General features: G+C 47.2%; 2 protein-coding genes across 2 annotated transcripts; both read left to right on the forward strand.

Moving 5' to 3' along the window:
- Positions 1–45531: 45531 nt before the first annotated feature.
- LOC149337295 (uncharacterized) lies at positions 45532–77773 on the forward strand. The gene is made up of 5 exons (XM_089554381.1): positions 45532–45706; positions 47903–48040; positions 49825–50004; positions 59030–59201; positions 77736–77773. Exons 1-5 carry the CDS (start codon positions 45620–45622, stop codon positions 77771–77773), a joined length of 615 nt encoding a protein of 204 aa, XP_089410507.1. The 5' UTR covers positions 45532–45619.
- A 716-nt stretch (positions 77774–78489) lies between these two features.
- LOC149337296 (sodium- and chloride-dependent GABA transporter 1-like) lies at positions 78490–114638 on the forward strand. Its single transcript, XM_089554382.1, has 14 exons — positions 78490–78625; positions 81611–81742; positions 83717–83886; positions 85170–85351; positions 87098–87230; positions 90044–90178; positions 91734–91837; positions 92422–92546; positions 94458–94570; positions 98231–98359; positions 101134–101233; positions 106305–106405; positions 111040–111195; positions 114282–114638. The coding sequence occupies exons 1-14, from the start codon at positions 78490–78492 to the stop codon at positions 114636–114638; spliced, it is 2073 nt and encodes a 690-aa protein (XP_089410508.1).
- Positions 114639–144179: the final 29541 nt, after the last annotated feature.

The raw sequence follows: 144179 nt of genomic DNA on the forward strand, positions 1-144179 counted from the left end.
CTTCACTTAGTTCTCAATCTAAGTGCAGATCAGGTACAAAAGGAAGAACTACGCTGTGCAGGTGCCTAGTTCAGGAGTGTACTCATGAAAGCTTTAAACATAGCGACCGTAGTGCATCATCCACGTTATGTTGAGGTATGCTGTTTTGCACAGCGTGTTAAGGCCGCTCTGATATTGCAACCAAAGCAGGCAGCGTCATCCATGACATTGTGCTGGGTGAAACCAAATTGTGTGGTAGTGTTTGACGTTCACATCTTTTGAAGCCGTAGCTTTACCACTAGTCGTCTTGGGCTGAGATCGCCATGCGTTGCCGATGACCTTCAATGCTCAGCCAAGGTCAAACCTCCTGTTTAAGATTGGAGAACCGGTAGATCGTCAATGATCAGGCCAATAGTCAAGGTCAAGGGACAAGATCAATGTCACTTCAAGGTCAAGTCAAGTAAAGGTCAGCAAATAAACAAGTGTGTTGGGCTAGTTGGTGTTGGGACACTGTCCCATCTGCTTCTCTGTCTCTGTACGATGTTTTATTCTCGTTAGTTAACATGTCGCAGCCAAGTCAAGGTAAAGCCGGGGACGTAATGGTCGCGTCAAGGTCAACCAAAATTTTGTCAGGTAATGAAGTTTGGGCTTGCTGAACAGCCTAAACGCGGCGTTTACGTAATATGGCGTCACGTCACTCTTTCTTTAACCTAGTACATGACGGAAGCAGCGCCGACGCGCCCAGACAAAAATTAATGGTGCTTTAGGTTTGGTTAAATCGACTGAGAAGCGCTAGCTTCACGATGGTTTAGGCTAGCAAGTCTTTTTATGCCGTTCATTGAACGTTTTTTTGGTATTTCCCAGGCTAAACCATCATGAAGGTTTCTTCGATAGTTTAAAGTGTTTAGCGCCCAAATCGACTCAGGCTATGAGGGACGCCTTAGTGAAGAGCTCCAGAAATTTCGACCACTTGGGGATCTTTAACATGCGCTGACATCGCACAGTACAGGGCCTCTAGAATTTCGCCTGCATCGAAATTCGACCACCGCGGCCGGTAGCGAACCCGCGTCTTTCGGGTCAGCAGCCGAGTGCCGTAACCAGTGAGCCACCGCGGTGGCTTCGAGCACCATCGTGAAGCTACCGCTTCTCACTCGTTTAACCAAAGCTAAAGCACCGTCATATTTTATTCGTCTCGCTCTAGCCTTATAATTGAAGCGATCAGCGTCCGTTGAAGCTGCCGTTACTCGCTCTAGTCCACTCTTTTATTGATAAAGGCGCCCAGGTTTAACCTGCCTGTGTCAGTACGAATAAGGGCTCCGGCTTCTTCATCACAGTGGGCGGGGACTGGTGGTGCTTGCAAACGGGATGGATGTTCCTTGAACCTTACGATTTGCGGTGTTTGCCATTGAAACTCGTGGTGCTGGTGAAAAACTTTTATTTGAAGGCTTAAAAAATTATGCAACAGCATTGCGGGCGGCCTTCAGGCTGCTGGTTGTGGCGCCCAGGCCGCACCTAGTCACGATGTTCTATGTCCAGGTCACTAAGCGAAGCTGGAGATTCGGCACGGTGCTGAACAAGGCAGCCTTTCACTGCTACGAACTGTTTAGGTGCCAAGAGGCAGGGGCAAAGTGTGCTCGGCACGAGAATAGGGTATGTGCGTAGTCGGCTCCTGGGCTGGCACAAAGCGGCAGGCCGGCGAGTACGGTCCGGGGTTGAGGAGGGCAAGACGTGCGGGGGTGAGAATGGTGTGGGCCTGAAGCTAGCGTCAAAAGCGTTACGTCTATTTTTCCCACCTGCGTCAGAAACGATGGCAACGCGACAATGGCCCTTTGCGAACCGGTGTGCATGGGTAGGGGTGGACCCCAAAAATACCTCTAAACGCTTTCCTTGTCAGTTGAATTCGGGAAATATGAAACAGCGACTGTCCTTCCTTGGCCTGATCCCACTTTCTCCTTGCTGAAAACGAGAGATAAGTTCAGGTAGGCGATGCGGAGCCTTTCTGGCTTTATCTTAACTCCATAGAACATGATATGATTGAAACAGCGCAAGGCCGAAGGCCAAAGAAGACAGCGGAAGGAAGGAGGAAAGGGACAACACAGCGCTGAACTAGCAACTGACATTTATTTGGCACGTATAAATACATTCAGCCACCAAAATAGAAAACAACGCATATAGCTCATTCATGCACCAGGATCCCTGTAAGCAAACACAAAATAAGATGCGCACTTCAGGAAGCGAAGTTCTTTTTGCGATAAAGACACTGATGCAGCACTTACACATGTATCATCATAATTCTTGATTTTCGAAGCCTCGATTATTTCCCGGCACAGCTGGTCTTTGTTCCTAGCAACAACTCGGCAAAAATTAAACAGTGGGGTGCAATCACACTTACGGCAATGCATGCTAAGGTTACGAGACTTTGTTATCTACATTGTTGCGGTGCTGCCTCAGCCTATCATTTAAGCACTGTCCTGTCTGGCTAAAATAAAACCTATTACAAGTGAGAGGAATGGAATACACGACATTTTTTTGACGCTTCACAAATTTGCACTCATGGTTTTTGGGGCAATCGGGGGTAGTTTTCCCTGGGTTGTTGACACGCGTGCACAAACTTGATAACTTAACGGGGGCCGAAAAAACAGCATCCACTCCGACTCTTTTACCAACACTTTTCAAATTATGTGATATCTTGTGGATATAGGGAATGGCTGCTACTCGCTTCCTTCTTTGACATTCAGCACTGGCGGAGCATTTCAGTTTCTGCAACGAAACTTCGACCACAGAAGAAAGCACGTGAAGCGGATAGCCACAAGCAGTAAGCCTCTCTACCTGGTTACTAAAGCTGCGTTCGGTTAGATGTAGACAGGATTTTGTAAGTGCACTCCTGTAGCTTGACATGACAATTCCTCTTTTAACAAGCTTCGAGTGCGTGGAACTGTAGGGTATCAACGGTTTATTAGCCCTAGGCTCGAAGGACCAGCACACACTGCAAGGTGAAAACTTCAGGCTCAAGTCTAGAAATCTAATATTGTCCTCTACAGGAGCTTCATGAGTTACGTCCAAAGGGGCAAGAACAACGGAAAATACACCACAAACTTTGGACACTTGCCTACTAAAAGTTTCGCGGTCACAGGTCAGCAAAACAAGATGGTCATCCACAAAGCGACAAACTGCCGCAACAGCTGTGCCATTTAAGCGGTTACTTAGTTCTCTGGCATGCATTGCTAGAAAGAAATGACTCAAAATTGGAGCAATGCAGGAACCTATGCAAATGCCCTTCTGGATAAAAATTCGACCTTCCCACTCTGTATACGTGGATTCAAGGTAGGCTAATAACAATTCTAAAAAGCTTTCGACCGACATGCCAGCTGCGTTTTGAAAACGAATTTCACTATAATTTTCAATGACGTCCCTAATGCACAGGAGGAGACTGTCATGCGGAATGGAGTAGTACAAGTCCTTTACGTCAATAGAAAACCCTTCCATAACCCTTCCAGGTTAAGAATTCCCTTGACGTGATTAGCACTCTAGATTACTACCATGACAAGCAAATGTGTGCTTTTTCTATTGACGTATAGGACTTGTACTACTCCATTCCGCATGACAGTCTCCTTCTGTACATTAGGGACGTCATTGAAAATTATGGTGCCATGCGTTTTCAAAACGCAGCCGGCTTGTCGGTCGAAAGCTTTTTAGAATTGTTATTAGCCTACCTTGAATCCACGTATACAGAGTGAAAAGGTCGAATTTTTATCCAGAAGAAGGGCATTTGCATAGGTTCCTGCATTGCTCCAATTTTGAGTGATATCTTTATAGCAATGCATGACAGACAACAAAGGAACCGCTTAAATGGCAAAGCTGTTGCAGCAGTTTGTCGCTTTGTGGATGACTATCTTGTTTTGCTGACCTGTGACCGCGAACCTTTTAGTAGGGAAGTGTCCAACGTTTGTGGTGTATTTTCCGTTGTTCTTGCCCCTTTGGACGTAATTCATGAAGCTCCTGTAGAGGACACAATTAGATTTCTAGACTTGAGCCTGAAGTTTTCACCTTGCAGTGTGTGCTGGTCCTTCGAGCCTAGGGCTAATAAACCGTTGCTACCTTACAGTTCCACGCACTCGAAGCTTATTAAAAGAGGAATTGTCATGTCAAGCTACAGGAGTGCACTTACAAAATCCTGTCTACATCTAACCGAACGCAGCTTTAGTAACCAGGTAGAGAGGCTTACTGCTTGTGGCTATCCGCTTCACGTGCTTTCTTCTGTGGCCGAAGTTTTGTTGAAGAAACTGAAATGCTCCGGCAGTCCTGCATGTCAAACAAGTAAGCGAGTAGCAGCCATTCCCTATATCCACAAGATATCACATAATTTGAAAAGTGTTGGTAAAAGAGTCGGACTGGATGTTGTTTTTTCTGCCCCCGTTAAGTTATCAAGTTTGTGTACGCGTGTCAAAAACCCAGGGAAAACTACTTCCGATTGCCCCAAAAACCATTGTGAAGTGTCAAAAAAATGTCGTGTATTCCATTCCTCTCACTCGTAATAGGTTTTATTTTGCCCAAACAGGACAGTGCTTAAATGATAGGCTCAGGCAGCACCGCAACAATGTAGATAACAAAGAGTCTCGTAACCTTAGCATGCATTGCCATGAGTGTGATTGCACCCCACAGTTTAATTTTTGCCCAGTTGTTGCTAGGAACAAAGACCAGCTGTGCCGGGAAATAATCGAGGCTTCGAATATCAAGAAGTATGGTGATACATGTGTAAGTGCTGCATCAGTGTCTTTATCGCAAAAAGAACTTCGCTTCCTGAATTGCGCATCTTAGTTAGTGTTTGCTTGCAGGGATCCGGGTGCATGTATGAGCTCTATGCGTTGTCTTCTATTTTGGTGCCTGAATGTATTTATACGCGCAGCGTGCCATATAAATGTCAGTTGCTAGTTCAGCGCTGTGTTGTCTATTTCCTCCTTTCTTCCGCTCTCTTCTTTGACCTTCGGCCTTGCGCTGTTTCAATCATATCATGTACAACCAACTCGCCCATCAGTTCGTACTTCCATAGAACATGATTGATTCTTTCTCTTGCTTCAGCCTCCTTGGCGTTCGTCGAAACTACTCGCTAAGAATGCAACGTCTTTTAAAAGGAAAGTCCGTCGAAAGGCAGATGTGCTTGTACCTAAGCTTATTGATTTTTTTTATGTTCGGTCAGGATGCCAATGCCCCGATAAGGTCCTGGGAACACAGCCGCAGGACAACAAAGGTAGAAGGGCAAGCAACTATGTCCGTTCACCACTACTCGAGCAAAACATGGTCCTTAAACGGCAACTTCATAGGTTTTAAAAATCGACTAAATTTAAGAAGTGAAGGTGTGAAACTTGCAGGTAAAGCTTGCGAAATCCTTTTCAGCTCGCATTTCAAATGCTGACGTCTCTTGTCTACCAGGTCGGTAACTGTGCGGCCAGGAAATGCCTCTTCAGTGTCGATGGTTGCATTCTAAATGCATGTTGGCCTCTGAACAGGGTCAGTGCTCCGTTATGTATCGAAATATGGCTCGGGCATGTTATGGTAGTTTTTGTCGTTCGCGTCATTTTAGACTTTCATCGCATCAATTTCGGGCTCAACTTCGTGTGCGGAGTCTTCGCAGTGGAAAGTGGCGTCGTCGTGCGTTTTCCTCTGGGAAGAATCTTAGAGACTCTGCCCTCGGGAGCAGCAAGTAACGCAAACTTGTGTCTCGGTCCACCGAGATTGCTGTAACATCCACTCTCGTGACGCATTTGACGGAGCGAATTCGAACCCGATGACTGCCGCAAGACTTCGCACACGCAGTTCGGAGCTAAAGTGACTATTTGGAGAGAAAGTAGGTCCACTCTAGACAAATGTGATCGCAACATTACAGTCATGAAATGTATGAGCGCGAACTCAGCAGCGCGTGCCTGATAGCCTCGAACCCTGGTCGTGGTGATACGCGGCGGCCGCTTTCATAAACAAACCGGAAAAGGGGGCGCGTCCTTCGGCTTGCCGGGAGCAGGCGAGGCGGCCTAAGCCTTTCCACCACGTTGCTAAAAGCAGTCGTCGCTTATTGCCACAAATAGGGCTTGAAGCTATCTGCCACACGCTCCCGCGTTGAAGCTCATAAACTTCATGGCTTTACTTGACACTCTCGCGGAAGCGATAGCAACCAGCACATTTTACGGTCGTCGAAGAACACAACTGACCGCTGCTCTCAGGTGCGCTAAATTTAAAAGCTGGGAAACAAATTTTCGTAGCAAGGTCCTAATGCTAGGGCTATCATCTGGCAATGTGTTGAACCAGTAGCACGCAACTGCGATAAATCGAGATAAAAGCCGCCACGGTCTCCTCAAGGTTATGGTTCTCGGCTGCTGGCCCGAAAGACGCAGTTTCGATCCCGGCCGGAGTCGCCGAATTTTGATGGAGGTAGAATTCTGGACGCCGGTGTAGTGTGCAATGTCAGAGCTCCTTAAAAAACCCCAGGTTGCTTACATTTCCGGAGCTCTTCACTACGGCGTCCCTGTAAACTGAGTCTTCTTGAGACGTCAATCGCATAAACCAAATCGCGATAAATATGGTCACGCTTCGCATCGCAAAATCATAAAGCACCGTACCAAGGTTATAAGTCAATAAACATTACAAAACTTTACGATAATATAATCGACACCCTAATAATGACGCAGCTTCTTTCTTCTGTTCACTTCACGCTCTAGAATTCACCAGCTGAAGTTAAAAATGTGCGCCGACTTTTCAACTCTTGAAATGAACCCTTGAGTGACAACTGATGTACCAATTATTTAGGTGAAAGAGTGCATATATCAATAACATTCCACTTCCATTCCCGCTCCGGACTTCTATAATATATTCTGTACAGAAAGTCTGATATTTGATGAAGGCTGCCTGGATGTACACAGAACGCGGGCTGCTAATGGGGCAGGTAGGAAAGCGCCGGGTTTTCAGCGACACCCGCATGAAAAACACCAACCGAGCGATGTGCAAGAGGACAGATGTACTCACGCAGTGTCTCCCCTGAGTTGCGTCGTCGGCGTCCCAGTCCTACTTGGTCGTTCAAGTGGCCGCTGCAGAGCGAAGTACAATAGCTTGAGTTGGCTGCTTGTGAAGCGTCTAGACAAGTCGTGAGAGAGAAAAAGTTTACTTTTTGACTGCTGCCTGATACCATGGGCAAGGAACAAGAAGCAACACTGCGGGGCGCATGTTAGGCCACACCTCATTTGGCGGACGTAAACTGGGTAGGAACAGCTGGTACTCTTTGATAAACAGAGCGAACACGACGGGCTTATGAACAGGTAGACGGAAGAAACACAGAGTTCGATCAAACCATTTGCTTCGTGCCGTCTGGAAATTGGCGCCGAAAACACAGCTAACACGCGACCCGGGCGCAAAAGTTAGGACGCGTGCAATGAGTAAAAGACTCACACTGGTTCTCCGTAGAGTCAAGTCTTCGGCGTTCAAGTCCAGGTTGGTCATTCAGTGTACAACTGCGTCACTAAGCAGCCAGTGTAGCTGCTATACACACCGTCGCATCCGTTTAAAAGCTCGCTGGTTCTCTGTTGCACCCTGTACCGTTTATCTGAGCACCACGCCCCACATCTCTAAAGTTTATATCGTGGCGCCATCTAGTGGCAACCACGAGGAACGAGGCTGCACACTGTGTTTGCTTTGCACCCTCTTTTTTTTTTTGAATACTGCCCACCCCATTTTGGTAGCCAAGGCAGGAGCGGGTGTATGACTTGTACAAATTCATGGTCTACAACAGATAGCAATAAGGAAATAAAGCAAATGTGCATACACTCAAATTTCTGCTGAAGAAACCAGCCCACAAACAAAAATAAAAAAGTGTCGCATTTACATGCAGCGCAGAAAGCATGAAGAACACACTCTGCAGGAATGAAACCAAGTACTTAAAACTTGCTGGTTTGATCTGACTGCAGATAAAAATGCTTCGGGTGATGACAGGGTAGCCACACCGCGAGTAACAATTCTAACAGGCTATGATACTTGGAAAGAGCGATATCTTGTATGCATTGGTTGTGGACTGAGGGATTGCAGTTGTCTGTCATGTTTATGTTCGCGCTCTAATATTCTCCATACAAGCCTGAAATTTTTTTTTCTGTGAGATAACTGATGATGCCGAAGAGCAATATCAAACCATGCATTTTTCGACGAGATTCTTTCGGGCCCATAACCGTTGCGCCAACGCGAGCACCATAACCTTTGCGCCACCGCGAAACACACGCACGCACACACACACACACACACGCGCACACACGCACACACACGCACAGTCACACACACGCACAGTCACACACACGCACGCAAGCACGTACACACACACGCACACACGCCCGCGCACACGTGCACACACACACACAAACACACCCAGACGCACACACACCGCCAGCTTCTCTTGTAATGGTACTAGTAATGCTTTCGCATTGAAAGTGCGTTGCACTCCTACCCAATCAACCCTAAAAATGATGCCATGGCGGCATCGGGCGGCAGTCCTATCATAGAAATTTGGTGGGAGTGTTAGTCTCTTTTTTAAAATTCAGTTTTTGACCAGGAACATTTCTCCTGAAATGTTCTCGTTCTTGTGCTTACAAGTACCGTTAAGTGCGTAATAAAAGTGCAAAACATTTTGTTACGAGAGCTACACTACGCGACCCAGTCGGGCATTTCGCCGTGAGCCTGGGAGGCCGATATTGCGCATGCGCAAAAGCAGAGAGGAGCAGCAGGTGCGCGGCGTATGACGTCAGAGTTCGCCACCGCCCCCGCAGCCGCGCCAGGAGCCGTGCCGGTCCGCCGCGCGTGAATTCGCGGCGGATAAGCCTGAGCAAAGACAAGAACGTCTTTCCAAGCGGAGACGCCAAGGTAGCTCTCGCTACGTGTATCCTGGCGTAGCTGAGCTAAGCCACTACCATTTTTAAGCGAAGCTAGAGCTACACTACAGCCCGTCGAGCGCGGCGGTGGAGCTACCATTGACCTTTAGCGTGACGACGTGACACCACGTGACAACATGACGTCACAGCAGAGGAGAGATGGGCTGCCGGCTCGCGCGGTCGGCCGCGGCTATGGAGGGTCTACATCAGAGGCGCGGTGGCTGACCACGTGACAACATGACGTCACAGCAGAGGAGAGATGGGCTGCCGGCTCGCGCGGTCGGCCGCGGCGGTGGAGGCTCCACATCAGAGGCGCTGCAGCTGACCTCGTGACGCTACAGCAGCGGTATAAAGCTGAGCTTGCCTCGCTCTCCGGGCACTTACGAGGCGGCCAGGTGTTGGGATGCCGCCTAGAAGCAGGGCTGATTTGAACGAGAAGCGAAAGCTTCAGCGTGCCACAGAGACCGATGAAGAGCGGGATGAACGTCTGGCTAAGCGGCGTGCTCAATATGCGGCTCGGCGACAACGTTCTACAACAACTGAAGAACAAAGCGAGGAACTTTACCAAGCCTAGCCATCAATATGCTTCGCATCTGACTAGGCTTAACCTTAGATAAGCCTCAGCCATTTTTTTTTTCTCTGTTTGACTTGCGCAGAGAATGCAGTTAGTGGAAAAAACAAAGAAATAAACAGGTGCCGTAACGGAGGGCTTACGAATATTTTGGATCATGTGGATATTTTTAACGTACACTAATATCGTACCGCCGAAAAGAGATTTTCCGCTTCGCCTCCAAGCAACCGCACCCGCTAAGGCCGGGATTAAACACGCATCCTCGGGCTCACCACCCAAGCATCCTATTCACTGGGCCCTTTTGGGGGGCGTAGGGATTCTAGTACCACCACAGGTGTGGCACGACAGGCATTGTGACACTATGAAAAATCCGGCAGCGCAATGACCAACGTCTGTTCAAAGTAATTCTCCATTACAATTCTGAGCAATAAGGCCCATCTCGTTGCTGGCGAAATGATGCATGCCTGCTTCGTAGTGCTTTACTAAACGTGTGATCCCAAGCAATGTCACGCACGCATAACGAATTACGCTCAGCTTTCTTTTTTTAAACTGCAGCTTTCAACCCCCCCCCCCCCCCCCAAAAAAAAAAAAAAAGGCGCTCGGCTACTGAGCCGGAGTACCCGGGTTCTAACCGAATTGCGGCAGCCACGTTCCGATGGAGGCGATACCCGTGTACTGTGCGATGTCAGTGCACGTTAAGAGGGAGTTTTAGAATAAGGGGCCCCAAGGAAATAGCGGGCACCAGCGCTAGGTATAAGTTTGCTGATGAGTTTTAGAATATTGGTCTCCCCTACGCAGCGGAGCCAGGCTTGTGTTTATCGATTGCAGCGCCACTACGGCAAAACAAAAAGATACTCTTGAAAAGATTTTAAAATATGCGTTCATTTCTTCGTCAGAGACTTATTATTGCAGACACACGATTTAAGAGTAAAAATTACGTGTGTATTTTTACTGAGGCTGGTAACCCCATTCGAGCGTCCCTTCAAGTCATCTCTACAATGGCCAAAGATTGTGTACTCTCCAAACCTACCAGCTTTGTAAACACAGAAGCAATCTGAAAATATGGCGCATTTCATCGCTAAAATTTTGTGATGCGGGCTTCTTCAGACAAAGCGAAAGCTTCGTGCGCGTTTCGTTTGCGTGAAATTAGTACACAGACTAGCGGCGACAACGAATCGGTGGTGAAGCGAGATTCCTCCCTTCGACGGGCCCCGCCATGTTTCCTGAACTTAGAGCGGCGCTGGGGCACACGCCTGTCTGAACCTCGCGCGCTTTCTGACGTCAAACGACGCATACTCGCTGAGCCTAGCAGCACTGTAAACACAGAAGCAATCTGAAAATGTGGGGTGTTTTATCGCTAACATTTTGTGGTTGAGGCAGGATCAGACAAAGCGAAAGCTTCGTGCTCATTTAGTTCGCCGCGAACGTGGGGCACAGCGTAGCGACGACGACGAATCGGTGGTGTAGCGAGAGGCCCCGCTTCGACGGGCTCCGGTATGCTGCCTGAACGTAGAGTAGCGTTGGGGCCCACGCTATTTCGCCAAAATAGCATTCGCCGCTAACTTTAACCGAAGACGCATGGCGGGCATTGCGTTCTGCGCAGGCGCACTTCGACGCCCCAAACTTCTTGGGGCCCCCAAAGCTTGGGGTCCTCTATTCTAAAACTCCATAATGATACCCAGGTGGTTGAAATGAACAAGAAAGCTTCATTGCGTGTCCTCGTGCTTCGATCACCAATGCCTAGTCTCCACCTTCAAATGACCTTGCGCTTCAAAAGCAAAGGAAGGCGCATAAATTTCCCGCTGGGACAGTGGACACAGCCCGCTTTCAAGCTACGAAAGCAACGGAGCGGGAGTTTGGAAAGGAAAGCAAAGGCGCATAGCAGCCTTCTTAGAACAGTGGACATCTCAGTAGTGCGCTCCATGGGTTGGCATTGACAACGCAGTGGCAGAAACGCGGCACTGACGCCATATTGCGTCGGCGTTCACTGTGGTCATTGGCGTTGGCGTTGACAACGTTTTACACTCCGATGATTTTGAGGAAAGGAACAGCTCAAGTTTGCTATACATGCTTCAAGGCCGGACGTAGAGCGGACCTAAGCCCGACACCTGACGTCGTTACCTGTTCTAAATGCACCGAGCCAGTGATCGAGGACGAACACTCCTGCGAGCCCAGGTGTGCGCTATGAACGGAAGCGCATCCTACAGGGGCAAAGGAGCTCAAAGAACGCCTCAGGAAACCGAGACCACGGACGAGCAAAAAAGAGGAACCAGACTTGCCGATCAGAAGCTAAGGATGGAAATGCTTGCTAAGGACTAGCAACAAACTGCTAAAAGGAGCCTGGAAGAAATTGAACACAGCACATGGCTTGTTGACAGGCGCAATGCGGGCTTGAGGCCTTTTCTTGCTCGTTTTTTTTTTTTTTTGGCCGATGAAGCAGGCGCGGCATCTGTTCGGCCACTGCAGTTTCTTGACATACAGTCTGCGCAAGCGCGCACAAGTTGTCACGGCTTATTTTCTACCGCCCGCGATAGCTTCGCTGCTCGCACCGCGGAAACCACTTCGGAGCAGCTTCCCAATGTGACTGTGTTTTGCATCGATGCAAGCGCTCCTACACAGGCGCAAAGAAGTAAGAACAAACTAACTGATCTAAGTCGGCCATCATCTACTCTCTCGGCGGCGTCGTTTCGCGAACGAAATACACAACAAGACGGCCATCTGTCGCATGGCTCTATCGTTTTATACGTTGACGCAGGCATCCAGGCTTGCGAAACCACTACTGCAATTTACTGCCCTTGCAAGCCTGCCCTCAAAAAAAACGACCAGGTTTCGTTTCCCAGAACCTCCTTCCTCCTTCTGTGCGGAGTTGCTTGCCGTTCAAGAGGCACTTTGCTCAGTGGCCGCCGTTCCCCTAGTACCTACGGCTCGCATTATCATCCGCACTGACGCTCTTCAAGTCATACGCATACTACGACGCCTCAGTCGCACCCCAGGCATTTGCCAGGACATCCATCGTCTCGCGGAATGCATCCCGCAGCCAATCCGAATTCAGTGGGTCCCACGAGACTTCCTGAGTTCGCAAAGCCGTGCAGAATCTGCGACCCACCTTGTGACCCCAACTTCGTCTTCGCCTCGAGTACTAACACGGGATGACACCACCCTCCTTTTAACAAAAAAGGAACACCTCCGGCTCCGCACACGTGCTCTAATCCCTCCGTGTGCGGTAACCCTCCCCCGTGGTCTTACCCGTGCAGAGGAGGTTGCGCTTCGGAGGATCCGGGTCGGGTTGCCCTAACTCCGGCCGTTACACGAAAGTGGCCGCAATTCGAAGGTGTATTCCCCGCCCCCTCCCCCCCCCTCCCAGGATGTCCAGTCTGCAAGAACCGAAATATTGAGGCCGACATTCTCCACCTGCTCTAGGTTTGCCCGGCGTTGAAACCGTCAAGAAGTCGGCACCTGGCGGCAGCGGGTCTTTCGCCCGATAATAGTGCTTTATACACCGCTTGGACACAAGGACCTCATCATCGTTTACTGCTCGATTTCATTAGATCAGCGAACTTTTACTCATTTATTTAGGCATCCTCATTTATCATTACATACCGTTTTATGCCCTGAGGCAATCAACATCGCAATAAAAAAAAAAGTAAGAACACGAACGCCGCACTTACTATATCACAGCCAGCGCGACTCTGTCTCCCTCGCCCGCCTGAGAGCAAGAGGGAACAGTACATGGCCTCTAGAATTTCGGCTCCATCGAAATTCGACCGCTGCGGCCGGGGTCGAACCCGCGTCATTCGGGTCGGCAGCCGAGAGCTATAACCACTGAGCCACCGCAGCGGCTGCATAGGCAAATTAAATGTTTATGCACGTGAGACCGGCATCGAAATGTAGAAAACTTTGCATGGAATTTGCTTCTTGAACATTCATTGTGCCTTATATTTCACCTCGAACCATCACTGCAGAAGGCTCGAAGCAGCAGTACAGTAAGCAGAGCCTGCCGTAGTGAAGGGCCAAAAAGTTGCAGATGCAGGACTAAATTCTGAACAATTTTAATGCAGTGATATGTTACAAATGCTTCTTCGAGGGACAGGTATAGGCTCAGACTAGTATCCATAAAAGGACACTAAGTGAAAGATATAGACAAACAAGATTTTCGTTGCCTGTTCTTTATTTGATAATGTGTGTGAGTTAGAAAAAAAACTGATATGTTCAAAGTAAACAAATGTCCACGAGATGAAAAATGTTTTTTACCAATGCCATTCTGATTTCGCTGTCGATACAGGCAAACGTTGGTTGTGATGGCACTGGTAGATCTTGGAACATGTTGGAAATTTTTATTTATTTATCAATACTGAAAGGCTTTCACAGCCGCAAGCAGCAAGGGCACAAAAAATAGAAGGAGAATTTCAGAGGCAAGTTTTGGTGACAAGCAGTTATACAGCAGTATCGACAGCAGCAAGACAGTAAAAAAAAACGTCAGGACGCTTAGCGTCAGGATGCTAAGCGTGCAAACACAGGCCACAATGAAATGAAAAATAATATTCAGGAACATGGTACTTATCATTAGAATCAGCCGCAACTCTGACAGTTCGTTAAGCTAAGACTGCAAATAAACTGCAAATAACACCTAACCTGACGCCACAGGTGTGCACAGAAAAATGAATGTAGCCGACAGCGCGGGCTCACATGAGGCGTCGAGCTGACAAGGGTTCGCACGGCGCTGCGCCTGAGAAGTCAGCTTCTCCACGGAGTGTTGAACACATGACGTCACGAAAATCATGTGATCGCCTCTCGGCGAATGGCGTTCGGAGCGGCGAGGGAAAACAGACGCGCAACTCTGCTACCTTTGGTAGCATATACAGTAACTCTACATGGGGCGGTGAGCTACCGACTATAGAACTACAACTTTTGGCTAAAGAATAATAGAAAAATAAACGCTATCCGATAATCAAGAAAGTCCTAACATTCAATATTCCGACTGTCAATTGCAACAAACAAGCAGAAAAGCATTTAAGTGCTAAGTTTGCCCAAAATAAGACATGGGTTGCCCTGGTCAAGTAATGAACACTACAAAAACTATGAAAGAAGCCAACAGCCACAGAAACCAAGGGGCACAGGGGATTTTTCTTTTAAATTCATTTATTTATTTTGTGGTGTTGATCAATTTAGAATATTACTGAACGTGTCATCGCTTAAAGCTAATTGATTAGAAAAGCAGAAGAAAAAACAACCACTGCCGCCGGTGGGATCCGAACCCACGACCTCCGAATTACGCGTCCGGTGCTCTACCTCTGAGCTACGGCGACGGCTGTCAAATCTTCTGCTTTCGGGGGTATTTATGTTTACAAGTAACCTAACCTTGAGAGTGTTCATCAGCGCCACCCACGTTCATAAGCGGCGGACGTAGAACGTCCTGAGTAACCGCAGGTAGTGACGTAGAACGTCATCGAACAGAGAGGGTGGAAGCTGCGTGAGAACCCTCTTATGCTTCCTATGGAGTCAAGGCTGCCAGAACCGAGGCCCTCGCTAAGCAATTAAGCAAACAAGGAAAGGGGAATGAGGGGCTCGTTATAAATATGAAAGAAGCCAACAGCCACAGAAACCAAGGGGCACAGGGGATTTTTCTTTTAAATTCATTTATTTATTTTGTGGTGTTGATCAATTTAGAATATTACTGAACGTGTCATCGCTTAAAGCTAATTGATTAGAAAAGCAGAAGAAAAAACAACCACTGCCGCCGGTGGGATCCGAACCCACGACCTCCGAATTACGCGTCCGGTGCTCTACCTCTGAGCTACGGCGACGGCTGTCAAATCTTCTGCTTTCGGGGGTATTTATGTTTACAAGTAACCTAACCTTGAGAGTGTTCATCAGCGCCACCCACGTTCATAAGCGGCGGACGTAGAACGTCCTGAGTAACCGCAGGTAGTGACGTAGAACGTCATCGAACAGAGAGGGTGGAAGCTGCGTGAGAACCCTCTTATGCTTCCTATGGAGTCAAGGCTGCCAGAACCGAGGCCCTCGCTAAGCAATTAAGCAAACAAGGAAAGGGGAATGAGGGGCTCGTTATAAATATGAAAGAAGCCAACAGCCACAGAAACCAAGGGGCACAGGGGATTTTTCTTTTAAATTCATTTATTTATTTTGTGGTGTTGATCAATTTAGAATATTACTGAACGTGTCATCGCTTAAAGCTAATTGATTAGAAAAGCAGAAGAAAAAACAACCACTGCCGCCGGTGGGATCCGAACCCACGACCTCCGAATTACGCGTCCGGTGCTCTACCTCTGAGCTACGGCGACGGCTGTCAAATCTTCTGCTTTCGGGGGTATTTATGTTTACAAGTAACCTAACCTTGAGAGTGTTCATCAGCGCCACCCACGTTCATAAGCGGCGGACGTAGAACGTCCTGAGTAACCGCAGGTAGTGACGTAGAACGTCATCGAACAGAGAGGGTGGAAGCTGCGTGAGAACCCTCTTATGCTTCCTATGGAGTCAAGGCTGCCAGAACCGAGGCCCTCGCTAAGCAATTAAGCAAACAAGGAAAGGGGAATGAGGGGCTCGTTATAAATATGAAAGAAGCCAACAGCCACAGAAACCAAGGGGCACAGGGGATTTTTCTTTTAAATTCATTTATTTATTTTGTGGTGTTGATCAATTTAGAATATTACTGAACGTGTCATCGCTTAAAGCTAATTGATTAGAAAAGCAGAAGAAAAAACAACCACTGCCGCCGGTGGGATCCGAACCCACGACCTCCGAATTACGCGTCCGGTGCTCTACCTCTGAGCTACGGCGACGGCTGTCAAATCTTCTGCTTTCGGGGGTATTTATGTTTACAAGTAACCTAACCTTGAGAGTGTTCATCAGCGCCACCCACGTTCATAAGCGGCGGACGTAGAACGTCCTGAGTAACCGCAGGTAGTGACGTAGAACGTCATCGAACAGAGAGGGTGGAAGCTGCGTGAGAACCCTCTTATGCTTCCTATGGAGTCAAGGCTGCCAGAACCGAGGCCCTCGCTAAGCAATTAAGCAAACAAGGAAAGGGGAATGAGGGGCTCGTTATAAATATGAAAGAAGCCAACAGCCACAGAAACCAAGGGGCACAGGGGATTTTTCTTTTAAATTCATTTATTTATTTTGTGGTGTTGATCAATTTAGAATATTACTGAACGTGTCATCGCTTAAAGCTAATTGATTAGAAAAGCAGAAGAAAAAACAACCACTGCCGCCGGTGGGATCCGAACCCACGACCTCCGAATTACGCGTCCGGTGCTCTACCTCTGAGCTACGGCGACGGCTGTCAAATCTTCTGCTTTCGGGGGTATTTATGTTTACAAGTAACCTAACCTTGAGAGTGTTCATCAGCGCCACCCACGTTCATAAGCGGCGGACGTAGAACGTCCTGAGTAACCGCAGGTAGTGACGTAGAACGTCATCGAACAGAGAGGGTGGAAGCTGCGTGAGAACCCTCTTATGCTTCCTATGGAGTCAAGGCTGCCAGAACCGAGGCCCTCGCTAAGCAATTAAGCAAACAAGGAAAGGGGAATGAGGGGCTCGTTATAAATATGAAAGAAGCCAACAGCCACAGAAACCAAGGGGCACAGGGGATTTTTCTTTTAAATTCATTTATTTATTTTGTGGTGTTGATCAATTTAGAATATTACTGAACGTGTCATCGCTTAAAGCTAATTGATTAGAAAAGCAGAAGAAAAAACAACCACTGCCGCCGGTGGGATCCGAACCCACGACCTCCGAATTACGCGTCCGGTGCTCTACCTCTGAGCTACGGCGACGGCTGTCAAATCTTCTGCTTTCGGGGGTATTTATGTTTACAAGTAACCTAACCTTGAGAGTGTTCATCAGCGCCACCCACGTTCATAAGCGGCGGACGTAGAACGTCCTGAGTAACCGCAGGTAGTGACGTAGAACGTCATCGAACAGAGAGGGTGGAAGCTGCGTGAGAACCCTCTTATGCTTCCTATGGAGTCAAGGCTGCCAGAACCGAGGCCCTCGCTAAGCAATTAAGCAAACAAGGAAAGGGGAATGAGGGGCTCGTTATAAATATGAAAGAAGCCAACAGCCACAGAAACCAAGGGGCACAGGGGATTTTTCTTTTAAATTCATTTATTTATTTTGTGGTGTTGATCAATTTAGAATATTACTGAACGTGTCATCGCTTAAAGCTAATTGATTAGAAAAGCAGAAGAAAAAACAACCACTGCCGCCGGTGGGATCCGAACCCACGACCTCCGAATTACGCGTCCGGTGCTCTACCTCTGAGCTACGGCGACGGCTGTCAAATCTTCTGCTTTCGGGGGTATTTATGTTTACAAGTAACCTAACCTTGAGAGTGTTCATCAGCGCCACCCACGTTCATAAGCGGCGGACGTAGAACGTCCTGAGTAACCGCAGGTAGTGACGTAGAACGTCATCGAACAGAGAGGGTGGAAGCTGCGTGAGAACCCTCTTATGCTTCCTATGGAGTCAAGGCTGCCAGAACCGAGGCCCTCGCTAAGCAATTAAGCAAACAAGGAAAGGGGAATGAGGGGCTCGTTATAAATATGAAAGAAGCCAACAGCCACAGAAACCAAGGGGCACAGGGGATTTTTCTTTTAAATTCATTTATTTATTTTGTGGTGTTGATCAATTTAGAATATTACTGAACGTGTCATCGCTTAAAGCTAATTGATTAGAAAAGCAGAAGAAAAAACAACCACTGCCGCCGGTGGGATCCGAACCCACGACCTCCGAATTACGCGTCCGGTGCTCTACCTCTGAGCTACGGCGACGGCTGTCAAATCTTCTGCTTTCGGGGGTATTTATGTTTACAAGTAACCTAACCTTGAGAGTGTTCATCAGCGCCACCCACGTTCATAAGCGGCGGACGTAGAACGTCCTGAGTAACCGCAGGTAGTGACGTAGAACGTCATCGAACAGAGAGGGTGGAAGCTGCGTGAGAACCCTCTTATGCTTCCTATGGAGTCAAGGCTGCCAGAACCGAGGCCCTCGCTAAGCAATTAAGCAAACAAGGAAAGGGGAATGAGGGGCTCGTTATAAATATGAAAGAAGCCAACAGCCACAGAAACCAAACTAATATTTCGTAATTAACAGGCGCACTTTCAAAAGTAAATATCTTTCAAAAAAATATTGCTGCTTGAACACTTTAATAGGTTTTTAATGGCATTTCAGAAAAGTGAAACCTTTTATTGGCGTTGTGTGCTGTTGCGTTTTAATTACTATGACTTTTGCACACTGCGTTCGCGCGAAAGTTGTCTGCGCACACACGAACAGCGTTTTCGGAATGAAACATCTCAGTAGTGTCACTCCGTGTTCCCGAAAAACTACGACTGTCTCGCAACAAGTAGCTCACCGCCCCATGATGCTTTGAGCGTCCATGATGGCTGAAGTTCAGCGCCGCCAGCTTTCCCTCTAGGTAATAGTAAGAAACTCTTTTGCACCAAGTGACGCTCCATTAGAAAATGGCCGTGCACTGAGCAGCCAAGGTCGTTGTAGTCTGCAGTTTATCAAAGCGAAAGAATTACATGGCCCATAGAGAACAAAACGCGGCGCGAGCGTTCACCAGCAGCAGTAGTCAGAAAACTGCCAGATGACGTCACCGTGTCGTACACAGAAAAATAACACTTCTTCCCAAGGCGCAGGGGATTGAACCCAGGACTTTCAGATTGGCCCGCGAGCGTATACAACGCATAGTCCGAAAAAACACGTTGCTTCTTGGAGAACAAAGGCACACGTACAATATGCGTTGCCTGAAAACTGTATGCTAACGAATAGTTGTCTAATTAAAAAGCAAGGGAAAATAACTAAAATGTTTTTAAAAATGAGAAATGAAAAACAAAAAAACGGTGCTTTCAAATTCTAACCACGTAAGTAGTCTCAAGTGCCCTCCGAAATATTTGCTTTATATCTCCTGCAGTATACAAATTTCTACACTTCGGATCAAAATCGAAGCACTGATGCTGTGTCCAGATCTAAAATATCGCAGCAATACAATGCAGCAATACGCATCGAGGGATAAAAAATAAAAGGTGCGAAATCGTGTACTAATCTCCCTGCATTAGAAACCAAGCCGTAGAGTATGGATGTACGTCTGATTTTACGAACAATGCGTCTCACGTCACGACTCGTCAAGGATGCTTATTTATCTTGTAAGGCGCATTGTACTGGACTCTAGCGACAAGTATATTCTTGATATTGGCGCGGCCATCTGAAGATTTCACTGGCCATGACCTGACACGTGCTCTCTGAGGTCATCTCTATTTGAACTTGTGAATGAGCACAGGGTACAGCGATAGACCTCTTCGCTAGCGTGAGTCTGCATATGGCACTTTAAAGCATCTCGTCTAGTCGCTGCAAAAGCGCATAGGTCACACTTGAAGTGTCATTCCCCAGTGTGAATTCGCTTGTGCCGATTTACGCTTGAAGAGGCTGCACTTGTGAAAGGGCACATATTGCACTTGAAGGGTTTCTCGCCAGTGTGCGTACGCTTATGTACAGTGAGGTAGCTGGAGCTTGCAGCTGCAAAAGAGCATATGTCGTAACTGAAGGATTTCAGCCAGTATGCTTTCGCTTGTGCTTGGCGAGATGCGAAGAGTGCGTAGCTGTAAAAGCGCACATGTCGCATTTGTACGGTTTTTCGCCGGTGTGCGTACGCTTATGTATAGTGAGGTTGCTGGAGCTGGCAGTCGCAAAAGAGCACATGTCGCATTTGAAGGGTTTGTCGCCAGTATGCTTCCGCTTGTGCACAGCTAGAGTGGAAGAATGCGCAGTTGAAAAAGCACACATGTCGCATTTGTACGGTTTTTCGCCGGTGTGCGTACGCTTATGTATAGTGAGGCTGCGGGAGCTGGCAGTCGCAAAAGAGCACATGTCGCATTTGAAGGGTTTCTCGCCAGTATGCGTTTGCTTGTGCGCAGCTAGACTGTCAGAGCGAGCAGCTTTAAAAGTGCACATGTCGCACGTGAACGGTTTTTCCCCTGTGTGTGTGCGCTTGTGTCGAGTTAAGATACTAGAGACTGGAGTTGTAAAACGGCACAGGTCGCACACTAAGAGTTTCTTACTAGAGTGGACACTATCATATGAGACATTTCTTGAGTCTGCAGCTGTTGAAGCACACGTGTCCATACTTTCCTGAGGAGTGACATTTGTCCAGTCTGCAGCTGTAGAAGGACCAGTGTCTGGATTGAAGGGGCTTTCGCCAGTGTCCATACTATCGTGTAGAGTGACACATCTAGGCTCTGCAGGTGCAAAGTGACCCGTGTCGCAATTTAAGGGGCTTCCGCCAGTGCGCATTTTATATTGTGGAGTGACGTTTCTCGAGTCTGCAGCTGTAGAAGGACTCGTGTTGAGATTTAAGGGGCTTTCGCCAGTGTGCGTACGTTCATGCCGAGTTAGCATTGCAGAGTCTTCAGCTGTAACAGGCCGCATAGCGCTCTCATGTGGTCGTCCTTCTCGCACATCCCTCTTACGTTCACATATCGCAAACACCGCTGCGTCCTCGGAACATTTAAATGACTCTCCTCCTGTCTCAGGGTGCATGTGTCTCGTGACATCGGCAAAGTTCGCTGAAGCGTAGCCGCAGGAGGGGCAGCTGAACACATCTTCTTTCAATGCAGGTGTCTGCTGCTCGAAGGAATTCTGTTCCATGAGTGGATATGGCGCTAGGGGTCTGTTCTGGTAGTGCTCACCACCCTCCCACGATGGTTGTTGTCCGCAAACGAGCCCAGAACACAGCTTCTGTCGTAGTAGTCAGGAAAGCACACCGCTACTGCAAATAAAGTTAATAGAATGTGTGGCATTAGGGAAATTCATTTTTTTCGTCGACTTAATTACTCCGTATTATTTTCTTGAAATGGTTCAATCATGCCAGATTGTTGGCATGCTTGGCAATAATTCTTGCAAAGATTGATGCTAAAATAACATACAGGAGTTGAAGATTTTGCGCAAACGCACGAAGTCAACATCTCAAGCAATTGAATTGAATTATTTCCCCAGTGTCACATGGGTACTCGACTAGCTGCAAGAGCAGCTAGTCAAGTGCTTCAACCTCTATAGAGTGTGGCAGCAGACAGCAGTGTTAAAATATAAGCACGCTGATACAAAACATAGAGATCAAAACAAGTCAGTCATCCCTGCATTTTGAGGCAGCAAACAAAAACGCAGAAAAAGAATGAAGACACATGTACGCGAAAACAAAGGGAAGAAAAAAATCAGTTTGAATGTAGTTACAGGAGTGCAATCAATTTCAGAGTGATTTGCCGAAATTTCAGCAATGCTCATATAACAGCGTTTAGTGTTTTCGAAGTACGTGGCAATGTGTTTTTAATACTTTATGTCCATATGTAGCAAACGTTTTAACATATCAGTGTTCAAGGTGTCTGCTGTGGGATTGACGACTGTTAGTACGAAGGTCTTCTAAGTGGCGGGGGTGGTTGGCATTAATCCGAAAGGATTTCTTGCGTCAAGAGTGATTAATCAAAGGATAATAATTGAACGAAGTAACTAAATGGTTGAATTAGTAAATTACTGATAAAAATTGAAGTATCTTAATTGAATCGATGAATCAGTTGTTGCAGATATATATAAACTGTAAAGAGGAAGATGATCAGCAGTCTTCTTTTTTTATTCGAGAAGTCTGCCATGAGGCATAAGTTGAGAAAAGGGAAAGTGGAATGTAGGGCACAGAAGTCGGAGCAGCAAAACCGGCGCGAGACGCGAGACGAGACGACGACGATCGGCCGCTGAAGCAGCAGAGCCGACGCGCGGCGCGAGACGAGAGCGTGAACTGTTCTGGGACCGGACCTGTCCTTGCCCGCTCTAACCGGCCTTCACAACTGTCAGTAAAGGCCGTTACATCTTGGTAGAGATGCGGGGTAACCTCCACCAATTAACAATTAATTCAATTCCATTCAAATCACTCATATCAAGTAAACGAATTTAATCAATTATTGGGCGAATAAATAACCGACCTAAATAGTGACTTACATCACACGCGGATGACTTAATTACTGAATAATGAATTAGTACTTCGGTGTGCTTACTACACGCTCTAGCAACAAGACATGTGAACATGTGATAGAACCGAATCAGGGGCATTAAGAGAAATGCTTTCCCATTATTGCACCTAAGAAAACATAAATTCACCTCTGGTATTTTTTCGAACTAGGTATGTTCTGTAAGTGTCAAGCAGTCTGAAGTGTTAAGCCGAGATATTTAGACTATACTGATCAAAAAGCTCGGCTGTGTGGGCGAAGAAACTCTGGATACATATTGCACGTAAAACTTTCTCCTGAAGCAGATAAATCTTGTTCTCAAAATCTAGTGGTTGTTGCCAACACAAGCTAGCAGTAAGTCAGGCGGGATAAAGATATAGATTTACACAACAGAAGTTCCACATTAGATATATATAGACGTCTATTCCGATTTGTAATGCGTGTGATACGAGAAAGCTTTGTTATTGCGGTTACATAATCATCCCAACTCAAATGACTCGTAAAGTGGACGCCTAACACACGAATGCTTCCCACAGCATCAATTAGTTCTCAATCTAAGTGTAGATCAGATACAAAGGTAAGAACTAGACTCTGCAGGAGTCTAGTTCAGAAGTGCACTCAAGAAAGCTTCCAAAATTGTGCCCATAGAGCATCATCCACCGTATGCTTATGTACGCTGTTTGTACAGCGTGTTAAAGCAGCTCTGATACTGCACCCAATGTAGGCAGCGTGATCCATGACGTTGTGCTGGGAGAAACCACAATGTGTGGTGAAGTTTATCGTTCACATCTTTTGAAGCGGTCGCTTCACTACAAGAAGTCTCGGGTTGAGATCGCCGTGCATTGCCGATTACCTTCAATAATCAGCCAAGGTCAAACCTTCTGTTTAAGTTTCGAGAACAGGCGGATGGTCAATGGTCAGACGAATGGTCAAACAATTGGTCATGTCAAGGGTCAAGGTCAAGAGCCAAGATGAATGAGATTTCAAGGTGAATTCAAGTCAAGATCAGCAAGTAAACAAGAAACTTGGGCTAGTTGGTGCTGGGACACTGCCCCGTCTGCTTCTCTGTATCTGGTCGAGGTTAAGCTGGGGACGCCAAGGTCAAGTCAAGGTCAGCCAAAGTTTGGTCAGATGATCGACTTTGGGCTTGCCGAACAGCCTAAACGTGGCGTTTACCTGATAGGGCTTGCCTTCACGCCAACTTTAACATAGTACATGACAGGAGCGCCGGCGCGCCTGCGAAAAAAATTACCGGTGCCTTAGATTTGGTTAAATCTACTGAGAGGCGAGAACTTCACGAAGGTTTAGCCTCGAAAAGTGTTTTTATGCTGTTTGTTGAGCATTTCTTTGGTATTTTACAAGCTAAGACATCGTGAACGTTTGTTTTGTGGTTTAGGGGGTTTAAGGTCCCAAAGCGACTCAGGCTATGAGGGACGTCGTAGTAAAGGGCTCCGGAAATTTCGACCACCTGGGAATCTAACGTGCACTGACATCGCACAGTACATGAGCCTCTAGAATTCGCCTCCATCAAAATTCGACTGCCGCGGCCGGGAGCGAACCCGCCTCTTTCGGTTCAGCAGCCAAGTGCCATAACCACTGAGCCACCGCGGCGGCTTCAGAAACCATCGTGTAGCTACCGCTTCTCACTCGGGTTAACCAAAGCTAAAGCACCGTTAATTTTTTGTAATGTTCTAGGCTTATAATTTAAGTGATCAGCGTCGTTTGAAGCTGCCGTTTGACCGCGTGGAACCTGCGAATTTCCATCGTGCGATATCAGGGAAGGCAATCAGCTAAGCTGTCTTGTTATGCACAAATAATTTTAGAGTAGGAGATTTTGCAAGCAGGAATGAATTCTATGCTTGAACAAAGCACAGGGTGAAGAAGCCGTGCTTTTATGTACTCAACGAGACATTGTTTGCAGGGGGCATAGAGTCGCTCCTGTGTGGAATGGCTATGAGATAGCTTCGAAGATGGCATAGTGATCACCATATTTAGAGCCTGCGTCGACAGGAACTCGGCAAAGGAAATTCTTTTCGGGTGATTGCGCCCAGACTTTTAAACTATAATGACGAAGGATATTCGGAGTCGTATACCTTCAGCGAGCGAGGTAGCCTCAGTGGTCTTTCAAATTAGAAATACAACGTAACTCCTGATGGTCGCCGACATCCTCAAATTGCCTTCTTTACAGGCAAGGGTGGAATTTCTACGTATAGAAGATGATCGTGGGACACTATTTTCCAGTAGTTGAACAGTCGCCATCTGCCTCTCATTCCAAACTGCTCACATAGGGGATTACTCGCTCTAGTCCTTCCTTAGATTGAATGAGCAAGGTGTCAAGTTTCAAGGTACCTGTGTCAGTAATAATGAGGGCTTCGGCTTCTTCATTAAAGTGGTGGTGGTGGTGGTGGAGAAAAATTATCTGAAAGCCTAAAAAAAACTGCCGACGATTAAGTTACTTCCTAATGCGAAGTTTGAGCGCAGTTCATCACTTGTTTCCACTTTCCGACACATTGAGGCAGAGAATTCGGGCAAGACATGTATGTACAATTCCAGACTTTTTTTTTTTGTCAGGCATATTCCTTCTTCAGGAAACACTCCACTCACAGTTCTTGAATGTCATGAAGGAAGCTTTGTGGTCGGAGAAATGAATATATGCTCGACTTACTGCAGCAATGCCTGGTTCTCAAAGACGAGGTCTATGCAAGTATTTCGCGACGTTGTCACAGCCGTGGGAGGTGTTACGAGCGAGCGGAACCGGCTATTCTCTCGCATAAGTGGTAAGAAATTCCTGTTTGTCTTTATATGTGCTCCAAAGTCCCAACTAACCCTGGCAGGCGGCAGTTATTGGTTGATCGCGAGAATTCGGTCACCGTTGTCAGCGCTAACGCATGCAGCCCACATCTCTCTCTCATCACCCCACGTACCCATAAGCGCGATTCAGGCTTCTGCTCACCCAGGGAGCCAGTTATGCGCACTTCCTTTCCTTAAAATCGCACAACGTTGCCAATGCCAACGCATGCAGCGCACATCTGTCACTACCGCCGCGTAGCTTAAAGCACGATTAAGGTCTCCACTGTTCAAGGAGGGCAGTTATGTGCCCTTCGTTTGCTTTGCAAGCTCCCACTCCGTTGGTTTTGCAGCGTTAAGCGCTACTAAGGCGTCTACTGGTGGTGTCAACGGACAACGGCGACGCCGCGACAATGACCCTTTACGAACCGGTGTGCATCGAAAATTCCAAACGCCTTCCTTGGCGGCCGGATTCGGGAAATATGAAATAGCGACTGTCGTTCCTTGGCCGGATCCCACTTTGTCCTTGCTGACAACGGAGGACAAGTTCAGATAGGCGAAGCGGAACCTTTCTGGCGTTATCTTAACTCCATAAAACATGATTGCCTCTATCACTTCCTTTAGCCTCCTTGGGCGTTCGTCAAAACTACTCGGTGAGAATATAGCGTCGTCTAAAAGGAAAGGCCGTCGAAAGGGAGATGTGCTTGTGCCTAAGCTCACTGATTTTTTACGTTCAGTCAGGAAGCCTATGCCCTCGATAAGGTCCTGGGAACACAGCCGCAAGAGAACAAAGGTCGCAGGGCAAGTAACTACGTCCGTTCACCACCACTAAAGCAAAACTTGGTCCTTAAAAGGCAACGTCGTCAGTTTTAGAAATCTCAGAACTTTCATAGGTCGAACGTGGGAAACTTGCTAATGCATCCGAAATCCTTCTGGGCTAGCAGTTGAAATGCTGACGTAATCGCCAATTAAAATGCCGATGGAATTCAAGCTTCTCCGTAGCACACAGCGCCAAGTGGGAGGGCGCATGATGACGTCATCGATGGTACCTGTGCTATCAGCAAGAAATGAAACTGAAGAAGACAACTAAAGCACGGACTGCAAACTATGCTGCTCTTAGCCTGGGAAGCTGAATACTAGCTCCTGCTATTTGAATTTCTAATACACGAAGACTCTTCTTTAGAAGTGTTATTCAACCGCACTTGTATTTCCAATCCAGGAGCTAATACGTTGTTGTTTTTGTGTTGCCAACTGAGTTTTCTTGTTCGCGTTTCATTCGTCGCTTACAGTACATTTCCAACGCGTCAGCGTTTTCTTTGAATGAGAAAGCCAACGGCACTGAAGGCAAATGGCAGCATTAAGAGTATTGCTGCAGGATTTGGTTGACGGCAGCGGTAATTTGAAATATTACGGCGGAAGCCTTTAATGCCTCATCGTTGTAAGGAGGAGTTGTCGACAGAAATGTCACGCTTTTCAATTGGACGAAATGGTCGCGACGTCACAGTGCGCTAATTTCAAACGGGGCCAATTGTATTTTGGCTAGTCACCATGCAACCAATTGAAGGGATCGTATAGTGATGCTCCAACTAAGTGGAACTGAGTTTAGTTGCTTAATTAACCAATTAGCCTAATTAAGCTTTCTAGTTAGACCAGATAAATAAATAAAACCGAAAAGGAATTTGGTCGAGTTCGGGAACCGAACCAGGGTCTCTGGAGTGCGAGACGAGCACGCTAACCATTCCGCCATGCCAGCTCCATGGTATAGGACGAACAAAGGCGCGTCTAGTGAATACGGTGTCTTCGTTCATTCCCATCTTCCTCCCTTCCCTTACGGCGAGGTTCAGGTGTCCACTAAGATATGCGAGAAAGATACATTTCCTTTCCTCAAAAACCAATTTACCGACGAGCAAGGCTCAGAGCCGAACGGGGTATGGCGTTCTATGGACTCCCTGGAAGCGTTGCAAGGCACTGTCGCGTTCCGTTGTTAGAGGCGTAGCTTAACATCTTAACCACACGTCAGTGACACAAGCAGCAACACTGCGCTGAAAGCTTCCGCCTCACCGCACATTAGGTCAGCAAAGTGCCCCCTGAATTTTTTTCCCTTCCGTGACGTCGCACGGACTTTGCCCGCACATCGCTGGCGCAGTGAGGAGAAGCCCAAAAATCAATCGCCGATCACGTCGCTAATTTAATACAAGCGCAAAAAACACTTGGCACGTTTTACCTACAGTCTATACGGAGTTTAATCCTTGAATACCGCGTAATTCTCAAAAAGTGATGCAGTTGCCATCTAATGCGTAATAAGGGGCCTTCAAGCTTTGTGGATTCGGAGTCCGCCGTGAATATATAATGACTTTAATCATGACGGCTGCAGACAGTCCGCTGATGGCAGTGTCGCTTCTCTTGTCTACCAGGTAGGTAAGTTTACTGCCATGGAAAACCTCTTAACGTTTCAGTTGTTTTAGCACTGAATCAATTCTGCCGATAAGTTTTTACTTGCAATGAAATATGCTCGGCATGCTTTGTTTTTCACTTACTGTGGTGCTAAAGGCCAGCTACGGATTGTCGATGGTTGCCTTAGAAATGCACGCTGGCCTCCGAGTAAGGTCAGTGCTCCTTCGCGTATCGAGATATGGCTCGGGCAAGTCGTCGTACTTTTTATCGTTCGCGTCATTTGAGACTCATCTCGTCAATTTCGGGCTCAACATCGTATGTGGAGTCGTCTCAGCGGAATCCGATGTCGTCATGCGTTTTCCTCTGTGAAGAATCTTGGAAACATTGCCTGCCTCGGGACCCGCAAATGACGCAAGCCTGTATCTCGGTCCGCCGAGAATGCTGTAGCATCCGCTCTCGTGACGCATTTCACCAAGCGAATTCGAACCGAATCACTGCTGCAAGACGTCGCACGAGCAGTTTGGAGCTAAAGTGACTATTTGGAGAGCCCGGAGGTCCGCTTTAAACAAATGTGTTCGCAACAGAAGCGCGTGCCGATAGCCTCGAACTCTACTCGTGGCGACACGCGGCGGCCGCTTTCGTAAACAAACCGGAAATGGGGGTGTATCCTTCGGCTTGCCGTGAGCAGGCAAGGCGGCATAATCCTTTCCACCACGTTGCTAAAAGTAGCCGTCGCGTATTGCCACAAGTAGGGCTCGAGGCTATCTGCCACACGCTCCCGTTTTGACGCTCATAAACTTCATTTCTGTACTTAACATTCTGGCGGAAGCGATAGTATCTAGCACATTTTACGATCGTTGAAGAACACAACCGACCGCTGCTCTCAGCCGCGCTAAATTTAAAGCTTTCAAATGAGCTTTCAACGTAAGGTCCAAATGCTAGGGCTACTATCTCGCAAGATGCTGAAGCAGCAGCGCGTAACTGCGATAATTCGAGATAAAAGCCGCCACGGTGGCTCAGTAGTCATGGCGCTCGGGTGCTGACCCGAAAGACATGGGTTCGATTCCGGCCGTAGTGGTCTAATTTCGATGGAGAGGGAATTCTGGAGGCCGGTGTATTGTGCGATGTCAGTGCATGCTAAAGAACCCCAAGTGGTGGAAATTTCCGGAGCCCTTCACTACGGCATCACCATAGCCAGAGTCGCCTTGGGACGTTAAACCCCAATAAACAATTTAAAGATAAATATGGTGGTGCTGCGCGTCACGAAGTTATGAATCCCCGCACCTAGGTTATGAACTAATAAACGTTACAAAATTTCACGGTAAAATAAACGATGCACTAACAACGGTGCATCCTCTTTCATCTGTTCACTTCGCGCTCTGGAATTCGACCAGCCGCAGCTAAACATATACGCCGAATTTCCATCACCTCAAGCAGTTCGCTGACTGACTGCTGAAGCACCAATTTTAGGTGAGATAATGCATGTTTCAGGAACCTTCCACATCTATTACCTCATCGGACTCCTCGGGAATATTCTGTGCAGAGAATGCGATGTTTTATGGAGGCTCTCTGGCTGTATACAAACGCGTGCTGCTAGTATGGGGCAGGTAGGAAGGCGTGCTGCTTTCCGCCACATACGCACAAAAAACCCCAACCGAGCGAAGTGCAAGAAAACACACGTACTCAAGTAGGGTCTCCCTGTTGTTGCGTCGTCGGCGTCCCTGTCCTAAGTCGTCATTCAAGGCAGAGTGGGCGCTGCACAGCAAGGTAAAGGGGCTTGAGTTGGCTGTCTGTGGAGCGTATGAACACGTCGCGAGAGTGGAATTAAGCAACACTAAGCTGAACCAAAGCAATTATTTCATATGACCTGAAATACATATTTGCGCTGAAAATATAGCTACAACGCTACCCGGGCACAAAAGACAGGAGGCGCACAATGCTTTAAAGACTCACACTGGGTCTCCCTAGAGCTGGGTCTTCGGCGTTCACGTCCTTCTAGGTCATTCAGTGTAAAGTGGACACTGTGCAGCGTGCTACAACTGCGTCACTAAGCAGCCAGTGTAGCAGCTCGACGCCGTCGCAAGTCTTAAAAAGTTATCTGGTTCTCTGCTGCACCCCGTACTGTTTGTGTGAAAACCACGCCCCCACTCTCTCAAGTTTTTATTGCGGCGCCATCATGTGGCAGGCGCGAGGAACAAAGCTGCGCAGTTTATTATTTTCTTATTTTTTATATTCAATTCTGCCCACCCCCTTTTAGTAGCCAAGGTAGGAACGGGTATGCAAGGTGTACAAATGAATCGTCTATGACAGATAACAACAAGAAAAGAAAGGAAACGGGCATACAGTCAAATTTCTGCGCAAGAAACCAGCCTACAAACAAAAATAAAAAAACGCCGCTTTTACATGCAGGGCAGGAAGAATCAAAATCATCCTTTCCGAGAATGAAACTAAGCACATAAAACTTACTGGCGTGACCCGACTGCAGATAAAAATGCTTTGGTCGATGATAGGGTGGTCACATCCTGAGTAACCAGTTCTAATAGGCTATCGGACTTGGAAAGAACGACATGTTGCATTGTTTCTGCACTGAGGAACTGCAATTTCTTTGTCATGGTCGTACCCATGGCCATTCGTGTTCTGCTATACCGCATACAAGACTGAAATTCTTTTTTCTTATTTTGTATGGTAATTGAAGATGGCGAAGAACATTATCAAGTGATGTATTTTTCGACGAGATTGAAAGGTGTGCAATACGTACACCTGTCTTCAGTAGGCACGGCATATAAATCCTCAGTGCTCTTTGTTTTAACCCCAGCACCACTCCTTAGACTTCTAACGTCCCTTTTCGTATGTGGATCCCACGCCAAATCTACATGACGTTGTGGACAAGTAAATACTCTTCTGAAAGCTAATATAATCTCATTCAACACTGCGAAGCGGAGAGTGAAGGCGATAAAAAAAAAATTATGGGGCCGCTTAACGCAACATAAGCGGGCTATGCGATAGCGCTGTGTTCTGGGTCGGGTCCAATACGCACGAATAGAAGTTGATGAAGACGGCGACATCCGAAGCACAGAGATTGGCAAGCATGTGCAGTGCAGATCGGCACATGAGACTGCCAGTTGAACACGCGGGATGTATAGATGCGGCGATGGCGTACTGGTCTAATGCAGGGGCTACTGAAGCAGTACTGTAAGTGCCGCCGTCGGTTCGAAATGGAATTTTTTTTGTCTGTTTATCACATCCACATCCCCCCCTGACACACTGACGCCCTCGCCCAGCTTGTCCTCTCGTAGAGTGATGTCGACACTGCCGCAGCATCCCATCTCCTTCGGAGTGATGGATTTTGAAATTTCACTCTATCCTGTGATTGGTTCTTTGATGTCACATGACCTTGATGATGTCAAAACTCTGTCGACCAATCACTGGATTTCGTGACAGAGGACGCCAGGTTTTTGCCTCGAAGACAGCTTAACCGCTATCGCATAACAGACACAAGTAGCACTAAGTTTAATGAAAGCATTTAGCGCATGCAACATGGGATATAGGAAAGTTGTCGAGCGCCGTTAAAATAGTCCGACCGAGGTTCTTCCGACGAGGGGACACGTGTGCGAAAAGTGAATGCGATTCACTGCGACGCACCGTTGCGAACGGCACCGCAACGACCGATCGCAGCTCGCCGCCTGCGTTCAACCGGGCACATGGCAACGACGGACCGAGCGCGCCGTGTCGCATCGACAAGCTACAACAGCCAATGCAAGCGCGGCGAGCGTCACTGCCATGATGACGTAGGGCGCGCTTCTCGGGGCCGAAAAGTTTATAAAGAGCAGACATTAAGCTAAATCTAGCCCCAGGAACTGTGTAATCGGTTGTTTTTATGCCATCCGTTTAGTGGCGCTACCAAAGACGGCGCGCGCGTGGGTACCCCATGCGCGCTGGCGACGGGGCAGACAAGGGGCAGACGAAGGAGGACCAGACCAGGGTTGCCGCTGGTGGCCACATTGCACCAGTTGGGTACTTTACAACCCCATCTAGCGATGAAAATTTCAGGTTGATTCCCCGGCCACTATTAAGTATTATTTTGGCGCGCCATTTCTTTTAGTAACTGCATGTATATACGCTAGCAAGCAAGCGTAAAAATGACCAATTATTTTTAGCTTTGCTCTCGTAATAGCCAATGCGCCCACGCGTCCTCCCTGTCCGGGAGGGGGGCGGGGGGGGGGGGGGTGATGTCGACGGCAGATGTGAATAGCAAACTTGAAGAGCACCTTCAGAAACCCCCAATCTCTTTATTTGCGATAAAGAAAGCCTCACGTGTACCTTTTTTCGAAGCTCGAAAGAAAGTCCGCTAAATAAAAAAAAATCACGCGACTTGCGCATTCGTGCGCCACTATTGTACTGCTCTCAATCCTGGCTTGACTGAACGAAATCAGCTGCTGGTATGGCGCGACGGCCCCATTGCTCCGGCAGGTCGGTATGTCGACGGTGGTTGGGACGCCCGCGCGAGCCAGACTGCAGGCGTGACGGCGCAAGTGGCGCCGCAAAGCCTGCTGAATCTGCTGAATCGGCCGGCATGTTAACCGGCAACTACTGGTGTAGTTGCTTTTCGCTATGACTTACCTTGCTTCGACGATAAAGTTTAAGCTGCCATTCAGCCTAGTTATTGATATACGCTCTCGATTCTGGAGCACTCGAGCCTAATGGGACTTCAAGCTGCACTGCTACCGTCTGCAACTGCCCGAAACGTAACACAAACGCTTGAAACGAAAGAAAAATAGATTTGGAGCTTTGTCGCGATGTTTTATGATCTTAAATGATGTAACACAAGAGTTTATATTAAATTTACAAGTTTTTTTTAACATTAGACGTCATGTGATGAAAAATATTCTTGCTCGAACGGTTTGTAGTCAACATTGCCTTGACTAGACGGCGCCACTGTTTTGCGTTTCTTGTTTCACTTTATTTCAATTTCTGGACTATTTTTGATGGTGAAAATAAGCGCTGTTGTATAACTGATTTAAAAGACTCATAAATATTATATTTTGACAAGTTAGCGGCAGTGGCGACCATTAGAATGACCTTTCGCCGCCATGTCAAGCAGCTAGCGTTTAACGTTTTCAGAACGCTGTATGAAAACTGTCTGTGGGGATAAGTTGCTTGCGGCATGCTAACGCATTTTAAGAACGCTATACTCGAACTCTCTATTGTTTTTCCCAAACTGCGCTACATTTCAAGCAGTTCCGCTGAGCGCTCCGGCCGCCTGGACCGGCGTCAGGAACTGCTCATTTGGCTTCGGCCTGCCAACATGTGTGACGAAGTAGTTTCGCATTGACTCTTATACTGGGACGCAACGCTTTTTGTCGTTTCTGACAGCGGCAACGTGAACAAAAATTACCTCTGCCAAACTATACGCTGTATTGTAGCAGCTTAGACAGGGCACGTCGGCCCCACCGGTCGGTGCCGAAACTACGCAGTTAGCAAATGCGCGCCATGGCATGCCTGCCGTTTCGACGCGGGTGTTTTGTGACACCAATAATGCATAATTTGTTTCAATTCATTGTTGGTCAACATGTAAAATAAGGGTAAACGTGTCGAACGTAAGCTGTCCGTGTGTACAGGAGTGCGCTTTTCAAAAAAGACTACCGGAGAAAAGGTGACGCTTTACCATTCACATGACCCATATTGTCTAGATGATTGCTGGTACAACAGTAGGGAAGAAAAAGTACCCTTATACTTTATTAAAAACGGAAGAACACTGTTTCCAGATACGAACTGTCAATGCACACACAGTCTATATCACACAAGGTTAGAAATGGAAGCTTGTCTCGCACTGAGGACTTAGTTGATCGCGTTATGTCCTTTCTTCGTATGGCAGATTTGATCTGCTAAAGACCCTGGAGATTGGTGCTTTTTTTCCTGCTCTGTCTTTTTAAAATCGATGTCTATTAACTGTTCCTATACTCCTTGCTTGCTCAGGTCATGAGCACTCCGCTGTGGCCATTGCCTGCTTTGCTGACTCTGCGATACTGCAGTTGCTGGCTAATGAGTCTTAAGCTTCTTCGGCGCTTGGCGAACAAGGCATTTTTGTCGTCGTTTCATTTCTTGGTGCTGGCCCCTGTTTTTGTGTGCTTATCGGAGGGTGGAGATTTTTTCGTTCAAGATCTCTGTGTTATAGTAATATGTCCTTCAATCCTGCGTATATTATTGATGTTTTTTTGCAAACACCACACAATCTCGAGGCTATGGTGGAATTCCCTCAGTGGAAGAAAACTAGCGAAGTCCTAGAATCTTGCAATTTAGTAGTTTTTAGCATCTATAAATAACATCTTTAAGTACCATGTTAAGGCGATGGCTGATCTTGCTTCGACGAAAAAGTGTGGCAAATGTATCACCGCTTTTTTTATACAGGGTCGATTCTGGTCGTTTCTCCACTTCATACTTTGACCAAACTGTTTCTCATTAATATAATAATCTATTTTGTGCTTTTTATGTAATAATAACGACAAAAAAGAAGTCAAAACACGTGATGAGGACATCATCATCGCACCCTAACCGACATCTGTAGGGGCAAATAACAACCAAGGCACGGACCACGAGGGCCGGGCACCTAGCAGTTGCCGCCTGTGTCTTGGCCAATCCCCCGCAGTGGGTATGCGCCATTATCTAGAGGACAACAACAACAACAACAACCGTTCATAGTTCCGGTAGCTGCTCCCAGGACCGACGTTGCTACAAGGTGTACAGTATTCCAGACACCACGACAGCGGGATCCACAGTGAATTGGTTCTGCAGGAGGCGCTGTAAGGCGTTGAGCTGCGGCCAGGATTTCTTTTGAGACAGGCCCACTGCCTCGGTATTGTGGAGGATGGACGCTTTGAGAATGCGCTTCTTATGTGGACACGAGCAAAGAAAGCCCTTCATTGCACTTCATGCTCCCTTTGTCGACCATTCTAGGTGTCTGCTGGAACAGAGAGAGAGCGGAGCCATGGCGGAATCAACGGCAGCTCTTTGGATATCGGATGGCAAGGTAAAAAAAAAATCTCTGGTGCTGACCTTATAACTGTGTTGCTAGAAATCGGTAGCTTTTCGAATGCAGTAGGGCCTACTATCAGTGAAATCGAAACGATGGGAAGACATCACGTGTCTAGTGGCATTGTGTTTTACTAAAAGCTTCAAGTATTGTCCGTACCTCTCAAAGCAGAAGCATATACATAATAACTGTTGTGTCCCCTTATTGCTTTTGTGTGTGTAACGACCACTCGCATCCTCCTCCTAACGACCACTCGCATCCTCCTCCTAACGACCACTTGCCCCTCGTCGCACGCTGTCGCCAGATGCCCCCCCATGGTGCGCCCCCGCATCCTCCTCCTGTTTTGGGAAGCCACTCCCTCCCGTGGACGCTTCTCCGCTCCCTCCTTTCTTCGGGCGGCCAGTTCGGCTCCTGCCTCGGTCGACGCTGGTCGCACCCTCATCGGCTTAAATAAACGAAGTCTTAAAGTACCGTGTGCGTCTTTCGCTGCATTCAACACAGCGACCGGACACGACAGTGGCGATGAGAAAGTGGATTCGACCCGCGCTACGCAACGCTATTGACAAGCCATGGCTACGCGAGGGTTTCCCAATCAGATACCAGAGTTCAACGGCTCATCGTGGTCATCGTGGGTTGGACGCCTTCAGTTCTACTTTGAAGCTAACAACATCACAGACCCAGCCTTGAAGAGGGCCAACCTGCTGACGCTGTGCGGGGAGCAGACCTACGATACTGTCTGCGCCCTTATTCAGCCAAGCACACCAGCGGCAGTGTCTTACGACAACATCGTAAAAGCGCTGCAAAAGCACTACGACCCAAGGCCATCCGAGGTCTACAGCCGGGCTCGCTTCCAACGACGAGATCAACTGGGAGGAGAAACTGTGAGCGCCTACGTAGCCGCGCTCAAGAAGCTCGCTGCCGACTGCAATTTTGGAACGCTGTCGACAACAGCTACCGGGCAGGAGGGAGACGCAGCTTCTTCTGCTAACACCACCATGCTTCCCTTGGACGTGATGTTACGCGACAGATTTGTGTGCGGACTGAGTGACGAGTCACTGCAGCAGCGCCTGTTCGCTGAGAAGGACCTCACATTCAGCAAAGCTTACGACATCCGTTCGAGCGGAGAGCGCCGGTCACCAGCAGAGAGGGATTCGCCGGAACACCGAGCCGGTACACCAGACAAGCAACCAGGTGCGCAAGCCTTCTGTTGTTGTAAAATCGGTCAAAAAGGCACAACGCTGCTGGCGGTGTGACGACCAACACAACCCCCAGGGATGTCGATTCCAGTCAGCCACGTGTAATTTTTGCCACAAGCGAGGGCATATCGAAAGAGCATGCATTACGAAACGGAGACTTGCCAAGATAAAGTCACCTTCCCAGCCTAATCACAGCGTCAACGCCTCAGAGAATACGCCGCTATCTGATCTCCATGGAACAACATCAGCAACACCATCTGTGTTGTACGACCTGAACACCATGAATCTCGGCACGCGACCGAAGATTTTTACAGAAGTAAGCGTACATCACCAGCTGATTAAGTTCGAGGTGGACTCCGGCGCAGCCTGTACTCTGATCAGTGAGGACACGTTCCGAACTTCATGGCCATCTGACGCACCCGCCCTGCAACAAGACGACACGCACCTGCGAACGTGGTCAGGACAGAATCTGCCACTATTGGGCTCTGCCAACGTGCAGGTTAACTACAACGGCCAGACCCATACGCTACCTCTGCTTGTTGTGAAGGGCACAGGATCAAGCCTTCTAGGGAGAAACTGGTTTTCTCCACTAGGCGTGATGATATGCGGCATACACCAGACGCCGAGCCAGAACATGGTTGAGCAACTGCAAGAGAAATACGAAAGAGTATTCTCGGAAGAGATTCCAGGAAACGAAGGGCCCCCGGTCACACTGGAGTTGTTGGACAACGCGCAACCCAAATTTCTGAAGGCCAGGCCGGTGCCGTTTGCTCTCCGAGATTCAGTTGAAAAAGAGTTGGACAAACTGGAGCAGCAAGGTGTCATCGAGCCGACGCAGCATTCAGAATGGGCCACACCACTTGTCGTAGTTCGCAAAAAGAACGGAACCATACGCCTCTGCGGAGACTACCGGAGCACCGTCAATCTTGCGACTAAAGCGTCCTCTTACCCGCTACCGACACCTGAAGAAGTATTCAGTGTACTACGTGGCGCAAGAGTCTTCAGCACATTGGACCTCACCCAGGCGTATCAGCAGCTGAAGGTGAGCGAGTCAACTGCTGAATTATTGGCAATTAACACACTGAAAGGCTTGTACAAAGTCAAGCGACTGCCTTTTGGCGTAGCTGCAGCCCCGGCCATATTTCAAAAATTCATGGAGACAGTGCTTCAGGGCATCCCAGGAGTTTGTGTCTACCTTGACGATGTCATCATCAGTGGCACTTCCACTGAAGAGCATGCAGTGCGCCTAGAGCTCGTTCTCGAAAGGCTAGCAAACGCTAATTTGTGCATAAGCAAATCGAAGTGCTGTTTTGCGGTGCCAGAGGTGCAATTTCTGGGACACCGAATTGATGTGGAAGGCATTCACCCTACCGAGGACAAAGTGCGAGCGATCACAGAAGCACGAGCTCCAACAAACAAGCAGGAGCTACAGGCTTTTCTCGGACTCTTGACGTTCTACGACCGGTTCTTGGAACAAAGAGCTACCGTGGCCAACGACTTATACCAACTCCTTCGGAAAGATGTGACATGGACATGGTCGCCACGCCATCAGCAGTCATTCGATGCCCTGAAAGACCGGATTCGAAGATGTACAGTCCTCCGCCACTACGACGAAAGGAAGCCTCTGCTTTTGGCTTGCGACGCATCACCGTACGGAGTCGGCGCGGTTCTATCGCAAACTGACGAGCAAGGAAGGGAAGCTCCCATCGCCTTCGCCTCACGTACGTTGTCGCAAGCAGAACGCAACTACGCGCAACTTCACAAAGAAGGGCTAGCCATCGTCTACGCGGCGACACATTTTCACCAGTACATTGCCGGCCGGAAGGTGACCTTTATAACCGATCACCGACCGCTATTGGGCATTCTGGGACCACAAAGGCCTATGCCACCAACTTTGTCTCCGCGAATGACACGTTGGTGCATCAAACTCTCAGCGTACGACTACGCTCTGGTCTACCGCAATGGGAGTAAACATCAAAACGCCGATGCGCTAAGCCGTCTGCCACTAGACGCAACTGTTGACGAACCATTTCCACCAGGAGACGTTCTGATGTTCGAAGCACTGCCAGAACCTCCGCTTACAGCAGGCACAGTTGCAGCATCTACGCAGAAGTGCGCAGCTCTCCGGCTAGTTTACACAGCTGTTCAACAAGGCAACGTGCATAAACTCAAAGGGGACAACTTCGACGCTTACCGCAGGCGAGCTACAGAGTTGAGCACCCATCGCGGCTGCATCATATTTGGGTCCCGAGTTGTGATGCCGAGAGAACTACGCGCACAAGCTATGTCTCTCATCCACGCCGGACATCGGGGCATCGTTGCAATGAAAAAGTGTGCCAGAAGCTACATGTGGTGGCCTGGCATTGACAACGACATCGAAACAGTGGTGCGAGAATGCAAGCCTTGCCAGAGCAGCCGGAGCGCCCCGCCGAAAGCTCCTGTCCCAGAATGGGGAAAGCCAGACACACCATGGCACACACTGCACATTGATTTTGCAGGACCAATTGAGGGCTGCACTTTCCTTGTGGTCGTAGATGCCTACACAAAGTGGCTTGAGATAAGGCAAATGGGACAGACGACTTCGGCAGCAGTCATTGACAACCTCCGATCACTATTTGCAACGTTCGGCCTGCCGCGCAAGGTAGTGTCGGACAACGGAACACCGTTTGTGTCTGCGGAGATCCTCAAGTTTTATCGCGACAACGGGATCTCATCAGTTACATCGGCCCCCTACCACCCAGCGACAAACGGACAAGCCGAGCGCTACGTAGCCGAGCTAAAACGCGCCCTTGAAAGAGATCAGACAGGCTCGCTGCAGCGCCGCCTTGCGCGCTTTCTCTTCAAGCAGCACACGACGGTTCAGAGCACAACAGGCGAGACCCCCTCGAAAATGATGTTCGAGCGTGAAATGCGAACCCAGCTCACAGCCATCCTCCCCGAGCCAAAGGCAGAGACGTTCCGGGAAGAAAAAGCAATTCCGCGCTGCGGCACGCTTAATGAGGGGCAGCGCGTCCTCGCCCGACAGTTTCTGAAAAAGCCACGCTGGGAGGAAGCTACAATTGTCAGACGCATAGGCCTGCGCTCTTGGCTCGTCAACATACATGGCACAGTAGCACGCCGACATCTCAACCAGCTGCGTAGATTTACGACGCCGTCGGAGAGCTGTCCGCCAGCGGAGAGAACACGTGCACCATCTTCCCACATAGCCTGGCACCTCTTCCCGGAAGAAGAGACTTCGCCCAGGACAGACCTAGGAGACACAGCGAACAACAGCCAGCCTACAAGTGTTTCTCCCCCGAGCGCACAAAGCCAGCGCGCCTCCACGCGTGAGCGCCGACCCCCTGCACGATACCAGGCAACTTTCTAAGGGGGAAGGAAGTGTTGTGTCCCCTTATTGCTTTTGTGTGTGTAACGACCACTCGCATCCTCCTCCTAACGACCACTCGCATCCTCCTCCTAACGACCACTTGCCCCTCGTCGCACGCTGTCGCCAGATGCCCCCCCATGGTGCGCCCCCGCATCCTCCTCCTGTTTTGGGAAGCCACTCCCTCCCGTGGACGCTTCTCCGCTCCCTCCTTTCTTCGGGCGGCCAGTTCGGCTCCTGCCTCGGTCGACGCTGGTCGCACCCTCATCGGCTTAAATAAACGAAGTCTTAAAGTACCGTGTGCATCTTTCGCTGCATTCAACACAGCGACCGGACACGACAATAACGTAGTTGAAAGATCCCAGCAACTACTTTGCTATAGCCGTAGCTTCATTATAGGCCGTGTTGTAGGTCGTTATAGGCCGTGGAATCGTCATTCCTTGTCATATCCATTATTACATTATAAATCTTTTCATAATAACGAGTTTCGAACGCTACCTTGAATAGAGGACGCTGGAGTGACAAAAAAAGGAATAATCTAAGGGGGACATTGAAAATCAAAAGGAGAGCAATATGGGTTAGCGAACTAATTTTACTGACTCTTTCCCTAGCGCAAACAAATTCAATGAATTGTTCTTCAGCTGTCATTTAATACGGATAATACATAATCGATTGTGTTTAAAAGTTGCAGAGTAGGTTTCAAGACAACGAAAACAGCCGAGTGCTGAAGAAAATCGGGATGATCACAGTGGGAAGCTTGCTGAGAATAGGTTGACTGAGCTCCTGCAAGACAAGGCTTTTCTAGACCGGCTGGAGAAGCATCTGACATGAATTGAATATGCCCTGGCTGGCGGACATAATGTTGGCGAATAAGTGTTGCATACGAGGCGTGTATAACTTGATCACTATATTTTTATGTTAGCAGCTTCTTTCGCCTCTTGTTGAGTGCAACGACATATATTTTTGATAGCATTTCAGGTCGACGCACTCATGCTTTATTAGTAACAGCTCAAGATATCATCCCGTATCTAGCGGCAATGCAAAGGAAGTGCGTCTCACGAAAGAAAGGTGCAATGCCGGCCAGAGCAAGAAGACTGGCGACGTGCGGTAGCCCTCCCTGGAGGCGGCAGGCAATCCAAAACTTAACTGAAGGAAAGTTTAAGAAAGCTTGCTTACTTTATCATAACGCGTTCAACCTTGATCACCATACTTTACAGCACGAAAACTTCAGTTTCCATAATATAAGACCTCGCCACCATCTCAGAGCAAGAATCGGTGACCTGAGATGTAGTTTTAGCATGCGTAGCGCTTCTACGCTAGGAAATAAAAACTATTTTAAATTGCTAAATGAAGTGTTTTGCGACTTTCATTAGAAAATGGAGATAAGAAAGAAGTGAACAAATCAGCGTGTCTTATTATATGACGTATATATATAGGACTCATAATGGGTAAGGAATTGTTTCACTATGAGTAGCTCGTTATTTCCGACTTCATAACGTTTACCGAAGAACGTACGCGTCCTATTTATGGCTGCCAAACGCCCAAATTGAGATTACATTGTAAATTTTGTAGAATTTCTTTCAAAAGAAGATTGGCTTTACAGATAATTTAAGAAGGAGTAGCACCGTGGCTGATGGTTCATTTGGTGTTTTGGTAAAACGCAAGTGCCAAGTCATGAACTGCTCACAGCCGACTTAAATAAATGTTTCGACAATTACTGTGAAGAAATTACTGAAAAAAGTGCCTACCTACCAATGGATCCTGGCCCTAGTTCCTAATGTGGCCAAACCCTTGAGGCTACAAAAAAACGTCTAATAGGACTAAGCACAATGCAAATGAAATTCGTATAGGGGATCGTACATGCGAAATTAAACAAATTGGATGTCATATTTAGTAGGACATGTAATGAGAAGAATAGGCTCACGAAGATTATGAGCCGACCATGGATATCAAGGGAAAGAAGGAGTAGCTACATAAGGTATATAATCGGGTGAGGATCTATATTGTTATGAAATTCCCCGTGATCTTGTGCAGAAGAGAGATGTTTTGAGATCAAGCTTGAGAGTTTTGTCCTCCATTGTCCATGCCATTGTCGATGAGAAAGGCAGGGACAGTGCGCTTTTTCGAATTCTCTCAAGAAAGGTTGGCAAGATGTTCAGTTACCGCTGTCAGCCTGAGAGGTTAGCTCATTCTATCACACACGAGAATGTTCGCCTGCATATTCACTCTTATTGACCCACTTCCACACTGGTTCAAATAAGTAGTGAAGATGTGGACTTCTTGTTTGCCAGCGCCTTACACAAGAAACGTAATCGCCACGAATGGCCCATTTTCTTTTGGGGAAAGAACATTCCGTGCAAAAAAAAAATATATCTTTTGCCAGGCACTTCTTCGTTTTCAGCGCTTATCAGCAAGGTGTACCTGTATAGCCCTAAACAATACGTTTCTTGAATTCGACCCAACTGGGGCGGTGTGGGCGACACAATAGCAATGGGAAACTGACGCCACAATATCTGAATTTCTCACAGGCGGAGAAGCAGGTGCCAAGAGATCGCAAGAATGCTTTCTTCAGTGTGTCCGGAAGGAATATATACAAGCTTGGAGTTCCCGTTACCATCTTAGTGATATGTGCTTTACTGGGACTGACTACGTTGTCCCTATCAAAGGTAAGAGCGTCCACACCTTCTGTAAAGTGCAATAGTTTTGTTACGCCCCACCAAAGCGACAACGAGGCGGCATGGAATGAACTGAAATGCTTATTTAGAATGCCTTGCTCACCCTGGCCTCTTTGCGACAAGAAATTATCGCGTTTTTGTCAGACCGCCTCCAAATCGGCTGCTTGTGCTCTGTGGATTCAACCAGCAGAATTCGTAAAAATTATTGTGTGTCCGGCTACATACCAGAATAGACAACGAATATGGAACGTTAAAGCAAGGCAAAGTAATATCCTGTTAAAAAGGCAGCTCTCCATCAAGGCCTACAATAAAAAGCTCATCGATAAGTACCATGCGTTTTGCAGCTGGTTATGACAAAACCTTTTTTTTTAGTGGCTAGTGTTTAAATGTGTACTGTCACACATGACTGCAGTAGCAGGTCTAGTTCCGCTTCCAAGAGGCATCTAAAACCGTTGCTTTGTGTGCATTAAGTTAGACCGCGTCTTTCCGCACTGTATATATCCAACAATTCTGGACAAAAGCATTTTTGAACTGCAATGAGTTTATGAGTACACTTTTTTCATATATTGTAAGATTTCGATTTCGTTATTATTATACCCATGGTTATTTGTTTTTTTATGTGTAAGTTTTTTTTGTCAAACTATGCAGTGTTACTTAAACTAAACACCTATACTGTGTTAATGCCTTTGCAGTGTACGATTATAATATTTACTGTTTACTTATTGTCTGCGTATTATAAAAACTAGCAATGTTTCAACATTTTGTTATTCTTTGTATAATATTACCGACATTAGCCTTATTTTATGCGTTATTTGATTGTTTTCGTCACAGCTCGGTTGTATTTTCGTTTTACCGTTTGTTGTTTTTCTTAACATGCTGACCAGTTGAATGTTCCAATTATGCTTGACCGCGTTCTGTTAACCTTACTAAGCCCTCCTGCCACAATTCCAATTGGGATTAGCAGTATTTGTAAATAAATAAATAAATAAATAAATTTCGCTATAACAATCAATATATGCGCATATCTCCCGTCGGCAGTCTTCGATTTTTTCGGTATTAACGTTTTAGCAAACGTTAAAAGCGTTCCTCGTTGGTTTTCTAGGGCAGTATTAACTGCTCGATGCGATCGATGGAAACACTATAAAAGGAAGATTTTGCTGCATATCGTGAGAATCGCCCATTGTCTTCAATATTTTTATACCGGTATCTTACAGTTTCCTAACTTTCAAAATTTTTCTCAAATAATGTTGGACATGCTTCTGTGCAATGCTTTCTAAGAAGCTTTTTAGACATCTTCAAGTAAGCGCTATCCCCTTGTATTTCAGAATATGCCCTTTGCAAAACGTGCTAAGTCTGTAAGGAGGCTAACCAGAAAACCGATGGAAAGAACTGGAAGCCCAATGCTGACCAACTGCAACTGTTCATTGCCAACTGCAGTTCTTTATTTTGTACCGGTGTCGCAGAACCGAAATCTGAGCGAGTTGGCGCATATTGAAGATTTACTTCTTCAATATGCACCAACTCGCTCTGTTTTTTGTTCTTCTGCAGCTCATTTCTGGTACTCTGAGCTCCATCAGCGCTTGTTCTCCTTCTTTCTTCGGTCTTGTTCGTCGTCGCCGCGCTGTTTTTTACTTCTTCCCTTCTAAGTACAACTTCAAGAGCATTTGGCAACATGGACCATGCGTTGTGGATAGCGATTGCTTCGCCTGCAAAATATCAGCTGAGTTCGGAAGAATGACAGGTTTCTTTGCCCAGTCAGCCACATGTGTCATGTCTATATTTTGTTGGTTCGCGATAGAGTGCTTAACATTTGATGCTGCGAAACAGGCTGCATGGACCTATTTTTCTGAGCGGAGATGTACAGAACAACCAAGCCGATGAATTGAGAAGATTACCGCAAAAAGCGACTGCTGGTGTATCAAGTTTGGGCATGGCCTGTAACGTTTCCAGTTTAGTTGCCGATGAAAGAATTGAGCTGTTTTGTTTAGTATATGGGAACACGGTAAATATAAATTTAAATAAGACAAACTGTAGGGCTAATTGGCTTGACATTTATTTCGTAGCGTCATGTAATAGCCGCGAATTAACACCAGGACAAAACGAAGACGTGTGTCGTCCTCGTCTTGTTCTCTACCGGCTTCACGCTGCTAAAGGAAGTAATGGCAAGCATAGAGTGTCACCAGAAGCGGTCGAAATCCTGAAATCGTGCATAATAAAGCATTCCTGTGCCAATATGAGTCAGTCAAAAGTCATCCGTATTGGGGCAACAACTCCGATCCACATGCGCAGGAATATCATGTCCATCATTCTTGAACAAAAGTTTTCAACATTGGAAAGCTATCACGCACTGTAATGGAAGTAATGAAGCTAATAGTCCATTCTTCTGGTGCATTGAAAAATCTTTGAAAGTTTTTCCATCCCTCGCATCGAGCAGTAAGGTCTGTAATAGAAAACCAATAGGGAACGCTTTTGACGATAGCAATAATGTAAAAAATAGCAAACAAAAATGCAAACCTGCCTACAGGAGATCTGCGGATACATTGATTTTTGCAGCGAAATCTTACAATATATGAAAATACCGCGTTTATAAAGTTTTTCCCGTTCACAAATGCTTTTGTGCATACTTGTTGGGTATGATAATGCTGCAGTCAGTGGCAAAATCCGGCGGTGTGCTCCCTGGCGCAACCTAACGAAAATGTCTAACACTCAGTGATAACGGGTTTGCGCGTACAGTGGCATTGCGTCCCAAACTTAAGCTTACGGAACCTAAGGCGCGCATCGCGTCAGAAACTCGTCGCTGTAGAACGCCGCTCTCTTTTGCATTGCGCCGTATCTCATCTCGCAGTTCATCAGCCGAATAACTCGCAAAAAACACCTCGGTCGAGGAATTCAAGCATAAAAGAGCGAGTGCATTTGGCCGCTGACTTATTTATAAAGAAATCCCTGTTCTTCCGACAAGCCAGGTAGTATTGTGACTTGGTCGCGCCCTTGACCTAGATGCAACAGCCCGAAGTCGAGAGAAAAAGCCCCGCCTCATTAACTCTTGCAATGAGCGATCCCGTTCGAGCATTTGCCTTCAGTGTGCTGGTTAAGAAATCAGCACAGTAATTGCTGGCGTTATCATTTGCCACAAGTCGGCCGCTGCCAACGGCACTCCACCGGTGAGTTTTCTCATTTCATTGCGTTAGTACGGCGATAACAAAAGCAACTTTTTTTCAGAAGTCTTCACGCCTCAAGCGCAAAGAATGGCGACGGTGTTTCAAACACGCGCGGAGAAGAGTTTACACGAATAAGGTTCAGTAGGGCATCTTTTACGAACGCAGTCACGCCGCAAATTGTCAAAGTGATTTTGTTCATTACAAACCGCTCGACTCTCAATAGAATGTTATTCCTTCCAGATCATTCCAAGGCAGCCAGGCCACAGACTTCGAGATAATGGGGGCTTCGCAAACTCTGACAATCTGCGTGGTGTCAGCGCCATCGAGGTCCCTGTTCCACCCAGAGCACCTACATAGATCGGCATTCCAGCGGTGGTGGCTTTTTCAAGCAATGCTTCATACCCTACACGCCGAGAGACAAGAAGCCGCTCCGGGAAGCGCATAACACGAAAAGCCAGGCTGTTAAAGGCTGCACAAAATCAAGATAAGAAATTGAAACCTACGCCATGCAACACAGACCACTGCCGCGACCAGAGCGATTATCTGAGGCAGACCATGAACTTCACTGCTAATCCGTGTCATGATTTCTATGACTACGTGTGCGGGAACTACTGGCTTCACCCGGACGGCCCCTATGCTCAGGTAATTTATGCTTTTCCTGCAGTTTCTAATATTTCATTTAACTTTTAATTCCAAGAAAACAAGTGATTGTACATGTTGCTGATTGTTTTTATGATTCTCCAGTCAATGTGAAGCGTATATTTTTCCACTACTTTGCTGCTTTGCGCACTTTCGTCGTTTAGTGAACTTAAATGGACAAAGCCAGGACCAGTTAGGTGTCTTACTTTGAATGCGAGGTGCAAGCACTTAATTTCTGTAAAATGCGCTAGGTAAGTTAGTGGCTGATTTTAGGAGTTGCCGCGACAGGCAATGTGACATCCACTCTGCGCTAACATGGGCGCTGCGCTTTAGACAGAAACTTTTAACATACAGTTGGCCGTTTGGCAATAAGCAGTATAGCGCCGAAATCGTAGCAAACCTCCATTTCTTATGTAGGAGATATTGTAGCTGGCTTCAAAAAGCGGTGCTTTAATTTGGCAAAAGTTATTAAGCGCCCGTCCTACAAGGACCGTCAAGAAAAAAAAACGCTTTCCATCACATTTTTTAATAACTGTTCCGTAAAGATGCTCCTTCGAAGATATCTTTCCCGTCCTACAAGGAGCGTCAGAAAAAAAATCATTCTCTCAGACTTTTTTAATAAATGTTCCGTAAAGAAGCTCCTCCAAAAATATATTATCAAAGTCGCATGATGCTGCGAACCATAACATTGCATGGTTTGGTGAGTATGGATTAGAAATGCAGCGGCAAGCCAATATTTTGGAGACGCGGTTCCCCCAGTTTCTTTTCTGCCCACATTGTTATCATTCCCCCCGAAGAAAAATCCTGCAATAATCAATTCTGCGCGGACATGTTCATTTACTCATCTCTGCGTCTCTTATACTTAGCGCTTTTTTCCGTGAATTTTGTGCAAGTGCGATCTCTAAGCCTACCACCCCTCTAAAAATTTGCTCACGGTCGGACAAATTTTAATCAAAACGGCCTGTGGGACCTTCGATATGGGGGATATATCCCCGAATCTGGACGTCTAGTCTGTTCAGTGCCTTGATACTTGCGACATCCTGATGAACTTGAAATACTAATCTTAGCAGTTGACTGCGCAGCTAAGAGACCGTGACTCCGTCTTCAAGCGTTTAGGGAGCGGCCACAAGAGGCGATTGGCTTTTTTTACTAGGACACTAGGCTTCCAAGTTGGCAGTAAACAAAATTAATAAAAATCTTTTCTTTCAAAGTGCCGCGGCATGTAGCGCTAATGCAGACAAAGACTATATATGGGCCACAAAACTACCCAGAATTAGGGCTGTCACACGCCAGGCGGCCAGCTCTAATTGCATTTGCTTTTACAAATGTTTCTTCCGTTTACATACTAAAACCAAAAGTCTATTCCAAGAACTTTATTGTTTAATTACCCTCGGCTTACCATAATCAGAATCATCATCGTCAGCCTGACTACGCGCACTGCAGGGCAAAGGCCTCTCCCATGTCTCGCCAATTAACCCTGTCCTTTGCCAGTTGCGGCCAGCGTATCCCCGCAAACTTCGTAATCTCATCCGCCCACCTAACTTTCTGCCGCTCCCTGCTACGCTTGCCTTCTCTTGGAATCCACTCCGTTACCCTTAAGGACCAGCGGTTATCTTGGCTTCGCATTACATGCCCTGTCACTGCCCATTTCTTCCTTTTGATTTCGACTACGATGTCACTGTGGGGAGGTAGCTCACACCTTTCACATGGTTTGGGCGTGTCAGTCAAACCCATCTATTCCCCTTCCCCCTCCCCCCCCCCAACCCCAACCCCACCAGAGAGGACTGGGAGGTGGCCCTGCTCGGCTGTCAAGACCTAAAGACCCAAAAGGCTTTGGTTCAACGGACGCGGGCGGCGTTGCTTGCCAATGGCGCCCTGAAATAGGGGCTCCACCTCGTATTGTGAGGGGACCAATAGGGTCCTACCCCAATCACCTTTCTGAAAAAAATTTAAGAGGCGATAAACGTTTTTCACCACCACCCGCGTTTGTTCCCGCACCCACTCCGGCCACTTCCGATTTCTTAACGTTAGACCTATCATTTTTATTTCCATAGCTCGCTGCGTTGTCCTCGTTGCGTTTCCAATAAGCATATAATGGCGCAGTTCAGTATTGGATTGCAGGTGGTCACTGCTTGAACTTTGATTTACAAACGCCGCAGCCGAGTTTGGTCATTAACAACATGCTATGCCACTTCGCAGATCGAGGAGACGATACGCAATGCCACGATTTCCGCCCTCAGTGTGCAAAGGGTGCCCAACTGGAACCAGAACGCCTTCCAGAAAGCCGCCGCTCTCTACCAGGCCTGCTTGGCATTCGCCGAATCGTATCGCAATGAGGTGATTGTGGTTAGAACACAGGAGTTACCGATAGCAACGCGCATTTTGTCACTTTTTCGGGCGCTAACAAAAAAAAACTTCAGGGTGCACTTTGACTGTCTAAAGTGCGTAGAGGCGAAAGCGTTTTCCGCATAACTTACGTCACCACTGAATTACGTCTCGCATAATTGATGACGAAGTAATGAGAAATTACTAATTAGTGACTAATCACTTATTAATCACTCAGCATAAATGACTGCTAATTAATGGCGCTTAAGCTTCGCCTTTAGGAGTGGAACGTGGCAGTGTGTTGTAGCGCTGCCAGGGAGTCCACGAAACGCCACCATCCGTTCGGCGCGATGCCTTGCCCTTTGAACGCAACGCTTTTGGAAAGGAAATGGCGCTGTAATTCTCAGCCATCTCGACGGACACCTTAACCGCACCGTACAGGAAGGGAGGAAGTGGCAATGAAAGAAGAGAGGACGTAATGAAGAAACTGAAAATTGTATTTGAGGAAAGGAAATTACGCAGTAACTGTCTCACATATCTCGGTGGACACCCGTCAAAACGCGGACACAACTGCCGACACGGCTGCCGACACGGGTTGCTAACGACAGCATGAGGCATTAAAGGCTTTCGCCTTAAAAGTAACGCCATTTGCACGGGGCCCTTCGATGTTGAAAGAATGACTGCGACTTTCTTTTTTGGCAAAGAGAAGTTGATCCTCAGAAGAGCCTTCACATCTCTTTGTTGTCGCCCGTGGTTAATGACATGTGCACTTAACATGTCTTGTACTCACGTGCAGTCTGCAGCAAAAATTATTTCGAAACGCTCACGACAGCCGATCCCTGTAAATAATGCAAATAGGAAGAGGAGAACGTGCTACACCCGCTTGTGTCGATACCAAGCTCTGGGTCTGGAGACACTGCGATGATGAACTTGTTCCGGAGTACGCGTGTCGCGTAAACTTTTGCCGGAAATTCTACCAGTGTACGCAAACATGCTTTGATACACTGCCCGGTTGAAAAAGTGGCAGTGATAGCGGTCCTGTTACTTCCTCTGAGCATGCCCACTTACCTGGTCCCGTAATAATGGCAGATGCGAGGGAGAGGGCGACAGCTTCCTTCCATCCCGAACTATTAAATATCTTCGTACCGATGTTTTTCGTGGGAAAGAACGAAACACTCCGTTTTTTTTTTCTTGAACAAAGCTCAAGAAATGCATTGTTCTAGTATGACCGCGTCGTATAGTTCCACACCAATGCGCCCATGGCAGATGCCAGTCTAGAGAGCTTACTGATTCCTAGATGGTAGGAAAGTGTTGTCTCGGAGTAGTGACGTCATTGCAATTTTGGTTGCTGCGCTTATAGCGACGATGCTGTAACTCCAAAAAGCCCGTTGAGAAAGTGCTGAGGACGTGAAATTCTGCACCTGCCCAGTCCTTTAAAGACCCTTGTTTCATTACTGCCGTACTATTGAATGAAACCACTTGTAAATCGCCTATTTAACATTGAACCCCCGGGTGCAGTCGTGCTAGCGCATACCTTGGAAAGGATTTGGTTTTTGCTTTGTTATACCGTAAGCATCATGTCTGTGAGTATCATGTCGTATATAAACACTTTAAATGCATCATCAATGACCGGGCAGAAAAGCTTTGATAAACTGATTTTGAGAGATCCTCAGTATATTAGAGATATTTTCAATTTCTCATCTGTAGGTTGTGGTTCAATTATTTCGTAGTTTCAATTTTCAACGCCGCAACGCTGAGTTCGCAACTGCAGATGAACCGTGTTCAATGTTTTTCAGCGTGAACAGCTGAAGGCTTTGATGGTCCGCCTCAAGCTGGATCTGCTGAATTTGGCCGCTTCCCGTAAGGTCGACCCCGTGTACACGGTGGCTCGTCTGTCGCTCGATGTTGGCTTCCCGGTCCTCTTCGAGTTCAAGCTCTTCGACGACTATTTCGTCGAAGGGAAACGGGCCATGCAAGTGAGTACATGGCCATATGTTTTAATCCACCCTACGAATGGTGCCGCGAAACATGGTACTTCACCTGTGATAAAGTACAACGACTCGAAATTTCGCCGGCCTGCGTGGCCACACCTTGTATTCTACAGATCGAGTGGTTTGCGAAGGATATATAATCCAGCTAGGAAAAATCGAGGGTTCATACAAATCTATGCAGCGTTATTTTAATCCAAAAGAGCTGACTGTTGTTCTAAAGATTACGCATTCGATTACAGTAGAAATGGTTAAACAACAAAAAAAGAAAAACATTCATAGGGACACCTGGCAGTGCGATATCCTTAAAAGCAGTTGACGGCTTTACATATACTTTTGCGTCTGTATAAAGATGGTGACAGGGACACAACGAAGGTACAGTCTTTGTCAAAAGTAACCAGGCTGCATGGTTTGCTTCTAGCTCGTACAATGGAGCCCTTGTGGATTTCCTAAAGATGGAAAGGTGTTGAAAGGTAAGAAGACCCCCAGTCCTTACCTTTAACGACCATTTTAGCTTCAGGGAAGCTGTAAGGGCTCCATTGTACGAGCTAGAAGCAAACCATGCAGCCTGGTTACTTTTGACAAAGGGTCTACATCGAAACGTATAGTTGTCATTCTTGGTCCTGGGGATTATGTGACCGAAGGTGCATTTTTTTTTGTTTGTGAGGCTTCTAATAAGATTCCATTAATTATTGCGAGGCGATACAGGCAACTTTCCAAAACATTAAGAAACTCTCTTTTACGCTAAGACATGTTTAATAAATATGCTATATCCGCAGGTAAAAACACATCGGTGAACTTTTTTACCCTCCTTTAAAGACATCAGGGAGGTTCAACTGCAGGTTCTATGATATAGCGTTGTGTATTTCGTCGTCACAGGGTCACTGAGAGAAAAATTAGGTTTCATGAAAAAATGTTGGTATGCCGCACAGGATTTGAACTAATTGAGTTCAGTCTAATGCACAGTGTTCCGCACACTGCATTTAGTGTTTCTTTGGTTGCGCATTGACTGAAGACTGTTATGCACTGACGAATTTTAACAAGCTTGGGTGAAAATGTGCGGTACCGAGTGAGGTTCACGTTCGGAAAAGTACGCCAACTGATTTAATATATGCGACACGGACGTCCCACCCCACAACAGGCAATCAAGGGGACAATTATGCGCTTGCCTGGCTCGTGCCCACGAGTGGGAGACGTTCACTTCTTTTACTGGCTGTGCAGTCTTGCAAGCCACTTAAACATTCTGAATTTGGGATCAGCAATTATTTAAGCTATGGCACTAGGCCTAACCGAACTTGAACGGTGAGGCGTTATTGCTTACTAGGCTTATGCTATAATTTTGAAAGCGTTCGAAATTTTACACGTCCTGAATATTCAGGTTTCCGTATACATGCTCAGTCTTCAGTCTCACTGATTATAATTTTTTAGTGACGTAAAAAGTTGTTCCACTACATTTCCTATTGATAAATTCGACGAATAATGAAAAATGTAGAAACATTCCACCATGCTTTTCTCGGTTTCAGTGACTGTTGGCTTTCGCCATGTGTTTGTCGTCACGAATCCCCCAATTACCTGTCCTTGTGTGCTTGATAGGTTAACGATGGCCTCACTTCCGTCACTCTTGATGCTAAAGAAATCACAAGTTGGTTCTCGCTCAGCTTCCCCGCTTATTGTTCGTATTTGGCACGCGCGGAATAACAGGACGTCTCTATGTCCACCATGTCAAAGGTGGCGCTGGTGAGCATCCTGAAGGTTAGGTTACATCCAACATAAATACCCTCGAAGGTAAGAGAATGGGACAGCCGTCGTCGTAACTCAGTTGTAGAATGGCTCATGGGACATTTGGAGGTCGTGGGTTCGGGTTCCATCGGTGTCTTGTGGCTCTTTTTTATCTTACTTTCTAAGCAATTATCTCTGAAATCAAGTCGATTACACAGCTAATTTTCCATTGATCAAAGCCATGAATTCGAAATAAAATAAACAAGAGAACCATTTCTCTTTATTTACTTTGCTTTCAGCGACTGTGTTGGCCTTCTTAATTCTGAATGATTCTTTAGTTGCGCGCCCTGTGTGCCAGAAATGTGCTTCTGCTGCAATAAGACATGTACAGCCTCACAGAACTTACCGTTCACTCCAAAACTTCGGCTCAATGTCCAACGCACACAATTTATTGTCAAAAATGATCACCATGTTAATAATGCTTTAACATACTAATATTTCGACCAAACCAAACAACCTCGAAATGCATTGTAATATATCCTGTTGTGTATTTTCTAGGAGGCGTCCAAAGAAGGATCCACAAAGAATTCAAAGCTCTGTCTAAAGTGCGGGAAACGCGCATTTATTTTGAAATTGAGAGAACGACTTCGAAGCAGCTTGCTTGATTTGCGACTGACCACAAATTAGGTACCACCCTATAATCTGCTTGCTGTGCTGATGAACTTACTTGGTACAGTGGTTGCCTCAGACAGGCGGTGGTCCCTTGTTAAACAACACTGACCAGGAGGATCGGCCCCAATTTCTACTGAGAAGATTCCGAGAAAGTTGTAACGCTTTTCTTTGTAACGATATGGCACCACGTTTGCGTATGCTAATCTCTAATTAGACGGTAATTGTTTCATAACATTCCTCCGCAGGTGCGACGGTACTCCTATCTCTTTACTGGAATCGTATAGGCTGCTTAAAGGTTGCAGGGCGTGTGGAGGTGTCGTAACTCGTGAATGCTACCTGTTAGACAACGTGTACTTCCAGACTGCGTTGAAAAAGAATGCAGGGTGTGTGCAGTGCTCTTGATTCGTGAATCCATCCCTGTAGACAACGCCGTTTTCCTGCGGTGTTGGAAGTAAGGGGAATATTTCAGGATGTTTAGAGAATAGGTCAGTATTTTTTATGTACCTACAGATCTGAATCTGCCATGCACATACTGTAATACTGCCTAAAATATCGTAAAAGTACAGGTCTATTAAGTGAGCGTAAAAAGGGGCAACAAATAAATCTTCCTGATTGAGTCAGATCTATATATAAGGTCACAGGAACGAGATCACATCAACGTAACCCTTTCATTCCTATTGTCACGTTGTTGTGACGGCAGTCCAGCGGTCAAGAAGACACCAACCAGTCTTGGAAACGAAGCTCTTTATTTGGGCTGACTTGCGCCCGCAAAAGAACTGACTCACTCGGCGGCGGCGTAAGCAACAAGCGTGCTCGTCGGTCGTCGAACTACGAATGCCCGCCGCTCGCGGCATCGCTCAATTTAAAGGCGGCAAGGAAACTTCCAGATAACAGGACAAGATCATCTACAGTAATCTAGAAAAACCTAGATGCAGCCCTTCATGGCTGCGATCAATCGAGATTAGTCTGGTCGCTTCTCGCGCCACGAACAAAAGTGATAACAACCCTTTCCTGCAGCCTTGAGCGTGAACGAACAAACACTACAATGATACGTGGCATTACCCCCCTTCCAAAGAAGCATCGTCTCGATGCTTTAAAATGAAAATAAACACGGAGAATGAAACTTCGAGTCCTTCAGCGTTCATAATATGGCTTCAGGCGTACGACATGTACGACTTCCGGGCGTGGGCGGCGTCGCTGAGATGCTGTCGTGCCGTCGGAGATGACTTCATAGTCGAGGTCACCGATGCGACGGAGAACCCTGTACGGGCCAAAGTAGCGTCGCAGCAACTTTTCGCTCAATCCGCGGCGGCGAACTGGCGTCCATATCCAAACCCGATCACCTGGCTTGTAATGCGTGTCTCGTCGGCGCAGATTGTAGCGTCGGGCGTCGGTGTGCTGCTAGTCTTGAATGCGAAGCCGTGCAAGTCTTCGGGCTTCCTCGGCGCGATGAAGGTAGGCGGCGACGTCGAGGTTGTCTTCGTCGGAAACGTGCGGGAGCATTGCGTCGAGTGTTGTTGTGGGCTTCCTGCCGTATACCAGCTGGAATGGAGTAAACCTGGTTGTCTCCTGGGTGGCAGTATTATAGGCGAAGATCACGTAGGGCAGAATAGAGTCCCACGTCTTGTGTTCGGCGTCGATGAACATGGAGAGCATGTCTGCGATGGTCTTGTTCAGACGCTCTGTGAGTCCGTTGGTTTGCGGATGATAGGCAGTTGTCCTCCGATGACTTGTCTGGCTGTACTTTAAAATGGCTTGCGTCAGTTCCGCTGTAAATGCTGTTCCTCTGTCTGTGATGAGTACTTCGGGTGCGCCGTGTCGGAGGAGAATTTGTTCGACAAAAAATTTTGCAACTTCTGTTGCGGTACCACTAGGCAACGCTTTTGCTTCGGCGTAGCGGGTCATGTAGTCGGTGGCCACGATGATCCACTTGTTACCTGATGATGAAGTAGGAAAGGGGCCGAGTAGGTCCATCCCGATTTGCTGAAAGGGCTTAGTTGGCGGTGGTATGGGGTTTAGGAGTCCGGCTGGTCTAGTCGGAGGCGTTTTGCGTCGTTGACACTCACGGCACGTTTTCACGTAATGCGAAACGTGGGTAGCTAGCCGCGGCCAATAGTACTTCTCCTGGATGCGGTGCAACGTGCGAGCAATCCCGAGATGCCCTGCAGTCGGCTCATCATGACATGCCTGCATAATTTCTTGCCTGAGATTTTTGGGCACGACAAGAAGATGCACTGTCCTGTTGGGCGCGAAGTTCTTCTTCAGAAGGACATTATTGTGAAGGACGAAGGACGACAGTTGGCGCTTGAACCCTCGGGGAGGCGATGCGGTCTTGCCTTGCAGATAATCAACCAGGCTTTGCAACTCAGGATCCGAGCGCTGCTGCTGCGCGAAACTGCTCGCGCTTACCGGTCCTAAGAAAGCGTCGTCGTCTTCCTCTTCCGGTGCTGCGTCGACGGGGGCTCGCGACAAGCAGTCTGCGTCGGAATGCTTGCGGCCAGATTTGTAGACTACAGTTATGTCGAATTCTTGAAGGCGCAGGCTCCAACGAGCAAGGCGGCCGGAGGGATCTTTCAAATTGGCTAGCCAGCACAGAGCATGGTGATCGCTCACAACCTTGAATGGTCGTCCGTACAGGTAGGGGCGAAATTTCGACGTGGCCCAAATAATGGCGAGACATTCTTTCTCGGTGGTCGAGTAGTTGGCCTCGGCTTTCGACAGTGAACGGCTAGCGTACGCGATAACCTTCTCCTGTCTGCCATTTTTCTGAACGAGGACCGCTCCTAAGCCCACACTGCTTGCATCGGTATGAACTTCGGTTTCGGCGTTTTCATCAAAGTGCCCGAGCACAGGAGGGGACTGTAAGCGGCGCTTCAGTTCGTTGAAAGCTTCCTCTTGCGGCCTTTCCCATTTAAAAGGCACGTCAGCCTTGGTAAGTTGGGTCAAAGGTTCAGCGATGCGCGAAAATTTCTTGACGAATCGCCGGTAATAAGCGCATAATCCAAGGAATCTGCGTATAGCCTTCTTGTCATTAGGCTGTGGAAACTCTGCGATCGCAGCCGTCTTCTTGGGGTCTGGGCGAACTCCATCCTTGCTTACGACGTGACCAAGGAACAGCAGCTCCTCGTAAGCGAAGTGGCACTTCTCTCGTTTCAGTGTCAGGCCTGAAGACTTGATCGTTTCCAGCATTATCCGAAGCCTTCTGAGGTGGTCTTCAAAGCTTGAGGAGAAGACAACAACGTCATCTAAGTAGACTAGGCAAATCTGCCATTTCAAGCCTGCGAGCACCGTATCCATTACTCGCTGGAACGTCGCTGGGGCAGAGCAGAGGCCGAATGGCATCACCTTGAACTCGAAGAGTCCGTCTGGCGTGATGAACGCAGTCTTCTCGCGATCTCTTTCGTCGACTTCAATTTGCCAGTAGCCGCTCTTCAGGTCCATCGATGAGAAGTACTTAGCGTTGCACAGCCGGTCCAGTGTATCGTCGATGCGGGGGAGGGGGTAGACATCCTTCTTCGTAATGTTGTTCAGGCGGCGGTAATCGACGCAAAAGCGAAGGGTGCCGTCTTTCTTTTTCACTAGGACGACCGGTGCTGCCCAGGGGCTCCTCGATGGCTGGATGACGTCGTCACGAAGCATTTCCTCAACTTGCTTGCGGATAGCTTGGCGTTCTAACGGCGATACGCGGTAGGGGCTCTGTCGCAGTGGTCGTGCGTGTTCGTCTGTGACAATGCGGTGCTTGGCAAGCCGGGTTCGTCGCACATTCGATGCTGATGAGAAGCAATCGGTGTACCTTTGAAGAAGACTGCGTATTTGGTCTTGTCTGCTCCGGGGTAATGCTGGGTTGATGTCGAACGTGGGTTGATGGCCTTGTTCAGATAGTTCTGCAGGTTGGTCGGGTAGGGCAAATACGTCTCTGATGTCTGCCAGCTCGTCGAGGAAAGCGATCGTCGTACCTTTGTTTAGATGCCGGTATTCTTCAGTGAAGTTGGTTAGCAACACCAGGGCTCGGCCATTTCGGATTTCGGCGACTCCCCTCGCGACGCCCAATCCTCGATCCAGGAGTAACTGGGTGTTCCCCTCGATAACACCTTCGGCATTTTCGATGTCTCCAGTACCTATGCCGACGAGAACACTTGATCGGGGCGGCACGCTCAATGCTTCATCGAGGACGTTTAAGGCAACGTGATGAGTCGCGCTCGTCGCAACAGGTATGGCTTTTTCCGTGGAAAGCTTGATCGACTTAGATCGAAGGTCGATGATCGCCCGATGTTCGTTCAGGAAGTCCATTCCCAAAATCACGTCTCTCGAGCATTGCTGTAGGATCAGGAAGGTTGTCGCATAGGTTCTCCCATTTACAGTAACTCTCGCGGTGCAGCGTCCTGACGGCGTAATCAGGTTGCCACCTGCGGTGCGGATCAGCGGGCCATCCCAGGTTGTTGTCACCTTCCTGATTCGGACAGCGAGTGGGCCACTCATGACAGAGTAATCAGCTCCCGTGTCCACCAAGGCAGTAACCGCGTGACCGTCGACCGTAACTTGAAGGTCACTTGTTCGCGTTCTGGTATTGTACGTTGTCTTCGGTGTCCGGTCTCGGCTTCGTCGAGTAGTGAGGCTGCGGTGGGCGTACTGCGACGTTACTTCACTGGGCAGCGGTAAAAGCTTCAAGTCTGGCCGCGTCGTCGTCGGCGTTGTCGTCGTCGGTGTTGTCGTCGTCGGTGTTGTCGTCGTCGGTGTTGTCGTCGTAGTTGAGGCATGGTCTTGAGTACTCGTCGATGGAGGATCTTTGTCATTGCGCTTAGAAGCAACCTCACCTCCAGAGGCTGCTTTATTTAGTTTAACCTTCGTGGGCTGGGGGAGCGTCCACGCACGGCGTAACCTCGGCTAGGAGAAACAAAGCGCGGGGACGATGGCGACGGGGAACGTGATAGGCGGCTCGGCGATGAGTATTCTTCCCGACGTAAAAACTCCTCGATTTCGGCTGGTCGCTGGCCGGGTCGGGGTCGTGGAGCGTCGTAAGAGAACCCTCGGATGCCCAGTCTTCTGTATGGGCAGTGCCGGAGGACGTGACCGGCTTCGCCACAGTGGAAGCACAGTGGGCGGCGCTGGTCGGGAGTTCTCCACTCGTCGCATTTCCTCGGCTGCGCGCGTCGCTCGTAGGACGGGCGGGTTGGGGCGAGTGGGCGGCGGTCCAACGCAGCTGGCTGAGGGCGATAGGGGCTTGGGTCCCGTCGTCGAGGTGCAAGACGGCGCACAGCTGCGGCGTAAGTCATGGCTGGGGGCTGCAGAGGCTGCGTGGGTGTCGGCGTCACACCCAAGGCCTGTTGAACCTCGTCCCGGACGACGTCAGTGAGCGATGAAAGTTGCGGCTGCGTTCCCGTTGGCAGCAACCGTCGGAGCTCCTCTCGCACAACTTCACGTATAACCTCCCGCAGGTTATCATTGTTAGCGGTGTCCATGCAGCTTGCTGACAAAAAGCGCTGCTGGCGGTCATACTGGCGGGCTCGGGCGTCGAGAGTTTTCTCCATTGTGGATGCCTCTTCTACGAATTCAGCGACGGTTTTCGGTGGGTTGCGAACGAGGCCGGCAAATAGTTGCTCTTTAACTCCTCGCATAAGCAACTTCACCTTCTCTTCTTCCTTCAAGTTCATGTCGGCACGCCGGAAGAGACGCTTCATCTCCTCAGTATACACTGCAACGGTCTCGTTTGGGTGTTGTATGCGAGACTGTAGCAGCTGCTGGGCTCTCTCCTTTCGCACGACGTTTGTGAAGGTCTTCAGAAGCTGTTCCTTGAAGGTTTCCCAGTTGGCAAGGCTGGCTTCCTCATTCTCGAACCAGACTCTTGCTGGTCCCTCCAGGGCGAAGAAGACGTACCTAAATTTCATGGCGTCGTCCCAGTTGTTGAAGACAGCCACACGGTCGAACTGCTCCAGCCATTCCTCGGGGTCGGCGCCAGGCGAAGCGTCGAAGGTTGGTGGCACCCGGGGCTGCTGCAGAATGATTGGAGTGGTCGTCTGGGGCAAGGTCATGATGGACGTTGGTACTTGCTTTCGATTCCGGGTAGGGTCCGGCAGGGTCCCAAACTCAGGTGCGTCCCCTTGCAGGCGTCGGCTTGCGCGGTGGACTGGACTCAGGTCCTGCGGTAGATGACTCAAAGGGCTGGCGTCTCGACTTGTAGGGGGTGTCCGGAACATGGGAGGCTACCCAGCACCTCCACCAGATGTCACGTTGTTGTGACGGCAGTCCAGCGGTCAAGAAGACACCAACCAGTCTTGGAAACGAAGCTCTTTATTTGGGCTGACTTGCGCCCGCAAAAGAACTGACTCACTCGGCGGCGGCGTAAGCAACAAGCGTGCTCGTCGGTCGTCGAACTACGAATGCCCGCCGCTCGCGGCATCGCTCAATTTAAAGGCGGCAAGGAAACTTCCAGATAACAGGACAAGATCATCTACAGTAATCTAGAAAAACCTAGATGCAGCTCTTCATGGCTGCGATCAATCGAGATTAGTCTGGTCGCTTCTCGCGCCACGAACAAAAGTGATAACAACCCTTTCCTGCAGCCTTGAGCGTGAACGAACAAACACTACAATGATACGTGGCACTATTCTCACCGCCTGGGCAGTTCAGGATCTGCGACTCGAGAGGAGACTGGGAGAAGAGACGTGATCTGTTGAAAACACCGGATAGAGTCCGCGGTTACATCTCCGACCAACTTCTCTACTACTCCGGCTACGATCCTGAGAACCAGAACCACAAAGAATTTACAAAGACTGTATACGGATACGTAGAAGCATGTGAGCGCATTTCTCTCCTTTTTTTACGATTGGAAGCGCCTCCCAACCTACTGAAAGTTTCGACATGACGAGTTCCATAGTTCCATACGTTTCCTTAAAGGGCAACTGCAGCACTTTTTTGAGAATTTCGCGATATTCAAGGATTCAAATCTATATAGGCTGTAGGTAAAGCATGCCAAGTGTTTTTGCGCTAGCATTGGAAATAGTGACGTAATCGACGATTTAATTTTGTGCTTCTCCTCAATACACCAGAGAAGTGCAGAAAAACTCAGCGTGACGTCATGGAAGGTATGATTTCAAATTACCACTGTCGTCAGCCACACCCAGCCCTGACTCGTTAGACGCTGCCAAACAACTCTCGGCAGGGTTCGCCTTCGGTGGCATTGGTTTTTTTTCCTTCAAACCAGGCGTTTGTGCGTTGGAAATGTACCGTTACCTTCGATGACGTCATCATGCGCCACCCACTTGGCGTTGTGCGCTGCGGAGAAGCTTGAAAGGCGTCCGGATTTCAATTGGCGATTACTTCCCTATTTCAAGTGCTAGCCCAAAAAGACTTCGCATGCTTTACCTGCAGGTTTCACACATTCGACCCTCTTAAGCTCGTTGATTTCTAAAACCTATGCACTTTCCATTTAAGAAGCTCTGTGGAGTCAGTGGGCTTCTTCGATTATCCGCCTCTGGCAGCCCGCGGGTTGCTTGCGGGCTGCCCGAGCGCGCTCGATTTTCTCGGGTTGCTCCGCCCACTTCCGGTGGCTGCCCGGAACGCGTTCGTTTTTCTCTGGCTGGGCGGTTTCGGGCTGCCAGCCGGCGGCCAGACTCGCCAGGACGATTTGGTGCTGGCAGCGCTCGGGCAGCTAGCAGACGACAGAGAGGTGTATGGTAGCGGGAAGCTCGCGCGGCCATCTTTATAAGGACTAGAAGGACCGCGGTTCTTCATGCGATGTTTTGCGCGATGCAGGCGCTTGTTTCGACTAGGCCACGGTGCATATCGACTGTGTCGCCTGCAATGGCACCTTTTGCGGTAGTTCTCGCTGTTTATTGAGATGTTTTGCGTGCGTATGCGCGTTCGTCTCACCACCTCGCAAGCCCAATTGCTCGCTTCATATTACGATCGCATACTTCTGATTCACAAAATATGTCGGCTGTTAATTTCGTGCGCCCGGCGGATATTGCGATGGTGTTCGAGGCCTTTCACGAGAGCGGCCGGATTCCAGTTCCGAGTACGCGTTCAGACGCGCTCATATATGCATGCATGTGTTGAACGTGTTTTACGAAGTGTTGGTAGAGCGCGATACGGGAGCGTATGGTCTTCATTGCGTTTGGCGCAGTGCAAAAGAGGATATGCTTTGAAAAACGCTTGACTGAAACATGTCCTTTATTAAAAGCCCTCACGAGCACATTGCTCGAGACATCTCTGCGGGCATATATGAGGCCACACAGAATTGTCGCGCCGACCAAGTGCTGATTCGGTCATCGCCAACTGTTGTACAGCTTCATGCTGGGGCCTTCTGCCACATATACTCAAAATATCTGAGAAGTACCGCAGGCATGCACCTCCTCGCGTTTGGCTCATTAAAAAAAAATAGCTCTAGTGCTGATCGTCATGCAAACACACGCGGAACGTGAGGCGCCGACACGCAGCTAGGGCTTATTGTAGCGCCTTTCATTCCAGTGCCAGTTCTCTGCTATAAAGCTGTATTATTACTGAAACGATACGCAGCTAAATTTATACAGTGCACCCGCTTGTTCCAGGTGGACGTTCAACAAGCTGATATGCGCTTTTGCCGAGATTATGCGTTCCTTGCCCGCAGCAGAAGCCGGCGGCCGACAGACTACAGTTGAACGAACGTATCCCGATTCTTTTCTGCTTACAGCTTACAGGAAGCAGGTTACGAGCGTACAAATCGCAACGACCACAGCAGAGTCCACCAGGGTCGATCGTCGGCGGTCATACTTGACGCGTAGTAAGCAAACACGCAATGATCCGAAAGTACGGCTTTTCGTTTGATAAACAATGCACGGGCAGTTTTTCCGTCCTATGTGGTGTCGACTGAAACACGTTAGATTGCGATTGCTCATCGCATGCTTTTGAGGATTTCTTGAAGCTTACACAGTGCACCGAAGGCACACGCTCGCGTTGTCGTTGCCGATGTATACGAGGGCGAGCTTGATCAGCTGCATGTTCTGCAGTCTGCGGCACGCAGCCCTCAATAACTGCAAGTCGTTGTTTTCGATACCAAGCAGCCTATTTCTACCGTACGCGTGCAATGAGACGCAGAACGCGAAGCTAGAGAGAGCATCTGCCCTCCGTGATCCACGACTTGCTTGCCGCCGTGATTGCCGGCAGGCTGGTTCCGGTGGCCGCCAGCCCACGTGACCATGATGCGTTTTCCTGTCAGAGACGAACTTGCGGGCCGCCAGCGGGCTGCCCGAGCGCGGTTAATCGAAGAAGCCCAGTATGGAACATACGGAGTTGGTGTGGACTGTATGGAAGCACGTATGGAAACTTACGGACTCCTTATGACGTCAAGTATCCTATACGGAAATCGTGTAGGAATTGCGTGGAATGCTTATGGAATCCGTACAGAGCAGATATAGATTTCCATATATCTTTGCGTATCTTATGGACTGAATATCCCCGTAATTCCATACAGGCGACTCATACGGAACGTTTCAGGACACTTCATTGTACCTGTGTGGCCTTTGTATGCCTACCAAGAAATGCGTACTGTGCAAGCGGAAACATCCGGACATTCACAAACGCTGAAGGAAAGAATGAAAAATGAGGAAAACGACGATTTTGCAGCGCCTACCCGGAGGGTATTTCTTTTAAAGTTTACAGGTTTTTATTTTTAAAACTGTCAGAGATACGTTGATACCGTTTGTGCAGATGGGTTATAATGCAATCCTGACGTTATTATGTACATGATAGGGCTCAATATTTACACGACGAATCGACCAAAAATATGTAATAAATTTTCAACTTTTTACTTAAGGGTTCAACAATACATTGTGGAACTGAAGGTCGTCTTCATCGAAGGCAAGTTCAGATTTTACACCTTCTTAATCGATAATGTGGCTCGAAATATAGGAGGCAGAAAGTATGCATTCTAATGTCCGTTTCAGTTGACTTTCCTGTGCTGCCCATTCATAAAAAGCTACCACTGGCATTTTTATGCATAAAATACAAACACCATTTTACGACGCTGAAGTAGTTAACGTTATTTTGGCGACGACACAACGCGCAGCGACACAATTTATTAATGTGCGTTGAGAGGAAGCCAACTGAACGAGATTTCGCAAGTATTTTTCGCATTCTATACTTCAAACCACTTGCCCCTTAAAGTCTTAAGTATAAGACTGCATTAGTTAATTTTAGTTGATAAATTTGTAATAAATGAGCTCTATCAAATACATATTCTCCACCTTGCTGCACAATCTACCTGCACAGACCAAACCGAACTACCTTTGACAGTTTTTAAAATAAAAATTTGTAAACGTAACAAAAAAGGGCCTTATAATCTTAGGCGTGCCCTCCTGTCTTCTAGCTCCTTTTCTTCGGCTATGAAGAGCTTCACTTGTCGACAATCGAGGCCTTAGCTCACCCTGATGCATTAAGGCCACACATTCCTTTAAAAGCGTGCGCCGCAAACACAGCGGAATAGGCAGAATAGTGAGAAGATTAAAAAGAGACCGACTATCAGAACGTTACGTAGTAGAGGGACAGCATAGGCTCAATGTGCTACGGAGCTTCTGAGGGCAATCAGCGGCAACTGATTTCTGCACCAATGACATCCGAAGAAGCAAGGCAATCTAGTTTCTTTTTTTTTCTTCGTAACACACATTGACACTGTTTTATCTGCATTAATACACATATTCCATGTGTCGCACCATTGTACAACTTTCTTCAGAGCACTATTAAGCTTAATTTGGTCATTAATATATTTGACTTCTTGGTAGAGCACGCAGTCATCTGCAAATAGTCGGATTTTAACGTGAACTTCGTTTGCTAGATCATTTATGTATAGTTCGAATAGAAGCCGAGCTAAGACGGTGCCCTGTGGCACACCGGAAATAACTTTAACTGTATCAGAAGTATGGCTGCCAAGCTGTACAAATTGCATCCGATCGCTAAGATAATCGCTTATTCAGCGTATGATCGGCCCGTTTCCGAGAATTTGGGTAAGTTTGAAAAGCAGTTTTGTGTGGGCGACCCGATCAGATGCTTTTGACAAATCAAGAAAGATCATATCAATTTGCGACTGGTTGTTAAGAGCCTGAGCTAGGTCGTGTATAATTCCCACTAGCTGTGTAACGGTGGAAAGTCCGCGTCGGAAGCCGTGCTGATTTTGGTGAAGTATATGGTTAGTTTCTACAAATTCTGTAATGAACTTCAAAATTACATGTTCTAACATTTTGCAGCAGCTACAGGTTAATGAGATTGGTAGGTAGTTAGTCACGCATGATTTGTCACCAGATTTGTTAACTGGGATAACTTTGGCTAATTTCCACTCATCTAAAAGGCGGCAGTCTTGTATTGATTTCGAGAAAATGAGGTGTAAGTATTTACTGACTTGTTCGGCGTATCGCTTTAAGAAAGCGTTCGGTATTCCGTCTGGCCCGGCACACTTCTTTGGATTGATATTTAATAATATGGGCAGTAAACCAGATTCTGAGACTGTAGGCAAACCTAATAGCTTTTTGTCTCCCTTTAAAGGCATAAATGACTGGTCTGGAGGGTTCACATCACGTGTAAATATTGAATGAATATAGCTATTAAAGGTGTCTGCCCGGCCTTTGCTATCCGCATGAGATACGGATAGCACACATATTGTGTTAGTTTAGCACAGCAGCGAAAGGCAGAATGAAAATGGAAATAAACTAGTGCTGGCCTTTTTTCTTGTTGTTTAACGATTTACATTGCTAAAGCACCCAGTTAGCCCCGTCTTACCATCGGCTATGCTGCATAACTGGCTATAAACAAAAAAAAAAACGAAGCATGCGCTTCTCTGAAAACTGCATTCAGCAGCCTTCAGCCCACTGAGTGCCGATTTTCGCTAGCAGTTGTCGGGATGTGAACACTAGTAATCGCGGTAATAGCACCGCGAGATGCCAACAAAAACCTCATGGGCTAGCCGCGGGACATTTCTAACTGCACTACATTATTTCAAAGATAACTGCGATCAGGCGAATGTATTTACAGCGCCCATATTTTGCTTAACTTCTACAGCAAGGTCCACCACTATGGACACAAGGAGATTTTAATAACGCAGTTCTTTTATGAACGCTTTTTCATTTAAATTTATTATTAATCACTCACTGTATGGACTGTTTTTCTCGAAAACCAGAGTGTTCACATTAACGATGCACAGCTTTGTACATATTCAATGTATCATTCTGACTGCATGTGTCTCCTATTTTTCATGCTAATCAAAATTTTCTACTCCTGCGTCCTTTTCGGAATAGTATCTTATTTCGGTTGCAGGTGACAATGTGAAGTCACGAACAGATAATCAAGTGTTTGACATTGCCTCAGTGCATACTATTAACCTCCGGAAAAGAAAAAACAGGCAGTCTTTATATTCTTGAATTGCATGCAAATAGCATCCGAACACTTTTCGAGATCCAAAACAATGGAAGTACCAAGAGGGCCACTGTACGCATATAAAAGCTGATTTTCAATATCACCTGTGGCAGTTTATGCTCAACCAGTCTTCGACCATCCAATCTACGACAATATACAAAACTCTTACCTTCATCCTCGGATGTTCAACAACTTGGTTCATCTACAGCAACTTCAAACATCACTGCTAGGGCACCAACAGTCACTCTGCTGCCCACATCCAGCTCCGGCAGGAATACTGGCTCCTCCGCTGACTGGTCGCTAGTGGCTGCGGCATTCTGTTGCTGACATCTCTGTCTTTTGACCGTGCCTGCATAAGGTTGCAACAGTATGTGGGACTGAAGGTGTAATTTCTCAGCAGATATTAAAGTTAGTGAACCAAACCAGTGAACATGAGGCTACTCTTGAACCCTAATATGACCCGTCTCACGTTGTGATCAAGTGCTGAAAGGCCAATATTACAATATTAAAAACTGTCGTAATGCCGCATGTACAAGCTACGTGAAAAAAAAATGCAGAGAGCTGGGGCACTTACGTGAAATTAGCCTTTTCCATGGTGGGTAGGTCTTCGAAGGGAAAAATCTTGGCAACTTATCTACGTATGCTCTTCGTCCCGCCTTGTTGAAATGGATTCCACATATTCCATGGTTAGGCTTCGATTCTAAAACTGCATATCATCCTCTTTAAACCTTTTCGATTCACCCTCTTCAGCAATATACATATGGACAGGATCTGCTGGAATTTTTTGCCACGATAATCTTTTGCTCTTCAATGTATTGCTGTTAAAGCCCGACACTCAGCAGGTTTCTCCACTTCTGCCCCACGTTAGCGACATCCAGAAAAATGTAGGACACACTGTTGTATACCAGTTCCTTAGTGTGACCTTGTTAAGCACCATTTGGTTTCTGGAAATCCCTCTATTCTTTGATGTCATAAATGTTTGCACTATTCGTGACTTAAGATAAAGTGGTGGGCAGAAGTACAATATATAATAAAAGCTCTTCTACGATATTACATGCATATCAAAAGATCAGCTCTTCTAAGATGCTTAGCATGCACAGTTACAGCTACTATGCACCTTATAAGCTTATTATTTGGTTGAAAGAATAGCCATGCGCTTTAGGAGAAAAAATTCAGGGCATTAAGTTTTTGTACATTATTTTTCAGGGACTAGCTCAAGAGTTCTAATTTCTCGGTAAGCAGACTGGACCCCCGCAAATAGCGGCCCATAGCCGGCCGCCGCGAGTGTCCTGCTAGCGTTGCGCTATCCTTTTCGTACTGCGAGGCCGCTGTGATTTCCCAGGCAGTCTAGAAGTCGTGGTCGAGCAACTTTCGCTGGAATGAAGGCTACAAAGCTTGACATGGGCGCGCTAGAGGCAAGCCGGACGCCAGTCTGATGCCAGCGTCGAGCCACTAAAGGCAGCGGCTTGCGGATGAAGTCCGCGTGTTAGGGCCGACGAGTGACGAACATGCACTGTAAGTTGCAGATCGGCAGCCCGGAGTAATGCGCGAACAGTGCACCTCTTGATTGCGATATACAATATTGCGCGCCTCACCTAATCGCACCCACTCGTGTCGGGAACTGAACTCCCACGCATCGGAACAAATTCTGAATCTCACCCTGCAAGCCACAAAACAGCGCCGCAGTTTGCCCTTGACCAAAACTTGATGTGATACAACTCTGTAGGCACTCTTGGTGGTGGTGGTGAAAACTTTATTTACAACTGGGGAGTTTGGGACACACAGGTCCGTGGGCCTCCGCACGGCCCCGCTGCACTCAAACGTTCATGTCCCGGAGGCTCACGACGCTGGCAACCCGGCCGGTGGCGATGGCTTGCTTGGCCGGGTCCTCAAAAAAAACTAAAAATACCTTTGTCTAAAAATAACTAAAAATAAAAATAAAAAATAAAATAAAATAGGCTACAAATAACTTTGTCGTCAGATCGTCGACAAGCGAGTGCGCTGCAGTTCAGAAAGTCGCAAAACGGCTGCCGGCGGACTGCGCCGAGGGGGCTCACACTTTTCCCATAAGCCCTTGCGCGGCCGCTGCAGTGCCTGAAGAAGGTCTATCTGACTATTATTTCTCACAAACTCATGGATTGTTGTTGTTGTTGCTAAGCCGCCGCAAGGCTGAGCTACCGGCGAGAGGCGCGGCGAGATGCCAGGCCGAGACGCTGCGCTGCGTAGTCGGGACGCAGCACCCGAAGAGACAAAGTCCACCGAGGCCGCTGGGATAGGAAGACGTTTATTGGGCAACCGGCCAGCGCTTTTAGCGGTAGTCGAGGGAGAGAGATAGAGAGGGGAGAGAGAGATGCACACGCTGTCATGCGCATGTGATGAGGTGTGATACCGTTACAGCAGTTGTAGTTGCTGTTACCCTCTTTCACTTCTTCAGTTAGTGAGCTTTACTCAGGCAGTTGATTGCAGATAACAACCGAATTAAACATTTGCACTCGTGTCCTAGAAAGTTATAAGGGTCGACAATAACGTGATGTTATTTTCGGAAGCCAAGCCGCTCTGCTTAACATGAAATATATAATGCTACTGTTATTTTCGTTCCGGGTAGAGAAGACGGGCCAAGTAAAAGAGGAAGACAATAACCGTTACAAATCTCCTGCGTGGGCTCGTGCCACCTTCACTAGAGAAAGAAGAAGCAAGAAAGCCCAACGAGCGGCATCTTTCCGAGCGTGGTAAGCCCTTTTTGTTCTAAGAGCTGTCTGGTTGATAACCTGGCCCCCACAACAGCTGCTGGTGTTCGCACTGCCAACCGCCACATTGCTCTCGGTTCTTCTTGCCTTTTCTCGCGCAAGTCCCTTCTTTCTCGGTTGTTTGAAGGAAAAAAATTTCGCCATAACGCCGCGGGCGCTCTTCTAGCGCGTGCTTCGAGGCCTCCCCAGTGGGCTAACCTGCAGACAGCAGGCCATATTTGGCATGTTATTCGACCATGCAGTCACCAGGGCTAGGCAGGCGTTTAGTTGTAATTTGTGACCGACTTCTGCCAGCGGAAGCTTGCCCACTCCGCTCCGCTTGGATCGCTCCAGTATCCGATTGCTCCGTCGTATCTGCCTTTAAGCTAAGGGCCTTTTCACTTGCGACGCTCGGTCTCCGGACCGCACCCACGCTTGCTGCTAGCTTTATCCCCCCAGGAAGCTGGAGGTGGCGCTTACATTTTTAACTTACATGTGGCATAAGACATGCTTTCGCAATTATAGAATAAAAACTGACCGCTAACCTTCTGCACAAAGGTACGCCGACCATGCAGAAACTTTTCAGCCGCACGTGGCATGGGCGCCGGGAACTAAGTCCAGCCTGGGATGCGGTGCTTACGATCACCTCCAGGTGGCCTTCAGAGAGGGTGCATTAGTGGAAAGCATGGTTTGGGAGCGAAGTCACTATTTTCACTTCGCCGCCGAAGCAGGGCTTACAGTACGCGTGGTTTCCCTTGCTCTTCGATGGCAGCTGTATTGCCAGTCGATGCACAGGGAGGGGGTCAGTGCCGCTATGCTCAAAAAGAGAGCAGGCTCATTTGCGTGGAAATCAAGTTAAGCGGCTGAAATGGTAACATTCAGTTTGATCAGGCTCTCAGCCTGCAAGAGCGCTGAATGACTACATGCCAGAATTCGACGTGCTGCACATGAGTTTTTCCTGGTGCGCCTTACAGCAGTATTAATCTTCATTAGTGTTTGCTTAAAAGCGTCAAAAATTGTTTCCGCAAAGTCGTTTCACGCATTTGCCCTGAGAACTAAGCTCGATTATGTGTCATTGTGCTCTGGCGCGAGCAGCCGGCCTCAGATGTATTATGTGACCGCCATGACATTCGTGTACTAGCGCTGTAGCGTTAAATGACCCTTTTAGCGGAAAACCCGGCGTTGTCTTCGTTGGCGGTGGCATGAAAAAAAATCGCCACACAAGCAACCTAGGCGGTAGGTGCGCCAAGTACATCACGTGACCTTACGATGTGATCAGAGCCTGCCCACTGGATTTTGAGCGACCGGTCCATCGTGAGAGTGGTGTGAGTGATGATTTCCCCGGGAGAGGTTGCTCGGAGAGCAACGTGAGTGCCACTAGTCTCAGCCGTTGCTGTGCTTGAAAGAGCCACCTGCCGGAACAGTAGCCAATCGCTTAATCGCTGCATCACTGCGCGAGGAGCGGTATGAGGAGTATATATGATAGTAATGTATAGATAGACAAATTCCGCATATATAGGCATTAACCCGTTTACCCTGAGGCAACGTTTGTGTCCCTGAAAGTTTTTGAAAACATATCCATCATTATTGGACAACACATTCGAACATTAGAAAAATCTAAGGTACTGGTACAGAAAAATTGAAGAAAAGGGCCCATTCTTCCGACATGTAGCGAAATCTTTCTTTTATAGTGTTTCCATCGCTCGCATCGAGCAGTTAAGACAGCCAAAAAGACGAAGGGGAACGCTTTTGACGATAGCAAAAATGTTAAGCAAAATAATGCAAGCCTGCCGACGGGAAATCCGGTGATATATTCATTTTTCTAGGAAAATCTTGCAACATATGAAAAAAATGCGGTCACAAACTCAATCCCGTTCATATACGCTTTTGTCCAGAATTGTTCGGTGTGCGGCTCCTGTTAGCAAGAAGCACGCTCCAAAAGCGGTAAGCAGTTGTGTAATCCGGTATCTCAAAACTTGCAAAACGAATATTGCAAAGTGATATCAACGCTATCAGATAAATTTGGATATTAAAGGAACACAAAATTATCACTTTCATAACAAAGCGCTTAAGCTACAACACCGCTAGCGTGTCTGTTGTTTCCAGAAGCTCCAACAAGGCTAATGTGGGCTCATTCATATCGCGTACATGAAATTATTCTGTAGCGGTTCGAGTTAAAACGTCTTTATATTTGAATAGTTGGACAAAATCAGTAAGTGCACAAGCTTATGCAGCGGTACATTTTAGAGCTGCTTTATAACTGAATAGTTGGAGAAAATCATTACAGTGCACAAGCCAGTGGAAATTTTTAAAGTATTTACGCTAGCACCTTAAGAGTATTATTCCTTTCAGCTCAGCGTAGCTGCCTTTCACTGCAGGGAGACACAACGGTACATATTAAGGCGCGAGCCATTAATGCCTCATCGTTGTCTACAGAAGGCTGCCAGCAGAAGCTTCTCAGCAGAGGTGCCACGCTTTTAAGGCGGAAGCCTTTAATGCCTCATCGTTTTAAGCAGGAGTTGCCGGCAAAAATGTCACGCTTTCATTTGGTCGAAACGGTCGTGACGTCAGAGTGCGTGAATTTCAAACGGGGTCAATTGTACTTTGGCTAGTAACCATGCAACCAATTACAGGGATCGTATAGAAATGAGTTAATTGCTTAATCACCCAGTTAGCCTAATTAACCTTTCTAATCAGGCCAGATAAATAAATAAAACCGAGTAGGAATTTGGTCGAGTTCGGGAATCGAACCCCGGTCTCCGGAGTGCGAGACGAGCATGCAAACCACTCCGCAATGCCAGCTCGATGGTTTGGAGTGAAAAAAGGTGCGTCTAGTTAATACGGTGTCTTCGCTCACTTCCATCTTCCTCACTTCCCGATACGGCGATGTTCAGGTGTTCACTGAGTTATGCGAGACAGATACATTTCCTTTCCTCAAAAACCTATTTACCGACGAGCAAGGCGTAGAACCGAATGGGTGATGGCGTTCTATGGACTCCCTGGCAGCTTTGCAAAAGGCTGTCGCGTTTCACTCATAGAGGCGAAGCACAACATCTTAACAACGCATCATTGACACAAGCAGCAACACCGCACTTAAGGCATTCGCCTCACCACACTTTAGGTCAATAAAGTGCCCCCCGGAATTTTGGCGAGTGTCCACCGAGATATGTGAGGCAGTTACTGCGTAATTTTTTTCCTCAAATCCACTTTTCATTTTCTTCATTACGGCCCCTCTTTCTTCTTTCACTCTTACTTCCTCCCTTCCTCTACAAAAGAATGACGGGTGTCAACGCAGATACGCGAGGCAGTTACTGCGTAATTTCCTTTCCTCGAATACAATTTTCATTTTCTTTATTAGGGCCCCTCTTTCTCTTTCTTTTCTCACTCCCACTACCTCCCTTCCCCTACAAAAGAATGACGGGTGTCCACCGAGGTGAAGGAGTGAGTGAGTGAAAACTTTATTAGCTCTAGATTCGGATTGTGTTCGGCGGTTTTGAGATGGCTTCGTCCATCTTGCTCAAAGGTAGGTTGCCCTTAGTCCAGGGCTCCGCTGGATGCTGCTGCCAGTTTTGCTCGCCGAATCAGACCTCCTTGGTCGACCCGGCGATCGCTGGAGAGCACTCCCTCCCATTGCTCCGCACTCGGGTTTGTTATCACTGGTACCACGCTTATCCTCTGGCATGCCCACGTTATGTGGTACAGCGTGGGGGGTTCTTGGCACCAAGGGCATTTGTCATTGTATTGTGTTGGATATATTTTGTTGAGTACGTGTAGGTTCGGGTAGGAGCCCGTCTGTAGCTGCCTCCACGCGACAGAGTCCTCTCTGCTAAGGGAGTTGTCCGGTGGTGGATACCGCTTTCTGCAGCCCTTGTAATAATTTAGTATCGCCGAATAATCTTGGGGTACAGGTTCGTTCCCCTCGAGGTCGCCTACGTTGGATGCTCGGTAATAAGTGTACCATCGAGCTATCCTGTCCGCCTCTTGGTTCCCTGTTACTCCCGTATGTCCCGGCGTCCATACTATCGTATGCCTGATTGGTTCTTCGTTTGTTTGTCGTTGTGTTATGTGGCCCCCAGAGCGGAGTATGCGGAGCGCTCTGTGCCCTATTCTGCCGCGTAGGTAGTTGCGGCATGCTGTTTGTGAGTCTGTAAGGATTTTTAGAGACCGTTTAGACCGATAGCCCTCCGCTGCCGCTAGAGCGACGGCCGCTTCCTCAGACTCGACTATCGTACAGTCTTGTAGTGATGCGCTGGTAGGTTGGGATCCATGTTCCGGGGTATTGGCGTTACTTTTAGTGTGTTGCGATATTCGTCCGGAATTGTTTCTGTCCTCTGTATTTCTTGAATTTGATCGGCGCGGCCCAGTTTCTTTAGGAGCTCCCTGCCAGATGGGGTCTGTTGTAGTCTGCGCAGTTGGGAGACTAGTTGTGCCTCTCTCAATTCATCGAAAGTGTTGTGTAGTCCTAGGGCTAGGAGCTTTTCGGTTGAAGTGCTGTGAGGAAGGTGGAGTGCGGTTTTGTAGGCTTTGCGCAGAATCACGTCCGCCTGTTGTACCTCACTCTTGATGGGATTGTAGTAGGGGAGGTTGTATGTCACTCGGCTGACTACCAGGCTTCTGACCAACTTGAGTGTGTCCTCCTCTCGCATGCCATGACGTCTGTGTGAGATGCGCGTGATCATGCGGGCCACTTGTAGAGTGGATGCTTTGAGTAGGGCGAGAGTGTGAGCCCAGCGTTGGTTTGACTGTATCCACATCCCCAAGATTCTGATGAGTGTTTTTTTCCGGTATTGACTTCCCCTCGAGGTGGACGTTCAACTTTAAGTCGTCGCTAGTGGGGACTGTGCGATTTTGTTTTCCTCTCCAAACTCTTAGGAGCTCTGATTTCTCGGTGGAGCATGCTAGCCCTCTTGCTCTGACGTAGTTCTCTACGCAGGTGGCTGCCTTTTGTAATTTCTCTTCTTTCTCTCCGAGCGAGCCTGTGTTGACCCAGATGGTGATGTCGTCGGCATGCATACATGGCATGGTGTATGCCGTCGATTGCTTTTAACTGTTTTGCCAAGCCAATCATGGCTATGTTGAAGAGCGTAGGGGAGATGACCGATCCTTGAGGTGTTCCTTTATTTGGAGTAAGAAATTTGTCTGATCTGAGCTCCCCCAGGCCAATCGTTGCCGTTCTGTTTGAGAGGAAGGCTTTGACGTAGCCGTAGATTCTCCTTCCGCAGTTCAGGTCGTTCATGCCCGTAAGGATAGCCTCGTGACATTGTCAAAAGCCCCCTTGATGTCCAATGCCAGTATTATGTTCTCTCCGCTCTTGGGGACGTTCCCAAGTACTTCTTCTTTGATTTGAAGTAGTACATCTTGGGTCGATAGTTTTGCTCTGAAACCGAACATGCTGTGGGGATACAATCCGTTGTCCTCCATGTACTGTTGTGATCTCAGCGTCACCACTCGTTCGTACAGTTTTCCTAGGCACGATGTGAGCGAGATCGGTCTGAGGTTCTCAATTTGTAGTTTCTTGCCTGGTTTAGGAATCATGACAACCTCCGCATGCTTGCACTCCTCGGGGACGGTCTCCGCTTCCCAGTGTTTGTTGAGAAAGTCCGTTAATTCTGCGACTAGCTCATCACTCAGGTTGCGGATGAGTGCGTTATTGATCTTATCTGCACCGGCGGCCGTGTTTCTGGTTGTGTTTCGAATCGCTGCGTGGACCTCTTCTCGCGTGATGGGTCTGTCCAAGGTGTCGTTTTCACTTCCTCGATAGCGCTCTGCGTAAGCTGCTGGGTGTGTGTCCCCGAAGCACTTAACGCGTACTTTTTCCAGGAGGGCTGAATCTGGTCCCTTGAACTGGTGGATTAACCGGTAGATGGCTTTGTAGTTTTCTGCCTTGGTTTTTGTTGGATCTATGAGAGCCTTGAGTATATGCCACGTCCTCGCTGTGCTCAAAGTTCCGTTGAGGGAGTCACTGAATTGTTGCCAGTTTTGCCTTGCCAATTGCGCCGCGTACTCTTCTGCTTTCGCTGTGACTTCTGCGATCTTAAGTTTTAGTTTTCTGTTGTACTTTTGTTTCTTCCACCTCTTGGTGAGCCCGCGTCTAGCTTCCCATAGCTTGAGCAGCCTGGCGTCCACCTCGGGTGTCTGCGTCGTTCGCGCGATTTCTTTAGTGTACTTGCGCTGTTTTTCTTTCAGCATGTTTCCCCACTCTTCTATCGATTGGATCCCTTTCGCGGCGAGATTCCCGTTGCATGCCTCTCGAAAAGCGCTCCAATCCGTAATTTTTGCCGATCCCAGCTGGCGCTTTAGCCTGTCTGAGGTTACTTGTGTTTTAAGTATATAGTGGTCACTGCCCAGATTTTCTAACAGGTTCTCCCACACTGCCTGTTCCGCTCCCCGTATGAATGTGAGGTCGGGGCAGGTGTCGGTACTGACGCTGTTTCCGATTCTGGTTGGAGTGTCTGAGTCTGTGAGGAGGGTGCAGTCAGTGTTTTCTGCTGTCGCTGCTAGTGCTTTACCTTGTGGGTAAGCTGTTTGGTATCCCCAGCTTTTGTCCATGGCATTGAAGTCTCCTAGTATGACTAGCGTGTTGTTTTTTGCTATTTTGCGTGCGCCATGGAAAAGTTCATGGAATTTTGCTTTCCTGTGTTTTGGAGGACTGTATGCGTTCACAAGGAAGATGCTGCCCCTCTTTCTTTTCTTCTTTGGTATAATTTCTACTATCACGTGTTCTACGTCGGTGTCGGCAATCTTGTCATGGTTTATGGCGATGAGCGCCTTACTGACTAGGGTTGCCGTTCTTCCTTTCTCTTGAGTCTCGTAGCACGTATATCCTGCGAGTGTTGGCGTAGTGCCCGTCTCTTGAAGCGCTATGATGTCGGGCGGTGCTTGTTGTGTATGAATGTGTTGTTGGAGGAGGCCCTGCTTCTTGCGGAGAATCACTGCGCCATTTCCTTTCCTCAAAAAGCGTTCAAAGGGCAAGGCATCGTGCCGAACGGGTGGTGGGGTTTCGTGGACTTTATGGCAGCGCTACAACAGGCTGTCGCATTCCACTCCTAAAGACGAAGCTTAAGCGTCATTACTAGCAGTTAATTAGTATTTAGTCCTTAATCGGTAATTAGTCATTATTAGTAATTTGACATTACTTAGTGATTAGTCATCATTATGTGTGACGCCATCCAGTGGTGACGTCACCAGTGCCACAGAGGCAGTCTAAGTGGTGCGGGAAAACGCTTTCACCTCTATGCACTCCACACAGCCAAAGTGCCCCCTGAACTTTTGAAGCGAAAAACTTCACTACAAGAGTCGGAGCCGAGCTTCGCGTGAGTCGGTCCGCAGATTTGCTAGTTCTGCGCATGCGCAGAGCCGAGTGACTGCACACGCTGCGCAGGTGAGCGCAGCCCTCGCCGCCGACTCCGTCGCCTGACCTTTCACCGCAGCCGCGCGCTACTCCTCCTCGCCACCGCTTGACCTTTCGATGCAGCTGCACGCTACTGGGCTATAAATGCGCTTGTCAGAGAATAGGCGCTCGCACTCGCCATGGAAGGAGAAGCACCTAGACGTGGGTGTAGAAAATCTACCGAACCGGAAGTGCTAGCTTTGGAGTTGGCCGAAAAGCAACGAAGAAATGAAAAGCGCAAAGCTGAACGTATGGCTGAAACGCCAATAAACCGGGCGGAACGCCTCTCAAACCAAGCGTAACTGAAGCTTTTCGCTTGTATATCCAGGCTTAACCAGAACTGAACCACTGCCAAATTTTTAAGGCGGAAGCCTTTAATGCCTCATCGTTGTAAGCAGGAGTTGTCGGCAGAAATGTAACGCTTTTCAATTGGTCGAAACGGTCGTGACGTCACAGTGCGCGAATTTCAAACGAGGCCAATTGTACTTTGGCTATACCATGCAACCAATTAAAGGGATCGTATCGTGATGCTCCAAGTAAGTGGGACTGAGTTTAGCTAATTGCTTATTACCCAATTAACCTAATTGACCCTTCTAGTCAGGCCAGATAAATAAATAAAACTGAGTAGGAAATTGGTCGAGTTCGGGAATCGAACCCCGGTCTCCGGAGTGCGAAACGAGCGTGCTAAACACTCCGCCATGCCAGCTCGATGGTTTGGAATGAACACAAAAGCATTTGTTGGGCGAGTTGGTGTTTTTGATGATCCATAACTACAGCGCAAACGACAGGACAGAGATGAAGAAGGGACACCACATGAAAAAAGGCGCGTTTAGTGAATACGGTGCCTTCGTTCGCTCCCATCTTCCTCCCTTCCCGTTACGGCGAGGTTTAGGTGTACACCGAGATATGCGAGAGAGAGATACATTTCCTTTCCTCAAAAACCAATATACCGACGAGCAAGCAGTAGAACCGAACGAGCGATGGCGTTGTATGGACTCCCTGGCAGCGTTGCAAGACGCTGTCGCGTTTCACTCGAAGCCTAACAACGCATCAGTGACACAAGCAGCAACACCGCGTTTAATACCCCTGTCAAGCGGGCAAGATAAGTACACTTACGGGGAGTGCGCTTCGGCATCTCGAGTGACACTTTGGGCTACGCAGTGCTAAACGGGAAAGCAAAGTGCACTCATAGTAAAAAAAAATGGCGACAGAAAATGAGCGGAATTTCTGACTTGGACGATGGAAAAGAAAAAAAGACTCATAATATTTGATTGCTTAACGTGATAGCGCAAATAAAACGAGGTTCAGCAGTTTTTAACGATGAAAAAAAATGAAAATAGAAGAAAAGCCAAGACCAGCCAAGACTATCCAGAATTTCGACAACAAACAAGATGGCGGCGGGCAGCGATGTTGCATCTGATCACGTTTACTTGTTTTGTTGCTTCGCTTGTAGCTATAACCAAGGAACTTTTTTCTGAAAACAGTGTTATAGCACGTAAAATAAAGTTGTAAGTACTTTTTATGCGCTATACATTTTGTACCATCGGAACCGCTGGCGTTGAGGCTACGCACTCGGCCAGAAAAGTGTGGTCCGTGAACGCACTTTTAGCGGAGTGCACTCTTCCGTGAGTGACACTCCACTTGCGTCGTTTAGATGCGGCAAAGTGTACTTACAGCAAAGTACACTCTCCTTAAGTGCACTTAACTTGCCCGCTTGACAGGGGTATAAGGCTTTCGCCTCACCGCACTTTAGGTCAACAAAGTGCCCCCTGAATTTTTTTTTAACCCTTGTGTAGTGCACCTAATTCGGTTGGGCTTATATTAAACCAGTGCAGCGAACAGTTCGTTTTCTGCGTGAAGAGCTTCTGCGGGGACTTCTCACTTTCTCACACACACACACACACACACACACACACACACACACACACACACACACACACACACACACACGCTCGCGCGCTCACACGCACACACACAACAACGCACGCGAACATAGGCTTTGAAGTGGACTCTGTTCACAGATCGCAAAAGCTCGCAACCGGTGCACCCGTCTGTACATTACTGGTTGCTTGTCGGTACTGGCCAGAGTATAGCGAGCATTTAGCGTTACGAAGATGGATAGGATAGACGGTACTATCCTTGAATGACAACTGAATAAAAATTGTCTCTTCTGTTAAGCATGTAGCTGGCTTCCACGAAATGATGGGACATTTCTCAGGCATTTCTTGCTTAGCAAGGATCTGAGCGGCCGAGGTATTCCTTAGTGCGGCAGTGATGACAACCCCGCGTATATTATTGCAACACCGTTACAATTCCCATGATGCAATTTTGCCTCCTCTTTTAGCCACAAAACTTGCTGATTCGTGCGTTCAAGTGCTTTGAGAATGGTAAGGTGTCCACGGCGCGAAAATTCGAAACTCTAGTACAAAGGGGAAGCGCGGAACCGGGATACGGCCAGATATGAAGGTTGTGTTATGATGGGACCCCGATTCAAGCCTGAGGATATTATATAACACGCAATGCCGACTACTGGCGTAGCCACTGTGGTGACGGCGACTGCAAGTCTCCTCTGCAAGCGACCAGCACATCGTTGCCAGTGCACCGCAAGTCTACGTAATAACGGCCGGTATCGTCGAGACCAGGTGTGACCCACGTCCCAGTCGCGGCCCAGTGGTTTCAGCGCCCGTCTCGGCTGCGGGAGGTGGTTGGTTCTAAACACACCGCCCATACTCACCGGTAAAAATGGGTACAAGCGTCCACTAGCCTGACACCCGGCTTTCTTTAGGGGTTTAGGTTTGGGAGAGGCTTTCTATACCCCGCTGCGTCCCTCGCAGGCGAAGCCCAGTTTCGAACGACCTTCGCAGCCTGGTAAAGGTTGTACCCTTCGGCAAACGCTATTAGAACGCCAGCAGACAAACGAAACGGCCTTTCGTTATACGTGACGACAAAGCAGCCCTAAAAACTCCCTCAGCGCCTACACACTGTGGCCTGCAGTTCTGTCCACAGAACACAAAACTCTCGCACTGATCCGCTGGCTCACAGCAGCATCATCAGCAGTCATAAAAAAAGGGCCATAAGTAGGGCTTCCACCACACGAGGCTGATTTAGGGTTGCTTGACGGCGGAACGTATCTCTAATCCGTCAAGACAACTGTGGTCTAACAAGCTTTTCCCAAGAATCTCACCCCAGAGGTACCGAGCACCACGCCAGGGGAAATGTTGTACCCATTAAAGAAACCCGTGGGTAACCGGCGGCACTGGGGATCGAACCCAGCACCTCCCGAATGCGAGGCGGATCCTCTACCACAAGGCCACCGTGGGCCGTGGGCCGTAACCCACGGCCCACGGCCGGTGTGGGCGAGACCGGCCGTGGTCTACTTCAGGAATATTGGTCCCCAAGTCTGCTGTAATGCACTTCCCGGAATGAACAGCGCGCTGGCGCGCTGACACCAGCTGAGATGCACTCTACGTGGTTGCGTTTAGCGAGACTAGTATAGGGCGAGTGATGGTTAAGCTGATCATTGCATGGTCGCCTGCGAATGGTTGCGAATGTGTGTAGAGAGCTCGTCTTCGTTTGTTCGCAGAAAGCATGGAGAAGTCTGAGCAGCAACCCCAGCGTGATAAGTGGGCCAGCAAGATCGAGTTCGTCCTCTCGTGCATCGGTCTGTCCATCGGCCTGGGGAACATCTGGAGGTTCCCGTATCTCACCTACGAAAATGGAGGAGGTATGCGCGACCGGTCCGTTCTGCATTTATTGCCAGGAATTCGAGGCTAGTGCTTTGATTTCCCTCGGCTGCCACCGCATAGGGCATGGCTTTGAGCATACAGAAATACCGCTATGGCATCATCCATGACATAAGAAAGTAATAGAATGATCGAGTGGCTTACGACAGAACGCGATAGGCCTCTAGGCTTAGCGGCACTGGCGTGAAGTGGTCCCGAATTCCTGATAAAGTCAATGCATGCAGTGGTGACTTAAAAGCTTAAATTTTACACATAGCTTAATACAGGTGCCATTTTCCTACGTGGAATAACACATATGGAAGCTATTTTCCCTTTAACGGGTCATATACTCGTTCCGCGGTTATATTACAAGCACTTCTTGAACGGCGTCCGAATTAAAATAGCACAATTCTTTGACACTGCTTTATGGCTAGTGGAGCCTTTACGACAGAAAAATTGAATGTAATTCGCTCCCATTTTACCCTACTACACTGGAGATGGCCTTGAGAGGAGCATCGTTTGGAAAAAAAATAAAATTCTCTCTAACAGTGAGGTGTGACCGTTGTTGTTATGCATCTTGGAACCGACACCGACTTCCTCTATTTGTTACAAAAAACTAGGAAAAACTAGTGCTGCAGAGAGCGTAGCAGGATGCTGTGATTTTTTTTTCTTTCAACGACTCGCACAGCCTATTAAGTCTTGCTAGGCCGATGAAACACTGATGCGGGCTACACCGAAAACTTTAGTATTATAGTAAAAAGGTGTATGGCGCGGAACAACCCAGTACTCCGTATTCGATCATAGATAGTGGTTCTGCATGCATCGGGTGCTGTTTTGCTCAGTACGAAAAGAGAGCATACACACAAAAAGGTTACATCTGTTTCCTATATTAAATCGAATTTTTGTATATGAAAGTTATCGGCTGTTATTAGAATTGTGCACACGTTTGCAGTAAGCAGGAACCTTTTGCACAAAGAACCAAAAATTACTGCTTTATTGCGTCTACCGCTATTACTTAATTTGGCATTGCATAGATCGTTTTTCACGGTTTAAAATCAGAGGAATAGAAAAGAAACGGTTTACACTTGAATACTTCTCCAATGCATTTCCTTCTTCTAAAGATACCACGTAAGAAGTCACATTAAAAACAACCAGCGGCCAAATTTTGGTTGAGCGTTCTCTCCTTGGAATGATGCACGAGACATTAGTAAACAAGGGCTTCCACAAGATACCCGCCATTGGCCGGTGAAAATTTACTAGTGGCTATCATGTCTTATATTTCAGTCTCGGTATCAAGAGCCGAACGGAGGCTGTTGCGATAAGACAGATTCAAGTCCCATGGGGCTTAAAATAACTGCAGTACAATTGTTTCTTCGTCGTCTTGATTCATTCCAAGCCCTCATCTATCATGCCCCAAGAGTTGCAATGCCAAGAAATGAAAAAGCAGCGTTTATATCGCAGTTTTTGTATCCCTCACCTGACACAACTTCTCGTGAGGGTCATAACCGCCCTTGAAGTTTTATTGGTTGATAGGGGTTTACCGTCCCAACGCGAGTCAGGCTATGAAGGGCTCCGGAAATTTCAACAACCTGGGGGTCTTTAAAGTGCATTGACATCGCACAGCACACGTGGCCGGGTCCAACTCGCGTCTTTTGGGTCCGCATCCGATCGTCGTAACCACTTAGCCACCGCGGCGGATTACCTTTCAAGTGCTGGGACCACAACCAAAATGATATAATAAATATATGAATTATTTACGGCTAGGAGGTGTCATACGTTGCGATCCCCCGATAATCCCTTACGTGTAACTAAAAAACAAAGCGCATAAAATGCGTTGTCCTTGCTTCTTTATTTATTTGCGTTGGGACAAGGCATTCCATGCAAGCGGCGGTTGCTGTTGTTTTTTTTCTAGCGTACGCGTCGTAATCATTCGCACTCATTTCGTGAACTTCAAGGACCCGCTTCTATGACACTTTACACTTGCAAGTGCTTCTCACAAAATTTCGCGCTATCATCGCGAAACGTCTCTTGCTACTTCCGGAAATAAAACTGGCTGAAAAGAAAAAGGGTGTTTTGCAGCAAGCGCTATGAAAACCGACGCCCACATCAATAACTACTACTAGAGAAACAGGCTCTCATTGTTGCTCTGCGAGAGGAACTGCTCTGGACAGCAACGCACAATGACGTTTCCTGAGCGATAGCAAGCCTGACTGCTTACTTTTCTTTACATCTGATTTCTCTAGCATTTTCCTCTTGGGCCAAGGAAGCGTTATTGAGAAGAACCTTAGTCATGAGGGCTTGCAGGGGCTTCGAGCTTGCGGCCACCCTCTTGAATGCGTTTACTGTGATCACGTGAGTCAAAAATGCCAGGAAGTTGAGGAGTTATTGAAAAACTTATTTAAGAAGTTGCAGTCCTATTAAAGGTTTTCATATGACGATGCCCATATTTCCGCAACTTGTCTGAATGGCTAAAATAGAACCCATACTGGCTAATTCGAAGTCCATTCAGTCTATGTACCCATACGGAAAAGTCGACACTCATACGCACACTCTATCACTTTTGAATACACTATGTAAAAATGAGAAGAACATTATTGGAATATTCAGTGGAAACCATACAGAACCTATAAAGAAAGCACACTGACTTGCATTTGAAGTCACATATATTTTTCCATGTCATACGGACTTTGTTTTCACAACTTCGTATGCGCCTCGCATATGGAAGCATATGGAACTTATCAATAAGACAGGCTGCTCTATAGCTATCGCTGCCACTTGGTCTTGAAGCCAGCTTGTAGTTTGCCAGCCTTCCTTCAACAAATGGAAACCTGACTAACATATCTACTGCGCTGGCGTCCTAAATGTTTCAACATGATTTAAAGGGGTACCTAATCAGTAATTCGTATGGCAGGTTCTAGTTAACATTGCGGGCGCTTATAAATTTCCATCATGACAATACTTCACACTCTGCGTGATGGGCATCGCAGCTGCGTTCCTGGTGCCGTACATTTTCCTAATTGCGGTGCTCGGGCGGCCTATCTACTTCTTGGAGCTCATCCTGGGGCAGTTCTGCAGCTTCGCCAGCGTCAGGTCCTTCGCCTGCGTTCCCCTCGCCCAGGGTAAGGGACTGCGTATTTGTGCAGAAACTCCTCGGAGGGGGATGCGGATAAGTTGTGGCATGGCATAAATCTAGCAACCAGCGAGAATAACAATGCCAGAACGTTTCTTTTTTTAATAAATGCATGTGACCAGCGCAGCTCTTCGTGCTTCTGCTATTTGCTATCAAATGAAGACTACACCAACACATGTAGGTAGCACGCTCGAACGAATTCTCAGTGCCGCTGAGGTCACCGAACGTGTGATGCCACGTTACCGGCTATGCACCAGTGAAGTTACGGTCACGTGATATCAAAGAATAAAAGATGTTTTCACGCGATGTGTTACGCTACCCTACGACACCACTGAGGTCTAAGAGGGTCACTAACATATTCACTGTAAAATGCAAATAAACGAAAGGGCACTGAAAAACTGATTATTCCGCGCTTATATTCAACACTATTCACTAGCCCCTGACTTGACACTTAACAGTCCAGTCATCGTTGCTGTCGCCTTTAAGTACCAACATCGAGGCCGTCAGAGTCATTCTCTTGAAGTTTGCCGACTTCGCTGACTTGTTTTGACTTCCAGCACCATACTCGAAAGTGACTAAAACCTTGGGAAACGTAGCAAGCTCTTACGGAATGCTGGGCATTTTTTCGATCTGTGCTTGCGGCTGTACCACGTGCACTAAAACTGCTGCTTGTCGACCTTTCGCTCGTTTCTCCGTGAACCTGCATCCCTTTAAATCGAATCAACGCAGTCGTCTGCTTTACGCCGCAGGTCACCTTGCCGTACGACTGACTCAGCAGCCTTGAATATTTATTCTACTATTTGCCACGTCAACACTTTCTCAAGAACACTTTTTCACGCAGTCTAGGGCAGTCTGTAGAGAAGAAGATCGATTCCCTTGCCAGTGAGGCCTGCATCAATCCAAAGTTACATTGTGAGGCTTCCTTCTTTAGGTCACGTGCCAATATTCCTCATTGTTCTCCGTCCGTTTGGTTCCCTGTGCACCAAAGTTTTCGTTCATGCACTTCACTGCTCACAGCTGAGCAGTAGGGCGTCGAACTTTTGTACCAAAGTTATGTCGCAATCCCAGTTCTCGTGTCGCTCAAAATTAAAATGGTTTAAAACTTTGAGTGCCTCGTGCCCGACAAAGCTCAGCAGTAGCTAAGCTTGCCAAGCGTAACTTTCGGGTTCGTCCTGCACTTCCGATACTAGCAGAGGCAGTACGAACTTTTCCTTGAAATACTTTCCGATATGTTCCCCGTGAGACAAAGTGCTCCTGTCCCCCTCAACCTTTTCGTGATTTGTACCACGCTGTCGATTCGTGGTTCTGCGTGTCGTCACATCACAAATGACGTCATTTTACACATGTCGTCACTGCAAAGCACCCTACTGGGTTGTCCGACCATGGTGACACGACGACAGACAGCACAAGGGCGTTACGGTTGGTTTTCTGAAACAGCTGTTACCTGATCTCCCGTTGCATAGTGGTAGCCGTCCTGCGGTCCTTTAGATTAAAAAAAGCGGCACCATACTGACATGCCCATGTGAGGAAATACAAAGCGAGGAACCCATGAAGACGGGATTTTACCGTTCTGCTCAGTATGCAGTAGCGCATGCAGTGAAGCATTGAGGAGAACAGCGCCTTCAGTTTGTCTCGTCTCGTCCTCTGTCTGTATTCGTAAGTGCTGGCTTTTAATACGATGGATGCACTAAAGACCTGATATTCGGAACGAATTGACCGCGAAACTTCGAGTCACTTCTACTTTATTGCGAAGTTATTGTCTGTCATGTTTTCCTCGGCTACACCGCATAGCAGCCGGCTTCAACACAAAGGCAGCGCAAAAGACAACGCACCATACTGAGAGCCTAGTCGGTAATCATTCGCACAGTCTTATCTTCAGTGTGCATTACTCAATCGCCCAGTTTGCTTTGCTCCAGCATTCTTGCCCTCAGCCATTGAAAAAAAAGGCGGTGGATCTGCGCAGGAGTTCCACTGGTCATGATGTACGCTGTGTTCTTCCTCGGCATCTACTATAACGTGATCCTTGGCTACTCTCTCACCTACCTTTACTACTCCTTTTGGAAAATCCTGCCTTGGACGGAGTGCAACCCTGATTGGACAAACGAGTACTGCTTCGTGCAGGGCTCGGAATTTGTAAGTGATTCCAGTATACCTTCAGGGCCGGCCTCCCACGAAAGCCGCATTCAATCAGTGACGTATATTACCGGCCGTAGAAGTCCTCAGCGCAACATTGAAAGCTTGTGCAACATGTTTCCAATAGTGCCGAAAATGTAAACCTGATTTGTGAGGTATTCATAAATAGCCAAGTGTAGAGAAGGAAGAGCGCGAGACAACAAACGCAGGGACTACCCCGATGTTTCTTTCAGCTTTTGCCATCATCTTGGTAGAATCTTATTCGTTCTCCTATTGTTGGCATTGTCTTATTTGAGCTGTAAACATGACTACATCACAAGGGTTAAACTCTTGTAAGTTCTTTCGGGCGGTTGACAAGAGTCTGTCACGGAATCAGGTGGGCATATGTAGCACTGAAGGCAAGTTAGGCGCTTTTAAAGTAGTAGAGTGCGCATACTCGGTCGAGTGGCAAAGTATTCGATATTCTGAATCTTAAATTATTCGTCTAGAACGAATAACGTTTACACGCTTGCCTCGCGTGGTTCCGGTTCACCATACCTCCTCCGGGATTGAACCGCAGCGCGTGCGCAGCCCAAGCCCTGACCCCATGGATACTTCCTAGTGTACTCGCGTCGCGCCTGCGCGTTCTCGAGTATGCCGGAGCCGGTTGTCGCATGCGCGCGGTTGCAGAGGCGCAACCGCGGCGCAGAGATCTGTACTTGGCAGATGTCTGTCCCTGCGGCCCCGCGAAACGAGTCTCAACATACTGCAGGCGCCGGAGCCGCTGTTCTCAGACTGGAATTTGTTAATCAAGGGCAACGGCGCGAGTACGAACGGGCGCATGCACTAGACACAAGGGATGAGAGCCCCTTTCCGGCTCCTGACGCGGAACGGCGCTGGCCGCTGGGTGTGCGTAATTGCTTACGCCTAGCAGGTGTCTACAGATTCACCACGAAAGCAACAACTCCGCAGCGACACAATCGCAACAAAAACATCAGTCAGAGGTCCCACATATAGGTCTCACACACCACAAATAAATCTGCCTCACATGTAGGTCGACTGCTAGTTATGATGGCAATATTATGGCAATCCTCACAGTTTCAGTAAAATTAACAAGGCTGTAATGTACTATTTTTTTTCGTAACCCTTGTAACCCTGTAAAACACATAATTTTGAGAAATGATTACTATGCCGTTGAACGCTTTTGTGGGCGAAACCTATTCAAAATATTTGCTTCGAAGTTATTCGTAGTTGTTGCCTGCGGTGCAGTATGTCTCACCATGAACACATGCCTAACAATACAGGTGACCTGTAAAGAAGCCAACGACTCGCTCTTGGTGCTCTTCCGGCACCAAAACTCCACCGACAGGGATGCGGTCGCCATGTACGATGGCCCGACAGTTATCATGGTGCCGCACAAGGAGTTCTTGCGACTGCACGTAGGATGCAAGAACGTAAACCAGACTTCGACCGAACAGTTCTTCTAGTGAGTGAGTTTGATGCTTTCAGAAAGTGCATCACAAAAAAATGTTTTTGATTTCTGCAAAAATTTTGATTTCGGTTTCAGTTCCGAGCGTTTGTGAAACATTCGATAAGGTGATTCCCATAATTACTTCTGTTTTCCGCAAACCTCATTGGGAAACCCATCGCAATGAAATCTGTACGGACTATGCCCAGAAAGCATGCGTAAAGTCGGAATTGATACCGCGTCAATGGGACGTTATTCATATTAAACGGCTATCAGGTGGTAATTCCCACTGTATGGTAAGAGCGTCCAGACTGTGTGCAGAACAAGTGAGTTGAAAGGAGCTATTTATTCGCGGCTTCAACTGGGCAACCTCCGATGCCCTACTCCCGCGGTAGCGTTTTAGATAATAATGAGGCAGTGATCATGGTTTGATGTCGCCAAAGATAGCGCATGAATGAAATGTCCGTATACCATTGCGAATGAATGTAGACCCGACCCACAGTTTTGGTGTGCGTCGGCTCTCACCGAGACTGTTTTAGAGAAGGCGCCGAAGGCAACGGTTGCAATTGATTGTATCCTAAATGAGTCCTTTTAGAATATGTGAACATACCATATTTATCAACAACATTTACGAAGACAGGGGCATAAATGACGGGGAAATGAGCAGACTGCGAAATAATTTTTTATTAGTTTTAATTGTCGCGCTTGAGCCACTCGTAGGAACCTGTAAAAAGGTCGCAATCGTAAAGCATATATTGCCATGGGTTTAAGGGGTCGTAATTAGGACTACTAAAATGAGTTGTTGGTCAGCGCCATTTTCTCCTTTCCTTGTGGTTTTCCATGATTTAAAGCGAAAGTTTTACTAGGCTAGCGGCGCAGATTTCGTTGTTTCTGCACGAATGACTGAACTGGGGGAACAGAGCCGCGTAATAACCACGTGACGTAGCACGTGACTCGTCTAAGCTGCAGCCGCGCGCTCTGCCGTGGCCGCGGCCGCTGCGGGCTGCCTACCCAGTGTCTCGCTACGGACGAAGCATGTCAGCCGCAGCCAAAGTGCTCGAGAGTGGTTGCTCGCAGACGTCAGGCTGACTCTAATCATCCGGTCGACATTGCCAACCGTGCCAGGGATTTAACAATCGATAGGGAACGTAAACGTGCTCAGCGGGCAGCCGAAACCGATGAACAGCGGGAGCGCCGAAAGCAAAGGAAAGGCGCATAACTGGCCCCTGGACAGATGTGCTCTGAAAGCGTTGGCATTGACAACGTTGTGGCAGAAACGCGGCACTGAAACTGTACGCCGTCGGCGTTCATTGCGTTCATTCGCGTTGGCGTCCAGAACGTTCTAGACTCCGATTGTGTTGAGGAAATGAAGGGCGCATAACATGTCAGTGGACGCCTCCATCGCGCTTTGGGGTACGTAGCGGTGGTGAGAGAGAAAGATGTGGGCTGCATGCATTAGCGCTAGCGTTGTGGCAGACACGCAGCATTGCAGCAATAGGCCGCAGCACGACTTCACGCTGGTTATGCAAGCGGGACTTTCACTTGCATAACCAGGGTTAGCTGATCTGAGCAGCAGCCATTTGTTTCTTCGCACTGCTATTTGTATAAAAAAGAACATACTGTATCTTTTTTCACTGTATCCTTCTTTCACGTAATTTCTCCGCTATGGATTACAGTCTAAAGCAAGGGAATAGCTGTGCTTGAGATATGCCGTGGAATAGTACCGAATCAACCGTGTTGCCTTTTTTTATTTTGTCCTTCCAGCAAGAGATTCCTTGCCTTGACATCTGGTATCCACGAGATGGGTTCCATACAACCCGAGATATTCGTCTCGCTGATCGTAGCCTGGATCATCGTGTTCCTTACTATCTGCAAGGGAATACAGTCCTCTGGAAAGGTTTGTGTGGTCTTAGCCTTTATGCCATACCTGCTAGGTGTTAGGCATGACTTACGGCAACAATTCACACTGAGTACAAATAGAAAAAGGTGCCAGAAAATGAAAGTTATGCACTAACAACTGCAAAGAAAGTGCGGTTACTCCTTTGCAGAAAATGCCTCTGTATTAAGTTAACGAACAATTTAACCGCCACTAGCCTCTGGCTATAAATCCTGCAAACTGCAAGGAACTTTTACTTCACTCCGTGAACAATTAAAAAAAAAGGCAGCTGGGAAGAAGTTGACAGGGAACTTAAGAAATGACAACAATTAAGAGGAAGTGAATAAAAATTCAGAAAAATAAAAGAAATATTAGGCATCAAGTTTATGAACACGAAATAGAAAGAAAAGTGTCGCCACTGAGTATGCGAGTTTCTTAAAGAGCACTTCATGCACCACGGAGCTGCTGGGAAGACGAGGTTTAGTGTTTGGCTTGGCTAGTGTTCGGCCGAAAACGTGGATTGTATCTTGAAATCCGTAGTGCCACCGCAATGCTCTCTTCTAAACGCAGATTAAGTGCGTCTATCATTTCTTCAATGATAGACGCACAACAACTTCTTGACAAACAACTGAAAGTTGTTTGTCAGACCGTTATAGAAACTTTCAGAGAATTTTTTCAAGGATTCATTCAGGACATTCGCATTGCTACGGCGGAGTCCACACATTCTGCCTAACGATAGCCATGCCGATTGCGAAACCTCACCTCTCCGGCGTTCCTGCGTTCTCCATTGCGGATGAAGTGCAGCGCCACCAGCTTTAATTTTGGGAAACTCCATAACACGAGGTGCTCTGAATTCAGCAGCCTAAACTGACTATCCACGCAATAACCGGTTTGGAACGCTAAAGTTATGCTGCTATGCCTGAAAAACACCCCAATTACCATCCTAGCTAAACAGTGGCATGTGTGCTCAGGTGAGTTTCTCAGCGGTGCAGTTCGTACAGTGTGGCCAATTAAAATCAAAATGCTTTATCAACATTCGGACAGCTATTCCTAATAAATGAGAGTGGCAGAGCGATTTCTTTGTTTTTTTTGCTAAACTGTAATTTTACTGTCTACTTTGAAGCTATATGAAAGTTGACTGCGAAGGCCCCCTTCCTTGAAAGCGCATCTGTTCTGATACGTTGAAAACCACTGATCAAGCGCTTCGTCTTTCGACCACACATGCTCGTCAGCTGTGTGAAAAAGCGCGCCCATTACATAGCGCGACGACATCAACTTTTATCAAATTGTCATCAACAAGTGTGCTGTTTTCGCACCTTCGCGAATGAATCTGGTAGAGCTAAAAAACCGTCGCCTCGCGCTTGCAACGTCCACTCCATGTTATTAACCTCTGGGAACAAGCATGCAGTCTCTTTTCTGCCACCTATATGTAGATTATATCGTTAGAGCCGGTGCAATACGCAAGGAAGATGGGACCGATTAGGATGCGCTTGTTCAGCAGTTTGCTGAAATTGAAAATTGGTTTTGGGGAAACCAAATGGCGCAGTACCTGTCTCAGAGATCTCGGTGGATACCCGAACTGCGCCATAAGGAATAAATGAAGTAAAAGAAGAAAGGAAGAAGGGGGTGCGGCATTGGAGGTCTCTGGAATAATTTCGACCACCTGGGGGTCTTTAACGTGCACTCACATCGCACAGCACACGGGCGCCTTTTGCGTTTCGCCTCCATCGAAACGCGGCCGCCGCGGTCGGGTTCGAACCCGGGTACTCCGGCACGGTAGCCGTGCGGCCTAACCACTGAGCCATCGCGGCGGCTGTTCCTAATCAGCGGGATTTCCCACAATGGGTAGTTTTACGGTTATCTTCATGTATATCGCCGCAGTGCGATGGCAGTTAAAATAAAACTTGAGATTAAATAAATTTGCAGCACCTTCTCGTGGCTTACACAGTTAGGGAACCCAAGGAAGCGGCACATATATTGCTGAAACAAAAGTGTGTATGTAATGAGATAAATCCAGCTGTTTACCACCCATAAGCGATTCTACGAAGGAAAGCTTTAAAATTTTTTTTCAGTCGAGGCAAAATTCGTCTAGATCCGAGGATTGATTCCGGAACCAGCGCCTCTCCAGGCTGTTCATTATAAAAACTGAGCTGTCCTTGACGGCTAGCAAATGGTAGAGCGAGGTTGAATTGATCGACAATTCCGAGGTGGGTACGATGTTAGTCAGATGTATTTAGGAAAATTCGAAGGGGGAGATTTCAACCAAGGAGTAATTCTGACTATCATCCACTTTGCAGCACCCGTGAAAGATACAACGAAAAACCTCACATCTTTCTCAGAAAATTGTACAGCTCTAAATAAAGGAAGTTGTACAGTTTTCTTTCGTAGTCTGTACGCGACACTTAAGCAAATGCCAACAATTACGTATTATTTCGAATAAGACGCAATCAACCTTGACGAATTCCCTTAGCCACATCAGACTGCCTGACAGAGTCCAGCTGACGGCCTCAGAACAATTTCGACCACATGTGGTGAGGGGCACTCATTACATACGTGTGCCGAAAACTTAGGATTGGATCATTTCCTCCTCTTTCGAAATACGGTCGTCCCTTCACCATCAGCATGCTCCCTACACCACGGACACGAATAGTCCGCGTTTGATTTCAAAGCCGACCTGCGTTGTGGTCGAGATGACCGTTGGCAATGTTACATTCAACGTAGAAACCGAGCGATGCTCCATGCTGCGCATGCCCCTGGTTCTTTTCTCGCATGCGTTCAGTATGCAGTAGAAATTATGGCGCACAACCGGCTCTACTACTCTTTCATGCACGCAGGTGGCGTTCTTCACGGCAGTGGTGCCCGTCCTCATACTGGCTGTCCTCCTCACCCGTGGTGTCACCCTCCAGGGTGCCGACTGGGGCCTCGCCTACTACCTGCTGCCCGACTGGAAGAAAATACTCGACTACACGGTGAGTGTTTGCGTGACCGTTCATTTGAATAGTTACGGGACAACATTTTCCTCATCATGCCATGGACGTTTCATAAATCGTATGTCAATGGAACGGTCACATGGTTTTGGCGACAGGCACATACATAGTTTTATGCCACAGACAGCAGGCCGGTGCAGAACCAAAACTGTCTGCTGGGAAAACTTGTCCCCTAGTCAGAAACCATCCCAGCTGCGTAGACCGTAGGGTTATCTGGCACGATATTATGTATAATTGGGCATTTTTATGTAACTATTTAATCGGCTGAGAACTTTTGCGATGAGGTGCGTCAAACATCGAGTACACTAACGAGCACCATAGCGGCTGTCAGCGGTGGTCATTATCATTCCAGGTCATCTTACCACGTCTTGTGTAGTAAACAGAACGTTATCAGGCAGTGTGTCACCTTTGAAAAATAAAGTTTTTATAGATATTGGAAGCGTTAACTGTATCGCACAATATGTCATTTAGTGTCACTATCAGTTTGATCAGTTCCTTCCCGATGGAGGAACGGTATTGGAGCAACGAGCAGTAGGCTGACAAGCTTCCGAGTCCCGCTATTGGCAGATGTAAGGAAGAGATGAAGCGAAATTAACCGGAACAAATTTCACCAAAATTATTACGAATTAGAAACACTTTTGAGAAATAATAATTATGGAAGTCTTTTGTACCCTAGGAAATGAGCACGATGAGCTTATTTATGAAATACGTACCTAGTGAAGTTTTTTTTTAAGTCATCGCAAACCGCAGCTTTACTCTGATTAAATTTGCGGACCCTGCTGACTTCACTTCTTGTACATGCCTTCAGTTTCGCTAAGCCCATGCGGTCTTCGAAATCCGGTCGGTGGTTTGTCATACTTTATACAAGCTTTCTTGGGCCTGTGTCTCAAAGTGTTTCACCCATAAATCGTCCTATTGCGATGTAACTTAAGTATGGTGTCTCAAAGTGCTCCACCTATAAATCGTCCTATAGCGATGTAACATTGAGTGTGGCGTTGAGACTTATGGCCTATTGTGTCATAGATATTAACATTTAGTCGAAAAAGTTGTGGACAGCTGGATGCCCAAAACGAGTTCTAAATTGCTGCGCTTATAACTTTTTTTAGTCCCTAGTCGCAGTCTTCAAGTCGCAAACATTCAAAAGCGTTCCTTTGCTTTTGAGGAGAAAGTTACCATCTCTCGAAGTAGGTGCTCTCCAAAGCTCAACATTTCCTGCTTTGAGGTCGTTATATTCGCGCTAATATGTCAAGAAGTGACGACCTGTTCCCTGGCCAAGCTAGAGGTGTGCTTCGCAACAGGAAATCGAAGGCATATTAGAAGTTTTCGCTTAAGAAAACGCTAATAGAGATAATTAAGTGGTGTCGCGCAAATACTTTGCATATAATCCTGATAAGATCTTTGTGGTACATCAGACGGCTCTATAAAGAACAATTTCCATGTTTGCACAAGAGGCTCTGATTATTATGCATGCATTTGTGTCTCTGTTTGAGATGCGCGGCACTACAAGCGACTATTCGACCTCAAATGGTTTCCGCAGGTGTGGCAGAAAGCGGCGGAGCAGGTCTTCTTCTCCCTCGGAGTGGCACAAGGAATGACCATCACGATGGGCAGCTACAACAATTTTAATAACAACCTGTACAAGTGAGCCGTGACTTAAGGTCGATAATGTATCTGTACGCTGCCCTCTAAACACAAATACACGAATATGAGAGTGCAAACGTAGTCAGTTGTCCTCCAGCGCACTCTCTTTTTTTGTAAAAGAGAATGCGCTAGAGGAGAGCTTACACACTGTTTTCTCCTATCTTTTTGTTTTGCATGTGTTACCAAAGGTAGTGGAGGCAGACACTAGTTTAAGCAAACGGATCCACTTAGACCACGGCAAATATTTAGACTGCTTCGATGTCTCAGTACACAGTAACTTTTGAATTAAGCCTGAACCAAAGTGCTCCGGCAGGCGGGATTCAGACGGGATCGAATTAAAAAAAAAAAAAAAAAACTTTCAAAAAGCAACCGTTGGCCGTAGAGACTTAGCCGCAGCGACGGCTGAAGCAAGCAACAGGATATTTCGTTCATAGTGGAAAATTTTGAGCATTCTAGCTTGTCTATTATAGAGGGAAACTAGTGCTTTTAAGAATGCCGTGCATCAAGCGCCTCAGCTTATTCGCATGTATAGCAAAGTTGAGGCGAAGGCTCCCTCAAAACCCACTACCGTGCATTGATCGCAGGGACGTGTATATCATCGTGTTCGCCGACTTGATGGTCAGCTTCGTCGGCGGCCTCGTAGTGTTCTCGGTGCTGGGCAACATGGCCTACAACCTGCGCCTTGCCGTGCCGGACGTCGTCAACTCAGGTGCGCCTCTCTTGCAAGAAAACAAACCTATATGCGACGTCATGCCACTCGTGAAAAGCGGCGTGTATTTTAACGCCGAGCTCAACTTCAGGGCTATTAATCGTCTTCGCTCAGGTATCTAGCTTCTAAATTGGGCACGGAAGTGAAATATGTTCTAAACTGTCCTAGATAACGAAGAAGATGATGGAATACCTTTTGCTATCCTCCGCAGGAAAAACACCGCTATAGTTGTTCAAATCTCCTCTCTCCCCCCCCCCCCCCTCCCTATTACTTGAAGTCCACACACAATATTCGTAATAATGATAATTATCATCTTTACTCGCTTCCTGACACTAAAAAATCAAAAAATCTTTCCGGACCAATAGCCAAAACCTAGCGACAGGTCTTGCAAAAGGATAGATTATAGGCAACAAATAATGCCAAACGACATGAAAGCGATACAACTTATAAGTGGGATTTACATCGCCAAACTAATGCCTGGAAAAATGTGCAGCAGCAAAAACGAAAAAGACAGGCCCTTTTCACAAAACCTAATATGAAACAACAATGTGACAGCAAATTTTCCTTGACGTAAGAGCAAAAATTCTCAGACTATCTCGTCGTCGAGAGTGGATGTACTTCAGATTACTCCGATTTATAGATATTAATGAATTGGTTTAATCCAGTAGACTTCTGTTAATCGGCAACTCTTCGCAGGTACAGATGTTTTCTGGCGGAGGTGTGGCTGCGACATAGATTGTTTTTCTAGCGCTGAATATCAGTTCATGCGCCAAAAACAAGCTAGCAATCTTATCGCGCTCTGTAATAGCGTTTCTTCCAATTCTATATCTGGGATCCGTCTGTTGCTAAAATGCATGCACGTATTGGCTTGGTTTGGTTTATGGGGTTTAACATCCCAAAGCGACTAAGGCTATGAGAGACGCACATAGTGGAGGGCTCCGGAAATTTCGACCACCTGGGGATCTTTAACGTGCACTGACATCGCACAGTACACGGGCCTCTAGGATTTCTCCTCCAAAGAAATTCCAGCCGCCGCGGCCGGGATCGAACCCGCGTCTTTCGGGTCAGCAGCTGAGCACCATAACCGCTGAGCCACCGCTGCGGCCGCATGCACGTATCAACACACATGACAACGACTCCAGCTTTTATATTTAATGACAGGTTTTTGAATTGCAATGGCAATAATATTAGACCTTACAGACATTCTTGCGGAACCCCTGTTTTTAATGGCGTTTTGTAATCAATACTTTCTGCTCGCGCGCCTACATGTACTTTGAGAATAGCTGAAAGCGTTGTCACTGACGCAATATTTCTTTAGCTTACTCCTGAGTATTGAATAATCCACCATATCGAATGAATTTGTAAGCGCGAAAAATTACAAATACATGCATGTTATTCTGTAATCCATGGTTATTTATATCAGAAAGTCAAATAACCGTAGACGTGAAGTTTTCTACTCTAAATACTTGTTTTTGTTGCTGACCTAAAATTTATCACTTTCAAGGTAACATGGATGTATTTTGCTAGTTATTTCTCGAATATTATATTTATTCCACTTATACAGAGACCTGTCAATAATTAGATGAATGCCAATAAAACAAGTTGAAGGTGATTACAGAATAGAATGGGCGCAGCCTCGAGATCTCCGTTTGATCAGTTTAATATTCTCACAGCTCGTCAGGTGAAGGCTGTAGTTTCTGCTTACAGCGTCCGTTGACGCCTTTGATGCAGAAGCCAGTAATGTAAACAGCAATCGTTCACGTTACCACCGTACACATTCAAGAATCAAAACACGCGAAACATGTATTGAGCGACAGACATGTCAACAAGGCACCATTTTAGCAGGATGCCCACCTTGGGGGGCCGTGGCTTGCGCAGGGTACGCCGCTACAATGCGCTTGTAAATCACAGGGTTCGGCCTGGCCTTCATCACCTACCCGCAAGCCGTGTCGGCGCTCATGTTCCCCAACCTGTGGTCGGCCGCCTTCTTCACGATGCTCTTCTTCTTGGCGCTCGGATCAGAGGCGAGTGCTGCATCTCGTTCCCATTGAAACACCCAGTAACGTCCAAACGGGCATTAGCGAGCACACCAACATATTTTGATGCGATAACGTTAAAGGCCCCGTTCACCGCAAAATCCAGTGTCGGCTTTGTGAGCGCCGGCATTCTGAGCGAACAATTATGGGCATGGCTCTGAAGTTGGCCCCCAGACAGAAACCTAGAAGCACTGGGCCCACCTAGGTCACGTGCGTCATCACAACCTGCCCACTGGATAATCATAAAGCTGCCCACCGTGACAGGTGGAAGTTAAATTAATGATTGGTCACTCCGGAAGATCAACCTCGGCAACACAAGGCGCACCGCCGGGAGCACCTGCCATCGCAAGGCAGTGGTGTATTGCTTAACCGCAGCCCCACTGCGCCAGGAGGGCAATGAGGACTCCTAGGGATCTATAAATATAAAATGACCTTCGGCATGTATGGCGATTAACTGCAGTGCGCTATCAGGTCACGCACTTAAGGCGGAGCTCAAGGGCCCCTTCCAATTTTCTTTCTTAATCATTCACGTTGTCTAATTACAAACTAACAATGCAAGTGTTTGACTTAATGCTCTCAATAATTTTAAAAAATAGGCTGCTTGAGCTAAAAGAGCACTCTCTTCGGCATAGTGCTTGTCTGCATGAACTCGATAGAGTCGAGTCGAGTTTGCTTGTCGGGTATAACACCAGTTGTCGGGTTCATGTAAACGCTGTCGAGTCGAGTAAAATAAGCGGCAGAGCGAGTCGAGTTAACTCGCCTGCAGGGGGTAGGTTAACTGGCTTGACCCGCCTTTCTAAAAGCATGGAGTCGAAGAGTCTGGTTAGCGGGAGGGCAGAGGATAAAAGCGAACCTGTTTTTCGCCTGTGCCGTCGCGCCTCCGAGACAGCGGTTCCGTGCCGCCATCTTGGAGGCTGCCACTGCCCTCTCCCGCTTGCGCTGTTTGACGCTTGGTGTCGCTGTAGTTGAAGCGGTCTTGATTCTCAAAAATTGAGTTCATGTAAACACGCAGTCGTCGAGCAGGGCTGACATTGCACAACTGGATCCCCTGATTCGACCCGCCGCTGTCGGGGTTCATGTAAACGCCGCTATAGCTTTGTCAGTCACGGGGAGCATGAGAATAGAACCAAGGTGTGATAATGACCTGGCTGTTTAAGCAACAGCTAATAGTTAACTTAACTGTTACAGTGCGGCTCATTTATGATACTTTCGTAGCCCATTGTATATTATACATGTGAGATTTTTTTTTATTTTCTCAATGCCATTCTCGTCGCAGATATATCACAATAAAATGCGGGCCTCGCGCTGGCGAAACCAAAACCGCACGGCAGCAGATCACGCTAGCCAGCCTACACACCCTCGTCACACAGAGGCGCCGGGGCGTGGGCATCGAGCGGACAGAGAACACGGAACACGCACCGCTGTGTGACGAACACTCTTAAGGGTAGCTAGCTTTGTCTCCGTCTGCGGGATTGTGGTTTCGCCCGCGTGCGGCCCCAAAATTCCTAGCTCTGCAGCGGAGACCAGAATGTAATTTCCGAAAATCTAAAAACTGAAGCAGATGTTACTTTCACTTGACTACAGATGTCTCATAGAGGAGGAATCTAACTAAAGCAGTTAAAAGTTATTCAGTATTAGTCAACCAGCCAGGTAGTTAACCCGTCGTAACTGTATTGTCTCCAACCAGGAGGAGGGCAGCTGACGAGGTAGGAGAGGATCTCAAAGCGGGCCAGTTTAATCTCACAAAACCTTGCCCAGCCTGAGCGCTCCTCACGCGGCTGCGTCCGCTTCGTCGTAACCGCGGCTCACCACGGAAGCGGCGCTAGTCATGATCGTAGAATTAATTCCCCCGATGAAAAAAAAAAGCATCGTTTCTGCGGAACTTAATATATACGAAAGAAGTAAAAAAGCAAAAAAATAAAAGGACAGGAAAACTAAAAAGAAAAGCGGAGACAGTTATTAAGGACGGCAAGCCGTCCTTCTTAGTTCTCGCGGCTCAGCAAGGGTCAGGCGCGTGTCACTGTTCCGATTCCCACCACCACTGAATCTGCCATGTCAAAAAGGCTCCCATCGAACTTTCCGTCCAGCTTAAAAGGGCTATTCTTAAAAACTGCCGGAACCTTCGGTGAAATGCCCTGTATTACGCATATTGTAGTATGCCTGGCATTACGAAACACTCAGAAGTTAATCACCACGACACCAACGCAAGCCGCGGCAGTCGAATTTCGATGGAGGCGAAATTCTACAGTCCCGTGTACCGCGCGACGTCAGTGCACGTTAAAGAACCCCAGGTGCTCGAAATTTCCGGAGCCCTTCCCTACGGCGTCTCTCATAGCCTGAGTTGCTTTGTGACATTAAACCCCATAAACGAAACCAAACCGATTCGTTGAGCAGGTCCGTTGCTAGAGTAACTAAGGTTAGCTAGCCCCGCAGAACAAATTTAGTTAGTCGCATCTACCCCGTAATGTAGAAGGTTAGCGATAATTGCTGGATCCAGTGGCGATCGGGAAAGAGGAGGAAACGCTCCATAAGAGGACAATACGGAGGGACGCACTAACTGTAGCAGAATAAGTCATTTTCCCGCCCATGTTCAACGCAAATACTATCGAACTGAAGCACGTAGTGCTTCAGAATGGGCAGCCCATCAGTGTAGCTAGAATGTGCAGAACATTTCTTGTCCAGAAAGTAAAGAAAAAGTGCAATTAAATGGTTTGTTTATTGAGGTTTAACGTCGCAAACCAACTCAGGCTATGAGGGACGCCATTGTGAAGGGCTCCGGAAATTTCGACCACCTGGGGTTCTTTAACGTGCACTGACATCGCACAGTACACGGGCCTCTAGATTTTCGCCTGTCGGATAAAACAAGATGAAGATATATAACATATATATATATATATATATATATATAACAGTTTACCGATGCTGATTACAAGAAAACTGCACTCTTTCAATAATATTAAATTGATTTGCTCTGCGCTTGCTAGCACCACCAGATGCGGAAGTCGTTGCGCATTTTTTCACACACAGAAACTAACTGCAGGCATTCCTTTTGTCGGTCTGGTTATCAGACCTCTTAGCGCAAAAAATGCCCAGTCATGAACTCATCTTTCTTTGAGCCGCAAAAAAATGTATTTCTCTTTCAAAGAGCCTTTATTTGATATGACGAAACCGACAGCAGCGTGAATCCTTATGTTACGGAAGTAATGTCAGAAATCTCACCTGTCAAAAGTAATGTTATGCCATCTTATCAGCAATGCGTGTAGACTTCAGTCCACAATCGTGTTTTGAGGTTTGTTGTTAGAAGGGGGGGGGGGGGGGGGGGGCTACGGCAAGCCTGATTTTTAAAATATGTGGAAGGGAAAGCAAATCCTTCTTCTACACACTCCTTGCATGATAGTAGAGCTTCACATGTGCCCTATCTTCCCACCCATACGACTCGCAAGTGCACACAGTGCATTTAAGACTTTTCTTGGAGAGTGTGCCTGCAGATGACTGCCGCAACAAATTTTACTGCCAGGAAACACCTTGGAATAGATTTCATGGACAGCAGCAGTATGATGTATGATGCTCTCAAAGAACAACTGCCACTGTCACTTCATTGCTCTCATTCGGATGTCTGTAGTTTATTGTTGCGTATTCTCCTCTCAGATCGCCTTCGTGGAGAGCCTGTTGACTCCACTGAAGGACAGTTTCGACTGCCTCCAGAAGCATCGCACCATGCTGGCAGCCGCGGCCTGCCTCTTCGGGTTCGTGCTTGGAATTCCACTCACAACGCAGGTATGCGCATTGTGTACACGAACTTTCTACTGCCAGTACAGTCGAGACGCACCAAGGTAGAGATGTACGGAAGTAGCCCGATGTCTGATGCCTGTGCACAATGATATAGTGTGCGTCTCCGCTTGGAGATTGCGCATGCGCAGCACACACCCGGGTGCTCCGGTAGACGCCTACGCCTGCACGCCTCCGCTTGCTGGAGCCGTGTATTAAAGGGACAGTGAGGAGAGCTTTATTAATATTTTTTAAAGCAAAAACCGATAGTTCGGCATTTCATGGCTTTGTTGCCACTTGGGCGGCAGCGAAAGATGCATTTATCTCTAAGAAATTTGGATTCGAAGTTGAAAAAGTTCTTCCCGCCGCTCTGATTCAAACATCGGATTCTCTTATGATGACACAGGACTAAGTGACGTGAAACATGACGTGCAGATGACGTAACGCAGACTCCGTGATTTCTGCGGCCAGCAGCGCGGCCTAGAAGCAGCCGAAAAGAAAGCTACTACCGGCCGCACGTTGAAGGCATCTATCGGCTATTGCGGCCGTCGCTACAGTCGCCTCGTTTACGTTTGCACCGGCGTTTTGCCAGCGTTACGATGGATCCCGCTCTCGAAGTCAACAAAGTTCTCGCAAATAGACACCTTTAGCATACCGTGTACCTTGTTCCCGTTAGCGGAATACCGGGAGCCCACCTACCGCCGCGGAGCAGGCGCTGATTGGTCCCGATGCTACAGGATCGCGCGTAGTTGCCGGGTGCGTGGCGCCATCTGGCGTCGTCAAGGAGATTTGCGGAAACATTGGCTGCTTGGCTGCGCCTCAGTGATTCGTGGCTTCTTGTGTCCTAGTGTGTCTAGAACCATTCGTTCTAGCAACACTGTTTTGTCCTATGAAGTCATCACGCTTGTACTTGCAAGTTTGGCCTGTGGCGGCGATACCTGTATTTTGGTTCTTGCTCTTTTCTACGTTACAAGAGCTTTGTTGTCAGTATGAGTGGCGTTTTTGTAATCAGGAGCTGGTATTCTGTGGATACAAGCCAACTTCAATTTCTCCTCAGTGTCTTTAAACTATGCAGCTTAGCTTGAACTATATTAGGCCTTACGCAAGAAAGTAACAATGTGGAACTGTATTGAAGCGCAGCAAAGTACCTGGACAGGGCATGAAAAAGGGCAGGGGATGACTGGAGGTGTCATAGACTAAGGAGTGGATAGCAATGGACAGAGAACATACCGGATAGACGAGATGAGAAAGCCTTGTGGGCAAGGATGTTCACCTGCCCAGTGGTGGCTATCAGAAAGCCACTGAATACGGAAACATACTGATCCAGAAAAACTGAAGATGTTCCGTTAGTGACCTCATTGTATCTTGCACAGCTAGCTGAAATAACAATGACTGACCAACGCACGATTCCCTGGTGACGTCAAGGCGACATTGTTTGGTGCCCTGTATAACAGGCCCCTGATCACAAGGTTCCAGCTTCAGCCGGTGTGTAGCAGCTCTCTTTTAGGCAGAGCGCATGTGTAGAGGGAAAAAAGTGTCACAGACTTCAGAAAATTTACAATGCATAGTAGCCCCTCCGTAAACAGCTTCCAGGGAGAAGCACCTGATGCAGGAGAGACCCACATGGTACTTTTGATGAAGAAGCTCCATTGATTTCTTAGCGCGAGTGGGTGAGAAGAAGCAAACTTCCACCTCGACATGAAAGAGTTCGTGGATGCGACCACTGCCTCGCAGTATGGCAACCACCACTCTCAACAGTGTTGCAGGTCTGTTGGCCTGCGGTATTTTACAACAGACTCTACATTTGCAGAAAACAACAAACATAATGTGTTGCCTCCTCTCGTCGCCATCACCTCTTCATATTATTTCGAAATCGCCAGTGCATCGACTTGGCTCAGTGGGAGCGTCTTATTACGCAGTGCGGCCGCTTTAGGCGCAATAGCTGCCACAGTTCTGTACAGCAGGCTGTAAATGCTTTGTTATATTTTGCGTAATAAATCGGAGCTACGACATAACTACGCGTAAGGTGTGTCGCTATATTATGCTTTGTAGTCACGCAGAGCTGTATCTCCTGTATCTCATCGCAATACTTGACAACGCGTTAAGTTTAATTATGACTCGCTGTGTATAATAATAGCCCAGCATTGTGCTCCGGCCCGGATACTGATGCGCGGCTATAGCAAAGTTATGTTTGTTATGGCTTTTATGTATGGTTTCGCTTAATATTTGTCAGCAGATTGTTTGCGATCATTGTACTCCATGTTCTACCTAGCTCTTGACCACAGTGCCGTTTTAGTGCTTTAATGGGTTGCTCCCTTTCTAATTAGTAGGCTATGCACTGCCACGCAAAATAAACTCACAAAAGCTATTATAATTTCTTCATTTTTAATCATCCAACTTCATTAAGTGTGCCTAAAATACATATTGGTGCTGTTTGTAGCTATTACTTCTATGGCGGCTGCGGTAGGATCGCTAAGATATCTGTCGAGAGGTTAGCCGGAGAGCAAAGCGTAGAAATGGAGCATCAGGTATTTTGAAGCACCAATTTTCCTCGTACTGTTGTGTTCAGCATAATTCGCAAACGATACTATAGGGGGTAAATATGGGTCGAGCATCTCAGGAACGCTAGGAAATGAAACCAATTTCTTTGATGTCGATGATATAAAATAACAACACATAGCTATTGATACAGGAATAAAATAAGAGCCATTGGATTTTTTTTCTTTTTGAAGAATAGAAAAAGCTCTCGAAATGACCGACTCATGCACTCCTAAAATTTGCAGGGAGGCCTGTACATACTCAACGTCATTGACACCGAGGTTGGAGGAGAGTTGCTTCGATGGATCGCAGTCTTCGAGACTGTTTACATAGCCATCGGCTACGGTACGCTTGGCAGTACACTGTTAAATTAGCAATGCAAATTCTTGTACATGGCCAGGCGTATTCCAACTAAGCATTTATATTTGCGAGGTGCCATAAACACCTCGCACAGATAAGCTGCGCAAATTTAGGTTTTTGAATAAACGGAAACCGAAGAAATAAAATCTTCCGCAAAGATAAGAGCTAAACTCTCTAACTCAGAATGATTTTAAGGGCTGATCATAGTAGTTCTATCTCCTCAGGTATTTCACGAAATTTTCAAAAAGTATTCCCAACTTGAACTGGCCTAAGAAGTGCTCAAAACGTCGGACAAAACGTAAGAACGGATCTGCTAATCAACGCCTCCCAAAAGAGTCCTTCCAGGCAATAGGCATATCATGTCTTCATGGTTTTGTCATAATCATCCTCAGTACATCCCCTGCAAGACAAAGGTTATCCTGTATCTCTTCAATTAACGTGGTCCAGCGTCATCTGCGGCTAAAGAGCTCCATTTCTTCCTGCTTGGTGCTGCACAGAACATCCGGTTAAATGGGGCTGCGGTTTAGTAGCCTTTTGCCGCTGTCATTGAAGAAGTGACAGAGGTTGGATGAGGCACTACTACTAAAATTCACTATGGAGCAGACAACTTCAGCAAGAGTAAATTGGAGTGCATATTTTTCGGAAGAAAAGTGTACACGCTTTCGACGCCCGTAGGTAGAAGAGAAGCGTGAAGGTTTGAAAAAGAAGCTAATAGAAGGAAAAGTTAAAACAGAAACTAACAAAACAGAACGTTCATGCAATGTGAGAACGCTACCAATAATCTAGTCAGGAGGCGCTACTGGAATGGGTGCTATTCAAGATAGCGATAATGGCGACGTGAAGCCGGCTCACGCTGTTAATTTGACGTCTGTCGTCGAAAAGCAGAGACAAGCTGTTTGGCATCTCAGCAAAGACCTGTTTATTGGCGAGGTTTGCACAGGTCTTCGGCATGGAACGAGAGGCTTTATGGTGTCGGAAAGGTGTGATGCACAAATACATAAAGAGAAGCGACGCGGTCCGCGATAGTCCGGCAAACGTCACCTGTGACGCTGGCGTTTTCATCGTTGTCGATAGAAGGTTGTCAGCATAAGGTTGTCAGCGGAGGTGTCACGCTTTTTCCAGTCAGACCAAAAAAAAAAACTTTTCCGCACGATGGGATTTTAACCACCATCATTCCGTTCCGCAGCCGAGCGTGCTAATGGCTACGATACTTCCTGCCAACGCATATATAGTTCTGCTTGCCTAGGACGCTGAAGAGTGATTGCAGAAATGCGTCGACTCAGACGGATGCCTCCCAAATTCCCTCCAGTGTCTCCAGCATTTATGATTCACAAACAATTGTGTACTTAATTAACATCGTAACCACACATTAGTGACTCAAGCAGCAACACCGCTCTAAAGGCTTTCGCCTCACCGCATTTTAGGGCAACAAAGTGCCCCCCTGAATTTTACGGTACATTCCCGGATTTTGGAGCCTATCAGTACCAAACATTGAAAAAGAAAGCTTTGCTAGCGATCCTTTGTTCCCTGAAACATGCAACAGCCGTATATAGTTGTTGCATATTTCAGGGAACAAAGGAGCTGATGCGCTCCGAACCCCTGTGGCCAAGCCGCTGCAAACCATGTTTATTAGACGCAACCAGCTCGTGGGGCACTTAAGCCTTTATCACTGTCTCCGCGTATATTCCTTAATTATAGAAATTTGGGGCATATGCCACCATCACGAGCTGCAGTAGTATGTATATGTTTACCATACCCAAGCTTAAACCTCTGAACTCCTGGATTCAGAAAAAAATGTGCCCATTGGCGAAGCCGCAACGTTTTGAAATGCATGGTTGCTTCAGCTCTATCGATCAAATTTTAGTTCACACGGTTTAAACTCCAAAGCAGGATTTCTTCTCCGAATTTTTTTTTTTTACAGAAATAAATATAGTGCGCTTCCTTTCTCGATTGAGTATCCTGCATAGTGCCCCGAACATCTGGCAGTGGATGATGTCATTGGGCAAAAATATCTTCCAGTTATTTTTCCTGTCCTGGCGTCGGCGGACTCTATTCATGAAAACACCTATCGCAGGAAACGAGACGACAGAAAGAGCACACACACAACAAGCGCTCTTGTTGTGTCCTCTTTCTGTCGTCCCGTTTCCTGCGCTAGGTGTTTTCGTAGATAACCAGCAGGCCCAAATTCGCGCCTTAACGGAAATTTTTTAGCCCATTAACACTGATGTGTTAATGGGCTACGTTAGGACGTTAGGAGGAAAAATCCTTCGTGTCGTCAATCTCCTGTACAAGACTGCTCGGCAGCGGCAGCGAAGTGACACCGCTGTCAAGAAATGAAATCAAGGTATGTCGTCATAAACGAAGAGTGGAGGGGTTCGCGGAGTGCCATCTGCGCTCAGTCAGAACGTCTGGAAAGTTTGCAGTACTCTGTGGTTGGTGCGTCGAGTCCAATGAGAGAATGCATGACGTGGCTAAGGGGTAGAGCAGCGGCAAGGAGCGCTTCCCAAAAAGAAAGAGGCTCTAACCCCCGTGTTCATAATCTGTCTTTACTTTCACTTTGTCTTAACTCGAAAGGAGACTTTCGTAAAGACTGCGGAAATTAAAACGTAAGGGAAAGGTTGTGCCTCGTTTGAGAAACCCACCTTTCGGCAGCTTTGCGGACAGCGCCGTTCCCCGCAGAAGGAAGAGGTATGGCAACAAGGCTAAATAATATTAATGCTTCCCTCATAAGTGCATGTACTAATAACTTGTTTCTATCCTCTGGAAAGCAAATAAGCATACTTTGTTGCTGTCATTAACATTTTTTAAACAAAACTAACTAGCGTGAATCTATTTTCACACATGTTTCCTCTTGATCTAGCTGCAGGGATAGGCAACCGTCGCTACAAGAAGCTTTGTTGAGTCGACGCTGGTTTTTATTGTTTATTTTCGTGTGGTTCACCTGGCATCCGCTATATCCGCCGCTGAAGACGTCGCAAATATCGGACATACCTTTATTTTATTAAGCGACGGGTTCACAGTAAAAGGGTTACGAGAATAGTACCTTTATTGCAGCGCTCGCAAGTTCCGAAGCGCCCTCAGTCACGTCATCGATGCGAAACCAGCTAGGCTTACCGACTACCAGGCCAGCTATGTGGCAGCTCAGTTCGCCGCCGGGCGTGCTCGCAGGCGGCGTCTTTGCCGAAAGCTCGGCTCTTGCGCTGGCAGCCTTTCTGATAGCATGGCTGTTTTGTCGTTTTTGGTGCGAACGTGAAGTACACCAAGCCTGCTGGCCGACCGGCCAGCCTGTATCCCATCCGCCAGCGTCACAAAAATGAGCGTATGATGGTTCTTGACGTATTTAATAAGCCCTGGGATAGAGAAATGTGAAAAATATACTATTTTTTGTGATTTTTCACCATTACTGAGTTGCTGGTAAAAGTGACAACTCGCAGATGCTGCTGGCCCGCCGCTTTGGAACGGCTCGCCGGCGTACACTAGCTTAGCTTCCGAAGTCGTCTCGGAACTTTGTCCAAATTTTTAGTTTATTGTGAGATCATGCCGTTGACAGAAAAGCGATATCAAGAGTAGGCCTCTTATTATAGCGCAGGTGACTTCCAAAGGGCCGTCCGCTGCGGCTTCGTTCGGAAACAGGCTATGTAGGCCTTGCGAAGACCAGAACAGCCAGGCAACATGCAGCGCAGTTCGCCTTCCGGGGCGCCAGGGGGCGGCTCCGTTGCCGAAAGCTCGCTACTTGCGCAGGCATATGCTTTCTTCTATTTGAGTAGAGGAGGCAGTCTTTCCGATAGCACGGCTGTTTTCTCTTTACTGGTGCGAACTTCAAGTACACCAAGCCTAGCAGCGCGCTCAGGCGCTACTGCGCGGTGGAAAAGCGTGACACCGGCTGCGGGCAGAGGTTGAGTCGAGCGACGCATCCATACTTGCCGCTCATTGTGCCCCGTTTGCACTGGGGCGAGACCTGCGGCGACCGCTCCGGTGCGCTGGCCAAGTTTTCGCACATGTGTCCCCTGCTCTAGTTTGTGCATATCTTCGGTTTCGGGAAACTCAATCAGCGCCGGTAAACGTGTTGCTGCAAAGACGGCGTATCAGAAGAGAAACCATGGGCTGGGGTACATTGACGAGGTAGCCGGTGAAAACTTGGGAGTCCCCGCATCGTAAAAGCAAAGGGCGGTAGCTGTCGCAGTAGCGGCGGCACAGGGCAACTTCGTACGTCAAGGTAGCGGTGCAGCGGCCTATAGACAAGAGTTCGAGCAGGGCAGGCTCCGAAAAGCGGTGCCTAGCGAGAAACTCTGCGTCGAACAGCTCCATTGGGTTCTGGTGATCCCACAGCTTTCGCCGTGCCGGCCTCCCGTGGTGGGGCACTTTGTCCTTATCGATTCCTTTCATTAACTCCGTGAACTTGATGAATCGGAAAAGCTGTAGCCGTACTCTGTCGTCATGTTATACTGACGAAAGGAGCTTCTAAAGGTATACCAGAGGCTAAGTTTGCGAATGCGCCCTTTTCCAGACCGACTGCTAGCGCGACGAAAGGTGCAGTTTAAGGGTGAGGTTGGTTTCTGAAACTCTGGATGCAGCCGCGAAGGTAAGGACCTCGAAAAGGAATGTAAAGTTTGCTTTGTGAGTACAGGGATAGGACGGGTGCGTGAGCACCTTAATGGCCCTTGTGGAGCAGAGAAAGAGGGCTAAGTGACTTCTAACGCTTTGACGTTCGGCTTCCCAATGGTCTGTTAAGAGTTTGCAAATTTTCAGTCGTCACTGCCCTTGCGTAACTTGCAATCTAGGCCTCCGCCGAGTAGCCAGACAAGTCTTTTTCAAGGAGTACTTTGGTTTGGGCCAGCTGTTTGATAGCTAATCTTGATTCTGAAGACGGCGCTAAAGAGACAAAAAAGGCACAAGAATGCGCCTGTCCCTTTGCTGCTTTTTGAAACAAAACCAAGGAAGAGTATATAGTATCAATCTGGTTAGTAAATATTATTCATAGTTGAATATTATTCATAGTTGCATAATTCTGATGAAATTATGAGCAACACATGCATTCTTTTTATTTTCCGCTCAGGCGTAAGCAGACTAAGCCTGGATGCCGAGTTCATGATGGGCTCCCCAACAGGCTGGCCCGTGCAGGTCTGCTGGACGTATGTCTGCCCCTGCCTTCTAGCGGTGAGTTAATGTACAGTAAATTTATCTTAATAACGCGAATACACGCATGTCACTACCAACCAATAGCAGAACCTCTAAGTACCAATGGGTGCGTCGGTTGGAAGTCAGTTTATGTTCAGCAGTTTTTTTCCCCTTTAATAGTACGGCTAAACAATGACAACGATTGAAATCGGTTGAGCTTGCGTTAGCCCATTCTGGTGGGTTGTTTTGACTTCCTCTGACATCGATTGTACGCCTCAAAGATACAGTGCAAACAAACCAAGAAGATCTGGACAAATGGTTCTTGTTGGCACGCGTGTTCAGGCGCTGAACGCTTAAAATCATCGAGGGAATATTAAATGTTCGGTACATCCCATTTGACAGTCGCATACAGTTGCTGCGAACGCAGGAAGCTATTCATAGGCCTTATTTTACAGTACTGTGGGAGAGTCGGCTACCATAATGACTATGTTCCCCCAGAATCTCTCGTGACTCTGGTATTGTCAAAAGTAGATGTTTAAAATATCTCCATTGCGTTACGCGGTGTTAGGCAACATTTGCTGCTAGTTGCTTGTTTTTTTGCTAATTTTTCATGCCATGCATTGTGTGTGCGCAATTGTTTCCAAAAGTACGAAGGGCCAAAATGAAACGCTTCTAAACTAGTTGCTGATATCCAGGAAAGCTGGGCAAGCCCATTTGTAGACATGATCCTCTGAATGTTGGTAGATAGTGAAACGAGGACACCAATACTCTATTCGGAAACGACGCACCTGCAGCTTGCTTCCAGGGTGTCAGGTTAGTTAGCCGTCGCCATTATGCACAGAGCTCAAAACGCCCAATGCGCTGCTTTCCTGGAGATTCAGAAACTAGCGCCTTCTTTTGGTCGCCACTAGAATCAATGGGGATATATTAAACTCAGGAAACTAGAGATTCCCGGAAACTAGAGACTAGAGATTCCCAGGGGTAGACGTGCAGGCTAGTTGGTGAACCATGATTCTTTAAAACAGCGCAAAAGACAGGGACACAGATAGAAAAGACACACACAGCGCTGACTCACAACTAAATTTATTCGTGGAAAATACATGTATATATACATAAGGCAAGATGCGCAAAAGCGGCAAACTGGTAACATGCGCCAAAAAAATTGAAAAAAACCTAATGACGTGTCGCGCGCCTTGCCAAATACGCCCGTTCTTTTTCAGATAGCGCAACTATGAACTTATGAACAACTATCGGCCTGTGTCACTTCAATCTGCTGTAAGGTAATGGAACATGTTATTGCGAAACATATCATTTTTTTGGAAACAAACGGACTACTTTCTGAATGTCAGCATGGCTTCCGTCGAGGGTTTTCAACGGTGACAGTTAATTGAGACAATACATGACCTTTCTAAAGCTATAGATGACCGGGGACAGATTGATGTTATTTGTGTAGATTTTGAAAAAGCCTTTGATAAGGTTCCTCATGACAAATTACTCCTGAAAGTGCGAAGGGCTGGCATTAATGGAGACATCCTTAGATGGATAGAAGCGTACTTGGCGAAACGCAAACAGGCGGTACGTGTTGACAATTGTGAGTGTGGCTTTTTGGATGTGTATTCTGGTGTACCACAGGGTTCTGTGCTGGGGCCGTTGCTATTTCTAGTTTATATCAATGACGTAGTATGTGCTGTTGGAAATTCTGTTAAACTGAAACTATTTGCGGATGATTGTCTCATTTATGCACCTGTCACATGTGAAGGAGATCAGATTAACATTAACCAAAACCTGCAGGCTTTTGCACTTTGGTGTGAGAAATGGGAAATGAAAATCAACTTCAATAGGACCACATTTACCCATATAACTAACAAACGCAATATAATTTCTTTTCAGTACAGTATTGCAGGTCACAGTTTGGTTAATGTTAGTACATTCAAGTATTTGGGGGTGTCAATTTCTCACAACCTAAGTTGGCACAATCATGTCGAAAATGTTTGTGCGGTGGCACATAGAAAACTGTTTTCTAAGAGGAAAGTTGGGGAGAGCAACGAAAGATGTCAAACTTTTAGCATACAAATCTCTGATACGGCCTTCTCTAGAATATGCATCTGTAGTATGGTCTCCTCGGCAGAAGATTCTTTCAACGGAAATAGAAAAGATTCAAAGACGTGCAGCGAGATTTATTTGTTCAAAATACAGGAAAACAGATTCGGTAACGGAGATGTTAAACTCATGTAGTCTAGAAACATTAGAAAAAAGACGTAAAAAGCAGAGATTAAAAATACTTTACCAAATCATTCACGGAGAAATTAACATCAATAAAGAAAAATATCTGCAGCCTCCAGGTAGACTAAGCTCCCGCCTTAACCACCACAAAGCGATTCGGCCCTACTTGACACGAACTAACGTCTTTCGCTGCTCATTCTTTCCGGATGCTATTGAGCACTGGAATAAACTGCCCGCTCACGTTGCTGAGTCTACAGGTGTAGCCGCATTCTTGAATGCACTTGGGGATTCCGTCTAGGCATGGGATTCTTGTAGATGGGCGCGTAACTGATTGTCCAATATTGCTTTTTGTATAGCAGGTGGTTCTACAGTGGTGTGAACTGTGTTGCGTGTCAATGCTCTCTTGTATTGTATGCTCAAAGAAGCTTGTTCATTCATGGTTATATATGCATTTTTTTTTTGTCTCTTCACTTTCCCTCCCTGTAATGACCCTCAAATGAGGGTTGACAGTATTCATAAACAAATAAATAAATAAATAAATAAATAAAATGCTGCGTCAACTGGGGAATTCTCATGGCCAACTCTTCCCCATCGCAGCAAAATATCACCTATAAAATCTTTCCTGCGCTCACAGCAACCATGATCGAAGGCCATAAAATATCCATCGGATGTACCGAACAGTCTATGTTCCAGCCCTGATCTTGAGCTTTCACAGTCACGCCATACGTACCGGCAGCTATGTAAACTTGAACCTTTTGTCGATATTTCCCGGGCTTGCTTCCCCAAATAGAAATGCAACTAGTTAACCTCTTGTTTTAGAGAGAATGACATTGAATACATAAGTTTCGCTGCTTAAAAGCACGTCTTATAAAATTGTGTCAGAAATAGGTTTTGCCAATGAATTTCACAAGAACTTTATCTCTGAGGCGTTACCTGCTATCCTTTTATGGTGCTAATTAGAACGACTGAATTGAATTTTTTCCCAAACATCATGTTAAATTAAGAGGGATTGACATCTCGCAATTCAACGGCGACGGGAGACCCACCAGGTGTCTCAAGAAATTTTATAACTGCCGGGCTTATAGATCACGGTTTATGAGATTTAACGTTCGAAATGTCCTAAAGCTTTTTAGGAAGTCGTAGTGGAGGGCTCCGGATATTTTCGAACCCCTCGGGCTAATTGACATTGGAACTGACATTGGACACTGCACCGTTTTCCGCATTTCGCCTCTATGCAAAGGCGACTGACGCGGTCATGATCGCGCCCACGTTTTAGGCATAAGTCTGAGTGTTTGGTAAACTAGTACTGTGTTTTTTTCAGTCACATTACTCGTTTTCATAGTCCATGCGGCGCCTTCAGAGTTGGCCTTCACAGCCTGAAGTGAGCTCCTCGTTATAGAACCCAATGTGGAAGTCATTATTCGTCGCTGTTTCTTCGGAGCATGACTCATTGTGCTTGTATAGATCTTGAACACAAATCATAGTAATATACGGTTTTGTTGGTGTGCTTCAAGAGGCTCACTCTAGATATCTTTTGTTTCACTTAAAGGGAAGCTGAAACGGTTTTTCGAGAATTCGAGGTTATTCAATAATTCGAATCTATCAAGCTTTAAGGTTGGTTTTGGTTTTATGGGGCTTAACGTCCCAAAGCGACTAAGGCTATGAGAGACGCCGTAGTGGAGGGCTCCGGAAATTTCGACCACATGGGGTTCTTTAACGTGCACTGACATCGCACAGTACACGGGCCTCTAGAATTTCTCCTCCAAAGAAATTCTAGCCGCCGCGGCCGGGATCGAACCCGCGTCTTTCGGGTCAGCAGCCGAGCACCATAACCGCTGAGCCACCGCGGCCGCCAAGCTTTAAGGTAAACCATGCAAAGTATTTTTGCACTAGAATTTAAAATTGTGATATAATCGTCGATTAAAACCGCGACGATGTTTAGGCTTCTTCTCAGTGCGTTGTAGGAGTGCGAGGAAACTCGGCAGTGACGTCATTGTGGCAGAAATTTCAGATGTCCGCTGCTTACGCCTGCATGCTGCTATGCGTCGTCTAATGGCGCCAAACAATGCATCGTGAGCTTCACTTTTAATGGCGTCGGTTTTCTTCCATGGAATAACCGTTCCTTCGCTGGATACGTAGTGCCGTCATACGTGACGTCATTATCGGGGCCTCTGCCTGTGGCTGTGCGCTTCAAAGAAGCCTGAACGCCGACGACAACTTTATTCGGCGATTACGCCACCGTTTCAAATGCTAGAACAAAACAATTTCGCAGGCTTTGCCTGCACATTTCACACATTCGGCCACCTTAAAATCATCGAATTCTAATACCGCTTCTGCTGCCGTTTAAGTTATTTACCTCTGTTTTATTTCACCCCGTGTCACAGCGACTTTCTTGTTTAATCGTCCGTAACTCACATGACAAAACCGTCTTCGTGCTCTTCCATTCGCAGATGATCTGCGTCAGCAGCCTCATCACGAGCGAGCCGCTGACTCTTGGAAACTATATGTACCCGAAATGGCTGCAAATCTTCGGCAAACTGCTGGTGGTCTTCCCAATCGTGGCCGTGCTTGGAGGGGCGCTCGTCCACTTGGTCAGATGCAAAGGGGTGAGTCAGAGTTTGGGATGATCCAGTATCGAGCACACATCCTGCAGTCTGAGTGGGAGCAGCAGACGGTAAAAATGAACTCTTCGATGGAACTTCATTTCCATCAACCTGCCTGTGCGTCAGTTAAAACTCCCTTTTTCTATTTTGCATACTCGCGTGTTTTAAATCCTTACATGCAAACTAGGTAACGGCAATCAGATTTATTTCCGTTGATCCCAGAGGTCTACGAGTTTTGAAAATCCAAAAAGTAAAGCACTATATCGAAGTTTCGAAAGATGAAATTTGAGGAGATGATGCAGCGGTTGTGGCAGCTATCGTTTTTACTATAATGTGCATTTCTCTATTAAGCCCAACTATTCAGACTTCTCTAAGTGGAGGAGGGAAAGCTGGTAATAGTACCTCTCATCCCCTCCCCCTGCCTGTCTTCAACAGACCACACATCGTAAGGCTCACGTGAGTCTTATACCAACACAGTACACATGCATCCAGGTGACATAGAATGGATGCTTCGCGTAATTCTGATGACAAACCTAACTTTTTATCTGCGTAAGAATTGACTGTGTCGCTCTTTTTGTCTATATCGATGTTTGTTCGCCAGCCAAAAACTCACTGACTGGGGAAAAAATAATTTGCACGGAACACAAATTTTTCCTGGCTACTCTAATGAAATTTACGAACGCAGCAACAAAGCGGACTGCGGGAGGACCGTCTACAAGGAACGGCGGTGTAGGCAATCCTTATAGGTCCGCGAATAAAGTTGCTCTTTCGGTGATCACTATAGCGTTTTCTTGTGAAAATGGCAGGTGCCAGCGGTATCCGTATTTCATTCCTTGGTCTTTTCGATCTTATCAATACTCAGTTTTCACAGGAAGCAGCCTCGTTGTCATCAACACCTGATAAACAGGATCAGGCTACCTTTAATTCCTCCTCACGGTATCTTAAATACAGATCTTACACAAAACGAAATCAGCGGAATCCGCTTTACAGGACAAGGGCTATTATAACGTAAGGATTCCTCTCTAATACGGTCACTTTTCATCTACAGCGCAACTTTTATGCGCCCATTCCCGGGTTCCGTGACGTAGGGCGATGCTGGTGCAATAATGAGGGCGCAAAAAGAAAAGCGACGGAAAAGGGCAAAGGGATTATAGCGGTGTAGCGATGTGCGGCTCCCTCTCCCCAGATGGCGCCTATATAGAAGGCCTCACTAGCGGCGTTTACATGACGGGGTTGAGTTGAGGAATTGAGTTGAAAACCGGTTACGGGGTTCATGTAAACACGGCAGAGTAGGCTCCGGGAGTCGAGGGAGCGAGTCCAGTCAACTTCGCTGCAGGGGGTGGGTTGACTCGCTCGACCCCAACGGCAGATGGCATGTAAACCGGACCGAGTCAAATGCGAACATGTTTTTCGCTTGCGCCGTCGCGCCTACAAGACAGTGGTGCCGTGCCGCAATCTTGGAGGCTGCCACTGCTGCGCTGCTCGACGCTTAGTGTCGCTGCAACTCAACCGGTCTCGACTCGCTAAAACCGAGTTCATGTAAACACGCAGTGGTCGAGTTGGGCTGACCTTGCTCAACTCGATCCCCTAACTCGACCCACAACTGTCGGGTTCATGTAAACGACCCTGCTATGCGTTCCTCAGCGGCCACTCATAAACCCGCCGCCAGAGCGGAACAACAGCGGAGTGGCAACAAGTTCACGCCGTTCGTAGAAACAAAGCGGATGTGCGGCGGCGCTTAGACTCCAGTGCGCACGCGGTTGCAACTGAGGGTATGCTGCTCCGTCGCGAGGATCCAGGACTGTGTACTGCCGATTTGGAGGCGACGAGGCGGAAATCTTGTATCTGAAAATTAAAAGTTTTATGTTGTGCTTCTGGCACATACTCCGCGAAACCATAAAGACCTCGTGTCGCAGAAAAGACACTGTCGCCGCTGCCGTCGGCATGACAATCAAATGCAGACTGGTAGAAAATGTAGCTGTTACATGAGGCTCCCATAGATGGCGCCAGCCACATCAACCAAGCATCAGAAACCCCTGATGCACGCATGGCGGGGGAGACACGCTACCATTACGCCACGCAGGCAAGTTGGTACGGCTTTGTTAAAGCGGGGCATCATATGTATGTCGTGTGGTCTTTCGCATAATAATTCTGATTGTGATTGTGTGCCTACAATGTTTTAAAGTGAGCCTGTCGAAAAACAGCCCTCCACAGCTGCGCTGAATTACGCATGGCCGGGTATGGCAAACATTTGCGATTTTTTTATCTTCAAAATTCGCAGAATTAACGACATGCTTCATCCATCCCTGTGCTTGAGTTGATAACAAGGAGAAACGCGGCACGCTGATGATTGAGCTAACCACAGAAGAAACTAAAAATAAAGAAAAAGGTAAATCTGAAATGAAATAGATTGTTATTTTAAACTGGACGCAGCAAGTAACAAGTATACAGTATAAGGACACTTTGCTGAAATTCCCGCAGCCTTGTGGACCAGTAAATTCATAAAACAATGATTTGTCCTCCACCCTGATCACCGTAGCCGCGTATTTAATATGGTTGGAAAGACATCATTCTTGATATCTAAAAGTGAACGAGAGCTGGGGGGGAGTGCAAGTTAACTTTCCTGAACAATGTTTCGACAAGAAGAAATGTCTTCGTCTGGGCCCACTAGAAGACAACTCTTGTTCCTAAACATTATTCTATAAGACTAGGACAAATCCTAAAACTGGTTTTTGAGGAAAGTAAATGGCGCAGTATGTCTCACACATCTCGGCGGACACCTGAACCGTGCCGGGAAGTAAGGCAGGAATGTGGGAGTGAAAGAAGAAACAGAGAGATAGGTTCCGCAGTGGAGGCCTCCGGAATTGAGCACACGGGCGCATTCGGCGTTTCGCCTCCATCGAAACGCGGCCGCCGCGGTCGGGTTCGAATCCGGGCACTCCGGCTCGGTAGACGAGCGCCTTAACCACTGAGCCACCGCAACACATCCCCTAGTTGGAAATCCAGGCGGGCGAACATAGCAGTGGTTCCCGCCGTTCGTTCATTTTATTGCCCGTAAACACGCATAACACACGGCTTCACGACCGCAGGACTTCTCCGAGGCTACGAAACCTCGACCTGAATGGGGTCCTAAGGACCCGGATACCCTTACGCGGTACCGACTGTTCCTCTTCGAGAGGGGCATTGTCCCGCCCGGAATGACCAAGGACGACCACGAGCCGCTCAAGAACGCGGCGGCTGTTGATGCCGACTCTGAGGCCGCTGCCGTCGGTCCTGAAAAGCCCGAACCGGAATCGAGTGGTGCCCCGCCCACCCCACCTGCACCGCCCGTGGTTGGCGCTGATGCGCCCGCTGGCAATGTCGACGATGCGCCCACTGGCAATGTCGACGATGCGCCCGCTGGCAATGTCGACGATTCCATGCCAGCTGATGGTTTAAATGCCTAACTGAACATCCCCTTGCAGAATTCCTAAATATATACCCGCATTTTCTGTCTTATTGGTCCAAGTCTATATGTGTGGAACTTTTTAAGGAAAACTGCGCAAAACAGACGCCCTATTGGAGAGGAAAACCACAGGTTTGTACAAGAGTAGTGCACCAATAACACTGCGCCTGCGTCTAATAATTACTCGGATGGATTCCTTTTTGTTTCAGTAAAGTTCCAAGTTGGCGTTCGTATGTGTTTCCCCTCCCTATGTTATGTATGTTTTGCGCAGTTTTCCTTGAAATGCTCGCTCACTGACTGGCCCAACCGTATGCGCTGCCCGACTTTGTGCGGTGGACTTTCTTTGCATAAACGGGGTTAAGGTTATCCCAGCAGCAGCCGCCCATGGACAGCTTTGCTTAGGTGGGCCTCTGCTGTGTCTTTGGGGCAGGGCAGCGGGCGTCGCCGGATTTGCGCTCCACATTCCGGAAGTCACGTGGTCTGATTGCCGCTAGTGTTACTGGCCTGCATGAGGTGACTTAATTTATATGAATGACTTCGGTTTTTTTCAGCGGCGGAGCCCAACAGTGAATGAGGGTGGAAAGATGGAATTTAGGAGCGTCCCCTTTGAAACAAGTTGGCGGCAGTTGCCACAATCCTCCACCTTATTTCAGGCGCACCATTCGACTTATGGTATTGTCTATAAATTCGCCAATTTACTTCAAATACAATTTTTAACCTTGAACTTGTCCCCTCACGTCACCGCCCTGCTTTGGAGCCACCAATCTTCCTATATCTTTTTGCTAACTTCTACCACAGATTCATTCACAGTTCGTTGTTATCTCTGAATTTAGACCTCGGGGAGAATTTCTGAGGCTGCATCGACATCCGGATGATTACTGCCAGATTTTAATATAAGCTTCTAGAGGCCTCACATATTGTACATCTGTCGTCTTGGTTAAGTTTGTTTTTGTAGCTTCGCGTTCTAGGACAACGTGACCTAGCGGTAAAGATTGGGGCTCTGCGTTTTTGAATTATTTGAGGACGAGTGCTTCCTGATTTAACTTTTCCTATTTCTGTACAGTTCTACAGTCTGATTATTTTTCATTGAAGTAATCCAGTTTTACCTTTCGCGTTTTGTACCTGCCTTTTCAAGTTTATTTCTTGGTCCTTGCTTTCGGCACACTTACTGGTTAGTCTCCTGGTACTTTTCTGCCAAGCTGTGCCACCTCGGGGCAATTAGGATAAATTCCGGAATTCTCTGCAGCAGCGATGACCCCCTAAAACTTGCGGTAGGACGAGTTCATTGCTTTGACAAGTCACAGCTGTCCAAGTACCTCCTTTATACTAGAAAGTGATGAAAGGTAGGCGACTTTTCTTTTGTATACGTGAAAATGAGAAAATGAGTAAAACACTTTTTAGGCTTCGGAGCTGAATCACTTAAGTCCGACATCAACATGAGGCTCCAAGATTGATAACTTGGAGCCTTGGGTACCTTAGATTGACAAAATATATTTTCATTACAGATTTCCCTCATGGTGTCGGTAATCTGTTGTTAACCTCCATTTTCGGGCCCCATTGGAGAACATCAGTATGGGGCCATTTTTTTTCCCCTTCATTGCGCAACTTGAAAAAACGTGCATGGTGGTGGATTACCACCTGCATTCACCAGTTTGATATGTATGTAAATTTAGTTTGGACCTCTTCGAGTTTTTTAACGTGCGCTGACACTGCACAGCACATGGACGCTTCTGTATATAGCCTGCATGAAAATGCGCTCTCCCCAGCGAGGATTCAGTTCCGAGTAGTGGTATTCTGCCTCCCGAACAGCAGAGCCACTAAGCCACCACGGCTGGTGCAAGATTACGAAGGCCGCCTGTGAGCTGACGTATACGTGCGTGCTAGCTTGGAGAAAGTAAAAATTTACGTGCCTCTGTCTTCTTTCCTTGCTGAGCAGACAAGTGAAGGGAAAAGCGGGGCTCGTTATTACATAGCGGAAGCCAAAAGTCATCGACACCAATGAGGTGCTTTTTTTTATTTATTTTTAATTGATTTCGTTGAAATTAATAGTCTGACCATTTTATGGCATAAACATAATAGATAAGAAAGCGGAAGAAAAAGAACCACATGCCGCCAGTGGGATCCGAACTCACGACCTCCGAATTTCGTGCCCTGTGCTCCAAAAACTGAGCTACTGCGACGGCTGTCCAATCTTCTACTTTCGGGGGTATACATGTGTTGTGTAACCGAACCTTGAGAGTGTTCACCTGTGCCAACTTCGTCCATAGCGCTGGACGAGGTACAGAGGGCAAAATGCGTGTCTGGAATACGCTCTAGGTGTGTTTCGGGCTGAACACGCGACGTCTAGCGACAACATTTCGTTAAATGTAGACTGTATGTAAGCATTTGCAGTCAAACTCATAGGATTTCATCGTCATTTTTATGCGAAGCATACTACTTTAGCTACCACTTCAGCTCTTCACCGCGGTTATGCGCCCCCAAATCACGTGATACACGACGTCACACCACGTGACACGATCACGTCACGACAGTGGAGAAACGTGGGCCCACCTCGCGCCGTCGCTGTGGTTGTGAGCCTCCAAATAACGTGATACATGACGTCACACCACGTGACACGATGACGTCACGACAGTGGAGAAACGGGGGCCCACCTCGCGCCGTCGCTGTGGTTGTGCGCCGCCAAATCACGTGACACGATGACGTCACGACAGTGGAGAAACGGAGGCCCACCTCGCGCCGTCGCTGTGGTTGTGCGCCTCCAAATTACGCGACACGATGATGCTTCGCATTCTCCAGGCTTAACCAAGTTAAGCCTCAGCCATTTTTTGCCTTCCTGCTCGCAGCGGCTTTGGGAGCTGCGGAACACAGAGTTCGGTAGTTCTAGACATGCATTTTGCGCTCTGTACATTCTGTGTTGCCGCGCGTGTCGCGTAGGAATGCGATCGATCAGTGATTGCGGAAGCTGTGAGAGAATCCTGTTATGCTACCTACGGCATCACTTAAGGTTCCCAGAATCGAGGCCCTCCTTAGCTATTCAGCAGACAAGGGGTTGGAAAAAGGCAGCTTGTTTAGACAAACATGACGGAAACCAAGGGACAAGGGGATGGTTATTATTTTTTGTGGTGTTGATTCGAAATTCGGAGGCCATGGGTTGGGATCCCCTCAGTGACATGTATGAGAGAAGCCAACAGCCACAGAAACCAAGGAGCACAGGGGATTTTTTTTTAATCAATTTTATTTTTTTGTGGTGTTGATCAAGTAAGAATATTACTGTCGCTTAAAGCTAATTGATTAGAAAAGCAGAAGAAAAAACAACCACATGCCGCCGGTGGGATCCGAACCCACGACCTCCGAATTACGCGTCCGGTGCTCTACCTCTGAGCTACGGCGACGGCTGTCAAACCTTCTGCTTTCGGGGGTATTTATGTTTACAAATAACCTAACGTTGAGAGTGTTCATCAGCGCCACCCACGTTCGGAGGTCGTGGGTTCGGATCCCACCGGCAGCATGTGGTTGTTTTTTCTTCTGCTTTTCTAATCAATTAGCTTTAAGCGACAGTAATATTCTTACTTGATCAACACCACAAAAAAATAAAATTGATTAAAAAAAATCCCCTGTGCTCCTTGGTTTCTGTGGCTGTTGGCTTCTCTCATATTTATAACGAGCCCCTCATTCCCCTTCCCTTGTTTGCTTAATTGCTTAGCGAGGGCCTCGGTTCTGGCAGCCTTGATGCCATAGGAAGCATAAGAGGGTTCTCACACAGCTTCCACCCTCGCCGTTCGATGGCGTTCTACGTCACACCAGCGGTAACTCGGGACGTTCCACGTCCGCCGCTTACGAACGTGGGTGGCGCTGATGAACACTCTCAAGGTTAGGTTATTTGTAAACATAAATACCCCCGAAAGCAGAAGGTTTGACAGCCGTCGCCGTAGCTCAGAGGTAGAGCACCGGACGCGTAATTCGGAGGTCGTGGGTTCGGATCCCACCGGCGGCATGTGGTTGTTTTTTCTTCTGCTTTTCTAATCAATTAGCTTTAAGCGACAGTAATATTCTTACTTGATCAACACCACAAAAAAATAAAATTGATTAAAAAAAATCCCCTGTGCTCCTTGGTTTCTGTGGCTGTTGGCTTCTCTCATATTTATAACGAGCCCCTCATTCCCCTTCCCTTGTTTGCTCAGTGACATGTAGTTGTTTTTTCTCTGCTTTCTTTCTAATGATCTTTAAACCATAAAATGATTACGCTATTGATTTCCAAGTAACCAACACCACAAATTTAAAAAATAAAAACATCCTCTTGCTCCCTGCTTTCGGGTACTGTTGGCTGCTCTTTCCTTGATGTTTGTTGTTGCTGGTTGTTTCTTCTTTTTACATAGTAGGGCCCGTCTTCGTGCGTCGCCAAATGAGCCTCTCGAATTGGACGAATGAACTGAGAAAACGATTTTATTTAAATGACTTGGTTACCGAAATAAAAAGGTACAGTGCAGTTAAAATGATGAGAGCAGCATTTAGCAGAACTTAGCTGGGCCGGCCTTAGACAAAGAAACGTCCGCCATCAAAAGCCAGCATCCGGGAGGAAGTCCGTCTCCTACCGAGCTCCGGCCTCAACTGCCAGCCGCTCAAAGCTTGCAGCCGCCGCAGTGTTTTTCTGCAAGTAACAATTAAGGCAGCGTTTGCGCATTCCCAAAGACACTTTGCCACGGTTCCAGGGATACGTGAACTGCAGACGGAGCTCGGATGCTAAGCATGGGCCCGCTCTGCAATGTTAGGAAACCATTCCTGCGGAGAAGCGCACAATTTACAAGTGGCTCCGAGGTCCGTTAACGAAAAGAGAAGTAAACCCATACACCCAACGGACGCGTGGGGTGTGGTTCGCCGAAGGCGTCCGGAGCCACTTGCGCTTAGAGAAGTGCAAAGTGCTGTCTATGGAGACACTCCGTCCCTCCCATGTCAATGCCAGAACCGAGTACTCATAGCATCAGTACTCACATGAGTGCTCATCAGTACTCACATGAGTGCTCATCAGTACTCACATGAGTGCTCATCAGTACTCACATGAGTGCTCATCAGTACTCAAATGAGTGCTCATCAGTCCTCACATGCTTGTTCTACGCGAAGCCCGAGTTCACCCGCGGAAACGAACACATCAAAATACTGGTGATGAACACACAGGTCGACTCACCGAAGGCGCCCGGGCGTCGCTCAGAACGATAAAAAAAATTTCAAGCAGGCTCTTAAGAGAACTACCGCGCAGTAATGCCAAAGCATTCTTGCTTGCATTGTGACGCCATCTGCTGTGCCAGCATCGTACATTGCGAGGGGGGTTTTCACCTGGGTGCCGCATGATGGCGATACGGCACTCCAAGCAGGCAGTAAGTTTACCGGAAGCGTACTTTGTGCTCGGTAAATTACGACACCTGTAATTTAGATGCTCATAATTACTTATGTGCGCTTCTAAGAGAACTGTGCATTCACTAGACGCGCCTTTGTTGAGCCGCAAACGTCGAACCGTCGCGGCGCCTGGTAAACACAGCCATAGGAGGAAAGGATAGTATGCGGTTTTAGTGAAGAAAAACCTTGAAAGAAGCTGATGAAAAAACTAGTGCTGAAAACCAGCTCCACCACCCTCAACATACAACGACCGACGGTTAAGTGCTCATTTGACTAGTGTGTTTGCGCCCACTGGTCATAGTAGCGAGGGGCCTTTTGGGGGTTTTCTTAAAGAAGTCGCCGACACATTCCATTTCCTCACTGTACGGCTTTCCTTAGAATTCCTGTACAGTGTATCCAGAAGACAGATGACAACAAAAAAATTCGAGGGTGCACTCTGGTAATCCAAAGTGCGATAAAACGAAAGCCTTTGCCGCAACGCTCTCCAGCGTCCATACGCTAGACAAGAACTGCATAAGCGTCGGCAGGAAGTCGACGTAGCATGGTGGTTAGGAAGCTCGGCTTATGTAGCGGAAGGATGGTGGTTCGACTCTTGCCGTACAGAAGATTTTAGGATCTGTTGTTTTTTCTCGTTAATTACTAGTTATGACACATAAGATGTAGACGTTGTTTCCTGTACGTATTTATTTCAGCCTTAACCCTCCTCTCTAGGCAACAGTGTATTAAAGCGGGTGCAAGGGATGTATGTTCAGGCTACCGCAGATTTTTTTAAAATTCAAACGTCAACTTTGCCTGTCAAAACGTGGCTTTCTGAAAAAGTGGATTTGTGCAATGGTCTGTGAACTGTCGCTTGTGTCAGCAGCCAGGAACTATTGATTCTTGCTTTGTGTTTTGTCGTTATGCCGTGTTTTTTTGTTTGTTTTTTTTTTTTTTTTTGGGGGGGGGGGACATTCTACAACGTACTGTCAGAAGGGACATTGAGATTACGCCTTATACTATAAGATTCTTGCCTGGAATTCCAGGTTCTAAAATTACATGTGATCTTTTTATGCTCATAGGTCTGTTTAACCTAAGGAAGAGCCGCATGACAGATCGCCACGTCGAGAAACCACGTTCATCGAAGTCTGTTCTGAGAGCAGTGTGCTGTGGTGCGGAGGGCATATGCTGCGCAAGATCGACCTCCTGCCTGGCTCCCTTTCCTCGATGCTTGTGTGTGTCTCCTTAAATGTTGATGTGTTGACAAAGTGAGAACTCGATGCTGGTGAGATTGTGTATGACGGGTTACATATGCGACCTCGTTAAGTCGGACTTGAAGGCTGTCCGGCGGGGTGTAGTTCCATGCAATAAACCATCCTGGCGCAGTGGAACCATCCCCGACTTGCACTCCGCAGGCCGGGGGAACACATCCTTCAAGTTTCCCGCCTTGGTGCGCCCAGCGGTGTAGCCCGACCTCAGGGTTTTGCGCGCAGAAAAAAAAAACATCTTGGTTCACGGCAGTTTGCTTACAAAAGCACAGGAGGCTTGATGCTGTTGATGCCCTTAGGCAATATTGGAAAAAGAAAAGCCGGGTGATAGTAATTCCTGTCTCACAGTGTTGGGTGTTTTCTGTTTAATAAAAGCTCCGTTTACAGTAAAAATAGTACACGATTTGAACATTGTAGATCATCGACGCAAGGCAACGTCATTTGTCCACAGACTCCCTTTAAGCAGTGCGAACAGGCAATCTGGCCCACTTACCAGTATAATACACTTTTTCCGTGTGCTTGGCGCATGATTTTTTTAGATGCCTCTCTGCCATTAAACCCAACAATACACAACACTTTTTCCTTGCAAGCTCACTTACGAATCTCGAAACTAAGTTTCAGTCAGTACAATCCCCACGCGCTCAGGAAATCCGTTATGCACGAGTTGCTGAGGTATAAACTTCGTTGATAAGGTCTGGCGATGTCGCTCAACAGCAATATTAATCTATCCTAACCGTCTAAACAGCAACGCACTGCTTGTAATTCATCACACGAGATAAAATATTTAGGGGCACTTTGGCTCTCTAAAATGGTTGGTTGGTTTGGTTTATGGGGTTTAACGTCCCAAAGCGACTAAGGCTATGAGAGACGCCGTAGTGGAGGGCTCCGGAAATTTCGACCACCTGGGGTTCTTTAACGTGCACTGACATCGCACAGTACACGGGCCTCTAGAATTTCTCCTCCAAAGAAATTCTAGCCGCCGCGGCCGGGATCGAACCCGCGTCTTTTGGGTCAGCAGCCGAGCACCATAGCCACTGAGCCACCGCGGCGGCGGCTCTCTAAAATGGTGCAAGGCGAAAGCGCTTCCTGGCGAACCGTTTGTTTCTTTATTGTTTTAATTTGATATTTATTTTCTTTTTGTTTGTTTTCTTTTAAGTTTTTTTTTTAAGTACTGACGCCGAAACGCGGACACATTTGCTAACATTCCTTGGTCACGACAGTATGAGGCATTAAAGGCTTTCGCCTTAAAAATTCAAGCTTTATTTCTGAGCACATTGCAGCGTGCTGAGTCCATTGTTCGCAGTGTCACAATTTTCTTTGGGTGCATGCATGTCAGGCCAATGGGTTCTCATACGTTACACAAGTTCCGGTTATATTTTGCGCAACTGCCAAAACACGAAAATAGTCGTCCGCCTTGAACGTCCGCAGAGAAAGCCAATATAGTTTAGCGAATATGTAACACTATATTAAATTTTACCACTGATAAAAATGCCTATAGATAGTCAATAGATACCCTGAGCTTTTTATAGAGAATGTCGGCAGATTTTCTACGGGATGCCGGATGAAACGCATGTTAACGATTAGCTGTGACGCGTTATTCGACGAACTCATTCTCGATCTTAAGTTGTCCGTTCTGAACAAAGCCATCTGCTACTAGGGGGTGAAGAGGCGTACAGAATAAGAATGAGATACGTTTGATATCGGTACAATCCGTTCCTTCAGTATGATACTCAAGCTCCATTATCCGATTAAAAGCATGAGTTTCATGCACCACTTTCGCACTTCCAGCTGACTCCGGTAAGCGAGAGGTTTCAAGCAGCCCAAACATTTCAAAGGTCACATTCAGTGCGGAGTAAGACCTGTTTTTACAAAGAGAAACCAAAAACCACGTGTACCCACGGTGCCAGCAAGGCCTCCCTACAGCAGTTTTCCAGGTTAGCTCTGTTGGATTCTCGAGGAAGTCACCAGCTTCATTTAGTATTAGATGATATGTCATACGCTGCTTTGTATGCCGTTCTAATTCCGGACTCCAGATAAGGAACCCAGTCGCAGGCGTGCCAGGCTGTACGCGCTGGCATAAAATGTTGTACCGGAAAGTGCTTGGTTTGGTTTAGTTTATGGGGTTTAACGTCCCAAAGCGACTAAGGCTATGAGAGACGCCGTAGTGAAGGGCTCCGGAAATTTCGACCACCTGGGGTTCTTTAACGTGCACTGACATCGCACAGTACACGGGCCTCTAGAATTTCTCCTCCAAAGAAATTCCAGCCGCCGCGGCCAGGATCGAGCCCGCGTCTTCTGGGTCAGCAGCCGAGCACCATAACCACTGAGCCACCGCAGCGGCGTACCGGCAAGTGCTGAGCCGTAACTCCTGTGTAGCATTTAGCAACCTACTGCTCATGCGCTCAAGCTTCCGAAGGATTAACTTTACGTCTGTGCTCCATGGCATGGTCGTCCTGACACCCATTGCTGACACAACGTCTTGGCTCGCTGGCGCTGATCACAGAAGAGCCGATGTGGAGTTCTTCAGCTGTCGACGAAGAACCGTTGCTTAAGACTTGTGCCGGTTGAGCTGTCAGATTTCTCTCGAACGCTTTGAGTTCACCGGCTACGATGTCAAGTTGAACTCTCTGCTTCGTAGAATACTCCATGAGTTCCTTCATTTTGCCCTCAATTGCAGGCAGCTGTTCGTGAAGGGGGTCCCTCAAGGTCGCCTTCAGATATCCCACTGCACCACGGATGTCGGGCGCGGTGAGAAAGAAGCCTGGCACGAGCGGCGGCTCTGCGCTCGCCAAGACACCGTTGACGACGCATCCCGACATGTAATGCGTCGAGAGGGCTGTGCGCGCGACTTTCGCCCGGCACCGCGGACATTCGATTGCGTGGAATACGCAGTGCTCCTCGTAATGCCGCAGTACGGACTCCGTGCTTCCCACGAACTGGCAGCCCCTCTCCTCATTCCAGCAGTGGGCCTGAAAGAAACAAAAAAGCAATGAAGTTAAAGCTGCGGCTGCACTTGGAAGTAAAATTTTGAGGCATTACAATAATGAGCATTTATCGTTCGCATCCTACGAACTGAAGCACGTTTAAATGTAAGGTTCTCGGAAGTTTTATCAGGCCCGAGTCGTAGGACAGTCATCAGTGTTTACTTCTTATCTTCCTCTTCTGCCGTTCCTACGGACTGTTAACCACACTCCTGTAATGCGTCGCTGTGTAGGATCATTTGACACTGAGTGACCTAGACGGCGCGCATTACCTTGGATGAACCAGCGTTGCCATAGTTTGCCCAGTCTTATGAGAGTGCTGTAAAGCCAAGGCGAGGCGTCCTCAAGGCCGCTGCTTTAATATTTTATAGTTTTCTAATCTGGGGCTTTAATGTGCCAAATCGACTCAGGCTATCAAGGACGCCATGGTGGAGGGCTCTAGATAATTTCGACCACCTGGGGTTCTTCAGTGTGCACTGACATGGCACCATTCACGCGTCTCTAGCGTTCCGCCTAAATCGATTTACGACCGCCGCGCCGGGAACTGCGTTCCTCGGGTCAGCAGCCAAGCACCATAACCACTGAACCACCGCGGCGGCTCGAATATTCATTTACTCATGTAGCCTGTTTCCGCGCTATTCAAGGAGAGGGGTAGAAAGTGAAGAAACCCAAAGTACACATTGATACAACTGACATACTGCAAACAAAATTTATGATGGCATGATTAGAGGTGTAGTAGATAAAGGTTTAATACAACATACGAAAGACATACAAATGCTATGCACTATGTGCAAACAAAAGACTGCATGAGGAGTCAACAGTTCACAAAAATCATCTGAATAGTTGAGAATGGATTAGTCCAGGAATTACATTATAGTGCTTTATTTGGTATCCGAAAATCGTGTCTGAAATTATTAGGGAGAGCGAACTATGGCTCATTGTTAAGAAATTGGTGACTTCTAATTGACCGCGGGGTATCCGACAAAAGTTAGACAATAAGTGAAAGAAGATGAAATGTATTAGTGGCGATGTTCAGGACCTTAACACGACTTAGTGTAACCTAAAGCACATAACGGTTAAAAAATAGTAGCCATAACGACCTATTGTAATCTAAATGCTCTTCTTTCTATGTTCTTCATTAGGATAATGCCGCAGCGTTTGTAAAGGTTCTAAACGGCGGAGGCATAACCGAACACGGACTGAAATAAGGCTTTGGACATTCAATCCTTACTTTTTTTTCCAGAATTAGTTAAGGTTAGCCGCGAATATTAAAATTTCTTGGTGTAAATTAAGCGAACGAGTTTCGACCAAGGCATTTGAGAAGTCGACATGACTCAAAAATAATTATCTATCAAAATAGTAACACGCCTGAGTAGTTCAGAGATTAAATAATACGTGAATGGCATGCTCTAGCAATGAAATAAATTACGGCACTTAAATTTCCAGGTACTGCACCTTGAGAAAAAAACCTTGTAAAATAAAGAGCATATTTTAAGCGTTAAAGCAACGGCGGCGTGTAGCGGTGTTTACCATAGGCAGCACGGCCTATTGGCACTGCGTACAATGCTTCGCGGCGGGCGCAAGACTGATGATAGAATCACGATTTGTCGTTGTCGGGCTAAAGCGCAACAGTAGTGACCCGGGGAAGCGCGTTTCACGTCCAGCACCTGGAGTTTATAGGGCAGGTAAGTATTTCGGCAAGAACCTGAATATCCCCGAGAAGGAACAAGCATTCCATTGGTAAAAGAGCAACCAGCTTGTCGCCTGCACATTCGCTAGGGGAGCACGAATATTCGAAATTGCGAATTTTTCATATTTCGATAATCTCATTTGATTTGACAGCTCCGCCTAATGTGCGTTTCACGTATTTGGTAGGACATCAATGTTCGAGACATGCCGAATATCGCGGGGTGAATTCATTAGGTTTGTATTTATACCACACTTGAAGTGCGATATCTCTTTTTTCAGATATACTGACATACGAAGTGCTTAACCAATTTTATCTTTTATCTATGCACAAGCCTTCAGAAATATCTCGCTCTGATTGTGTTTTCATCGTGGCTAGTACGCACGTTTCCTGAGAGACACGTGAACAGAGGCTAGGGTCAGTGTCGTTAGGGTACCGTTTTATCAAACGCCCTTCTCAGTTACCTGCAAGATTCCCCTCAGCCTATATAGATCCCACTGCCGAGCGGTGCTCTCAGCCGTGTTTTCAGCACCGACCTGACTTACCAGTGTATGACTTGCCGCAAGTGGGCTAGATTTTGTAGCGACACCAACTTTGCATGGGATGAACTGCGTTTGATGGTTCGTAGTGCAACTTGGCTGCCTTGCCCCGCCGTTCATGAGAGGGCACAAGTTGCTTCGGGCAGTCAATACAAGCGCGGCGCCACAGTTTTTCGCCATCCTTTTTAGACGGTGCGACACGTTGTGTAGATACGGTACAGCCACAAGTCGAGTTCGTCGGTGAGGATCTTCGCAGTTTTGTTGCGGAAGCAACACTACGCTGGGTGTGAGCGATTTCGCGAAGCACAAAGAGCCCCAACTGTGCATGCACGAGGAGAGAGTGTGAGACAGTTACTGCGTAATTTCCTTTCCTCAAATAAAATTTTCATTTTCTTCATTACGGCCCCTCTTCCTTCTTTCACTCCGACTTCCTCCCTTCCTGTACAGTGCGATTCAGGTGTCCACCGAGATGACAGAATTACAGCGCCATTTCCTTTCCTCAAGAAGCGTTGCGTTCAAAGGGCACGGCATCGCGCCGAACGGGTATTGGCGTCCCGTGGACACCCTGGCAGCGCTACAGCGCGCTGTCGCGTTCCATTCCTAAAGGCGAAGCTTAAGCGTCATTAATTAGTGTTTAGTCATAAATCTGTCATTAACTATTAACATATGTCATTACTTAGTAATTAGTACTTAATTATGTTTGACGTCATCCAGTGGTGACGTCACCAGTGCCACCGGCAGACAAAGTGCTGCGGAAAACGCTTTTGCCTGTAGACACTTTAGACAGGGCACTTTAGACAGTGGAAGTGCCCCCTGAGATGCCGCCGCCGCTGCGGTTGCCGTGCCGTTGCTTCCGCAATTCTACTCGCGATGGCCATTGGTCAAACCACAGCCAATTTTTGGCGCCTCACAATTCTGACTTCTTTCAGAAGCTTTTCCGCCACAGATGTATTTTCCTCAGTAAACCCGGCGTTCCCTACAAGCAAAGTGTTTACAGCGTTATCTCCAGTGGTCGCGTTTCGAGCCTCCGAGTTACGCTGATACCGCGGATAGAATCCAAGATGGCAGCCTCAATATCAACGAGTGGTTGCCATGGTAACAGAGGTTGTTACATAATTGAATAGAAGAAGAGGCGCAGCGTGATGCCTGGGCAACAGAACTTAAAACTAAACTATGTTCATCCGGTATATACGTACAGCCTTTGTCAAAAGATTGGAGCCCAGGGGGTTTTCTTTTGAGCCACACAGTGTCGTTCTTAATGAATCTCTAGCGCTCCAAATTTCCTGGCCATGCGAAGATTTCTGGTACTGCCTGCCGCAATAGGTAGGACTTCTATGAATGCTCCTGGAGTCCCAATATAAAGCTTAGAAGTGAACCCCTGGGCTCTAATCTTTTGACAAAGACTGTACATCCGTGTCTGGCAAGCGTCAAAGTCGGGCCACTTAGTCCCAACATTTGCGTAAAATTTGTGGGCCAACCGTTTTCCGCTGAATGTTCGGGATGGTGTCATACGATTCAGAGTTGCGTGCAGCACAAACTTACTATTTAAGTTATAGCTTAGCTCGCGGCAGGGATTTAAACCAGCGACCTATGTTAGGTGTGTTCACGGTCGATATTCGATCGCTGCCTCAGTGTCGGCTCATTTTTTTTTAACTCCACGCTTTAGGTGACGCAATGCTGGCACGAATTATTGATAGCAGCGTGGATGGCATTCATGACACTACCTCTTTTGAATGACAGCTAGGGCTTTTTTGTTCTCGGCTGATAAAGCCAACAAACACGTGCATTTCAAACTTTTATGCATATGTCAAAGAACGGCAGCCTATCGTCTCTCGGCAGTTCTATGGTGAAGGTTAGACCACTGCTTTAAGAATTAAACACATCAAGCACATTTACCACCATATCGTCCTTTTTGTCGGACTTTGTTAGCTTTATTACTACTAGGTAGTCGCCAACGTATATGAAAATACGTTTTACTTTGTCCTTGTTCATCCGCGCAAGAATAGGTTAGCCACAGTAGGTTGAATAGACGTCACTAAGTGCTGGGGTGATGCAGGAACCAATGTATATACCACCCTTCTGAACATATTCTGCAGCTTCATGCTTTACGACAGTCGACGAAAGGTGAAACAATACGAGGTTTAAAAAGCTTCGGTTGACATGACAATAGCATTCTGAAAGGGCAGAGGGGTCCCGTTTTCAATACAGTCGCGCAAAGCAACCATTATATTTTACATCTATGAAAGAGGCAAAATTGAGCTGCGAAGATCCTTCGTGGGTCTTAGGATAATCGTCCTTAGCCGCACATAATCTTGATGTGTTTCTTCGGCAAAGAAAACGCTGAGTCACATTTCCTTACTGGCACCTATTTTTTGCTGAAACTATGCACCCGAATCTTTTTACACAACCTTCAACCTGTGTTTTTTTTTCTCGTTATAGTAAGAACAACGAAATTCTTAGTTATTGCCGTTCTCAAAAAACCTGAAATAACCACAAAACCACCCTGCTTATCCTCCACTAGTAGCTTCAGATTGTTCGTTCGCTGGTACTGAACAACACCGTTGACGCGGTCACTCACACTTTCTTGAGCTTTCCTCTCAGAAGACAATCGACGCCATCGGAAATGCACCTTCCCTTGTCTTCGTCGGCGCCTTTAATTTTTTACTGTGGACATTATCTCCACACAAAACATCTTGGGCAACGTGCAGAACTTACGACCGCAACTTAGCGCCTTTTTCACTTAACTTGGTACCGATATGTCGAGGCACAACGCCTGTCCTTCCATGCATTTCTTTTCTTTGGTAGGTTTCCATTCACACAGTTGTGAAATATGTGCCCCACAGATACACAGCCTTAGAAAAAGTTTCATGGTTCCACGACATGAATATCGCTCCGCTTGCTCCTGGATATGGCTAATTTGTTGTCGCGTACACACGCGGGATACCTTGCAGGTGACGTACACGCCTCCAAATTTCGGCTTTCAAAATTTTCATTACACTAATTTCATGTCTTGTAGACGGTAATGCCAGAAAGAAGGGGCAACTCTCTAGAACAATAAGCTGACTTTTAAGAGCAAGGGAAGACGTTCTTCCGGGGAACGTAGCTACTGCGATGTGATTGATGATTACAGCTGAGAAATCGGGACGTAGGATACAAGACATGGCCTATTGTACTAGAAATGATAATTATTAGTGCGGAAACTTGGGCTAGTTGGAAGCGATTGAAAATCATTTCTGCTAGCGCTAATTTAGACAGAAGGGACAAAAGAACACATGCGCATCAGAACGAGAAATTTTTCAAGCCTTGCGATTGATGATGAAGAATCAAACTGTATCAGCACTCCATCTGTCACTTTATCTAAAAAAAGGTATCCCACATCAAGCGTGGCATTACTACTACGCGTGTGTGATTTTCAACACCTTTTAGATTACTTGCATTCCATGTTTTTTTTTCCACTAAACGGCAGTAGAACACTATCGTCTGTCCTGCGTGTATGCCTTCTTTTGTCCCTTGTGTCTAACTAAGCCCTAGAAAATATGATTTTGATCAAGTGGAACAAGTGGGAAGCTAGCATTAAACCGGTGAATAGAGATGCTTAGCGTAGCGCACTCCGTGTTGGCTTCTGCGGCCCGCTCACCACCAGTGCGCACGCGCAGGTTTGTCCCGAAGAGGCAGGCTTGGGTGTGGCTGACCAGCACCTGGCGCCGTACGGCGACTTCAGGGCGATGTGTGCATGAGCCGTGGCAAGCCGAGGAAGCGCATTGTGGTAGCGGCCGTGGGTAGTGCTATACTTAGCAGGGCGCGTGCTAAATCTCCCTGGCCTCCTTTGGACATCGTGAGGCTTTTCTAACTAGCTGGAAGGCTGCGTCGAAGAAATTTCGAGCTGCTATGGCAATACAGCTGCTTAAAAGAGTTGCGCGGAAGATATTTTGCAGCGGAAAGACCAAACGCCAGGAGAGACGTGTACAGGTTTTCTGGGCGACGTCTTGAAGCTGCGCAAAATGGAGAATTCCCATATGTCAATAGAGGACGAAGTCGGTCATCTCCAAAAAGGCATATCACAAGATGCCGAAGCGCGGACTTGTGGTAGAGCATCCGCCTCGCATTCGGGAGGTGCTGGGTTCGATCCCCAGTGCCGCCGTGTACCCACCGGTTTCTTTAATGGGTACAAGATTTCCCCTGGCCTGGTGCTCGGCTCTTCTAGGGTGAGATGCTTGGGTACAGGGTCGTAGACCGAATAGTTGCCCTGACAGATGAGATATAAGTTCCCCCGTCAAGCAACCCTAAATCCGCCTCGGTAGAAGCCCAACTTGTGGCCCTTTTTTTCACATCTGGCGTTTTTTTTTTTTTGCCCACATTTGGCGGGAATTTTGCGGCGCAGGCTGTCCTTCCTACGCGGTGCACCCCTGAAGAGCCGAGCGCTAGGCCAGGGGACCGCCTGTTCCCATTGAATTGACCGGCTGGGTAGACCGGCGGCCGGGGGAATCGAACCCCCAGACCTCCCGTAGCCGAAGCGAGCAATCAAGCACGAGGCCACGGCTGCCCTCATAGCCTAAGTCGCTTTGGGATGTTAAACCCCAATAAACCAACCAATAAACCAACCAACAAGATGCCTGAAGTTTTCTCAGCAGCGGCGACCGCTTAGATTTCACCAAAGACGTCATCAGGCACTGCTGCACATTTTAAGCCTTCAAGTTCAGCAGGATTGCGCGCAAGTTCGGCTTCTTCCTAACGTCGGCATCGCCGCAGGTGCCAACTTTCACGAACCTATGAATATGGCTGACACCTTTCGCCGCATTGTTTGTGAATAAACAACACAGTACGCAGATCTCGTGCTACGCAGTGGTGCCCCACAAAACGGCTGCTCCTTGTAGGTGGTGCCAGCGCGGCGACAGACATACGACAGAGGCGACAAACATGCGTTTGCCGCACTTCTTCGGCAAACCGAGTTGGCCGCCAGTTTGCACCGCTGGCGTGGGTGCAAAAGTGGTGCTTTAAGACCCTCCCTGGCCTTGACATGACGGTACCTTGAAAAGCACTGATGCTCGCGGGGCGGTTTCGTTTCAAACACAACTAACGTTATCGCAGCAGGCAGGGTAAATACGCTATCGCGTGCGAACATAGGAGTAAGGATTGGTACTGGACATACATGCTCAGCCACCTATCGGCGCTAAGCCAAATTCACCAAATGCAAGGCGAGATTTGGAAGAGGGTCACTCTACTCTCATCAAGGACAAGGAGTGGTGGAGGAGGAAAGCGCGGAGCAGCAATGCTCATGAACTCGTATCGCGACAATGAAAGCATCATTGTACCACGCGTATTCCAGAACAAGGGACGGAATTAGCCCTCTTATCTTTTGAATCATCGAACAGAGAAGGCGTCTGTAAGTGGCACTCTTACTCTTGATAAATCCTCAACGATAGCGGCGTGCCAAGTAGCGTAATATTTTCTTGATAAAGACCGCCAAGATTCGCCGCAGCAAAAAATTTTTCGCCTCTCAGCCTTTGATAATATCATTTAGACTTTCTAACTTGGTTTCTTTTTTTATTCTGGAATACCAGATATTTCCGATAAAGCAGAATGCGTGCTTAAAAACAACGTTATTTCTGAAGTTTTTCACGGAGAGCTTAGTGTGACGTGCATCTCATCGCGAGAACCGAAAACATCGGCTGATCTGGCAAAATACAACCGGTCATACTGCTTTTACATGGCTTTTTTTGAAAAACAAGAAAAATGAGGAATGTCCGCAATCTCAAAAGAACCGAATTTTGTCAAAAATGGTTATCCACGTGGAACCCTTTGAATAAGAAGGCTTTTACGATGCAGTACTAAACAGTATGCGGATCAGGACAAGAAACCCATTCGGCGGCGTGATAAGCTAAAAATTTATGGGCATGTTTTTAGTCAGGATAAGGCGAAACAATACAGTAATGAATAACGAAAATGATTCAGTAATGATAATGAAAATACAGTAATGAATAATAATGAATGGTAATGAATACAGTAATGAAAAATGAAAAGATACGTAATGAATAGATTAAAGAGTGACGCGATTAATAGAATATCAAAAACCTAGGCTTATAAGCATAAATTCACGCAGCCTGAGGAGTAAGAGCGATTGTCTTGAAGCGATTGCTGTGGGGCATAAGCTACATATCTTAGTAACTGAGATTTGGCTGCGGAAGGAAATTGACAGTGAGGATGTATTCCTCCATTTTTGCCGGATGTTCGGTCGCGACAGATCTCAGAGGAGACGCTGTTGCTGTATTCGTAAAATAAGATATCGACGCTTCCTTGCTGCGCTAGAATGAAAACCATGAAAGCCTTGCAATAAAGTTATCTGTGTAGGATGGCTGTTTTTTACAAATAGCAGTTTACAGAGCGCCTGATCCCAAACCGAAATTTGTGCGTGAATTGTCGGATTATATGAATGGTTTTAATCAGGAGAACTTTATTAACTAGTTACCTGAATAAATCATCGATTTACTGGGAAAATACTTTTCCTCATCTTGATCCCGCTATCCACGAGTAGCACGTGCTTAATATTATGCTGAGACATGGCTTGCAGTCAGGCAACGGAATCGTGTATATGGTGCCCTGTACTCCACTTTGTCTTTGCAAGCCGACCGAAGAGTAACTTTTATGCTTCAGTTCAGCAGGAAATTTCTAATTATGACAAGACATTTTGTTAGTTCTCTACTGACTCATACTGTTTGCAAGAAGTTTGTGGACAAAGCGCATTACGCTAACGACTTCTCGCGTACAAACGAGGAGAGCATGCCGGAATAATTACATATTTACCACGCCAGCTTGCGAGGCAGCAATAATGATGAGCTACGGAATAGATTTGGAACAATGGTTTGGTTTACGGGTGTTTAACGTCCCAAACCTACTCAGGCTATGAAGAACGCCGTATTGAACGGCTACGAAAATTTCGACCAGCTGGAGTTCTTTCACGTGTACTGTCATCGAGCAATACACGAGCCTCTACAGTTTCACCTCCATGAATATTCGGCCGCCGCGGCCGGGATCAAACCCGCGTCCTACGGGTCAGCAGCCGAGTGCCATAACCACTGGGCTACCGTGAAGGTCTTTAAAACAAAGTGTGTAAACTACCTTGATAGAGCAGCCCCTATCAAAATATAAAAAAAAAACATCGCCAAGCCCCTCCCTTATTCGCCAGTGAAGTCCTGCAGTTGAGAAGAAACGCAGAACATTGGAAGACAGAGGGCGCACCACTCGTTCTATTATCCGTCTTGTCAATGATCCCCGAACGTAGCCGTGAGCTGCGCTAAACGCCGTTACTTTGAATACACACTGTATAGTTTCAATCCAGGTTCACCGGAAAAAATTTTGAATCAATTAAGTCGCAACAAAAACCCTATATAAAGAATAATGCATGTCAGCACGTTTTTCAAAGATAAAACCAATATTGCTGCGCAATTTAAGCACTACTTTAACGGTGTCTTTGCGAATGCAAGTGTTAAACCTTGCCACATTGAAAGCATTTGTTCTGCTCATGTCGTGATATCAAGATGTGGCGTTGTTGAATTAGTCTTAAACTTGAAAAGTAGGGCGTCACTAGGGACTGATAAAATCCGAACGCTTTGGCCAAAAAGCTTCCCCGGTTTCTGGTCATTTTTCAAATACCTCTTTCATCGGCAGTGATTCCTTCAGAGATTTTTAGTTATTCATTTGTTTATTCCTCAAGTGGCCCCAGGGACAGGTTTTACAAGAGGGTTCGGCGGCTTGACAGTAGAAGACGTTCGCATGCTGTTCTGAAGTTTCTCCTATCGTAATGGGGCGCCGCTTTTCCAGGCAAGTCATTCCAGTATTTCGCTGTATGTGGAAAAAAGGAGTGAAGATGCGAGAATGTGCACGCATCCGGAGAGTATACTGATTTTGAATAACTGGACAGGGATGAATGACAGTGAGCGGGTGATATGACGTTGTTCGCAATTGGAGCATGATAGAACTTACGGCAAAGAACGAGCCTCGCTATTTTACGTGTTGATTCCAGTTGGGGAAGGTTCGCATTAGATCTTAGCGCAGTGGCACTAGTATAAGAAGAATAGTCACCAAACACAAAGCGGGCTGCGCGGTTTTGTACACATTCAAGGGTGTCAGAAATATTAGTGTGGTGAGGTACCCAAAATGAGCACGTGTATTCAAGCACGAGCCTTATAAGAGATCTGTAGGCGACGGTTTTTACGAAAGGGTGAGGTAAATTCCAAGTTTCTTCGTAGGAAGCCGACTGAATTGCCTGTACTTTTCCTGTTTTTAAGAAATAGAATGTCTCCGCGGCATCAAGTTATCGTCCGATAACAACAAATTGCTGGAACGCATAATGTTAAAGTACATCACCGGTTCTTCTGATGACAGGAAAATTCTTTCCAATGTTTAACTTTGGTTCAGGAAGGGCTATTCTAAAAAATATAGCCAACATCACCTGCGCATAAGTCCGGCTAGCTTGATATAATTTTTATCAATTTTAGTAATGCATTTTACTTCGTCTCTAATTCCAAATTGGTTGGTTGGTTTGTTGGGGTTTAACGTCCCAAAGCGGCTGAGGCTATGAGAGACGCCGTAGTGAAGGGCTCCGGAAATTTCGACCACCTGGGGTTCTTTAACGTGCACTGACATCGCACAGCACACGGGCCTCTAGAATTTCGCCTTCAAGAAATTCAGCCGCTGCGGCCGGGATCGAACCCGCGTCTTTCGGGCCAGCAGCCGAGCGCCGTAGCCACTGAGCCACCGCGACGGGGCAATTCCAAATTGATTCGCAAGCTTGAACAACTTGGTCGGTCCATTTTTATAGTTAATTGGTTTCAGCTTACAAATCTAACTGCATGCAGCTTGTCATAATTGATGACCATTACTTAAAACAACCTTCCTGTCTTTTCTGGTGTCCCCAAGGGAAGCGTTTTTAGTCCACAATGGTTGAATACAACTTAAGTCTGCAGTGAAGCTCCGCTCATTGAGGACCGCCGCACAGAATATCTACACGACAACACAGTAGTCCGTTGTTTAAACTTTTCTTGCCGCCTGAACAATAACCTAATCGCAAGCACAAAAAATATAAGCTATAGAGTTCTGGTAGTTGGCTTGTATCATATATCGAAGCATTAAAAAGTTGATTTCGTTTATTATTGTGTTTGGCCACCGATGTAATCAGTGGTAAATAGAGGGGGTACTGCGCACAAAAAGACAGGGACAAGAAGGTAACACAACAAGCGCAGACTCACGACTAACTTTATTTGAAAAACGACACTCATATTATAGTTTCAAACTGTCACATCACACACATGCGGAAACCAAAAATCTGACGGGTGTCGTATACCAGATTCCCCTCACCTGTGGCAGGGTATACATCGGTCAGACAAGCCGATGTCTGAATGACCGCTTGAGGGAACACCAGCTTTCGATGAAATCAGGAACAGGGTCGAATTTACCCCCGCATTGTGGCGCGTGCCCGCATGCTACGCGCAATAAGCCATGCCTGCCTTTGCTGGCAAATACGATACCAAAGTTTTGAGGAGGAGCCGTGACCAGGTGGCGCGTAAGTTGGCGGAGGCGTTTTGCGTCAAACAGAAGGGTAAAGATTGCGTAAGTGACCCCTCTATCAAACTGTATCAGAATGAAGACAGTTTTTTGGTTTCCGCATGTATGTGATGTGACAGTTTGAAAATATAAAGGGAGTGTCGTTTTTCAAATAAGTTAGTCATGAGTCTGCGCTTGTTGTGTTATCTTCTTGTCCGTGTCTTTTTGTGCGCAGTACCCCCTTTTATTTACCACGATTGACCGACTAGCCCAACAACGTACGCTCTTAAACTATGTAATCAGTACGCGCGGGCCTAGTCCCAGTGTTACCAACTGCTGTTTTTTTCCAATTGTATCCTACTATTGTTTTTATATATGTGAATGACATTGCTAAAGTGGTCACTCATCTCTTAGAAACTATGCTTTCTTGCTGATGACTGTGCTTGTCGTGAAGACCATGTCTTACTCCGTACAAACAAGAAAGAATATTGGATGTTTCTGAATGGTGTAATCAGTGGGACACGAAACGTAATATTCAAGAAACTGTATTTACAAAATTTACCAACAAAAGAAGTATATTGTACCTATACGATCTTGCATCATTTTTGCTTTCTGAGACACTGGATAAATGCACCGGCCAGCGATAGAAAGCAATCTAAGCTCGAATTTCCGCATGATGGTTCCGTAAGCTTCGTGCCCTCAAGCACAAACTGAACAATGCTACTGATGATTTGAAATACGATGATCACCATGCGCCTCAGCCGTATTGGATCGCCACGGATATTTGCGCTCGACCTGAATGTCTGTTTTCGCCGCTGCTCCCGCCTTCCTATTTCCTTTCAACAAACCCCCATCTTAAATTTGGTGGACGTTCTGGGCAACAGCCCTGGAACTCCGCAGCCGTACTGTCCCGATACCTGCGATGCCTGACGACGTTCAACGTCAAGCTACGCATGTAAGGGCTCACTTTTTATTTGCGCCGGCTCCCTTCGCCAAAGAGACCCGGCCACATTCAGCGAGACCGATGAGCAGGATGCCGAAGACTGGCTCACGTATTACGAGTAGGTGAGCCTTTACAACAAATGGCACCATGCGACAAAACTAAATAAGGTAAATTTTATCTCGCCGGCGTGGCTAGCTTGTGGTACTGGAACCACGAAGTAGACATTTGAACTTGGTCTGCCTTCGAACGAGCATCTCCGAAGTGTTCGGTCGTCCAACTGTCCAGGAACTCCGCGCCGAGCAACGCTTGCGCGAACGATCGAAAAGGACGGCGAAATCTTCACAAACTACATTGAAGACGTCCTTAACCTACGCAAACGTGTAAACCTCAACATTACGTTAGCTGACAAGATTAAACACCTTGAAGGACACAGACGACGACGCCTTTCAGATGCTGTTAGTGCGCGACTTGCGCAAAGCTGCTGAAGTCGTCACCCCGTGCCAAAGCTTCGACGAGCTGCTCAAGAAGAATCTCCTGACTCGTCAGCACCCCCGGCAGGCTGAGCCGCTTGCTCAGCTGATGCCAGCAGCTGACACCTCCTCGCTGAGACAACTGATCAACGACTTTGTTCGTGAAGAAGTGGCGCGTCAGCTCTGTCTTCTACAGAGACCTAGAGAGGGAGTTTAATATTTGGCTCCCGCTCTTAGGCACGCCATCGAAGTGCAAGTTTCCGAGACTCTTCCGCCCGCCCATCCTCCACCACCTGTCGCCGCTGCGCTACACCGACGTCGTCACCAGACCACGACTGCCTACACCTACCCTTCGCCTCCACTACCTGCGTGAGCGGCGGTTCGTTATCTTCGACCGCCTCCGCGAGTCAGCCATCCCTGTGGAACCATCGACAACCGGCTTATTAAGGCGGAAGCGTTTAATGCCTCATCGCTGTAAGGAGGAGTTGCCGACAGAAATGTTACGCTTTTCAGTTGGTCGAGACGGTCGTGACGTCACAGTGCGCGAATTTTAAATGGGGCCAATTGTACTTTGGCTAGTGACCATAAAACCAATTAACGGGATGCTAGTGATGCTTCAAGTAAAATAAATAAATAAACAAAACCGAGTAGGAGATAGGTCGAGTTTGGGAATCGAACCACAGTCGACGGAGAACGATACGAGCACGCTAACCACTCCGCCATGCCAGCTCAGTGGTTTGGAATGAACAAAGGCGCGTCTAGTGAATACGGTGTCTTCGTTCACTCCCGTCTTCCTCCCTTCAATGAAGGAAAGATAAAAAAAAACTAAGAAATTTAGAAAAGGAAAAAGAAATGAAAAAATAAGCAAAAACAAAAACGTTGAACGAAAAAGAAACAAAACATAAAAGAAAACAACGCAAACCAGTGCCCAAGGAAAAGTTTTCGCCTTGCAGCACTTTAGAGAGCCAAAGTGGCCCCTGAATTATCGCTGCACTTGTGGCTTGCCCGGCCATGTGGCACAGCTTTGCCGTCGTCGTCTCCAAATCTACGTGCCACTTTATGTAGCTCCCGCGTACTGGTCTGATGCAGCAATAGCGCACGGCCAGTCACCAATGCACCAGGGTCATTACGAGCAGGCTAAACTTCGCAACCCAATAACGCAAACAAGCGTGGAAAAATAAAGAAAATAACCTTGCTGAACTCATAATGTCGACGCTTGCCGCTAATTGACAGTCACTCAAGACAGCTGAAGACAGCTTCAATATCATCAGATGAAGATGAGGACTTTGTTTTGAGTCTGAAAGGACTTCTAAGGGGATGAACGCAAGACGAAGCACACAAAGCTCCAAATCTAACCCTTCGAATGCTATTGAGTTTTAAGCACACAGGGTAGTCTCTACTCACAAGTATCGCAGCTGATATTTATCATGATTTTTCTCGTGGTCTGCTAGGTGCAAAGTCGTCACACTGGTGTTATTTCAATTACTTCTTCTTGATCTGTGAACTAAACTAGAGTGCTTTAGTAGAAGTTTAATCTTTTCTAGTGATCGATTCCAGTTTTCAGTCCAATTTTTTTTACTCCTCCCTTAAAATTTTCAGGGCCAAATGGCCAATAACTATCCTTTGAAACAAAATTCTTTGCGTTATAATAACTCCTGTTCCTAGAACTCCACCGTGTTTTGCGAGCTACTGGGAAAAATCGTTGTTCTAGCATTTCTGGTTCCTAAGAAAAAGGTTGCGTTTTTTTTGCCAAAATTAATGTTTTAGACTACAGGCTTCGACCTGAAAAACTTCCACCTGGAAAGCTTCATTACTAAATTACGCACAAGGAATGAACGTTGATATGATTTCAATAGCCAGCAGGTCACTAATTTTCCTTCGAATCATTTGTGTTTTATTTGCTCTGTCAATTTTATTGCATCTAAATTATTGAAAAATCTTGTCATAGAAATTTCACGCTGAGCAGAGGTCATCTGCCTGGGAATAGAGGCTTAGCTTGTGTTTGCAGAGAATGTATTGGTGATGACATGTCGGCAGTTATGCGATCCAGTCACACCAAAAGTAAAGGTCACCATTAAATGGCCACCGCGACGTCATTAGTAGCTCATTTTCGCTTTCCATCAGGTTTATTGTGCCGTCCCAATATCAGTTCAAAAAGAATTACAGAAATCAGTACGCAGAAATGAGTTATTCAATTTATGAAATTCAAAATACAAGAATACAAAAACACATCGTTTGGTAGAGCTTCCGTCGCCTATTTCACTCTCCCAGTGGACGAATTGGGCGTTTCCAATGGGAACACGACCTGTCGCTAACGTAGCGGAAGCTTCGGCACAATGGGTGCCTGTCCAGGTCAACCGGCATCCGGGCTTTTTGACGGCGTCGTTCTACGCCTGTCTACGCCTGTTCTACGCCTGTCGCCTCCAGGTTGGGACCTCAAACGGATATGAGCTTTTCCGACTTATCACAGACCGAATGCGAGCTCCTGCGACGCGGCGAGGCGTTAACCATCCTACCATTTGCTGATACACCGAAGAACCGACAATTGCGAAACCGTCTAGTCCGGCACCCTGCGAGGCTGGCGGCGTGGGTGTTGAAGTAGGCCCGGTCCCTCTGCCTGAAGTCCCTGTTCTTGGCGATGGAACGGATTATCATATAACCGCTCATAAATTTCTATCTTAGGACCTGTCGACATCCAGGCGGTTTCTCCGTGACTGCAGTTGTCGATGGGGGCGGTGCCAGGCGATGCCTACGGCGGCAGCGCGACTGTGCTCCCGACACATGATGCAGTGCAGAGCATGCAATGCGAAGTGCGTATGCGAAGGCGAATATATATATCTTTTTTCGCTTTGTTTAGGAACAGAAGTGTTGCGTGTGGCGTACTGCGAGCTGATCGAGAGGAACGAAGAGCCCGAGGTGGACATTCACAAATAGGTGATCATTTTTGTTGTCATATTTTTGCGGCCGCGTCAGTTTCATGCAGTTACCACAAAGAGCATGCGGTCAGCGGGCGCATAGGAATTTTTCAACTGACCGCCCCAAGCGAGTAGCGCTTTTTTTTTAATAGCATGAGCGCACGTCGAGGATGTGCATCTAAAGCTAGGGCTGCAGAAAGCTCATTAACAGGCTTTGGCTAGATGAAAACAAATATGACAGGGGTACAAACTAGCAACAATACGAGTAACCACATTGGCAGGCAATTTCATCGGTAATGTAATTATGACGGCAGCGCGACAGTTATGAGTACCGATCGATCCCGTGCACCACTCGTTTCACAAAAAGGTTCTCGGGACAATGGTGAATGTGAGTGCATTATCGCGCATGTGTGTTGCTGAAACGACTGCTCATTTGCTTGCTCGAGCAAAAGTGAAGGCCGCCTCAAAATTTTTAACTACCCCAATGTACAGGTCCCTGCAAAGGCATGCGCTTACTTCACGGCCGCCCCGCGCCTGAAACAAACTGTATTTGAGGTCTTCACGACTGAAAAGGCAATTCGAAGAGAACATTGCACATGATTGGAGAAATCAGAATTTATTTGCCAATGGATACCTTTTAAGCTACATAAAGCAACAGTGGATTTTAACAAGTGTCGTTTTGTTAATCAATGTTATGCGCTGTCAATGCCTTGAATGTATTCTTGGGCTGTAACATAGTTAACAGAGCGCTTTCATGACGTATACCTGTATTTGGAAAGAGGTGAAAATACATCGCAATAGTGGTGGCCACAGTCCTAGTGCATCTTTTGTCTCCATGTTGCAGTGTGAACGCAACTCTATAACAGAAAATGCCGATACACAGCATACCGGCAATTCACGAGATGCTACAATCGCCACAATAACAAGGATTCAAATATCCTGAATTGTGAGCGAAGTGTAGAAAAAAATGCTCTTCTCAATTTGTGTACAGTGTCGAAATAAATTGATGTAGACATAAAATCCTTTCCTACTGTAACAACGCCTAAAAAATACTGTACTACAGGAGCAGTCAAAACTATAATGAGCAAAAAGGGTTATTTTTATTGTTGGGTAGGCGACAGGTGGCAGCTAAATGGCTGATCACAGTGGCTGTCGGGGAGGGAAGGGGAGACGGGGACGGACGGACTTCCTTATAGCAAAAAAAAAACAGAAACAGTGATTTTTTTTTACATTTTATTCGCACAACAGTTTCTGTGGGCTTTCCAGTTGAAAAATAAATGGTTTGTGGGGGTGTAACGTCGAAAACCGACTCAGGCTATGAGGGACTCCGTAGTGAAGGGCTCCAGAAATTTTGGCCACCTGGGGTTCTTAAATGGCGAACGATATAGAACAAGAATTAATGCTTTGAATGTTAACGGTTACGTGCGCAATATTGATTTCGACACCACGGAAACGCAGGTCGTCGGCTGAGATATCCCGCCACGGCGTGTTCGGGAAGGTCAAAGCACCTGTCCGCAAGCGGGGTTAGCGGCCTTTATTACTCAGTTCGGGGAAGGGGCTTTGTTCCTCCCTCGGTCCCCTCGTCGGCGCTACTTGTCAAGCCAACAGAAGGAATGATCCTCTTGCTGGTGTCGCTGTGTCGCATGGTGGAATAAATTTATGAATGGGTGGCTCCTTGCCGCTCCAACGAGGTTGCTGGCAACCGAATGTGAATGGCACCGCCACCGCCGCCCGCCGACGCCAAGGCAATACAGCGGTGGGGACCATAGGTCGGTACACTCACTCATGAGTGCACTCATATCCACTTACTCTCACTCATTGTGAGAGATTGTTCGTGAGCACGAGTGAGCGGTTGCGAATGCGAGTGGTTGTGAGTGTGAATGGCAGCGGTCAAGAGTGTCAGTGTGCGGATGTGAGTGGCAGTGGACCTGAGTGTGAGCGGACTCAGCGGACGCGAGTGTGAGTGGACGTGAATGTGAGCGCATGTGAGTACGTGGCGTAAGAAGATATCACTGATGCCATCATTAGGCTAGAATTAATGCAGGAAACTTTAGGGTGCCCCAGGATATTTTAAAGACCATTTAACATGAATATTTTTATTGCACGAACTCTCCCTTTGACACAAATTAAAGGAAAATACATGGGCTGTATTCTTTGATGCAAGCCAACAGGGCTCGATGCTAAGTAAGGTCCGTGTGTCCACATGCGTGCTTGGCGGGCGGCTAGGGTGGCAGCCCTGGCTGCGCAGATGTCGTTCTCAAGTTCCCAAAAAGTGGTCCAGCGTTGCCTCCGTAGCAGGAACGAGCCAGGCGTATGCGACCTGAATGGTCAGGAAGCCTTGACCTCTGGAGTCTGTACAGCGCCTACTCAAATTCTCCGCGACGCCACCTAGTTGGCGAGTTACTACCACGAGTACAGTTACATCCACGCGAGGGAATTGAGTTTGGAAGTAATCATGAATGAATTAATGAATTCTCCACAGGACATCACATGACAACTGAAATCATGGGATGTGTCAGCATATTTAGTTTCTCTTGTGGGGTGTTAAGCATAACAGAATTTGCTTTGAAAGCATCAAAGCGTGACACTGATGACGGTACTTTGTCGTATTCAGTAGCTACTTATTTCATCAAAAAATTAATGCTTCGAAAACAACGAAAAAATATACGCTAACCATAGAATGTTCACTCCTTTCGGAGCTCTTTGCCCTTTATATATTCTGCTATCAGAACGAGATTCGCCACAGCTGATGGTAAAAGGGATGCTATTCGGGCTCTCTGTAGAGCCCTGCTGAAGAAAACAGCCTCTCAACGGCGCCCGAGGAGGCTGGCGTTCCATAGCAGATGGAGATTTTCGCTAGACGGAGGAAGTGCCCTCATTCTGCCTCCAGAACTGCAGAACATCTACTGTCGCAGAACTGCGATACAAGAGTCGAGTTCCGACACCCCTTCGTAATCTTTAGCCGGACAGACAATATCCAAAGCAGAATATCGGTCTGCTGTGTACCAGAGGCTTCTTGCTTGCTCGCTTTGCTCGCAGGCGTCAGGTGCAGAAGAATTGTTTGAATCCACCTGCGCAATAAAACACTGCTGTCAGAACTTAAACCTGGTCAAAAAATTAGTCAAAAAGAAAACGAAACCTCCCGCTTAAATGCGCCTAGAGAGGGTTTCAAATGCTAGCGAGCGGCAAGAGACAATATTTCCTACCCGATATTAATTTTTGTTTGAGCTTTCAAAGAAAGAATCTCTGCATTCAGGTTTAAACGTTCTGCCGCGAGGCTTCCCATCGGCGCCAGCATTGTTTACAAGCACAGTCGTAGATTTCGCTTTGGAGATATTTACGGTTGCCAACACCAACGCGGCAGAGCATCTTTTAGCGGGGTCTTTTTGCAGAGGGAAGCGTGGTACACTGTGCCTACCTCTAGTCGTACGTATTACAAGCTCGACACGCGATGCTCAGCAGCCGGCATTGGGTTCCACAGTTCGCTTTTTGAATGAAGATTTTCAAAACCTTGAAATCAGTTTTGCTGCGGGGCAGATATTACTCTGCTACGCCAGCTTGAGTGCCAATAGTTGAGTGCAACACTGACACTGCCAAAACCTAGGTGTGTGCACGTCCGTTTCATTTAATCCCTACGCATGGACAGGTGTGTGCAATGGAATGAAATGGAACTCCGATGCAATTAGCTCGGGCGGCCCATTATTGTGCACGAATTTCAGCCTGTGACGAAAGTTAATTCGCAGGTTCTACAACTCATCTGTTGATGACGATAGTTGGGACATCCTGTGTAGCTGAAGGCAAGGTAACCGAACTATCCAGCAAGGAGCCGAGC

Source organism: Amblyomma mixtum, chromosome 7 (genome assembly GCF_055824585.1).
Source record: "Amblyomma mixtum isolate Tamu chromosome 7, ASM5582458v1, whole genome shotgun sequence".
Taxonomy (NCBI): domain Eukaryota; kingdom Metazoa; phylum Arthropoda; class Arachnida; order Ixodida; family Ixodidae; genus Amblyomma; species Amblyomma mixtum.

Excerpts from the sequence above, each read along its gene's own strand:
- LOC149337295 (XM_089554381.1), top strand. The coding sequence starts at position 45,620 with ATGAACTTCACTGCTAATCCGTGTCATGATTTCTATGACTACGTGTGC. Across the intron at positions 48,041-49,824 it reads CCGAATCGTATCGCAATGAG|CGTGAACAGCTGAAGGCTTT; the intron begins GTGATTGTGGTT and ends AATGTTTTTCAG. Across the intron at positions 59,202-77,735 it reads ATACGGATACGTAGAAGCAT|GCGAAGCCCAGTTTCGAACG; the intron begins GTGAGCGCATTT and ends CGTCCCTCGCAG.
- LOC149337296 (XM_089554382.1), top strand. The coding sequence starts at position 78,490 with ATGGAGAAGTCTGAGCAGCAACCCCAGCGTGATAAGTGGGCCAGCAAG. Across the intron at positions 81,743-83,716 it reads CTGCGTTCCCCTCGCCCAGG|GAGTTCCACTGGTCATGATG; the intron begins GTAAGGGACTGC and ends GGATCTGCGCAG. Across the intron at positions 90,179-91,733 it reads AGAAAATACTCGACTACACG|GTGTGGCAGAAAGCGGCGGA; the intron begins GTGAGTGTTTGC and ends TGGTTTCCGCAG.